General features: G+C 33.0%; 13 protein-coding genes and 1 non-coding gene across 32 annotated transcripts; 7 read left to right on the forward strand and 7 right to left on the reverse strand.

Annotated features, from left to right (window-relative positions):
• Positions 1-5,589: 5,589 nt before the first annotated feature.
• Positions 5,590-8,027, reverse strand: LOC7491871 (L-type lectin-domain containing receptor kinase IX.1). Of its 2 annotated transcripts, XM_024597091.2 has the most exons (2): positions 6,523-8,027; positions 5,590-6,435 (listed from the first exon to the last, which is right to left on the reverse strand). In XM_024597091.2, exons 1-2 carry the CDS (start codon positions 7,817-7,819, stop codon positions 5,795-5,797), a joined length of 1,938 nt encoding a protein of 645 aa, XP_024452859.1. In that variant the 5' UTR covers positions 7,820-8,027; the 3' UTR covers positions 5,590-5,794. The 2 variants fall into 2 exon arrangements, with proteins under 2 accessions (XP_024452859.1, XP_024452858.1); XM_024597090.2 differs by having other exon boundaries at positions 5,590-8,026.
• Positions 8,028-9,939: 1,912 nt separating this feature from the next.
• Positions 9,940-12,808, reverse strand: LOC18096982 (origin of replication complex subunit 2). Its single transcript, XM_006385610.3, has 6 exons — positions 12,556-12,808; positions 12,337-12,443; positions 11,858-11,990; positions 11,355-11,649; positions 10,578-10,805; positions 9,940-10,498 (listed from the first exon to the last, which is right to left on the reverse strand). Exons 1-6 carry the CDS (start codon positions 12,682-12,684, stop codon positions 10,299-10,301), a joined length of 1,092 nt encoding a protein of 363 aa, XP_006385672.1. The 5' UTR covers positions 12,685-12,808; the 3' UTR covers positions 9,940-10,298.
• A 4,151-nt stretch (positions 12,809-16,959) lies between these two features.
• TRNAW-CCA (transfer RNA tryptophan (anticodon CCA)) lies at positions 16,960-17,031 on the forward strand. The gene has a single exon. It is a non-coding gene; the product is annotated as a tRNA-Trp (tRNA).
• Positions 17,032-20,156: 3,125 nt separating this feature from the next.
• LOC7491874 (heat shock factor protein HSF8) lies at positions 20,157-26,305 on the forward strand. The gene is made up of 3 exons (XM_002303393.4): positions 20,157-20,766; positions 22,029-23,303; positions 25,828-26,305. The coding sequence occupies exons 1-2, from the start codon at positions 20,482-20,484 to the stop codon at positions 23,265-23,267; spliced, it is 1,524 nt and encodes a 507-aa protein (XP_002303429.2). The 5' UTR covers positions 20,157-20,481; the 3' UTR covers positions 23,268-23,303; positions 25,828-26,305.
• A 1,423-nt stretch (positions 26,306-27,728) lies between these two features.
• Positions 27,729-32,042, reverse strand: LOC7456086 (protein SAMBA). 6 transcript variants are annotated; one of them, XR_002980966.1, is made up of 5 exons: positions 31,758-32,042; positions 30,397-30,507; positions 29,222-29,329; positions 29,091-29,124; positions 27,729-29,009 (listed from the first exon to the last, which is right to left on the reverse strand). XR_002980966.1 is itself a non-coding variant. In XM_024597676.1 (4 exons), exons 1-3 carry the CDS (start codon positions 31,906-31,908, stop codon positions 29,268-29,270), a joined length of 324 nt encoding a protein of 107 aa, XP_024453444.1. In that variant the 5' UTR covers positions 31,909-32,042; the 3' UTR covers positions 27,729-29,009; positions 29,222-29,267. The 6 variants fall into 6 exon arrangements, 4 of the variants coding, with proteins under 4 accessions (XP_024453444.1, XP_024453443.1, XP_024453445.1 ...); XR_002980965.1 differs by having other exon boundaries at positions 29,091-29,329; XM_024597676.1 differs by lacking the exon at positions 29,091-29,124.
• Positions 32,043-32,153: 111 nt separating this feature from the next.
• LOC7491875 (uncharacterized) lies at positions 32,154-35,135 on the forward strand. Its single transcript, XM_002303394.4, has 5 exons — positions 32,154-32,314; positions 33,368-33,482; positions 33,997-34,375; positions 34,488-34,654; positions 34,769-35,135. Exons 2-5 carry the CDS (start codon positions 33,375-33,377, stop codon positions 35,060-35,062), a joined length of 948 nt encoding a protein of 315 aa, XP_002303430.1. The 5' UTR covers positions 32,154-32,314; positions 33,368-33,374; the 3' UTR covers positions 35,063-35,135.
• Positions 35,136-36,447: 1,312 nt separating this feature from the next.
• LOC7456087 (syntaxin-22) lies at positions 36,448-40,688 on the reverse strand. The gene is made up of 7 exons (XM_002304315.4): positions 39,914-40,688; positions 38,724-38,817; positions 38,369-38,508; positions 38,141-38,215; positions 37,421-37,578; positions 37,205-37,305; positions 36,448-36,823 (listed from the first exon to the last, which is right to left on the reverse strand). Exons 1-7 carry the CDS (start codon positions 40,102-40,104, stop codon positions 36,758-36,760), a joined length of 825 nt encoding a protein of 274 aa, XP_002304351.2. The 5' UTR covers positions 40,105-40,688; the 3' UTR covers positions 36,448-36,757.
• A 3,826-nt stretch (positions 40,689-44,514) lies between these two features.
• On the forward strand, positions 44,515-49,326 carry LOC7491876 (binding partner of ACD11 1). The gene is made up of 5 exons (XM_006385611.3): positions 44,515-44,749; positions 46,211-46,314; positions 46,403-46,478; positions 48,409-48,492; positions 48,571-49,326. The coding sequence occupies exons 1-5, from the start codon at positions 44,732-44,734 to the stop codon at positions 49,120-49,122; spliced, it is 834 nt and encodes a 277-aa protein (XP_006385673.1). The 5' UTR covers positions 44,515-44,731; the 3' UTR covers positions 49,123-49,326.
• Positions 49,327-56,978: 7,652 nt separating this feature from the next.
• On the reverse strand, positions 56,979-58,017 carry LOC7456088 (uncharacterized). The gene is made up of 3 exons (XM_024596863.2): positions 57,597-58,017; positions 57,470-57,514; positions 56,979-57,387 (listed from the first exon to the last, which is right to left on the reverse strand). The coding sequence occupies exons 1-3, from the start codon at positions 57,904-57,906 to the stop codon at positions 57,230-57,232; spliced, it is 513 nt and encodes a 170-aa protein (XP_024452631.1). The 5' UTR covers positions 57,907-58,017; the 3' UTR covers positions 56,979-57,229.
• A 5,195-nt stretch (positions 58,018-63,212) lies between these two features.
• LOC7491877 (uncharacterized) lies at positions 63,213-65,634 on the forward strand. The gene is made up of 2 exons (XM_002303396.4): positions 63,213-63,600; positions 64,847-65,634. The coding sequence occupies exons 1-2, from the start codon at positions 63,470-63,472 to the stop codon at positions 65,328-65,330; spliced, it is 615 nt and encodes a 204-aa protein (XP_002303432.3). The 5' UTR covers positions 63,213-63,469; the 3' UTR covers positions 65,331-65,634.
• Positions 65,635-68,478: 2,844 nt separating this feature from the next.
• LOC7456089 (probable calcium-binding protein CML11) lies at positions 68,479-70,735 on the reverse strand. 5 transcript variants are annotated; one of them, XR_002980952.2, is made up of 3 exons: positions 69,482-70,735; positions 68,730-68,823; positions 68,479-68,620 (listed from the first exon to the last, which is right to left on the reverse strand). XR_002980952.2 is itself a non-coding variant. In XM_024597568.2 (3 exons), exon 2 carries the CDS (start codon positions 69,994-69,996, stop codon positions 69,502-69,504), a length of 495 nt encoding a protein of 164 aa, XP_024453336.1. In that variant the 5' UTR covers positions 69,997-70,092; positions 70,242-70,732; the 3' UTR covers positions 68,479-68,872; positions 69,482-69,501. The 5 variants fall into 5 exon arrangements, 3 of the variants coding, with proteins under 3 accessions (XP_024453336.1, XP_024453335.1, XP_024453333.1); XR_008058832.1 differs by having other exon boundaries at positions 68,730-68,872; positions 69,482-70,731; XM_024597568.2 differs by having other exon boundaries at positions 68,479-68,872; positions 69,482-70,092; positions 70,242-70,732.
• Positions 70,736-75,060: 4,325 nt separating this feature from the next.
• Positions 75,061-77,622, reverse strand: LOC7491878 (plastid lipid-associated protein 3, chloroplastic). The gene is made up of 3 exons (XM_052451609.1): positions 76,880-77,622; positions 75,818-76,013; positions 75,061-75,564 (listed from the first exon to the last, which is right to left on the reverse strand). The coding sequence occupies exons 1-3, from the start codon at positions 77,491-77,493 to the stop codon at positions 75,253-75,255; spliced, it is 1,122 nt and encodes a 373-aa protein (XP_052307569.1). The 5' UTR covers positions 77,494-77,622; the 3' UTR covers positions 75,061-75,252.
• A 5,213-nt stretch (positions 77,623-82,835) lies between these two features.
• Positions 82,836-88,882, forward strand: LOC7491879 (homeobox-leucine zipper protein HDG5). Of its 6 annotated transcripts, none has more exons than XM_024597054.2 (12): positions 82,836-82,992; positions 83,429-83,698; positions 83,813-83,979; positions 84,335-84,452; positions 84,968-85,150; positions 85,288-85,767; positions 85,963-86,061; positions 86,215-86,427; positions 86,610-86,778; positions 87,103-87,371; positions 87,481-87,576; positions 87,830-88,882. In XM_024597054.2, exons 2-12 carry the CDS (start codon positions 83,558-83,560, stop codon positions 88,319-88,321), a joined length of 2,427 nt encoding a protein of 808 aa, XP_024452822.2. In that variant the 5' UTR covers positions 82,836-82,992; positions 83,429-83,557; the 3' UTR covers positions 88,322-88,882. The 6 variants fall into 6 exon arrangements, with proteins under 6 accessions (XP_024452822.2, XP_024452825.2, XP_002303433.3 ...); XM_024597057.2 differs by having other exon boundaries at positions 82,875-83,012; XM_002303397.4 differs by lacking the exon at positions 82,836-82,992 and adding an exon at positions 83,097-83,200.
• Positions 88,883-109,423: 20,541 nt separating this feature from the next.
• On the forward strand, positions 109,424-117,041 carry LOC7456090 (lysine-specific demethylase JMJ13). Of its 4 annotated transcripts, none has more exons than XM_002303398.4 (11): positions 109,424-109,892; positions 111,190-111,574; positions 112,391-112,547; positions 112,628-112,847; positions 113,672-113,725; positions 113,807-113,886; positions 113,991-114,268; positions 114,401-114,796; positions 114,915-115,321; positions 115,423-115,701; positions 116,203-117,041. In XM_002303398.4, exons 1-11 carry the CDS (start codon positions 109,890-109,892, stop codon positions 116,563-116,565), a joined length of 2,622 nt encoding a protein of 873 aa, XP_002303434.2. In that variant the 5' UTR covers positions 109,424-109,889; the 3' UTR covers positions 116,566-117,041. The 4 variants fall into 4 exon arrangements, with proteins under 4 accessions (XP_002303434.2, XP_024453192.1, XP_024453193.1 ...); XM_024597424.2 differs by having other exon boundaries at positions 115,429-115,701; XM_024597426.2 differs by lacking the exon at positions 109,424-109,892 and adding an exon at positions 110,576-110,732.
• The last annotated feature ends 19,344 nt before the right edge of the window (positions 117,042-136,385 follow it).

A 136,385-nucleotide genomic window follows, 5' to 3' on the forward strand; every position in this document is an offset into this window, starting at 1 on the left:
AACTTCAGGCATGTGCATGGAATTAGTTGAGGTGCGTGTAAACTAAACCGTACTCCCATATTAATAATAATAAAAAAAAAAAACAATGGTCCATAATAGTTAACTTGAAGCCGACAAAGATTAAACCTCCGAGAGAATCCCAAAACCGTGCTTTTAAAAATGACTTTATTGGGGCAAAATTGTTGAAAAAGAAGCCATCATAGATGAAAAAGATAACAGTGTTTCATTATTGGGAGAGAAAGCAGTTAACCAGAAGCCTTACTTTACGCATATAAGCTAGAAGCAAAAATAATGTTGACGAAGTTATGAAAGAACTTTAGATATAAACTGGACTTTTCATGGCTATGCTCTACGCTTGTGGGGGTGGTTGTTCTTGAAAAAACAGTTCTTTGTTAGAATACGAGATATTCAAATGTTTAAAGTAATAAATATAGGAAGAAAAACATATATAATATATCGAAAAAAATAGAATAAAGTTATAAAGAGTGCATATCTAGATGGAGTGGCCTATAAAAATTTACACTTTTTATTTTAAATTATTTTGATTTACTGATATTAAAAATCAATTTTAAAAATAAAAAAATTATTTAAATATATTTTCAAATAAAAAATATTTTAAAAAACAATATCTACCACCCTTCTACCTCCAAATACTAACTATATATATATATAGTTAGTATTTGGAGGTAGAAGTATATATAGTTAGTATTTGGAGGTAGAAGGGTGGTAGATATTGTTTTTTAAAATGTTTTTTATTTGAAAATATATTTAAATAATTTTTTTATTTTTAAAATTGATTTTTAATATCAGTAAATCAAAATAATTTATATATATATATATATAACAACAAAACTGAAGTAAATATTAAATTATAAAAAAATAAGAAAAGAAAAACAGAAAGTTTGTTGGCCGCGTGCTGCTACAAAACAAAGGGAGCGTGTAGAGTAAAGAGACGAAAGAAGAGTTGTTTTTATTATTATTTTTGCCTTAACAAAGAAGGAAGAGTAGCTAGCTGGTTGGTTGAAACCAAGAAGATATGTTTGACCGTGAGCTGACCCGACCTGACCTCAACTTGTTCAATCTTGGTCGAGGGTATTGAGTGCAGGCCTAGCAAAATAAATAAATAAATAAATAAAAATTGTATGCATCTTCATCCTGCATGTGCTCGGGTTTATTATCAGTGGAGGTTGTCCCTCACACCAGAAATAATTATTAGATAGATTATATTTACACATTATTTATAAATTAAATTAATGAATATAAGATATATAAATAAAATTTAATAATTTTCACCTAATAATATATGTATTTTATATAATTTTATCTATATATTTTATATTTATTGATCTAAAATCTATGCATATTAAGTTTACATATCTACACGCTTTGCCATGAACAACAAGCTAAATACGTGATGTGTGCTATGCGCATGTTATGTTATTTATTTTAATATAAAAAAAATATTTAGATGATGAGTTAACTTGACTAATATGTAATATGAGTTATGAGACTGAGATTATTTTATAAAAAAATAGATATGAAGTAAAATTTTCAATTATAAAAAATTAAAAAAACAAAACAAATACTAATTAAAATAATGAGAATCAAATCTGATATAAAAACTAAACGAAAAAAAATAATTAGGGATTAAATTAAAAAAACAAAATAAATTAATAAAAAAATAGCAATCAAAAGATAAAGATCAAAATTGGATAAAAAAATTAAATAAAATAAAATATTGAGAGACAAAATTGAAAAAACAAATCAAGAAAAAGATAAGAAAATAACAATCAAAAGAATGAGGACCAAAATTGAATAAAAAATTAAATAAAATAAAATGATAAGAGATAAAATTTTAAAAAATAATTAAGAAAAGGGTAAAACACAAAAAATATCAATCGAAAGAATCAGGAACAGATTGGATAAAAAAATTAAATGAAATAAAATGCCTAGAAACAAAATTGAAAAAAAAAACTTCAAGAAGCATTAAAAATAAAACAAATAGTAATAAAAATAATAATGGTCAAAATTGATAGAAATAGAAACTAGAAGACACAATCAATTTTTGGAAGGGTTTACATGAATGTTTAGACTATAAGAAAGAAAAGAAAGAGGAAAAGAAAAAAAAATCACCAGAGCCTTACTGCACCTTCATCATACACACGCGCCCCATCAATGCCAAAAGGATGACGCGCCACTCCCAACATCATCATGGATGGCGGCGTTGGGACTCCCCTGACGGACCTGCATGCGTCGCTCCGAAGGCACATGGACCATACCATACTGACTCGTACAACTTTGTTTTTAATAACATTTAAAATTCTAAAATTACCAAGCATCTCCTAATAAATTCTAGAAATAATAATGAAAAAACCATAATAAAAAGATAAAAATACCTTTAGAACCAACTTTTTTTAAAAAAAAAACAATTCCATCACTTCATTGTTATAAAAACTAAAAACACGAAAAAACTCCCATTTGCAAGTTTAATGTTTTTTCTTGCTTTTATAGCCTACAATGAAAAAACCATAATAAAAAGATAAAAATGCCTTTGGAACCAACTTTTTAAAAAAAAAAACAATTCCATCACTTCATTGTTATAAAAACTAAAAACACGAAAAAGCTCCCATTTGCAAGTTTAATGTTTTTTCTTGCTTTTAAGGTTATAAGCATAATTTTACCATGCAAAAAATAATAAAAATACAAAAACTTTCTTGGACTAAAGCTATACATTTTTTTACTTCTAAGAGTAATAAAGTTATTTCATTGTACCATAAAAATATGTGTGGAACAATTTGTCCAAAATCAATTTTGTAATACTAAATGAATTCCCTCGAAAAGATAATTTTACTTCTAATTACAAGCTTGGTTGTTTTTTTTTAGAAAGGCAAAATGATCATTTCATTGTTTCAATCCATAGTGATATATTTCTTGGACTACAATTATTGGTTGATGGGTTTTAGTTTTTTTAATTATTGCCCTTTGCTTAATATCTTTTAAATTCCATTGGGCTTCTGGAGTCTACTCGTAAGTTGGCTACAACTAATCATCATCACTACTATAAAATTGAAAATAAGTAGCAAAAATATAGACGAAAGATATTTCGCTATTGTTTATCGATGAAAATTATGACAAAAGTTTTTTCATAAATAATTTCTGATGAAAATAGTGATGTGATAAAAAAAATATGTCGGCATTACAAACGTGTCAAATTACTGACAAAATTTTCATTGATGATTTTAAAAAGATTTAAAGCCTGACAATCCTTTTTTTCCCCTTACTTCTCATTATTCTTCCTTTTCTTCTTTAATTTCAACTCAAACTCTAACCATATTTCTTCAAGCTTTCAATAGCTCCCCTTTAAAATCCAGCCACCCAATCCATTAGTGCCGACACAACCTTTCTCTATTGGTTCGATTTCTTGTCAAACTGCACTCCACCAAGTAAGCAAACCCATCCATTTATGTTTTAACCCATTTACATTTGAAGTTAATTTATTGAAGTTTGTTTGTAGTTTTTATAATTTGCTTAAGTGTTTTGGTTGTTTTATAATGATAATTTTATTGTATTAACGTATGATTTATATTTTAGAATTGAAAGAAACATATTTAATTTGTCACTCGATGAAATTGAGTGTGATTTTGTAACTTATGTGTGTTAGAATTGAAGAAATCACGAGTAATTTAAACCGTACCAATTATTTTGTGTTAATTTTAAGGTTAAGTTGAAAATTTGAAAAACAATAATTTGGTGCGGAATTGATAATAATTAAAGACAATGGTTTAAGTTGAATAAGTTTGAATTGAAAAAAAAAATTGATAATTGATAACAACTAGGATGTTAATTGATTTTATTATTTATTGATGATAATATGGTATGGAAATTTATGATGTTTATGATGGAGATAATGATGATGATGGTAGTTATTATGAAAATAATATGTTATGATGGAGATAATAAGATTTGTAGCGTTAGTTATGGTAATAATAGTATTAGTTATAATCATAGTTTTTAAACCCGACCCGGTGGTTGACCCGGTTTAATGATCGGGTCATGGGTCAGATAGGTTAACCTGGGTCAACCCAAAAACAATAACTTTTATGATCAATAAACAAGGCAATGGATCCTACAATATAATGTAAACTCAATAAACAAAATAATTCTATTCTCTGGTTTATATAAACTCATTCCAGTGAGCCTTCAAGCCTGGACTTGCTCTCTTTTTTTTCAAGCCAAATTGCCAACGACAGACTCTTATAAAATAAAATGATAAAAACATTCAATGCATCATAAATTCTACATCAGCATCATCAAAATCAACCCCACATCCAGTAGCTAGAGCTAAATCCAATGCACCACCAAATCCTAAAAAAAATCCCAAATTACAAATTATTCCAAGAAAACCAAAAAAACAAAATCATAACAAAACCCATTTTCTCAAAACGAAAACTGAACCATAAAAATCATAACTTGATAACAACAAACAACAATTTGTTTGGATTCAACAACTTACTTTTGATTGAAGGAGAGAAGAGAATTAAACCATCATATAAGTACTGGCCATAACGTTGAAGGGCGAGTTTCGGGTCACCAGCAAGCTTGAAATCAAGATCGAAGCCACGAGATTTGATAGAATTGAAGAAGATTGAGTGTGAAGATTTGAGTGACAAGTCGTCGAGGAGGACTAAGAGGCGACGATCTGTTGGGGAATATGTGGAGAAAGAGAGGGAGAGAATGAGAACGAGTGTGACCAATAGAATTGTTAAGATTGAGAATCTGTTTTTTTCCATTTTTGCAGTCTTGGCTGCCTAAGTGAGAGAGTGCGAGAGAGAGAGAGAGAGAGAAGGCTTATCAAAAATTAAGGCTGGAAGCTATGAACTTTAAAGAGAGACGGGGATTAATCGACAGTAAAAAGCTAAAGCAAAAAACGACGTCGTTTAACACATATATATATATATATATATATATATATATATATATATATATATATATATATATATAAACAGCCGAGTCTTAGCTGGGTTTACCCGGGTCAACCGGGTCCCGGGTCGACCGGGTTTTTCCGGGCCAATTCCCTGATGGGTTTTTTCATCAACCCGGCCCGGTTCCAGCCCCGGGTCAGCCGGGTCCCGGGTGACCCGCAGGGTCGGGCCGGGTTTTAAAACACTGGTTATAATGAAAATGTTAATGATAATAATAATAAATATAATATATTAATTAATGATGATGATGGCGGGATGATGAGACTGATCAGAGGTGATAGTTATTATTTCAATGATGAATGTGTAAGAAAATTATGGTAAAATGATGATAAAATGATGATTTTATTAAAAAAAAGAACTTAGCGGTGGTGCGGTGTTGATTCTTCCCGAAGGCCTTTGGTGTACATAAGCCTTTTAAGTCAATATACAGGATCCAGCCTACAGCACATCCATCGCAGGAAGGCCTCCGTACCACCAGCCGATACATAAGCCTTTTCCGTCAAAGCACACCAGCGATATGCGGAGGCAAAAATCATAACTACAGTTTTCAGTTACAACACAGCAAGGATCTGCTTGAAAGACAGTTGTTTAAACACTGTAATGGGACTTTATTCTTTTATAGCAAGGAATACCTTTATTTAGAAAATAAGACTGAATGAAAAGGTTTATTTGAGGAGAAAAAGATCTCCCATAGAAGCTGCTATACAAAGATGCCCTAAGAACTGGACCAAATGAAAAAGAAGATCAATTTAAGCATCTCGGCACTCATCTCTCTATCTACATTATTGCATATTACAAGTGAAAAGCCATGATTAACGACCCACATCCATTGAGTGCGATATCAAGGGCTCACCGGAGCTAAGCGGTGGTGTAGGCACATGATACAGAGGAACAGGCATCTTTGTGGGAAGATTTGGTAATGGTGCTTCAAAGTTAAGAACATGAATTGCCTGCCTTATCGAGGGTCTTATATTGCGATCAGGGTGAGCACACCACAACCCAACAATCATCAAGCACTCCATTTGATTCTCATCAAATTCAGACTGAAGTTTCTCATCAACAGCCAAGTTGAGTTTTCCAGTTCCATAAAGATCCCAAATCCACTCTACCAAGCTCATTTCTGATTTCTGTTCAATGGCATCAACTGCTTTTCTTCCAGTAGCAATCTCTAGAGAAACCATGCCAAAACTATATACATCAGACTCCTTGCTAGCTCGACCTGTGCTTATATATTCCGGAGCCAAATAGCCTAGAGTTCCTGCCAAACCTGTAGTCTGCGGACCTAGCTCATGGTCCATGAGTCGAGCTAGCCCAAAATCACCGAGCTTGACATTAAAACTTGAATCGAGCATTATGTTGCTTGATTTTACATCGCGATGCACCACACATTGTTCCCACTCTTCATGAAGATAAAGCAAAGCAGAGGCCAATCCAAGAGCTATTCTGTATCTTGCTGTCCATGTGAGAGGAATCTTCTTACCAAAAAGGTGAGAATCAAGGCTACCATTTGACATGAATTCATAGACAAGTAGGAACTCACCTCTATCATGACACCAACCTATGAGTTGCACTAGATTCCGATGCCTCAACTGGCTAATGACCTTCACCTCAGTTACGTATTCCTTTTTCCCCTGTTTCGAACCTCTTGAGATTTTTTTCACAGCAACTGCCGTATCTATACCAGTCAATTGCCCTTGGTAAACAGCTCCAAACCCTCCTTCCCCTAACTTCCTCTCAGCAGAGAAGTTGTTGGTAGCTGAAACAAGATCTTTATAGGAAAATCTTCTAGGACCAGCACGCCTTTCAAGGTCATCGTTGATTGATGTTAAGTTCACCGTCTCCGCTGTTTCCTTCCTTACCAACTTCCGTCTCCACAAAATTCCAGATACTACAGCAATCACAATAATCAAAACAGCTCCTGAAACTGTCAGACTCACCACGAGTTTTATATTTTTAGCACTCTTTCCGCTTGTTTCACTCATCTCCAGGGTAGAACTGAAGTCCCATGAGTGAAGCACATGCCGCTCTATAAGGTTACTAGTAGCAGCTGTAAACCCAATCGTGACCCACTCAGGAAGAACCTCCCTGAGATCAATAATGTAGGAAAGACTTGTATTCTCTTGAGGAGATGAAGTTGTCTGATACTTCCAAGAAACCGTCAGATTCTTTGTAGTGGAGTTATAAGTGACCCGCACATCAGCAGTATCGCCGCTGTGCAAGGAGGTATTCCAATAGGTGTATGTGGCCGAGGAAACTGAGTTGTTGTTGATCCCAACATTTTGAATTGGAGGATCCCATTCAGGATTCGCAAAAGAATCAAATTCAATGTGGACAATATGGTTCTGTGGAGAGTCACTAGTGGTGATGTTATATAAGCCTAGAAAACCTCCTGCTGAATTCGGGGGTATGTGAAACTCAACAGGAGCGATGAAGAAAGCAAATCCGGCTGCATAAGAAGTACGACCTTCAATGTCGATGTAAAAAGAGAAATGGGTACTGAAGTCGGTCAGCCTTGTAGTGGAAGAGTCCCAGAGAGGCACCTTCTTGGCGTAAGTGGCTCGACCAACTTGACACATATAAGTGTCACTATTGAATTCAATGCTTCCAACATGAGTTGATGCACCTCCCTCATAGATTATGTTGGTGTCACTAGGGTCAAATCGTGTTCTTTGAAAGGAAATTGAATTAGCAGAGGGTGGAAGAAGCAGCAGCAGGAAGGAAATGACATAGAGATTCAAAGTTTGGAAACTGTAGAAAGAGGTGGCCATGGTGAGAGAGAGAGAATTGGAGGACACAAGTAACAAGCAGTTGATGAGCAACATACTGATATGTAACATCTTTACGCCCAAGTTTCAACCCCAGATACAATTTATTTGGCAAAGCAAAGTCAGCGGAGGGATTCACATCCCCTGAAAATGTAAAGAAAGATAAAGTTTGGAAATTTATTGCCGGCGTACCGGCACAGGGTTGAATTGCGAGCACAAGAAAATGACGCAAAACATTATTAAAAGGGCACATCACTCTCATCTCAGATTGTATGCGGGCAACAAATCGTGCACAAACAACCTTAAACATCACTCCCACAACCATTTCGACCGCCCGATTGTGCACGTGAACTTTAAAAACTGTTTGGGAAGACGGTGTAAAATTATGTTTTTAAAAAATTTAAAATTTTTTGTATTTTTTTATTAAAATTTAATATAGTTTATATGTTTTGAATTGTTTTGATATGCTGATGTCAAAAATAATTTTTAAAAAATAAAAAAATATCATTTACATGCATTTCGGTACAAAAAATTATTTAAAAAATAACTATTACCACCAAACATACTTTTAATGTCATACATTACATGACAAGGAATCCTTAAACACCAGTGGGAACAAGTCATATAATCTCATCTTTAAATATCACAATAAGTTTTTGAACCTGTGGCTTTAACAAGGAAAGGTGTCAAAGTCAGAAGTTCAACTAGAAAATTTACGATAATCCTTTTAAAACAACTTTAGAAAATAATTTATAATTGGCTACTGCTTTATTAAGTGTTAACTTTTAACTTTTTTTAAAATGTCTTGTATATAGTATTTGAGAATAATTGTAAGAATAACAAAATTAAGATGAAGATTACTTTTAAAAATTCAAGAATTAAATTAAAAAACTAAATGACACAAAAGTCCTTCAGTGGAATCTCACCTACTCAAATCATGACCATTATTTTAATATCAATTAGAAAAAAGGGCCCTTCCTAGTCATGACCATCCTTTTTTATAAAGAATTTCACAACTATATATATCTAGTGTTATTTATTGCGTTAAAGTCATGTATACGAGGTTTACTGAAGAATCTTGCACTTAAGATATGTATCCACAGCGACTTGTATTTTTAGCAGACCCTCAAACAGCACACCATTTTTTTCTATACCAACTAGTGATGTTTTAACTAGGGCTAATCTAGAGCTATTTATTCTTATTTAGTACATCATGTATTTGAAGAAAATATTTACTACATTGTCATCATCCATCGACACCCTCGAGCCTAAACTAAGGATAGCATACCTTCTGGCATATTAGGACATCAAGTTGTCCTTGCACCTATGCCGATGGTGTGTATGCCCTTGAGGGTATTAGACCAACAAGGGTACTCCTAGACCCAAGTCGTGCTTTTGATTATACAGGCTCAATTTGGAGTGTTTGCACTAATTCGAGCTTCAAGGCCCACAGCTATTTTTGCCCAGATCCAATGCGTATAAAGGATCATGAGCTGTCCAAAAACTGTAAATCCCAAGCCCAATCGCATTTCAAAAGTAAAAGTTCTTGTAAAGAGCTTAGGCATCGTTATGGTCTCATTAATATGATCAGCGGACAATAATACTACTTATAAAGGGATTTATGAGCGAAACATGATTTGTGAGGAAAAATTAGGCCGGCCTTACACATTTTGGTGTAATTTTATCCATTGTAATTCTTTTTCAAGTTTTTCTATCAATCTTGGTACATGTAAGTACTTGTATAAAATTCCCAAAAGTCTTGCATTATGTGAAATATAACGATTCAGGCCTTGCTGGAGGAATCAAGATTCTTTTTTTTATATATATAAATCATGAATCAAGATTCATAAACTTGTCTAATCATCTCTTTGATTTGTGGTATTTTGATTTTCTATCATCTCCAGGTTCCAAAAGAAAATTAATAGATATTCCAATCTCAAACTGTGTAAGTTTGTGACTTGATTAAGCTATAAATATATAGCCCAATTGATATAGAAAAGTACCGGAACAATAACGCAGCTTTAAGTTCGAGAAAAAGAAGAAGCACAGAACATGGCCTGCAGTATTCATATGGCTTAAGAGACTACCAAGTCCCAACTGTGTTTACAGGAACCGAACGACATAGCATCCTATAATTAGTAAATGACCACACACCTTAAATTAACTAAACATCACTTATAAAACTCAGATGATACGTAAATGGGAAATGAAGCACTAAGTTGGTACACCAGAATTGGCATTGGGCTCCTCTCTGGTAAAGGAATAGTCAAGCTTACATGGAATTAAACAGAGGTATTTTAAAGGAAACATCAAGATATGAACAAAAAGGTTTCTCCAAAGGCTATCGAAGATACAATGTAGTTTTTCATGCGAACTGCTGCAATAGGTTGCCAGCATGCTAGAGATCGAAATTAAGAGTTGATCATGAGACTAATTCAAGTTACAACCTGAGTTGCACGTACCGGGTATATTGTATTGATCTCAGAAAGCAGCTTTTCAAGAGCATCCACAGTAAGCAGGATGGGAAATACATTTACAAACTTAGTCAGAACTATTGATTGATCTCAGAAAGCAACTTTTCAAGGGCATCCGCTGCAAGCGGGATGTGCAAGCAGTCTTGGCCATCACTGTGCCGTCTAGTCTTTACTAACTCATGATCTTTGAATTCTGTCAAATGAGAGTTTAATGTGACCTGGCTGCTCACAAGGAAGCGCTCTCGAGCAGTTGTATACAGAGCATCAACTGGCATGCCTGAAAATGACAAATCAAATGGAGCACATAAGATTTCAACCATGAAACATAATGCTCCACATCATGCGTAGTCACTTGCCTTCTTCATCAGGATGAGACAACTGATATTCTGCAAGAATTTTGAACACACTTTGGGCATTGGGTGTCAGACTCTGTAAGACTATTGCAGCTGTTTTGGCACTTTGAGCTGTACTGCTGTGAGCGAGAATCAAAGGAAAAAAGATTCCTTCAACATTATAAGGTGCAAAGGTAGGAACATGATACCAGAACCAATTAAACTGGGTGTGAACCATCTTCTTATCCCACACTGCCAAAAAAAAAACCCAGTACAGTTATTAGGGTCCTAGACAATTGGAATAGGACGGTAAATCATAAATGTATAAGATGAACCGAGGAAAAAAGAATTACTAAAGGGTTCCAAAAAGATTTCTGTTCTTTAATCATAGGAAAGACAGAAAAATGAAAATTTACATCTTATCCATGGCATAGAAACAAAATGAAAGTGAAACTGAGGCAAGAATTGAGGGTTCACCATCGTTCAGAAGACACTTGGAACAATTTTCACACCCTAATGTTAACCCTATATGCCAATGGGGACCATCCTATTTAGACCTTCATCTCCCAACAAAGCAGTTGCAAACAAGTCTAAATGTTAACATAAAACATGGATCATTTTTTGAGGCACCCAGAGAAATCATGACATGAAATGTTTCGCTATTTAGGAAATACGTTTAACCTAATTCTGAGAACCATAGGATGGGGCCATAGAAATAAAATTTAAAACAATTTAACTTGGCAGATTGCCCCAACTAGCCATTGTGTTCGCACATAACTAGCTATAATAAGATATACTCACAAAGAGGTGCATTAACATTGTCAATAGAGGCAACAATGCGGATATGTGAACAAGAAGCAAGTCGCGCAAGATACTGTTGACTTTCAGAGTCTCTCAATCCAGGCCCGTCAATATTGTGAACAACAATGCACACAAAAGAATCATTTTCCTCCACGTCTGATTCATGCAAAAATGCAAGAAGGTCATCCATAGATTGAGAATTAAAAGGCTGTTGAAATTTAGATGAAACCCCTGAAGAAGTCCTTCGTTTGGTTTTCAACTCTTCCCACCAAATTTCAGCTAAAGCAATGACCACCTACAGTCATGATGTTACAGTAGTTAGCATAGCACAAAGAAAATGGTGGCCGGTGTATCATGCATAAACTCCACTGTATTATGCTTGGCTTGAATTTCTAAGCCAAGGAATCATTTTAATGTTATATCAGCATTTAAGAACCTGGCAATATCAATGTGTAAATCGATAAATAAGTCAAGTATCAACAAAAGGCACCCAGGTAGATTACCTGTTTTAGATTAATTGACTGAAGATACCCATTGATGACTACTACAGAATACTCGGTTAATGCTGTAGAAGCAAAATCTTCAATCAGTACCTTCTTCGATCCAAAACCATACATTAGAAGGCCAAATCCACACCTAAATTCATAGTAAAGAATCATAAATTAGTGCAAATAATCCTAAAAAAGAAAATTCATAACAATGAATCAAAGGGATGTTGCCCATAATTTTCATAAAATTATCTAAAATGTATATGAAAAAAGTACATAAAACTAACCAATATCCACTAAAAAAAATCAACTAAACTCTCAAATCCAAACTTGAGGCCATATCGTTTCTTCTTTTTTTACCTCGAAATGGGTTTCAATTTGCTATCTGTGCCTAACTTACTACTCTTCGTGCCAGTTTATTTCATCAAATAAATCGTGCCCATTTCATCCAATACTACAATTTCACAAATACTTGCAATAACTCAACTAATTACCTGAGTTCAAAAACCCATTTAGGATACAAGCTCTTATAACTATTAACAAGAGAATTAATCTCTTTCTCATGTTTTAGCTCAATATTAGCTGCTGCCGCTCTTAGCTCCTGCAATATTAAAAAAACAAAACTTTTTAAACCAAAAAATTAATATTTAATCAAAAAAATTAATAATAAAAGGGAACTAAAGAAAATAATGATAAAGAAAGTGGTGAGCGACCTGTTCATCGACGACGTTGATATCAGAAATCTTGCGGGTTGATTTCTTACCCGACCCAGCTAATTCTTTTGCTAGAAAGTAATTCCTTGAGAACTCAAATTCCTCTTCTTCTCCATCATTGATTTCCATAGTAGAGAGTAATTGAGTGAGAGAATGAATTCCTGGTTGGTTGCTGGAATTGAGGAATTAGGGATTTTATTTTTCTTTTGTTATTTAGGGAGTTTCCCGCCAATACAGAGGTGGCGTGGCCTCTTTTACCCGCGTCAGTTCTCTTTCGGAGCGAAAACAATTTCGTCCCCTGATTGGATCTCATATCTCAATTAAGCTCTTATAGAAATGTTTTCACAATTAGGTCCTTATACGATCAAAGTTTTCTGTTTCCAATCTATATATTAATTCAACGTATCTGTGATTGATTCAAGAAAATCCATCAATTAACTCTAAAACTCAATAAAGAGACTTGACTCAAAATAAAATGAAATGGGCCAATAAGCCCAATTTTTCCCACCTTGCTAATTTTGGGATTCAAATGCTCAAACTCAAATAAAATGTGATGGATTAATACCTCAAATTAATTCTAAATTCACATAAAAGACCTGACTTAAAATAAATTTATGAAATAACTCGGCATATAATGCCATGCAAGAATTGAACTTAAAAATAAAAACATGTAGGATAATTTTTTTTTAAAGAACATTTTTATATGATTTTTGTCAACACCGATCATTGTATTTTTCTTAGGATTCTTAGTCTCTTTCGAGAACTAAGTTACAATTTTTTTTAATGCCTTTTAATTTAAAAGTCTTAGATGTTGAGAAGGGACACCGGAACAACTCCACCTCCATTGAGAATAGAAATAAGCATGATACATATTTTTTTCCTTTTAATTATGATTCTTTAATTACTTGCGTCTTTTATTTCAGGCAAATTATTTTATATATTTATTTTCAAGTCATCTATATTCAAATTGTTATTCTTAGTCCATTTAAATTCAAGTCATTTATTTATTATCTTTAATTGTTTTTTTTTTTTGGGATTAGATATGCATGGTTATCTCGAACCTCCACACATTTCATATTAAACATTAAAAAAAACTCTAGACTCGAGCTCTACCCTATAAGATTAAAAAAGAAGTTTCACGTGGCAAGTGTGATACATATTTATTGATGTTCAATTAAACTTCCACTTATATCAAAACCCACCCTATATATGAGAGATTGCAAGATAATTTATTCTTATATCTCTTTAGTCTAAGGGTAGAAATTAGGTTACCTCATTGATAATCTAAACAACCCGAGAGCCTGAAAAACCTTTAGAATTATACAAGTTGAGACAAAAACTAGATCATATCTATAGGTTTGAACCTAAAATGGACACAAACTATATTGTATCATATGAATGTTGCTTGTTTTAACCCTAGTTTTTCCACTTATCTTTTAAGAGAAATATGATCATGTCATGAAAAGCTTATCCTTATGCAAACAGGAATCTTTAGAAGTTATGAAGCTCCACCAATGATTAGCATGTATATCAATCATATTTTGTGATAAATATGAATATTTATTTTATTAAATTTATTGTATATAAGCATTAGAGTGAATAACGTAGGTCGTATTGAATAAATGGCTTAATAAAATAAGGACTGTCCCTATTATTTATCTCATTATAAAGGAGAGTGAGAATAAAAAGTTGTGGAATAAAATGAATTCAATAAGCTATTGGGAATTGAAGAATGTTTAAGGGCATTGAAAAAAGTATGATCCAATGAGTAAATGAGATTTGTATGGTGCTTTATATGATGATCTCTCAAAACTTCAAGGTCACTGAGTTTGAAAAGTTTACCAGTACACAATATACTAAGACTCATTGTATGATACACTACAACAAGACATGCTTAAGATTACTTATAATGAGAAGCTTTCGATTTACTATTTTTACGAGTCTATGTAACCTTACTGATAATTAATATATACAACCGGATGACAACAAGATTAAAAGATAAAAGGATCTGATTTATGCATTAATAAAGTAGTACAAATTCAATTTAGAAATAGTCTTAAACATGTCCAGTCTTTAGACAATAGAGAAAAGAAAAAACAATGAGATAGTTAAAGGGTGTTATAAGGTGGCGTGAAATGGTTGTGAAGATTCATCCTTTATTAAACAATGATAAGCTTACTTTCATTTGCATCAACATTTTCAAAACTTCATACTATAGATTTTTTATCAACAATTTACCAGCTAAATTTATAGACATGGCGATTGTAGTTAAAAAGTAGAATAATATTTGAGATCAAGAAAAAATAAGGATTACACCGTATGAGATATCATTTAGGTTTGCCAACTTTTATCACAATGATCCTTAAATTTGATCTAAAAGTCTTATTCATTCATTATGAATCCTATAGGATCTTGTTGCACCACCAACTCTTTAAGTACCATTGTTAAATATCAACTTCCTACTTTTATCTAATACAATTTACCTCAATCTCTTGAATACCATACACACTATCTTAATTATAAAAGAGCACATACTACCACAATACCTTAAGTGATATGATCCAAATGAAAAGTATGAGTATCATAACGATATTTTAGGCTAATAAATTGAAAATTACAAAAATTTCAAGTATGAAGTCTGAAAGTTAGTAAACCGAGGCCATATAACAATATTAGGAATACAATATTAAATTCATTTAAAAATCAAAAGATGTTTATTTTAAAGTGTTATTTGGCATTATATTTTATCTATAATGGAAATAATATAATGGCAAATTCATTTATAAATTCCCAAAATGGATCAAATTTTAAAACACGTTATATGCTTGTAAGGGGAAATTCAAAGCAAACAAAAACAAAATAAGAAAGACAATAAGTATAAGCAACATAAAATTATATTGAATGAGATCACCTCACAAAAACTTTAATTCAAAGTTTTATTATTGAATATACTTTTTATGTAGTCTTTTGAAATACAAAACAATCCTCGAGTTTAAATTGTTTTTGCGTTGATATCATTGATGCTAAGCACTATAAGGACAAAATAATCTCTCATTTGTATCTTGTATATAATTAATAATAAGATATGTGTTGTTTTCTCCACTAGTATAACTTTTGGACATTTATAATTGTTAGTTAAAGTCTAAGAAAATTAACTTTGACCGTATCAGTTTCATAATTCTTCTTAAGCACATGTGAAACACATCCTTCGTAACATGCTTAATAAAAAATCACTTATAAACAAATCTACTCTCGTTCCCTTCTTATAGATAATTTCATTATTTAAATCAGAGTCTATATGCTTGTTATTTTGTTTGTGATAATGATAGTGGTAGTGTTGTTGCTCACTAATACAGCATGAATATTTCTTGTTATCATAGACCAAGAGTTTTGCATCTAAATCATCATCTTCAATATTATTTTCCTTATTTTTATCAAATTTTAATGGTTAATTTCAATCCATAAAGGAACTTTAACCATAAAAAAGGGTTCAATTTCAATATCATTTTCTTATTGCTAAAATTTCTCTTGTAGATCCTGATCAAGAGGTTGCCTCCTCTAATAACATCTCTAAAATAGATTCTTAAAACTAACTACAAATTTATGATCACTCTTCTCTAGTTTTATCTTTTATATCTTCACTAGTCGGGAAGATAATTTTTCAACTTGCTTTTATAAATTTATCGCTAATTATTGACAAGCTAATTTTATAATTTATCTTTATATATCTTTTATTACGGATTCTTGAACATCTCTTATGATAGCTTAAGGAACATGACAAAGAAATGCAACAAAAAGGAAAAAAAAAAAGCGAAACGAAAAAAGAAAGGAAATAATTCTTTTTTACAAAAGCATTCCTTGTAAAGATTCAAGATCAAGCTAGAAGCAAGGATTCTAAAGATGAGTAAAGTAAACAAGCAGGTGGATATGACATCGCAAAGTAAAAATCAATAACTAAATTGACAAAGTGAAGACAGCATGCCTAAAATGATTTCTATGAACTTCAAAGTGACAGGAAGAGATGAGACCGACACTCAAATGATAAAGTTCACGAAGTACTCTTAAAATGATCTATACTGATGTCAAAGTCAAGGTACGTAGGACACTTTAAAAGATCTTCGTGAGTGTCGAAGTGAAAAGCAAATATTGACCCTCTTTCTGTGATGAAGGTAGCAGGCTGCTCTCAGACCCTCTGGTTGTTAAATATAAATATTTTTCAATTTTCACCCAAAATAATTTGCATTATAGACTCTGCAGATAAGACCATCCTATCGAGGTATCTTGGCAAAAGCTGGCTTGCCGCTTCGACAGTTTTTTGTCGAACAAAAAAAGAATCTGGAATGGGATCACTCCATACGTTTAAAACATATATATATAAGTTTTGACTACCATTCTACATCAACGGGATCCGTGGCGCAATGGTAGCGCGTCTGACTCCAGATCAGAAGGTTGCGTGTTCGATTCACGTCGGGTTCAATTCCCTTCAAGCTATCCCAATTCTTTTTGAGTTTCTATGTATTAAATTATACAAAAGAGATGGAGATCCCTTATATATTTATTTTGTTTATTTCTCGTTTCCCCCAATTAATGGAAGAGAATTTCTTGGTATTTTTTTGCCGACAAATTATACAAGAGGGGTAGATATACTTTATTTTTTCTCTTTACTTGACAGATTGACCTAGGATTATCAATCTCATTTTGCAAGAAAAATCAATTCCACCGGGCAATTATACAGAATAAATGCTTGTTTGATAATGCAGTGGTCCTCCCACCGCAATACTAAAAGTATTTGGTAGGAAATACCAAATCTTCATACAATTAGTGATAGAATAAGCTATCAGGTAAAAGAAGCATGTATGATTCAAGCAAAACTTGCCACATCTTTCTGTTTTCCATGGCACATGCATGCATTACTGACATAGAGAATAGAATATCTTGACTGTGAAGCTAAGCGGTGTGCTTCCTGCAGGTTCAAAGTTGTAGTCCCATGAAATTGTATCTGGGATTCTAGTCTTGATTCTCGCATAGATGCAGCCATCTAGTCACTCTGCAGGCCTGTGGTATAGATAGAGATAGAGGTTACAGCAGAATCTCGGCTGATACTAAATCCAGATGCATAAATTACTTGGATCCGCCCTGCGTAAATTGACAGCTTATGATAACTTCTACCAAATAAACAGGAGAGCCTCTTGTGTGTTAGGGACTTTAAATTCACAGTGAAAAACCCTCCAACCTAACAAAACATATTCTTGCTTTTGATGACTGGAGTTATTCTTTCAACCATGAAAAAATTGTGAAAGGAAGATCTTAGGTTTCATGGGATCACAATCTATGACTCTTCAATCTCCTTCACCTGCATTTCACCCATAATATCCAAATAATCAGTGCTTCGATTAAATGTTAAGGCTTATGTTCTAAAAGTAGTTCATAATTTGTTTGGTTGTTAAGAAGTAATTGAAAACAAAAATCAGGATAATCCCCCAAATCTACAAAGTTTAATATCCAGAAACTTCAATCCTCTTCTCCATCCCAAGATTCTCCACAACAACAAATTATTAGTCAGGGTTAGACATCAAGTTAATTCGAGGACTCATTTAGTCAAAGTAGGATACTATGCCAGATAATCACTGCTACTAGATTATTTCCTTCAAGTCCCCTATGAACCCAGCAACCAAAGAGAGCAAGTTAGAAATCAGTTGTGAGTTAGAAATCATGATCAACTCCTTTTGAAGATAAACTTTGGCTTGGAGACAGAAGGTTTCTTCAACGATCAAAACGATGGTGTGTTCCGATAAATTAACTACTGCGTCCTGATCGTGATAACAGTGTGATAAATTGAAAAAGAATGGGTCGGACTGTGACGTGTTGGAGTGTGGTACTGGTTACATTACACCCTAGAGTTTTTTTATGACAATAAAATCAAAAGAGAAAGAGAAGTGTTGTAGTGGACCTGATAACGATTCCATCGGACGGTGAGAGAGAGCCTCGACAATGCTCGGACGCTGTTGAGTTAGCAAAGCATCTGCCTCTATCGCCGAGGAGCTCATTTTTCTCTTCTTTCCCGCCAATTAGAAAAGGTTTTTTCAGTGTACCTTTTCAGTTTTCAGTTATGAAACCATGGATTGCAAAAGCCCGAGTACTACTACAGATATGGACTTCCAGCTTAGGCCTTGGCCCATTCATAATAGCCTTGTGGATACAGCAGGATTCCAGTCCCACTTTTCGACAATTTATCAAAAATAAATGGGATAATTTATAAAAAAAACCTCTCGTAACTTATTTATTTTTTCATTTTATTTTTATTTTAAAAATAATTATATTTTATATATCCTGGATCAATATAAAGTTTTTAATTCATACAAAAAAAATCTATACCACCTTTATATCAATAAAATATAACAATCACAGCCAGATTTCTAATAAGGCCATTAGAGTTTCATGAAGTGTAATTTCTGAAAGAATAAAAGCAAAATAAAAAAACAAATAAACTAATAGAAATATAATAGGAGGACCAATTAAAAATTTATAAGAAGTTAACGTAGCAATTGAGATAATATTTTTAGTACAGGTACTAATTCAAATTTGATAAGCAATTCAGGGGTCCGTATGATTTAGAAAAAATAAATGCCGGTATATTCCATCTCAAATTCTCAATAAGTCGGGCTTGTCGTGTTGTTTTACGAATAAGGACACCGACTGAAACCCGGATCTCAACATTTCTGTCCCAACTAAGCACCCTATTTTACTTGTGATAATAACAATAATAAATAAAAATATTTCATAACTATCAGAAAAGAAAGAAATCTATAATGATCGGCGAACTTTTTTAAAGCGAGCTTTTTTAAAGTGAGCTCTCTTTGGCATTTTGGCTCCGTTCCTCTTGCTTTTTTTTTTTTATTATTAATATTAATGTCTGGATCTACCTTGATTAATTTCACGGGTTTTAAAATTAACGATCATATAAATTTCAAGTGGCTATCATATTAGCAATCACATGGCTCGAACTTGAAACCATAAAAAAAACAAACCTCTTAATCCCAAGTTTTTATTATTGGACCACCTACCAAATAGTTTATGTTTATCTTATCTTGCCTCTTGGAAGTACAGATGCATGATAATTTGAAGGGGCAAACGAGACGAGTTGGTTATTTAAAATGAAAAATTCAAAGATTTATTATAAAAAATAAATGCTAAAAAATTATTTGAGCCATATATATTTACCTTAAATCTAAATAATTAGGGTTATGTTTTGAAAGTTAAAAGGGTTGATTTTTACTTTAATAAAATTTAAACTTTTTATTTTTATTTTTATCTTATTTTTTTAAGAGTGAATGATTAAGGGGGTGATGATTACCTCAAATTAATTTTTAATTATCTATAATAAATTATTACTAACAATTAAATTTATCTATCTCTCTTCTCTAACATTTAACTCAAGCTAAACATTCTTAAAAATCAAACAATTTAAAAAATTATTATTATGATAATTACTCTATAATAATTCGTTCATATTTTTAACCTCATACTAAATACCATTTAAATATATATTTATTTAAAGAAATAAGGGGAAAAAACAGCCTCACAATTTCTTTTGAAGAAAAAGAAAGCAGGAGTAAACCAGTAATTTCAACTGCTATCATCACCTCCAGAAAAAAGGGAAAGAGGCAAAATGGCAACAGGCTCGTGCCTGTTTCCCTCCGTCGCGTCTGCCTTTAATAGAATCCCACTCTTCATTTCATTTCCCGTGACCGTACAACAACAACCCCCTGTCTCCTCTTTACCCCCTTTCTCCTTCCTCCCTATACAATCTCGATTCGTTCTCTCTCCTCTCCTTCAATCTAGCTTTTTTGCTCTCACAAATGCCTGGTCTTCCAAAACCCTAAAAAGTTCCAATCAATAACATTTCCTTTATTAATCGCTACTCTGATGGATGGAACAATCAACTCTGCAAGCGGTGGCGACTCCTCGATCAGCGGCGGTGGGGCACAAGCGGCGTCGGTGCCGATGGCGTCACAGTCGAATGCGCCGCCGCCATTTCTAAGTAAGACTTACGACATGGTAGACGATCCGGCGACAGACGCGGTGGTGTCTTGGAGTTCGACGAATAATAGTTTTGTGGTTTGGAATCCGCCGGAGTTCGCTCGCGATCTTTTGCCGAAGTATTTCAAGCATAATAATTTCTCCAGCTTTGTTAGGCAACTGAACACTTACGTATGGATTTCGCTTTTCTTATTTCTTTAATTTCTTTTCTTTTTGGATTTTTCTGCTTTTCTGTTGTAGTTTTCTTGCTTTACTTCTAGCTGTATGTGGAAGGAACTCGACAAGAGCTTATCCTTTCACCTTCAATATTGCCTCAAGGAAATTATGTGCTCCTTTTAAATCAAACGGAAATGCAGTTGGCTTTCTCAGAAAGCAAGTGGGCATCGAACTCCCAATCATAGCTGAAATGTCTTTACCACGAGCTAGTGGTTATGAAATGGCATGATGCCTGTTTGCTATTGAGTGACAATCTACTGAGTTAAGTGTGGATTTCATTGTATAATTGTAATGGCTAGTATCGTTTGCTATTGTCACGGTTTGCTATGGCGCTATAGGTATCAAAAGAGGAGAGTTCCTGAATCTTTTTCACTTTTTGTTTGAACATTTGTGCTCATGTGCAAGATCATTTCCCAGTTATTGTCTACCAAGTCATGGATGGGAAAGGCAAAACAAAATAAAAGAAATAAAACCGAATTCTCTCTCAATAAATAAAGATCTGATGCTACTAGCAGTTTGGATTTGTAACTGTGTTCTTTTAGGTTGAGCGCCCATCTAATAACCATTTTTTAATAATTAGAGAAATGTTTTTTGGTTGATATGATGTTTGACTAGGATATGAATTATTTATGATGAAGTATCAAGTATCATTTTGACTTTACAAAAAAACCTGGTATTGCTAGCTTACTGTCTACATTATGCTCTCCTCGACAAACTCCAAGAAACATTGCAAGGAGATTTTGCGTATGATCTATCGGAAGCAACCTTCCTTTCAAAATAGTTCATCTTGCCTCTTGTGGCCACATCATCTCCCTCAAACCTTTGGCACTAACAATATCTGCATTCCTACCCTTGGTAAGCCAAGAAGGGATCAACACTTCTAGGCAGCCAAGGAAAACTTCTATGCTCATTTACCTTAGTAATCTGCCACATCTAATATAAAATCGCTTTCCTTGAAGTTAAATGTTTTGTATTATGTGTGAAAAGCTAACAGGAGTGCTCCCCTTCTGTGACAATACCAAAACTACCCATTAATTTTACCTGAAGGAGAACTAATCACTGCTTGTTATCCTCCAGTAATGTTTACTGTTTGGAAAACCAAGCCTAAGCTCTTACCCTTTCTGTATATTGTTCTTTTTGTTTGTGTGATTTGCATCTTTTTGTTTCTTTCCTTTTGGACTTAGTCTTACTGTATATTGTTCTCTATTTTCAAACAGGGTTTTCGAAAGGTGGATCCAGACCGTTGGGAATTTGCCAATGAAGGATTTTTGAGGGGTCAGAAGCACCTGCTTAGGATTATCAGTCGGCGAAAACCTGCCCACGGGCATGCTAATCAACAGCCACAACAACCGCATGGACAGAACTCATCAGTTGCCGCCTGTGTTGAGGTTGGGAAATTTGGGCTCGAGGAAGAGGTGGAGAGGCTTAAGAGGGACAAGAATGTCCTTATGCAAGAACTTGTTAGGTTGAGGCAGCAGCAACAGTCCACAGATAGCCAGTTGCAAACCATGGTACAGCGACTTCAAGGAATGGAGCAGCGTCAGCAACAGATGATGTCATTCCTGGCCAAGGCGATGAACAGCCCAGGCTTCTTGGCTCAGTTTGTACAGCAGCAAAATGACAACAATAGGCGCATAACGGAAGCCAATAAAAAACGAAGGCTCAAGCAGGAGGATGTTCCTGAGAATGAGGGTTCTGGTTCTCATGATGGGCAGATTGTGAAGTATCAGCCTCTGATGAATGAGGCAGCCCAAGCAATGCTTAGGCAGATTATGAAAATGGATGCTTCTTCTAAGTTGGAATCTTATGACAATAATCTTGGTGCAAAAGACAGTGGAAGCTCTTCGAGCCACACATCAGGAGTGACTCTTCAAGAGGTTCTGCCAACTTCAGGGCAATCCGCTCATATACCAGCAGCTTTTGGGATTTCCAGGCAGGGCCCATCGGCTCCAATATCTGAAATACAATCTTCCCTGCAAATTGCTAGTTCTGAAAAGGTTACAGCTTCTCAGTTTCCGGATATAAGTATGCCGGTTGGAGCACAGGGGGCAACCTCCATACCTATTCCTCAGGCAGATGTGATCATGCCCCATGTTTCTCAAATGCTTGAAATGGTACCAGAAAATGTTGCTGATATCCCTTGTGAAGATTACATGGAACCAGAGACATGCAATGATGGATTCATAGATCTAGCTTCATTAGGAATTAATGGAATACCCATAGATATTGATAACATTTCCCCTGATCCTGATATTGATGCTTTGCTTGATAATTCTAGCTTCTGGGATGACCTTCTTGTGCAGAGTCCAGAGCATGAGGATATTGAATCAAGTTCTGTAGAGGGTAAAGCCAATGGAAATGATGTGCAGCCAAATGCAAACGGGTGGGACAAAGCTCAGCATGTGGATCAGCTGACAGAACAAATGGAGCTTCTGACATCAGACAAGAAGCTTTAATCACACGAAATGTACCTTTGTCCCACACTGTATGAGGTAAACACCTACTAAACTTTTAAATCAGCGGGTCCTCCTCCTTTGGCCATTGGAACAAGCAATGCCTTTGGTACCTGTTCAGCGTAGCTTTATTTTTGCACATATGGAGACATAAAATTCAGTTTTCTTTTTCTCAAATTTTTATTTTGAACTTTTCTCTTCATCATCTTATGAGAGGTTCAAGATCTCAAGAAACATTATGTTGTCCTTAGGTCCATAGATCCGATTGTCCATCTTTTGTACATGTCAAATCCTATTCCTGAATTCTGCCTTTGTTTCAAAGTAATTCACGTTCGTGGTTCCTTTTTTTATTTTCCTATTTTTTGTCCCTGTAGACCATTCATCGGCTACTTTACCTTTATGGGAAAACGTGTACATTAGGTCGCAAAATAGCGTAGAAAAATATTAAAATAATATTTTTTTATTTTTTAAAATTTATTTTTGACATTAACATATAAAAAAATTCAAAAATACTAAAAAAATAATTTGAATAAAAAAAATATAAATTTTAATAAAAAGTGAGATGCACTGCAACCCCAAACAAAACAGGATTTAGTTAGAGGTAGCACTCTTGAGTGGTTAGAGAAATTCGATGGAGGGTGTAGGGAAGTGTGACTGGTATAAATTGTTTTGCTTGACCTTTTGCGATATCTAAAAGTAGTAGGGAAGTGTGACTGGTATCAGAACGCAGAAGCAAGCACACTCGTAGACTTCGAGTGCCGAACTGCTGATCTTGGAACAGAGAATTGATTATAAAGAAAAGATTGTGGAGTGTTTGACTCACTGGAAGTTAGGAAGCTAATTATTGGAGGGAGTTCTATAAACCTATGCAATTGAGATTTGATAAGTTTGACAGCTGCTTGTTTCGAACTGATGTTATATCTGTGGTAAGCAACAGGGAGAATGGGATAATTGCCTGCTGTAACAAGGTCAAAGTATACAGTGTAGGCTGCTCTTGGTTTAGGATGAAGGTTTAGGATGAAAGGTTAATGTTGAGCAAATGGCCAATTTATCCTTGTATTACTGAACTGAATGCTTGTAACTTGCTCGCCTGTCACATAAATAACAACGTTTCCAGTGGCTTTGTGGCCTATTTAGGGAGGTGGAAAGCTTCATGGGGATATATAAACCATATTGAAGCCAATCTGGATAATTTTCATGTACTGGAGGCGTGAATTGTCGTGGAAAGAGTAACGTGTCACCTTCTGTTCCTGTGGTAATATTGCTGAGGGGTGCTGCTCTATTCCCAAGCTTGGTAAAAGTGGGATGTGGCCTTATCGCGGGAAAATTACTCTGATACTCGGATTTTTTTTTTTTAAAAAAAGTGACAGTTTCATAAAAATTTTAGGAGAATAACATAAAAATATTTACATCACGACCATGTTTTTAAATGTTGGTTTTGTACCCAGATTGTTTAGTCAAAATTCAAAAGTCAATATATATTTTATGTAAATTAATTAATATGTACAAAAGCTGACCCAAAAAATTTTAAAATCCAATAACAAAGAAGAGAAGTTGATCTGGTAGGAAAGAAAAAATGAGTCACTTTGGATATATTGAGGTTATATTTTTTGTATACTCGATATCGTTAGAAAGATTTTAATGACATGATTCTAACCACACCTTGAAATGTCACTAAACAAGAATGTAATTAGTTAGGGGTTACTTTAGGGTTAAAGTGGTTGAGGGATTAATTTGATTGTCTTTTAAGATTGGTTAAAATTGTCTAGTCAAAATGACATGAAAGAAACATGAGAAAAGAAAAAATGATTTACTAGATACATATTAGAGCTCTATCTATTATATACTCAGTGTTGTTAGAAATTTTTTAATAATATGATTCTAACCACACCTTGAAATACTATCAAAGAAAAACATAATTGAGGGGTTAATTTGAATATCTTCTAAAATGTAGTTAGACTCATGTAGTAAAAATCTTTCTAACATTACTGTATATATAAAAGACCAATCTTTCTAAGTACTATGTGTATAAAAAAGACCACCGATGCTCCTATCATTTAAACACAAAAGCACTTATCTTTGTTTTTTCAAATTTATTCATTTTTTTATGAAAATACCTAAATATGCCTTGATTTTTTCAACCTTTTCTTTTTCTTTTTCTTTTTCCCCTCTCTCCTCGTTCTGCTTCTTTCTCCTCTCCCTTTCCTTTCTCTCTTTATCTCTCTCCCTGACATCCCCTCTCCTCTATTCTCTCCACAACAATACCCTCTCTCTCAATTCATGTCTTCTATCTTCCTGGACATCTCCTCTCCTTGCTACTCTCTCTTCATAACAAGCATCCCTTAATTAGCTCTCTTTTCAAAATCAGATTTGTTGATTTTATGTGTATTATTTCTCATAGTTGGGACATTGCTGGGACGAGTGACTTGAATATGGATCTGTTAGGTTGAGATCATAGTTGAAGAGTTCGCTTAGGCAAATGTAGAATGCTTGCTTTACGGACTATGGTCATCAGCTTGTTTAATATCTCGTTCAAATTCTGATCAATTCTTGTTCTTTACAGATATTTGAGGGGTAGTTTATTGGAAAATGGCCCAGTAGTGGTGAAGCAATAGATTATGAAAGACAGAAACAAGTACATCAATCACCTCGTGGTGGTGCTTTATACGTCGTTGCTCCTAACTAAAATACATATAATCATCGGATATAGTAAAGTACAGGTGGTGGAAAATCAATGAAGACAAGCTGGTACTGATGGCAATTGGGTTGCCTGTAAATGAATTGGTGCTAATAGCAATTTGGGTGGCCTGGTCTCGTTGCTCTGTAGGCAATTTTAAGCTTTTTCTGTGATCATCTTTACTGCTTCCATCGTAATTTGTGAAGTTTGGGGGAAGTCTAGTGTTTGAACATCAAATTTTAACTTACATTAATACTTTGACCATGAGAAGTTGTAAATATGTAATATTTAATTTATAAGGGTGTTTTATATATTAAATCAATTTTAATAGTATTTATGTAATATTTTTTAGTTTTTTCGTTGACTCGTATGTGTCTGTTGATTTTTAATATAATTTTTAAATGGTGACAAAGTGTTACCGTCTTAAAATGTTAGGAGATTTTTCCTAATGTTTATTGCATGGTTTCTGGTTGGTCTAATTAGGGTAGCCCTTGGTATCTGATACCTATTTGAGTAGACAAACCTGTTAAAAACAATTGACTGAAACTGCTGATTTATAGTGCATGGAATCCTGATGGCCCAAGTTGTATGGCTCGAAGTATAACCTAAGCCTAAGGTGCTGACCACAAAGCTGATGGTTAGGGTGTAGAAAAGGCCTCCCCAAACCTGAAAGCGATTTCACCCCTGGACGCGCCAATAACAAATTATTTATAATTGTGATAAATGTTATTTTTTAAAATATTTTTTATTTAAAAATATATTAAAATAATATTTTTATTTTTTTCTTAAATTTATTTTTTATATTAAAATATTAAAATAATTAAAAATATTAATTCAAAAAATAAAATAAAAATTCAAAAATCTTTAAAAATATATGATGAAACTGCAATACCAAGGATTAAGGGAACGTTTGGGAACGCGGCTGCGGCTGCGTTCCCAAAAAATTTAAATTTTTTTTTACTAAAATTTAATATGATTTATATGTTTTGGATCGTTTTGATGTGCTGATGTCAAAAATAATTTTTAAAAAATGAAAAAACATCATTGGCATGTATTTTAGCACAAAAAATTATTTAAAAAACACCCGCAATCACACTGTCTTTAAATAACTTAACACAACATTAAATTGAGGTGAGTTGACATGATTTCTTAGAAGCCCAACTAGGATGATGTGACTTCTAAAAAGTCAACTGGCCCAACTGATCCATAAACCATACGGGAGTTCATTTGTTTTGGATCCCTTCTAAGTCCATGAGGCGGTGCATGTAGGCACATTTACTTTGAGAGCACCCATGTCTGGATATAACATATCCGCCCTCAACTATATCCACGACTCTCCGTATAGTTAGCACTATTTTATTAACTCGTGCTTCATAGCATATTAGATTAATTTTTTAAAAAAAATATAAAAATATATTAAAAATATAAATAATTTTTTAACATGTTGATTTTAAAACCTCTCAATTCAACTTTTTACTTCACTTGACTTTTCAATTAAATTATATGGAAACTAACTTGACTTAAATCCATTGATTTCATGGATTCAAATGTAATCATGATAACCGGTAAGAATATAGTTTAGCTTTAAAAAAAAACCTTTAAAATAACAATTTTTTTAAAAAAAATATTAAGATAATGATGAATTAGATTGATCCTAGCCCCCTCGCGACTTAGGCCATGGACTTTATTGAATTTAATAAAAAAAATTATAAACTATTTTTATTTAAGTATATGATAAAAATAAATGCTTACAAAATTGCTACCAATCTAAAAATAGACACTTATTTGAGACAATAATAACCCTATAAAAAACAAATAAAAATAATTCATACACTTTATTTCTCAACCTATCTAATATTGAAGGACAAAAAACAAAATAAAAACAATTAAAGGACCAAAAACAAAAAAAAAAAACATACCTGGTCAGTAGATAAACTCGTCAAACCTGTGAACCGAGTTATGAGCTCTAATGTGATTATAATTTTTTATTTAACTATATGATAATAGAAATAAACGATTGCAAAGTAAAACACCAACCCAAAATCAATATGTTTTTTTTAAGACCATGATAACCTCATAAAAAGCAAAGCAAAATCAATTACAAGACCAAAATTTCAATTAACCAAATATCTAATAATGAAATTGAAAAAAATAATTGAAAAAAAAACTTGCTAGATCTACAAACCATGTCAACCAGCTAAACTTGCGAACATTTCCATGGACTTTATAAAATTTAATAACATGGTTTTTCTCAAAAACTATTTTTTTAACTATATGAGAAAAAAAAATAGATGATAAAAAAAGTTAAGTTCAATTAAAAAAAAAACACTTCATCAAATCCGTAAACCAAGGCAACCTGAATTACTCTAGCAATCCTGCAAATCACTCTAACCTTATAAAAAGAAAAAAAAATACAAAGTCAAATTATTAACCATCTCATTATTAAAAAATAAAATCAATAAAAACAAACGTGAAAAAAAATAAAACAAAACACTATAAATTACCAAGTCTAAAGGTTTTTGATTTTGTGCGTGTTCGGAATTGTGGTATGAAATACTTTTCAAAATAGTTTTTCTCTTGAAAATATATCAAAATAAAAAAAAATCAGTTTTTTTTATTTATACTATCACTACATCAAAACTATTAAAAAACACTAAAAACAACCGTTAATTTTAATATTTTTTTCATATTAAACACATTTTAAAAAATCACCTAAAAACAATTTCAAACATACTACCAAACAGCCTCGAATTCATCCAAAACCCTTTTCCACCTCAAGTCCAAGGTTTGTGTTTTAGAAGCTGCATCGAGTTTGGTTGCTGGATTGATTCAACCAAGTTCAGTTTTGTACATAGAACGAAAAACCACTTCAGCGCGATAGACCTAAAATTTTCAATCAAAAGGAACGAAACTGCTGTTGGTGCGGTCTAAGCTTCATCCGGTGCATGGCCTCGTCTCTGTGGAGAAAGGGGGGGGAAAATCACTGGCAGGCCAGCAAGACCGTCGTGGCGTTGGTTCTTTTCGTCATGGAATTAATCATCTTATAATTAGTTATATTCCCTCGAGTCCTGTGCAATTTTGGTTGGATATAAACTCAACCATGAGCATACATTTTGGACTTCAATGTAAAAGAAAGAAATGCAAGTTACCTTCCATTTATTTGTAGTATGGACAACAGAGTTTCTTGGAAGCATTTCAGAACACGGGGCAAACAACACATAAAATCGCCAGCTCCAGAATAAAACAAGAAATATTTATCATCAAGGTAAAAGATATGTACCAAAAGTCAATCAATGCAAGATGCAGCCTGCCCGCAGAATTACATGTCATTTCGGCAAGGCCAGGTTTTTATGCGTTGCTATTTCCAACTTCTTGCTTACTTTTTCACCTGCATTGGGATCCATAAAAGAAGACAAATAACAAATCCATAATTAACAATGAACAAACTAAAATAAGGTATCAAGGTAGAAATCACAAGGAGATGGACCCGCAGTTCACAAAGAAAGCAGGATTCAAAGCCCTCTAACAGACCGAGAGTCATAGTTTACATTCGTCTACATGATTCAAAAAGATCTCACAAAAAAATTGGGGTAAAAAAACGCATAGGAAGGGTAGTTATACGAGGGAGATACTGATCTGGATCAGATACTCCTCGGTATCTGTTCCATAGTTTTGTAACATGTTTAAAAACGAATTGCAGCTTCAAAAGTGGTTCCAATATTTCTTGTCAGCTCCTGGGAAAATGTCAAAGCACATGGATATTATGGACAGGCAGGAGAATATAAGAGGAAGCAATAACAGAGGTTGGTTTTTGATCCAGCATCCATCATGTGTAAGTGATCCCTTCTGTTCTGATAATTAAATTAGGGAAGCTAGCTGGTGTGATTTAATTATTTAATCTTACAAAAAGTTTACAGACCCACCCACAAACACTTCATCTGGGCACTGTTCTCCAGAAGCAAGAAGATGCCCTATTCAATTGCAGCAACCAGTCACGGAGACAAAGTATGATACTTGGTGTATGTGTCTACAAATCAGAGGATCTATGTGTGGAGCTTTTTGACAAACTCTTACTCCCTCCAGTCCATTTTTCCTTTTCTGTCTTTAACTGGGAGCTACATGGATAAAATCTATTTTATGCAACATGAAATTTTATGATCATGGGACATGAAAATCCAACACGGAACAACATTGTCCCACCCAATAACCTATCTGCTAATCTTTCAAGCATGTTTTAGATGACCCCTAAACTGATGGCGGTGGCATATGACAAGAGATCCACCACAATGAATCAGCTGATACCACTGACACGTGAAGTGATGCAGTTCTAAAATAAAAAACACAGCAGTCACATAAATCACTAAATGCCAGTATTTTGCATGACTCGTATTTATCCTACACAAGTTGGAGGAGTGGGATGTGAAAGGAAAGGTAATTGGTGGATTGAAGACTAACCTGGCCTTGATATGAGGTTGATATGAGAACGAGGTCCTTCAAACTTCCAGTTATCGTCATCCAATGATTTAACCTCCTTGTTGAGTGCAGCCATCAGATCAGTTTTTAACGCTGCAATAGAAGAATAAGAAGACTTCTATGAACAGCAATAACTCCAATGTGTTGCTATTAACTCGGATGATAGATATAGTAGTTAAAATTATGGGTGTTTCACTAATTGGATGCAGGGCCTCCCTTTTTTCTTTCCAAGGTCAGTTTTAGAGAGAGAACAGAAGGCACCCCCCTCTTCGCCCCTAGCCCTATGCTCCTGCCAACCTTCCACTGACATAATTCATTGAATGCTTGAAGCTTAGAGAGAAAGAAAGCCATATGTTTAGCATGATGAACTCGTCAGACAAGAGCTAACAGAGAAGAATAAACAATAAAGTTCCAAAATATATTTCTCTATTGTTTTGTTTTGTAACCAAAATGGGTGAAGAACAAATGCAAAAAAGTAAGTCCTTGAATTTTCATATATCCAAGTTAGGTTAGAGGGCCACTAAAAACAGAGGTATATCAAGAAACAAAGAAAATTAACAGACATGCTAATTAAAATGGATCAAGGCAGCTGGATGAAAGAACTCGATTTAGAGATGTAAGCTTTATGTCTTTTGAAGTCGAGAAATTAAATCTCAATCCTCCACAAGACCAAAACTAATGGAATCAATTGGCTTAGTCCTATATTTAAATAATCAAAGTGTGAAACATAAACTAATTCTGTCGATGAGTTCGATTTGTTTCTGAAAAAAGTAAATACATATAAGGGGCAATATTTCGTAACAAGCAACATAAACTTCAGAATTTTATGTACAACATGAATTTCATGCATTGTACCTTATTTTCTTAGCAGCAGGATAATGAATTTATGAATAAGACCAACATCTCAGTAACATGTATGCTAAACACTAGAGAAAAAATAAAAAATCTGTGAAGCATGCCGAAGAGAATCCTAGAGTAATGGGGCCTTTATAAATATGATTTATAAAGATAATATCAGCAATCTAACACAAGAAACAAATAATGTGAAGTATCAAACAATCACAAAAATAGCCACCAAGTCCACAGGCCAACGCAGAAAACGCAGAAATATAAATACCCCAGATAACGAATTTCCATAAGAACAAGCCAAATCGCACAAAAAATATTCACTTTTTTAATGGCCAAGATGGCAAAAAAAAAATCTTTCCTCCACAAATGCCCAAACCTGCTACCAAAAAATACGAAATTCATATAGATTATGCAATATTATAACAACCCAGATGGCTAAACTTCACAAAAGAAGAGATTCTCAAATGGAACAAAAAAAGGAGAACAAAACAAACCAAGCATGGCCTCATCTTTGCGGTCTTGAATGGAGATTAAATCAGAAGGGAAATGAAAATCATCCAAAACAACATTGTTAACACTTCCTCCTCCACCTCCAATAATTGCTGCTGTTGATACTGATGAATTTGCTGATGATGTACTGTTCATTCTGTTTCTCTTCTTTGGTAGAAAATTATTACTTCACTGAGCGGGAAAAATCTTTGAAGCCGAGAGGGAGGGAGGGGGTTTAACAAAGAAGAAGAAGCTAGAAAAGCAGTTGACTGTTTTTTTTCCTTCTCCAAAACAAAAAGAAGTAATTAACTTAACTTTTTTATGGGCTTCATCGTAGCTTAAAAGAGGGCTGTCAAGCCCACTTCTTTGTCATCATAAATAATCTACTTGATTTTCTTCATCTTGAAACAGAAAAAAAAAAAACAGAGGATCCCATCTCAGAATATTTCGTTGAGAGAAAAACTGATTGATATTTCAGATTCTACTTCTTACTCTCTCTCTTCTCTCAATTGCCTTAATCCTCTTTTTCCAAGAGGATTTCCATCTCAGTAGATTGATTCTGGTGAGTTCTATTTCTCTCTACTGGGTCTTCAAATGGCGCACATACAAGCTTTAGATAGGCAATTTGCTTGATCTCTTCATGATTCAGTCATTGACTTACATTCTCTTTCTGTGAATCATTTTTTATCTCTTTTTATGTAGGGTTATTACAGAAATGCTGTGTGTGTTTTTTTTAGCTAGATTTGGCTTAAGTGCTTTTTTTCCTTTATTGAATCGGATTCTGTTTTTTTCCTCTCTTTTTTCATCTGTTAAGTTATATTCACTTTGTTTATTTATCTTTTTTATGTGATAATAAAATTCAATGAAATTGGTGCATGATTTTTGCACAAGTCAAAACCATCTCAATGCAAACGGTGCAAGAATCAATGACTGAAGAATGGAGGTGCTGTCTTCGTTTTTTCTGTACAAGTAATTTTATTTTCTGGCTGTGGATAGGTCTAGTTTGATTTCTATTGGAAAAAATGATTAAAAAAAAAAAAACACCCTGTTCGTTCTAAATGCTACATTTCCTGTACTGAACCTTTGAAAGACTCAGTTTGGCTCTAATATGGTGTGTAATTGAGCTAATCTTTGAAATACCTGTTTGAATCGTTCATGTTTCTTATATTTTTGGTGAGGACATGCATGTATTTACATGTGTACACTTGTATGTCTGTGTTTGTGTGTGGGTGACTTGCATACAGGGCCGATGCATAGAGAATGTGCTTGTTACTCTGTATGCGACAATTTGTTTAAAATAGTTTTGATTTGATGAATCATCAAGATCATTCTAGAGTGGATCATCTAAAGGTGTGACTGCAATTGGGATTATACTTTTTACTTGTAGAAAATGAGAGATGATGCTATGCCTTTCATTTGTTATGTCGTGAGTTTTTGGTAACATTAAGTTAAGGGACATTGGCCTGTAAATGCCCTAAATTTACTGAATATGTATATGTGTTTAAAGGAGTAGAAAGTCTGCTTTTAACTTCGGAAAAAATATCAGAATCTTAACTATCCTGCAACTGAATGCTTAATATTTATGACTTCTATTGCGCTTTTTACTATGTTTCAGGTAGTCTATGGCAACTCCTAAGCATGTTAAGTTTTGCACTCACCAGAAGGTGGGAATCCTGTTGATATTCTCTGTTGGCTTTGGCTTTTTCTTGCAGAGTTCATCTTCAAGTGAGGTGGGTACACCATAGCCCTTGTGCCTTGGATTTTCTTCTTCATGTCTGTTACTGTGTATATTTTTTGTCCATGATTTGATAGCTCTTGTAAGCGTCATGCTGTACTTTGAGTTTCACATAGATATCCTGCTGCCGTATAATCTTTTGTATAGCATTTTGTAAGTATTAACTTTCTACAATTAAAGATGCATACTAGATGGCTGTGAGCATTTCAAGAAGCAACAATATGGCATGCCCTAATGACCATACAGCATTTATTTTAAGTTTGGCTACCTGCCTACTATAATTGCTACTTGTAACAATATCCAAACGTTTGCCATTTTGATAGTACATGTTTCTGAGAATTAAAATGCAATTGCAGGAACCATCTCAGAATTCCTTTCAATTTGACTATGCATCCAATGAAGTTTCAACATTTTATTGTCTTACTTGTATCCTTAATTGTCAGAGGAGGCAAGGTGTGAATGTAAAAGTTTCAAAATTTTATTTTCTAACTTGTTTCCTTGCTTGTCAGGAGACAAGGTGTGAGTCGAGTTCCAATTCCAACAACTCATATTGTGGTTTCAGGAAGTATATTATGGAATCTTATTTTGAAAAATATGATAGCTTGCTTGAACCAAATTTCCAAAACTTCATAGTAGATGAACTTCTTTTTAATACCTGCAAGCTGCTGCCAGATAATCTGAATCATCTTTTAAGAGTATCAGTTCCATGGCGCCATTTGATTGGTGAAGGTTCTCATCGCCATATATCATCAACTATCAGATTCCACATGCAGCCAGATTCCATGTCTCAGCTACGTGCTCACTTTTGTAAAGTTATCATTATTGAGAGACTGCCGACAGGAGTCTTTGCTGACCCATTTGAGCTCCAACACCTGCTCAAGCGTGGTGGTAGTGCATTTAATTGTTCCTACATTGAATGATATATGTGCACCACATTTTGAAATTTGGGCTATAGTGGCATTTTTCTCTGGCCTGATGTACATTTACTCCACTTCTGCAGTATTTACTGATGTGGCTGTTTTTGGAGATACAAATTTGGAATTGCCCTCTGTTCTATCGAATCAGTCAGCTGTTGAGATTCATATGAAGGTTGCTCCCACGTCCTTGTTGGGACATATAAGTGAACTGGAAATCAGTGCAGACCTTCCATTGCATGCGCGATATCCTGTAAGTGAATTGTTCAAGAGAACAGGACGTTGCTGTGTTATTGCAACAACAATAATAAAATGAGCAATCACAAAGCTGTAAGAAAACTGTCTGAATTATGTCCCTCTCTTGCAGCCCCTCGATGACAGTGGCTATTCAGAAGTGGAATTTGGTGAACCTGAAATATTCCTGCGCTGCAGCATGGAAGAAAATGGGGACCATGAGAGCTGCCTACTTATGCCAACCAATGACAGGACAGGATCTAGAACTGACAATGTCGTGTGGAGAATACCTTCAGGAATAAGGGCACATGCTGGCATTGTATCTGCTGTAACTTTTCTTGCAGCCTCTATATCTACTCTTTTAATCGTCCTAACATCCATCTTTTATTCTGATAGTAAATTGTGCAACAATCTGAAAGAATCGTAGTTTTGTTATATACTCTTGCCGTGAACAAAATTTTTGTATAAAACTTTGTGGAGCAACAACTATCTTCCTGGAATATCCTGTCATGGAATGCCTGGAATGACGTACTTGCTGTGTTGCTTGCCCGAATAGGCGCATGCCCATTGCCAAAAACTGTTACTGTACTGACCAATTCATTTTAGAGTCTGTAGAAAAACAGGTAAAAAAGCAATGGTCCTTTCACGTGTTTTTATAAATTATAACATCCGCTAGCGACTCTTTAACACCGCATTGTCATCCATTTATATTTCTGGAAAAAAAAATTATCTGCTTTTTCATAATTTACTTAAAAATCCCATGACGAAGTAATTGTGCTTATTTTTGCTTCAAATAACTACAGAGAAGAGTATCTCATTTTTCATACATTGATTGTTGGTTGATAATACCACCTGCCAAGAGATAACCAGGTTTTATTCAACTCGACCTTTAACGCCGGTTGTGCAACTAATGCGGAGGCAATTCAGATAAAGGACACCATGGTTTCTGCCTTTTCCCATCGTTTTCCCGGGGACCGGCCTTCACCCTGACAGGTCAGAGAAGACCCCAAGAACCAACAAGCAACCTGGGCCTCATCTTCCTCCGTAAGACAGGTTTTTCCCACGATACGAAGTCCCCCTCTCATCAAAAGCTGTATCATTATCACTCTCTACCTTACCTATTGGCCCGATGGCTTTGGATAGACTCTTTTTCACGCATTATCCATGTCACTTAACCAGGTTTCGTCTCTTCTTTTTTTTTTTAATCTCTTTTTCCCAATCGGAAGTTGACTATGGAAACCCCTCCAACCGAAAGAGCAGCCAAACTTCACGATGACTCCTTGTGTCCAGTCAATGAATGATACGGGAGAGTTCTCGCCACGAACCGCGTCTTCAACTTCCAGAGGCCACTTGACATTTCGCTGCTGCATTAGCATGCATTGAAATCCCACCCTCATCATCAAACGGACCTATTTCGTGCCAGATGATCTACGAAGTAGTTGGAATAATATTCCAAGTCAGGAAAGTGGGGTTTCAATTTTCAAAGACAGCAATTTGCACATGGTTCAAACTTCAACGCGTAGCTCCCCACTATAAGGACATGAATAAATTCTGATCCTATAAAACCAAAATTTCTTTGCAAATACCACCGGTTGAATAAATTCACAAGACAACAATGACTGAAGATCCGAGAATTACCACATTAGATAAATTTGACACAAGGCAAATCAAGACTGCTGATATCTACAAGGGCACCTTTTCCACTTGATGATAAATTGATAATATATTTACCCTATTGCAAAAAGAAGCAAGCCAGTGAGGATGCACTAATGATGTGAAAAATTGTAGGAAGAAGGTTATAAGCCAAATGCATGGAAAGAAAAGAATGGATGTTATGTTTATTAATATTACTATAAAACTCGAAACAATTGAACAATCAGTCACACACCCTTGTAAACCCGAGGCAGCGGAAAATAGAAACAGACAAGACAGACAAAGCAGCCCAAAATGATCATCTGCAGCCATCATACAATATATACCACCTCTGACTAGCAGTGAGAAACTCCAGTCAGTCACCATGTCTTGTTAAAGAACATAACCAAGGAACTAGCAGAGACATTACTATCTTGTTGCCAAGCAGCTCTTGAAACAGTTCAAGGATTCTATAAAGATTTTTTTTGGATTAGGCTGCAAGTACTACGATCACAATGAGAATCACAATCCCGAATATCACCATGAGCAAGCAGGCCTGCATTAAATACATGAGGGTTAGCTGTGAATACAATACAATACAATAAATCATAGAGAATCAACATCTAGAATGAAATTCCCCTCCTTGAAACAAGGGCAATATACAGTTTCTTTCATCAATATTCAATAGAATAATTTGCATCAAAGCAGCAGCTCATATTCTTAAATAATGAAAAAGAAAAACGCATTTGAAAATGCAAATGGCATTTAGATGACAAGCCCCTTATAGGACAATCTGGGAGTGTCCAATTTAATCAAAAAACATAATCACCACCAATCCATAACTTACTTTAGTCACAAAAACAAACAACACCACCACCAGCAACAATAATGACTAATAATCAAAATGGGAATAAATAAATGAGATGCCATAAATTACCAGAGATGAATTTGATCTTTGAGTCTTTGCAGCTTTCACGAGTTGGGATGTTCCCTGTGATGTTGCAGCCTGGGCACTTTCGATATGGGAGCCTATATCATCTGTAACAAACCCAGAAAAAGGGAAGTTCAATAATAATGATAAACTAAAATATATAGAGCTAGTTATCTGTACGCAGGCAAGATTGGGGGAAAAAAAAGCCAAGATAAAACTTGCCAATCATAGCTCCTTGTTCATGGACAAGGACAGCGAGGTCTTTAAAAATCTCATTCACCTCACCAATTTGCTGCTGAATTTCATGTATTCCCTGTTCTCTCTCCTCAATAATAGCCTCATTGAAGACAATCTCATTGTCCAGTAGTAGGACCTCCTGTCTGCATCAAAATTCAATTCAAAGCTCAGAATTCTTTCTCCTTTTTTTCAGGTCAATTAAAAGCTAAGTACATAGCAAGTTGTGCGACAGGCTTTCAACAAAAAGAAAGGAATGGTCCTACTTTTAAAAGTCTGTCTCGGGCAACCTCTGAAGTGTAATCAGAGGCAACTCTTGTATACAGTTTTTCTGAAGAGTATATGATTCAACTGTTAAGTTACAAACTGATTTCTTATCTAGATGATCAGGCACAGAGGCAAACCATTAATCAATCCTATTGCAAATTACAAGATAAAAAATTCCTACACTCATTTTAGTACCAAAAATCCTCTCCATGCATGATATCCCTTCAGTCCTACAGAGTTATGAATCAAAAATAAAATAAAAAATGAATGCAGCAAAACTAAGACCAGCAGTTTTTTGAAAAAACCTATAAATGTTACATGCTCAACACAATGAACAAGGAGTTGTGATGGAAAAGAAACATTACTTGATAAATTTCTCTTACAGTTAGGACAAATAAATGAAAAGGTCATTGGTAGCCTATGATAGTGAGCAGATCTCACCTTCTCGACTCCACAAGGAGGGCGCGCTGCTCTGGACTTTTTTCGGAACTTACATTTACCTCGCTGGCTGTGTAGCTGCAAAGAATATGAACAAACACAAACTGTTAGAAGAATATATAAATATCAAAGCTTTTTTGTATTATCAAAACAAACTGTTCATTATATCAAAGAAACAAACAGAATCTCAAATCCAACAAAGTATCTATTAAGGTATCCTAAAACAATCACCTGGAAGGAAGGACTGCTTGGGGAACAAAAGGTGCGTATGCAGTTTCCCTCTCAGCTGCAAGCCGCTGAGCCTTCTGAAATTCTTTCAAGACTGCTTGAAAATCTTTTGCTAATTTAGCGTCAGCAATCTTTTTGCTTTGCTGCAATTACAACAAGAAAAAAGAAGAGGCAATCCAAATGTTGATTTTCTCGAACATTAAGGTTGAATAACATGTCCAACCAGTTAAGAAAGGTTAGTGATTCAAGGGGTGGAATTGATGTGGTTCCAATGGGATCTTGAGGGATTACTGAATCAGAAGGGTATCTGGAAAAGTACTAATTTAAGTACACAGTAAAGAACAAGAAGCAAACATACACTGACTCCAGCATAATGATCTGTTTCGCTAGCTTGTTTAAGTCTGGCTGAAGTATCCTTCACCAATTGCCCAATATGTAGCCTTGTTCTATGCCTGTCATGCAAGAAAAATCAGTACAATGACAGCTCAAAATGGAGGTTCATTACAAGGGTATTTGACTGATACCATTCCATAAAAAAAAAGGGGAGCGAGGAACAGCAAACCATTAAATTCTGACATTTTTCTTTGAAAAATAAATTATTGAGTCTCACGCATATTTTAATGTTCTGAGCAAGAGAGAACAAACACTACTGTCAACAAGTTTTCAAAAAACCCAAAAAGAGGTCGGTACAATTAAGTCCTGAATAGAATTTAGGTGAGAAGTTCTCACAATATAATGTTGAAAGTTCTTTTCTAATGAGTCATAAGAGTAGTCTCAAATGTGGCTGCAAAGAAAGTAATTATTATCCAAGCCCAACTCATGGGTACCCTACGTTCTTTCTAATCTATTAACTATTTCTCTGTCACTGCTCAGATATGCTGCATTTCTCCTCGGGGAAAATACAGACAGATTTTATCCGTTGCATAAATTCTGGAAAACCAAAAAACAAACCCACATAAGTACCAGGATAGAGATTTTTTTAGCATTGCTAGCAACTAAAGGGTATTGTGATTATTCTATCATGCACACAGGCATCCCTGGACATGGCCCATATTGGGTAATCGGAACAACCAGAATTGTGTTTAGTGTTGTTTCCCAAAACTTTTAGAGTAATGATAGACAAAATAACGATCATGCCGATTGAGTGATGTAGCTATTTGCAATAAGAATTCCCTATGTGGTACATTCCACATCAGATAGGAAATAAATGTTTGTAAAATTGTTTTAAAAAAATAAAAATTATTGTGGTAAACGATGGTCATATTGCCATAACAACAATAAACTGCCGTGTAGTGCAACAATCGTCTCCTTATATTTCATTAGAAAACAACAGTGTTCTAACCCTGTTCATTTTCAGACGCCTGTGATTTAATTTCAGCTCTGTAAACACAATAAAATCACTTCAATAATACCATCCAAACAGCAAAATTACACAACTTCGATAATTTAATTATAAATAATTATGGAAAATCGACCATAAATCTCGTCATATAGTCAAAACGACAAACGAAGAAACTCAAAACGGCAACAAAATAAAAATAAACTTACAGCTTCTCCCGGAGCTCAGGCGTGTCTTTAGGAGTCCCGAGGGTATTAACAAGACGCTGAAAAGTGGACACGGCGGTATTGATCTGGAAGATTCCAGAAGCAACCGCTTGCGTGGCATCTTGTTTCCCGTTGATCAGTTCTCTCCTTGAAGATGCCAAGGGTCGCCCTGCCTCCAGATCTTGAAAGCTCATTATTATTATATTATTTTAATCGATTAAACTAAAATTTAATCGAACTGTCGATTGAAAATCCCTAACCCCAACCAGCAGTTTCTCGAGAGATAACGAGGGGATTTTCCCGAGAAAGGGGAGAGAAGCGGGTTGTTTGGATACAGTTGTAAGAATCGATTAAGGTAAATGAAAAAAAAAAGAAGAAGAAGAAGAAGAAGAAGATGAGAAGCTAATAACACGGCGTGGATTGAGAAAATTGTTTTGATGATTTTAGAGAGAGAGAGAGAGAGAGAAGGGACAGAGAAAGGAAGATTAGAATGATGATGTATGTATGTTTTCTGGGGTTTCGGGTGGGGATATGAATATTCGGTGCCGGGCAAGTTGATGTGGATCCCTGAAGGAGGGACACGTGGGAGAGAGCGATGGGTCAGGGAAAAACAATGGCTTCGCGTGATGGTGGTGGTGATGTGGTGGTGCTAGTATGTGTTTAATTTAAAATATTAGGGGTGGGATGGGAGGTGTTTTTGGTCGGAGAAAGCAACAGAAGCTTATGGATTAAAGAGGGGGTGGGGGTATGAACAGAGACTACGGCACTACTTCTTTAAGAAATATTCGTTTTTTAAAACCAAAAATTGAGGTGATCGTTGTGCGTTTAATTTATTGATCTGAGGGCAAAATAATTTATGGAAAACGTGACAGCAACAAAATTACCAAAACTTTTAAAAAAATATATTCCCATGAATTTGAATTATCAATAGTGCTTTGCATGTTCCGACAAGGTCAAATCTTTTTTTCTAAAATGAATTTAATTGTCGGATTAAAGATTGAGTTCGGGCTAGATTCCCCCAGGATATATTCAATCATTTTTTAGATAGTGTTTTATTATTATTCTAGGATAAAAATAAAAAAAAATAGTAAAAACATAAAAATATTTAGTTAAAGAGATAGAAACATGTATATCAAAATAAATCTATATTTAAAACAGTTTTGAAATGAATTTATATTCTTTCAAGACATGAGGTATAGAAGAAACATGTATTCGGAGATTTTATTTTTTATTTTTTATTCCTAAAATATTATTGTAAAAAAATCTTAATTTCAAAATTATTCAATCAAGATATGAAAAAATAAAAATGATTATTATCATGGTTGTAAAATCCAACTTAAGAGTCGATCCATGGCAAAGATCAGGTCACAGGTTGAGGCCTGAGTCATAGTTCTAGTTGATCCGGGTTGATCTAAGTCAGCGTAAAAATAAAAATGGTTATCATTATAGTTTTAAAACTCGATTTAGGGGTCGATCCAGGGCAGGGCTTGAGTCACAAGTTGGGTTTACCATTGACCTGGGTCAACACAATAAAAAAAATGGTTATTATCATAATTTTAAAACTCAACTCAAGAGTCAACTCGGAATAAGACCCGGGTCACATGTTAAGAGGATCAACTTGAATTGACTTGGATCAACATAAAATAAAAGTGGTTATTATCAATTGGATGATAAAATAAAAATATTTAGGCGAGAGAAACTCGAAAGGTGGGTTAAACCTAAATTAGTTTGATGGTATGACAAAAATAAACAAGCAAAAACAACAATAAATAAATAATATAATATTAGATTTGGTTAAGTTAGGTTAACACATAAAACTCATGGCCTAACATATGAGATCAGAATAACCTTGTTGAAGGATGGAATCGGTAAAAATCAATTGTAAAAAATGACTTAAAAAGATTTAAACGAACCTGGTTCAATCATTAAAACCTGTAACCCAAAAGCTTAATAAAATCTCAATAAATAAAATTTTAAAGGATGAAATCAAAAAAAAAAAAGTTTCGATAAAAAAAAAAAAGCAAAACAAGTAGCAATAAAAAAAATAAAGACTAAATATGAAATAAAATGAATTGAATTAAAATGAACTATTGAGAGTTGAAATTAAAAAAATAATTAAATTAAGACTAGTATACAATATTGAGGAATGTAATTGAAAAGATAATTTAATTAAGAGAATGATTAAATAAAACGTAACAATCAAAATAATAATGACAAAATCTAAAAGGTAAGAAAAATAAAGGAGGGTTAAAGCAAAATAAAATTCAAATTCTATGGATTATTTAAAATTAAAAATAGCAATAAAATATCAAGGGATGTAATTGAAAATATAATTTAATTAAAAGAATAATTAAAAAAAACTTAACAATAAAAAAATAGGAGACCAAATCTGAAAGGTAAGAAAATCAAAAGAGGGTTAGATTGAAAGAAAATCTTAATTTTGTTGATTATTTAAAATTAAAAAATGACAATAAAAAAATTAGGATCAAATCTAAAAAAAATAAAATCAAATAGTTACTTTGAAAATGTAGTGGAAAACTTTAAAACCGAGGAACAGAAAGGAAAAAATAAAATAGTCACCAGGGCAAAACCCAACATTTTTTGGTACACGCGCTGCTCATTAATGGAGACGGTATCGCGAGGAATAAAACATTATCGTGGAAGCTGGATTTTAGATGCTGAACAACGAACTAGGGGTGAGTAAAAAAATCAAAAAACCGATTAAACCGGGAAAACTGAAAAAACCAAACCATGAAAAAACCCTGATTAAAATATTTAAAAAAACTGCCGGTTCGGATCGGTTCCGATTTTATAAGGATGAAACCGGTCAACTCTAACCGAATCGAACCAGTTCATATTAAAAAAAATACTATAAATAGAAAGATGAAACTTTCTAACCTAGCAAGTTACTAACCCTAGCAGCGGCCCACCTCATTCATCACAGCAACACAACCTTTCACAATTCACAAATAACACTCACGAGTCCACGGTCACAAACAGTTCTTCGTTCTTCAATCAATATTGTGAATCTTCATCAGCCATCACCATATCTAAGCAATATCAACTACCTCCGCCCAAGCTCCCATAAGTGACACGCCAAACCCAACCTTTCAATTTACATCTTTGGATCTCAACTATAAAGACATAGGGAACGCGGTTCAACCTGCATTCCTAAAAAATTTGAAATTTTTTTTTTTTGCTAAAATTTAATATGATTTGTACGTTTTGGATCGTTTTGATGTGCTGATATCAAAAATAATTTTTAAAAAATGAAAAAACATTATTGGCATGCATTTTGGCACAAAAAGTTATTTGAAAAGCACCCGCAACCACACTGCCAAACAAGCTCATAGTATTACCAGGATCTCTACTGTGTTGACAAGCAACACCACACGGTATTGACATTGCTATTCTCAGCTACCAATTCTTTTATTTCTTTATATTTTCATACATCTAAAGCAGAGTCTTTAAGGGCTTTCTCCCCTGCAAGAACTTGAGATTAATAACCCTTATGGCAGTATGACGAGCAAAGAGGGGGGCAAGCGTTAACTGTACTTAACCCATCAACACTCCAAATTAATTGAAACATGTGTTTGGATCACTATGACTTGTTATATTTCGAAAAGATTTTGCTAATTTATTCTAACAATATAGCATAACCTTATTTCCATTTTAGTAACCCCAGCCTCCATGTCTGTGTTGTCCACTCTCTCATTTTGTTCTAATGTCTTACCATAGACACTATCATACCTCTATTTTCGGCCAGTAAAATCACTACCCACACCATTCAGATCATCCTAAGAGCACCCAAAAAATAATATAGGTTTTTTTGTATATTGACATTAAAAAACCGAACCGAACCAAACCGAAACCGGTTGGTTCGAACCGGTTTCGGTTTAAACTTTTTTGAATTATAAAAATTTAGTTTGGTTGTTTTAATAGGTAAAAACCGAACCGAACTGAAAATAATCACCCCTACAACAAACACAAGAGCATTCACTCGTATCCGCATGCATGCCATGCAACTATTTTTAAAAAATTAATTAATATTATATATATACACACACAAAATTATTCACAACCACAAAAAAAATTAAATGAAAAAGACATTAACACCAATTTACCGAAGGCAAAAATAATTTGAATTACAAGGCGTTGTGATATTTTTGTTGTGCATTTGAAATGAAAAAATCGAAAATACCCTTGCTCACTAGCACATTATATTTTTGTTTCTGATGGTATATTAGTTATTTTAATGTACAAAAATAACAACAAGAACACTTTACCCTACTTCCAATACCATTTTTGTTTTATTATGTTTGACAAAATTATAATTTTACAGTTTCAACTTATAATTCCTTAAGTTCAGTGTAATTTTTTTTTAAAATATTACAATAAATGCTCTAGCCTTATAGTTTCTTTTAATAACTAGTGGCGCACAAAAAACATTTAGGTAACTCGTATTTTTAAAATTTTTGATTTTTTATATATTTTTAAATTATTTTAATATTTTAATATAAAAATTATTTTTTAAAAAAACATATTATTTAAAAATATATTTTAAAAAACATCAATAACTTCTGCAATACTAAACGTACATTTAAAAGTAAACACGGGTCATCTCTCTCCCTTCCATTAATCTATCTCTCACTTCAATATCGGAAGTCTCTCATTTGCACGTGCCGCAACTGCCGGCGTCTGTCCCCCCCACACCTTTGCCCCTCAAACCTCCTCCATATAATCCCTCCCTTCTCTCTTCATCAAACGCTTTTTGTTCTCTCTCTCTCTTTTAACAATTCCAATCCTTCCCCTCACTTTCCAATGCAGCTCGCCATGTCGGTTAGTAATACTGCCATTCATTTATTTCTTCTTGATTTTTGAGAGATTTCTTTCTGGTGAATTAGCAAGTTTGATTTCTCTGAATTGATTAACATGCGTAGATCTGTTTGAGTTTGATAGTTAATGCTTTTGTGCAATCTTAAGCTTTCTTTGTTTGCCATGTTCAAAATGCACATGCTTGATAAACCTATTTCTTTATCATTTACAATCTGTATATATGATTGTCTGTTTCCCTTGTTTAGTATTTGTTTTTGCTTCTTTTTTTAAAAATATTATATTTGATTTGGATTGATAAAACATGATTTGCTTGAAAATATTTGTTATTAAAGCACATCTTTGTTCGGCAAGGATGAGTGTATTATAGAGGTGGATAAATCTGTCGGTGTCCTGATGATGATCAGATGGGAAGTTATCCCTCAATGCGTGTGATAGTATTTATTTGGGCGTGGCTTGGCTTGTGTTACTAGATTGGAGTAATCCTAAAGTTTATTCAATTTTTGGTTACATATTTGGAGTCTAAGAAGGACTGTTAACCTATCAGTTTCTCATAATTGAAGCTTCAATTGTGAAAATTGTGAGTGTTCCGATAGTTTTAGCTTGCACAAGAACATGGAAATGAAATGTTTTAGACTGAACAAGGACCCACTTGTTACTGTCATACTGGTTGGTTTCCTCAGGGTTCATATATCATATTGGAATATAGTTACTAATTGTTTCTTCTGCCTCGTCTATTCATATTAAAAAAAAACGTTTAGTTAAACTTTTGCAATGAGACTTTGTTAAGTGAGGCATAAGAATATGTGAAATATAATTTCTCTATCTTTATTTGAGCATTTTAAGGCGTGGCTGGCGCAGCTCGACCATTGAGTTATCATACACTAGAAGCAAAAAATTAGACCTTTGTACTGATATTAGATGTGAGGCTGTGTGAGTGTGAATGTATATCAGACATCAAGCATACAAGAAGAACAAGAGGTCCGCCTGATTGGCATCACAATTATTTTACCTGACTAAATTTGGATTTTCAGTTAGTTTGATATTCTTCGTGCCTTTTGGTGCACTTTTTTGTCTGGGATTCTTTCGCATGACCTTCGCATTTTCATTTTTCTATTCCATCCCTTTGCTTCTTTCTGGGTTATTTATTGTTTTTGGGTTTCATTATAGAAAGTTCTTCTCATCCTTAGACCTGGCTAGGGGGCAGCAAAGCTTATTATGTTTTTTACTAGGGGACATTTGACACCATGAGTCATGTCCTTTTTACAAATCAGATGCTATTGGTGCTTAGGATTTCATTTGAACCTTGTAGGCCCTTGCTTTGTGGTAATTTTCCATATTTATGCTATTATTCAAGTATGAGATTTCTAGGTTATGTTTGTACTTGGCATCCTTGTTATATATCCTTATGGTTCCACCACAGGGCTCTAAGCTTTTCAATTTTTCATTATTTTTTCTTTTTTCCAGGTAAAAACAGTGAAAGTTAGTAATGTTTCTTTAGGAGCTTCTGAGCAAGACCTCAAGGAATTCTTTTCTTTTTCTGGTGATATTGAATATGTTGAAATGAAAAGGTACTCCGTTGTTCATTTCCATATCCCCCCTTTTTTTTTCCATTCTTCTTTGTTGTTTGATTACTGAGCATCTCTTATGCTTATGTAGTGAGAATGAGCAATCTCAGATTGCATATGTATCCTTCAAAGATTCTCAAGGAGCAGACACTGCTGTTCTTCTTTCGGTAATTATATTTCAGTACATGCATCATCACTAGATTAATGTGCAGTCATTTCCATATATGTGCATTGATTATGTATGACCCATGAATTCAATTAATGTTATTTTATTTCCTAGAAGGAAAATATCAAGATACTGCATCGTGTCTTACTGAGATTATGTGCTTCTGAAGTTTTAGGATTTTGTATGTTCAAATTGTTAGTAATGGCCATCCTTTGATCATTGCCAAACTGTCTTCCTTTCAAAGCAAAAGAAAATCATCGGCCTTTTGATTTTGATTTATGTAATCCAAAGGTTTCTCATATATTTGTTTTGATACAAAAAAGAAATTTATTAAAAAAGGCACCACAAGGTGCTGACCATTTACTTACACACACACACATTCTGCGCTTGTTACATTTGTAAAGCATCCTCTGCATACCGTTAACATGAACTCCTAATAGAGAAGCCTCTTCCCTTGTCAATGCCCTTTCCTGCTCCTTCTTTTGCAAACACAATATAAGTCAACAAGATAATATCAAAGCTCTCTTGTTTTCTCCTTCCAGAATTGATGAATGAAAAGAGTGAAACTCAGCTCCATTCATTAGCTTTTAAAGTGCTTTTAGCCCAAAACTAGTGTAACAACTTGTGATTGACAGATCCATCTGCATCCTTTCCATGATAGCACCAACACAGCAACACCTTTCCCATTCATCTATAGGTATCAATATTCAAAATCTTTCCTCGAGCTGCCTCTTATTGGAAAGAACAATGTAGAGGAGGCCTGGGTCTTCCATATCACTAGATCTCTGTGGGAAAGCTGTTGTCTCTTAGTAGTTAGCTTTCTTCTTAGAGCTCTGTGAGAAAAAATTTTGCAGGCAAAAATAAGTTTTATACGTACTCTTCAATTATCGAATGTTTCTAGCACCCACCCTTCTCTATTTATTCAAACGGTACTTGAAACTCTTCATTTCTTTCCCTACCTCTGAATATTTTCAAGTTCGCCAGCAATGGAATGATGTGCGGCACATAAAGAGAAAATAAACTGGTGGGTGAATATATTGTTAAAGCGAGTCACCCACCCTTGTAGAGATGAAGTCTCTTTGAACTTGCAATCTTCAATTTTCTCAGCAGTAGATTCTTACACCCTTTTATCTCTAAGGTTAGCACTTGAAAGTGAGGCATTGATATGAAGTTATCGAAGTCTTCTTGCAGTGGTCTGATATTTGGATAACTTGCATCAATAATTTTCCTGGATGCCAAAGTTTGCACAAAGCACTTGTCCTAGAAGACCACCTCTGGTCATAATGGGTAAAATTAGGATTGAAGCTTTGTTGGGTTCAGTTTGGTCCTAGATCTATAAAAGTTCCCCCCCCCCCCCCCGGATGAAATATCAATCACAGCTTCAAAAATCTTAAGATTATGGAACTCACATTGGCTTTATGTTAACTCAAAAAATTACAAGCGTGAGATATGTGATCCTGTATTGGTTGGGATTGCTTTTTTTGTTTGAAATTATGGTCACATTCTTGTGAAAGCATCTATGTTCTGGTTGAAATTTTTTATCTGAAATTGCACTTACTGTTCTGAAAGTCCTAAATTGGTCTGCTTGGTGGACCTGATTTGGGTTCTAGGGCAGCAATTTTCCCTTTATCTTCATCCGAGACATGACTTTGATAGATTGTTATCCATCACATTTTGGAGTCTGTTTGACCATGTTCATGGAATTATTCAAATTTTTTGTCTAACATATGCAAACCAGAGGAAGGTAGATAATACAATCTCTAGAGGGGATATATTACAATCATTATTTGATTACATTAGGTTTTGGAATAATAAATTGAACCATTTTCAAAGTGGATATGTTTTTTTCTAAATTCAATACACGGTCCCCTTTTCTTTGGCAATATATCAGCTTTCAATATAAACTCTTTTTTTCTTTTTTCTTTTTTCAGGGAGCAACAATAGTTGACCTTCCTGTCACCGTAACTTTGGATCCAGATTACCAGCTGCCACCAGCTGCTTTAGCAGCACTTGTTGTAAGAATGCTGTGTTGAAGTTCTTTTAGTTGATAAACCCTGTCACTTTACTGAATTGGTTATACCTACTATGTACAGGCAACAGAAAATAAAGCTCCGAGTGATGAATCAGCTCTTCATAAGGCAGAAGATGTGGTTACTGGCATGCTTGCTAAGGGCTTTATCTTGGGTAAAGATGCGATCAACAAAGCCAAGAGTTTTGATGAGAAGCACCAGTTGACTTCAACAGCCTCAGCTAAAGTTGCTTCTTTAGACAAAAAGATAGGTCTCACTGAGAAGATTAGTGCTAGCACCACTGTTGTTGGTGACAAAGTTCGGGAAGTGGATCAGAAATTTCAGGTTTCTGAGAAAACTAAATTGGCACTTGCAGCTGCTGAGCAGAAAGTCAGTAGTGCAGGATCTGCCATAATGAGTAACAGGTACGTGTTTACTGGGGCTGCTTGGGTGACAGGCACATTCAATAAGGTTGCAAAGGCAGCTAAAGAAAAGGTAGGGATGTCCGAAGAGGAACAAAAGAGGAAAATGGTGGATGACTATGCTCAGGTCCACCTATCTGAGTCCCCAAAAGCATCTGGTGAAAGTGAGCAGCAGCCTTCCAAGCCTCCACCTGCTCAAGGTTTGATTCTTTAATTTGTAATTGTAAATTTCTTAATTTGAACTTTGGTATTTTACTACCACTTGATTACTCGCCGGAGTTCTTACTTCTTCCAGTAAGGAAAAGCAGTGAATGTAGGACATGTTGCTCCAATTAGCTGGATAAGATTGCATGTAATGGCTTGACTCATCCTCCCTGGAACAAGAATATACCAAATTATGTTAAATTTTTGTTGTTTCTGTTTTGAGTTCCTTGGTGCTTGGGTTCTTTGACGAAGCTTATAGCAAAAATGAAGAAATCAGAAATTCACAAACTCTAAAATTAAGCTTAACTGTAGAGAGAATAATAATTACTCGGGTTCCTATTTTTGTTTCGAGTTCCTTATTATTTGGTTTTTTTGATGCAGTGTATAAAGAAAATGTAGAAATCAAGATTCCACAAGCCCTAAAATTACATTTAAATTGTAGAAAGAATTCCAGTTATTACATTTCTATATATTAATAGTTTTTCCTATTTTAAATAGTAAAGTAAAACCATCTAACTAATAAAACTTGAATTAAATATATATCACAAACCTAATTAGAAAAAAAGGAATTTGAAAATATTGAAACAACCTCCTCCAAACCCTCTCATTTGCATGAAGTTCTGTAATCTTTTGTCTAGTTCGCTAAATGGAACTACATGACATGTAGAAACTTGGATCCTCTGCGATCTCTTCCATCATGTAGTTGCCCTTCGAATTTGGTGAATGGAGTCCATGTCTCTATTTCTCAAAATCATAGCAATAAAATTCATTTTGGATCATCACCTTCTCATGCGGAGGAAAGTGGATTGAAGATAAGGATCCATATGGCATTCATGCTTTATTTTTATTTTATTTTTTTAATATGGGTGTCCGGGCTAGTTTGTGCGTACTTCAACTAATTTCACGGATTCTAAAATTAACGATCATGTAAACCTCCAATAGCCATCATATTAATAACCACATAACTTGAACATGAGATAAAAAAAAAATACAAATCCTCTAATTCCAAACTCGAACCTATTGTTTGTAGGGACGATGGATTGCAACTGAGATGAGAATCGCACATCATGCATTTAGAGGAAGAATTCCCTGCTCTCTTAATGACAGATGCCACAATCACTTGGTGTCTCCTTCCGAATTCAAAAATCTTGAAAATACTCCTTTTACATGACGACGTTGCATGTTTTATAAGCATGCAAGTAAAAATTTATATTCAAAATAGTACTTCGTTAAAATAAAATATATTGAATCATATATCAACTAAACTTAATATAAATCATCTCAACAAATAACTCAACTTCAATATCAAATAAAATCAAATGTGCTATTATTAAAATAAATTGATCTAATTATTAAAATATTAAAGTTTAGAAATCAACTATAAAATTATGAAACAACCGACATATTATAATTAAATACTAAATTCCAACTATAATAAGCTACCAACTCATTATTTTTTTGTCAAATCCTTAATTTTACTATTACTTCAAATTAATTTATCAAAAATATATAAAATCACTCTCAATATCTTCCTATTAATCTAAGACTTCATTAGTATAACACTCACTCCTTAAAATGATTAAAAATCAAGTATCATAAAAATATTAAGTTCTAAACATTTATTAAGGGGTGTTTTGGAAGACTTTTGCTTTTGTGTTTTCTATGCTTTGTAAAAGTGTTTTTGGCTTGAAAAAATATCAGATATATTTTTTTTTTGTACTTTCTAATGGTTTTAATATAATATGCTGATGTTAAAAATAAATTATGTTTTTATTTTGATGTATTTTCAAATGAGAAACCTTTTTGAAAAATATCATACACCATAATCTTAAATATACACTTAATAATCCTAATATGCATGCAAAAACTCAATTAAAAGTTAAGGATAGAAAACACACATTAAATTGATATAATAAAACAAAATTTATAGCTTTGTATCAAATTTTTTTGTTGATGTAGGTTTTGATATTCTTAATAAAATAGAGCGCGAGTTATTATAAAATTTTATTTTTTTTATTTTCTAAATTATGATGTAATGACTAATATACTTACTATTACTTATAATACCCTTAATTAATAATAAAAAAACCTAATCTATTATTATTATTATTATTATTATTGGGTTGTTCCACTTGGATCCCCTGTAAGAAGGTGCTGGTGGTCACCACAGTTAATGGACTCATAAGCCTATAGTAATCCACATCAAGATCGAAACAAAACACTTGGCACATAAAAAGGCTGGTTTCACTATTAAGGAAAATAATAAACCGTGTGGATATTTCAGTTGGTTGTAATTTTATAAGGTTTTTTTTTTTTTTTGTAATGTTGTTTAGTTATTGAGGTATTTTTGGTTTTGTGTACATAAAAGAAGGTTGTTGACGCGTGCTTGTCAGTTGTTCTGCTGCTTTCAGACAACATATGTGGTTGACAAAAGTGGTTGAAATCAACCTCTCGTCACATTGTTTGATGCGTCTCGGTGTCATCTTCCTCCCTAGATGGCGCGTGTATGATAGTGAAGTCTGCTTTGGCGTCAATTGACATTTTTTCCCTTTCTTTTCCTTCTCATTCTTTCTTGGATTGCGTGTTGGTCATGTAAAAAATTATATCAGCCTTTCAATTTCTTTTTTTCTTTTGATTAAGTTATTTTTCTCTTAATTGCAATTGTTTTATTTACATTGATTGTTTCTAATTGGATTTTATTTTCGATTCATCCCTGATTATTTTGTTTTGATAGTTTTTTTTTTCAAATTTAGTCTTTATTATTTTAATTGCTATTTGTTTTTCAATTATTTTCTTGATATATTTGTCCTTCTTCGATTCAATTCTTGAGCATTTCTTCTCATTTAATTTTTATGTCAAATCCAGTGCCAATTATTTTAATTATTATTTTTTTAATCATCTTCTTAATTGATTTTTTTTTTCAATTCCTTCCCTTAACATTTAATTTGAGTTGGTTTTTATGTTGAATTTAGTCCTAATTCTTTTAATTTCTATATTTATTTTGTTTTGCATGTTTTTTTTATTTACTTTTCCCCCTTCAATTTCATCCATCGGTAATTTTTTAGTTAAGAATCTTGCTTCTTTGTTTTTTTTAGGCTTGCCTTTAATAGGGTCACTTTAGTCTTAAGACCCGGGTCATATATTTAAAAGATTAACCTGGGTCGACCTCGATCTTTTTTAAAGTATTTTTTTTAAAAAAAATTCTGGTATTTTTTTTTCACTTTACTATTTATGGGGTCATCTCAATTTCATATTCTAAGTCACGTGTTTGATTTGTTCACCCGGGTTGCTTGGTGGGTTCACTCGAGACTTTTTTTTATCTTTTTTTTATATGTCCCCATCATATCGGAAAATGTCAATTCCTTATATTTTTCTGATGTGTTCGGCCTTTCATAATTATTTTTTATGGCATGGGTTTATTCAGTCATTTTTGTTTGTATTTATCGTTTAATCCATGAGTTTTTTATGGTGGATTTATCTTTTATTTATTTAAATAAAAATATTTATTAAAAATAATTGGGTAAATATCTCATCTTTATAGTTTCTTTCTTGGTTATTGTTAACAATTTTTTTTTTTACATAAATGGTTATCAATTTATTTAGCTAGATGATTACATAGGCTTTTCAAATGATATTTTTTTATTTTTCATGTAAAAAACATATTAGAGCAACCTGATACCTGGTACTTTTTAAAAAAAAAACATTTATCACATGCATGCCAAATTCATGATTTTAATGTTTTTTTAGTTTTTTTTCTTTACCCTTCTTTTTTGAAAAAAAAATATTTTTATTATTTACACTTGGCCCATTTATATCATTTTTTTTGTTCATTTTTTTATTCTTTTGTGATTTTTTTAATGTTTTTTTCTTTACACTTTTTGTTTGTGGAAATTTATTCTACACAGACTAAGAAAATGGTATTTAGTTGTAGCAATTGCAACATTGTTTTATTTTTTCGGCTACATCAAAAATTAACCTGAGATCTTACATATTTTTATTAATGTATATGCTCTTTATTATATTTTATTATATGTAAGCATTGACTTTGTGATTCATGGTTATATTTTTTACTTGATGGAAAAAAACACATTAATTATTTTGCATTGAAAAAAAAAATATTCGACTTATAGCTAGACAAGTTGAATGGATGCGATAACTCTTTGTTTTTGCATTTATTGATACAAATAATTTTCATGTGCCTTTTGATTTATATTTAAAAATGAAAAATAAATAAATTTGAAAAGCTTGCATTTTTTTCTAAAAAAATTTACCTCGTGCACAACGAAGCACAGGTCAGATAACTAGTTGTACCATTTGTAAGTAAAGAGACATTTGGGTGGATAGAGAAAGAGGGTGAGGTGGTAATTCACCTGTCTATCTTAAACTTTTTTAAACAAGACTAAAGTTTTTTATGGTGATTTTTTCAATTTGAATAATTATATATAAGTTTAATATGAAGAAAATTAAAATTAAAAATGAATATTTTATAAGAATACAAATTATATATATATTGTCATTGGTTTTTATAGGGTTTTCAATGAATTAGTTATTATTTTTATATTTTCACGCAGCACATGAAATTTACTATATTATTTTTAATTATTTTTTGAAAATTTCTTTTAAAGTCATGAAAAGTTTTTTTATTAAAAAAAATGCTATTATTAAAAAACAAGTTTTATCAAAATAAATACGAGAAAGGGAGTTTCATCTCAAGAAATATTTTTTTATCCTGAATAGAGAAATATGTTTTCTCCTTTAGAATTTAGATCCTTCAAATATTTGCAAATATTTATTTTAATTATTATAAAATTAAATAAAAAACTAGTTTTTTATATAATGATTAGGATAATAATTATGGCTCTGAAAACAAGTGAGTCACGAGTCAATCCCAATTCGAGAATGAAGATAAATGTTAATATAACTATTGAAACACGTGATCGCAGCTCGCCGACAAAGTAGCTAGTTTATCTCTAATAGAGTCTATTTGTTTTACAGGAAAAATAGTTTTGTAAAAAATGTCTTAAGAAAAATGTTTTTATCCTGCTAGGGTATTTAAAGCCGGGTCTGGTGGACGAATGCACGCTCCAATTCGTGCATTCTCCTGTCGTTTGTAGTTTGTACTCTTCTACCATTTTGGTAGCTGCAGTCACGAGCTGGGCTCCACCAAATAAAACAGCCTGTTAAACATGCACGAGAACATGTCGTCAGGCTCCCACTCGTGACTGTAGAGCGGTAGAGCCCAATCAACGGGAATCACTTTAGAGAAGAACCCTTATCTGTTCTGTTCCTCGTGATAATGACGCCAATAATAAATATATAAAATCACTATCAATCAAGCTATTTATTTAGTGGATAAACACAACAATCTCCTCTATCAAATTATAAAAACCAACCATGAAGCAGATGATTCAATAGTAAAAGCTTGAGATTAAAAAGTTTGTTTTTTCTGTGGTTTTAGATTCGAGCTTTGTAGTTGCTAATATGATGGTCACCGGAGGTTTACATGGTCGTTAACTTCAGGGCCTGTGGGATTAGTCGAGATGCGCGTAAGCTGGCCCGGACACCGATGTTAATAATAAAAAAAATTATAAAAACCGCCTAAATGCTTATTAATATTTTGAAAATAATTAAATTAAATAAATTAAAAATAAGAAAGGATATTGATTGAAAATTGAACTAAAAAAACAAAACTATTAAAAAAAACTAGACATTGCTAAACCATGTTTGTAACCTATTTTTATAATAATTAAAATAAAATTCATAACAATTTTAATTATTTATATCTTAAAAAACACTGTAAAAACATTTACAAACTCATTTATGATCTCAAATAACAAAAATAAAATACAAAAAGCAAAAACCAATTAGAATCCAAAAACTTTACCGAGGTTATATCTATTATTTCAAGTAATAGAAATGACAAATAAGACTTTGGTAAAGCTCTTCTCATCAAATAGAAATAATTAACACCAAAAATCTATCTTTCCATGTCTAGAAATTGATATCAATCAAGATTTTTTTTTCTATTAGCGGAATTCGACAACTGTTTATCTCATTTCTTAAACTAGAGATCTAAAAATAAAAAAGTAAGGCATTGAATCAAAATTACATTTGTGAGAACATGAGAGACCAAACATCTATCACTTTTACAGCAGGAGAACAAAAATTATTGTGAGATAGATTTTTGTATATCAAATAAATAAAAAACTTGTCTTCATAAATAAATAAAATAAATTATTTTATCTTTTATAAAATCAAGATTTGAAATATAATTATATACAAAATTACAATGTAAAAAAACAGAATCTATTTACGTAATCAAACAATTTTTTCCTTGTAACTGAAAAAAAAAAATATCACAATACAATACGGTATCTTAAAGGTTACACATGTTGATCAATTCCATCTGTAATCTGCAAACCCGGTACGTGTTCTATCGTATCATAGAGATACCCTTAACTGGGACCCATATTTCATCGCCTTGGGGTCCCAGAAGAAGCGAAAAGCGATGCCGTTCATCACCTACATCTACCCCTTCTTTTCATGATACATTATTATGTTGACACCTGTCATCAAAAGGCAGCCCGCGATCAGAATCGCCATCATGCGCCATCATCAATGTCGGACTATTCATCCATTTCCTCACCGAACGGGATGTCTAAAAAGAGAGGAGCTTTTCCGGGAAAAACAGAAAAATAACGTGGCACGACAGCTCTCATTTTTTTTTACGAGGGTACAATGATTGCAATGAAGTCGACATATTTACATAGCCTTGGATACGACAAAAGCGGTCTTCACCCTTTCAATATCCACATTTAATTTCCACCCTTCTCTCAAATAACATGGGCTCCTGTGATTTTCGAACGAATAAAACCCTACCCTCATGCATAATAAAAAAGCGTTTTTCAAAAAATTCAATTTTTTTATTACTAAAATTTAATATGTTTTAAATCGTTTTGATGTGTTGATGTCAAAAATAATTTTTAAAAAATAAAAAAACATTATTGACATGCATTTCAGCACGAAAAAATTATTTAAAAAGCAACCGCAATTACACTGTCAAATACTCTCTAAACCTCAACGATGTAATTGTCTTTCAAAGATAATTAAAAACACATTTGAATTTTTATTTTATTTTTTTATTTATTTCAAACTTTTTAATATGCTCAATTCAAAAATATTTTTTATATAATATAAACAATATTATTTGATGCATTTTCAAATATGCCAAGCACTTTCTAAACTTCCGGAGTAAGTTATCTTTTTAAAAAAAACATTATTATATCAAATTCATTTTAAAAAAGGTTACCTAACTATTCAAAGGAAAAGGTTTATGCATGTATCAAGTTGGCAACTTGTCCTTAACATGAAGATTCCCTTGCATGATTTGCTATTAATTAATATATGAGATTCCACTTTTAGATCCAACCAGACGCAACTCGCAGTAACACCAACATGGAAAATTTAGAGCGGTGAGAGCTGATAGGAAGGGAGCTGCCAGCCATGGATGGATCATGAAACTACCATGAAATTGGGGGTTAGGTTATCAAAACAGTTTATTTAACAAGAATTAAGAAAAAGTCATGGGGACCGCGAGTATCCGATACTATCACTCACTACCCTACTTTCCAGCTGGCTTCCCTAAAATCCCAAGGCTAGTATTTACTGCTATAACGGTCCTCTTCTCCAGCTGGACTCCAGCCACACACCCTTTAAGCGCACTCTAACCTATTTCATCCCGACAAAACTAACGTGCGCCTTTCCCAACGCATCATAACAATCGCAATTATGCCACCCCTCCCCGTATCTTCATGTTTTCTATATTTCTCTGTAAAAAAATCTCTCGCTGTTTTGCGAGCCTCCATGAAAACAATCAAACAAGCGCCACGGATAGAGGCTCTCTCGCCGGATGTAGATAAAATATCATTGTGAAAAAAAATACAGGGAGATGGAATTAAATGCACACGTGCGAAAATATTCAAAAAGAAAAAAAGATATACAACGCACGTGCAAGAAGACGTCGCACGCGCATGCCACGCTGAGAGACAGAGAGGGCCAGGAGCCTGGAAGAGGCGGACAGCAGAGATGGTGAGAAAGAAAGATGCAGAAAATGCGGCTTAAAAATGGGCGAATTTTCGGTGGGAGCGAACTTTAAGGGGCGCGCGCTTGTCGGCAGCAATCTCTTGCAAGTTCCTGAAACTTCGAACCGCCAGGACATCGCCTCTTCTGACCGCGCTGAGTCCACTGACGTCACCGACACTCTCAATCGCTTCTTCTACGATTACAACCCAGAAAATAAAAATAAAATACAAAGAACAAAAAATGAAGAGAATAAATTAATTCAAACTGCATTATACCTATATGGTTGGAGACTCGCTTGAATCCATTAAACTGCGCCAAATCTGCGACAAACAGGCCAGGAGAAAAAAGGTAAATAATTAAGAAAGATCAATAAGAGAGCTACTGATTTTGATTTATTAGTACCTGCTTGAGAAGGATTATGAGAGACGAGGAAGAGGACAAGGAAACAAAAGAGGGTGAGGAAAGGAATAAGGTGGATGAGTTTCTCCGGGGCTGGAGCCGGGGATGAAAGTATTGATGATAATGAAGAGGTTGAAGAGGATGAGAATCGGCGTGGTTTTATTGATTTATGATCCAAGTCGTCAGCGTCTGGTGTGAGTGAACTAGAAGGTAGGTCTTTGAATAGTAGTTTATTATCGCTCGACGATAGAGTGTCGGCTCCTCCATTGGTGTGGAGCTTGGTTACTGGTGAGCCTAGAGATTGTCTTTGCATTGCCCAGAGAGAGAGAGAGAGAGAGAGAGAGAGGTTGCTTTAGTTTGATTGATTGTTTAGAGAGGGGCAACAGTTACGCTCTGAGTTTTTTAATAGGAGAGGTGGTATTTACTTGTCCGTTAATCCTCGATGCTAAAAATATTTTCCCTTTCTTTAATGCATTTAAAAAGTGAAGATAGAGACATGGATAGAGTTTTTTTGTTTTTTTTTGTTTTTGTTTTTTCCTAGGTCAAGGGTGGGTGTCGAATTGTCAATTGAATGTATGGGCTCAGCGTTCCTTCTTTTCCAGGAAAGAAAAAGGAAAATGATATTTACCTAATGTATTTAGTAAAATAGTTCTAGAAAATAGAAAATAAAGTCAAGCGGTTAAAAAAAAAAAGGCAATGGCACATGCCCTGTAGATGCCTGACTTAAATATATTTACATATTTGATTCCTCGAATTAGTTCCAGAAATCTTCAGTTTAAGTAACCAGTCTAAATCAGGGCTTCTAGAAAGTATGAGTGGTTTGCTAGTTAGAATCATTCATAACTCATATGAGGTGTAATTAACATTAACTTAACAAAATTATGAAAAAAAAAAGAGAGAGGATTTGTTATGTTCATCTAGTGTTCATATGAACCATGAAGTACCTTTATATTTAGAGTTTTTATTTTAGCTTAAAATTTTATTTTATCTATTTTATAGTTTTTATATTATTAAAAAGAAAAAAAACCTGTTGAAAAACAATAAAATTGTTGTTTTACCACTATTCAGCCACAAAAATTAAAGATTTTTTTGTCAGTAAATTTCTCTTCTTAATAAAAGTTTAACGAAAATGATTTTTTTTCTTTAACCATGATAGGAAAATTAGATTGAATTCGATTTTGATTTTGATTTTGATTTTCTTTTTAAAATGATTCTAGGATTATTGGGTGGTTTATACAGGGTTTCATGATGTTTTTTACATGTTTTATGTTTTTGATGTGTTTTTAATATATTATTAAATACAGTTAGGTCTGTGATCTAAGTTGAGAACTTAACGGGTCTGATAGGTTAACTATAACGATTCTAGATTAATTAAGAAAGTTGTGATCTTGGTATTTTAAAAAAAACACAATTACTTGTTATATATTAAATTTTGAGTTTCTAAAATTTTACTTGTAAATAAATAATACATTATATAGATTTGTTTTTTACATTTCAAAACAAAGTTTTCGAAACAATTACCTAATACTTACTATAAAATTTGACTTTGTGTAAAAAGAAAAAAGAGTGGAAAAGATTATCAATTCCTTTAAATTTAAAGTCCTGCTTGGGAACGTGTTTCTCAAAGTTTGATTTTTTTTTTTTATTTAAAATAATTTTATATATTTTTAAATCGTTTTGATATATTATATTAAAAATAATTTTTAAAAATAAAAAAATACATATTTTTAAATAAAAATACTTTAAACCATCATCCTATTCCAATATCCAACACACCCTGTATAATCGTTGAATCTTAAATACAACAAGCCTTTGTCATCGTGTCCATGTGCTGGTCACTCACGGGCGAGTGAGTTAATGAGTGAGAGATGTATTGCAAGACAAGTTTCTATTTTGGAGCTTCTCGGAGGAGTTGAAAAAAAGAATCTATACCTTGAGCTCGTTGTCGCCTCCAGACAAATTTCATTTTGAATTGACAAAATCCAAATGTATATTATATATATATATATATATATATATATATATATATATATATATATATAATAAAATCCTATTAAAACTGCATATAAGGCTAGACCTGGGTCGAAAGTTTAAAAGCCCAAATAATTGGGGTTTTAGGGCTTGAATGGATCTGTACTAAAACTGGCCCACCCTCGTTCGTGAACATTCTGATTTGTAATATACAAAATTTGAAAGGAAACAATGCACTCATGCAAACTCATCAGGTATACACATAAACATACCAATAAGGCTTCCTTCTTGTGAGCTTGAAAACATGGTGTAAGCTGTATTTTAAAAAAAAATTATTTTTTTATTTAAAATAAAAAAATTATATTTTCAAGTTGTTTTGATGTGATGATGTCAAAAATAATTTTAAAAAAATAAAAAAAATTTATTTTAATGTATTTTTAAATGAAAAGCATTTTCAACCGTCATCGATATCACAATCCTAAACAAGGCCTTCATCTAAGCTTGCGCTTCTATGGGATAGAACAAAAGTTTATCTAAACATGGCTAAATAATCAATATATATATATGCACAAAAATATAAATAAAAGAGTTGTTAGCGTTGAAAAAGTTCTAACATAAAAAGTTGAGAGAAAATTATAGATAAAAACATTTGATTTTAAAATGGATCATAAACCCGGTTGTGTTTAATAATTTTTTTTAATCAAATTTTTATCTAATCAAACAATAATTAAAATGAACATAGAAAAGTGATTAAACAAAATAAATATGTAAGAATGTGAAACAAAAGCCCACTGATATTTATAAAAAAAATGCTTCAAAGTCCCTCTAATTTTCATTTTTTTGCCCAAAATGAACTTTTGAATCGACACACAAAACTTCCATATTAAAAGAACCGAAATAGATATTTTTTAAATAAAATCCAGAGGCAAAGAATTCAAGAAACACGTTTACAAAACAGTGTCTGGGAAATGAAAATAAAGCCTTTTGCCTAAGCCTCTCTAATTTCATTTTTTGTGCTAACGACGACATTTTTTTTAAAATCGAACATCAACCCATTGACATGATGCTTTTTTAACACCGTAAGAAGTCCACACTAACCATATTAAAAAAAAATATCAATATCAATATCAATCCCAATCGCAAATCACTTCGATATTAAATTAAAAAAAAAAATTATGAAGCTGTTTTGACAATGTGACAAGTCCAAACTAACCTATTCAAAGTATAATATTAACTTTGATTTCAAAGAATTTTAATATGAAAGGATTCAATTGCAAAAAGAATAACATAATAAAAAAACAAAAAGGACCAAACCCAATTTTGTCCAAAAGACCAAGGAGAAAAATGAATAAAAGCGCTTACAAAGCAGTGTAAGAAAGAAAAAGGTAGATTTTCCCTTCAATATGAATTCAAGTCCCTCAATTTGTAATCTTTTGCAAAAAAAAAAAAAATCAATTTTCTTTTTTGTAAAAAAAATATTAAGAAAATAAAATTAAAACTCGAGTTATTGATCTAATTGGTAATTTAAATAATATAAATAAAAAAACACAACAACAATAAAAAGAACTGGCCAAAAAATAATAAAAAAAAAGATTAAAAGAACCCGACCTAGACCCATATGGAATATTAAAAAATCCAATACTGAAGGGAGAAACTGAAGAAAAAAATCATAACAAAAAAGAATCCCAATTAAATCAGGTTGATTCGCTAATCTCATGATCACAGACATAGTATTGGGATAACTTTATAAAAAAAAAAAGCATGAAAAAATGTTTGAAGACCAATTCCTGGTAAATCAAACGAGAACATGATAGCTCTATATAAAATGAAATGAAAAGGAAAAGGTTGAAGCTCACTCTATAGCAAATAAAATGTTATATGACAAAAATCAAGAAAAAATATAGATAGAAAAAATATAGGAAAAACTTTATCCAAGCTCATCGGAGTTAAGATGCAAAATCTTTGACTGAATCATGATACCATCATGAAACTTAATTATCAAACAATGCAGTGTTAAAGGACAAATGTTTTTTTTTTTTTAAAGCAACATAAAAAATACGAATCAACTCGAGTTAACCTTTTAACCCTACGACCATGAGCACAACATTGGGATAACCCAATGAAAAGAAAATGGAAAAAAGGTATAAAGAACGATTATAATAAATCAAATGTTGAATGATGAAATTGAAATTGAAATAAATCAATTTAAAAAACACACAAGAAAAAAATTCAACCTGCGTTAAGTTTTGAAATTAGTGACCCCGATTATGAACCCGAGACTAACCCCATTGAAGGCAAATTATAAAAGAACACAAAACTCTAAAAAAAGATAAAAACATACGAAAACATGAGTTTAAAAAAGGGAAAAAATAAGCAAACCCAAACCCGATTTATTCTCCAGAACTTGCACCCGTGAAATCCTAGACTCGGGTTCAATCAATAGGCTTAACTCATAATCAATTTAACTTTGAAGAATGAAATCATGAAAAAAAAAAATCAATCTAAAAAACTTGCCAAAGTAAAAAAAGATAGCAATAAAGAAAAACAAGGATAAAATTTGATAGAAAAAAAAATCCAAAGAGAATGAAATTGTAAGAAAAAAAAATCTAAAAAATGATTCAAAGCAAAAAAATAATAAAAAAAAAATAAGGATGAAATTTTAAATACTAAAAAATTGTTGGAGTGAAATTGAAAAATATTTTTATTTTAATAGATTATTGAAAATTAAAAAAATTGTAATAAAAAAGACAGGGACCAAATGCGAAGGAAAAAGAAATTGAAGAGGCTGGTTTGATTTTTTGAAGGGTTGACACTGAATTTGAGGAAGAGAGAGAGGAGGGAAAAAAAAAGGAGAAATGGTCGAATTACAGGCATGTCTGGTCCATCGTGTAAGGGGTGCCAAGACCTTTCAAATATCTTCCTGAAAGTAGCAGTTAGTGGTTGAACGGCTTCGCACGCGTAGCATAAATGACACGAGAATCGTCCACACACTGACGCGTGAGCAATATGTTTTTTTAAATTATATTTAATATATGTCATTTATAATAATATTTTTAAGTAACCTTTAAATTTACAACAAAACTATTGTAAAATGATATAAAAAAGTGTTTGTGAGAGAGTTATGTTGATTTTTTCATTAAGAGCATAAAAAAATTATACTGTTTTAAGAAATTTAAAAAGACCAAAACACCCTTGAGTAATGAACATTGTATTTTTTTTATTTAAGGATTAAATTAATAATTTTATTATGCAATAAAAAACAAAATAATTAATCTAACTTCATATAAGCTGTAAAAAATAATTATATCATGGTAAAAATATCTTACCTCAAATTTCTAATTACAAAGTTTTTGATCCATGGATAATTTAGTCAAATCACTATTATAATAAATAGTAAATTATTCCTAGAGCAACGTAACTTCTCCTTTTCTCTTAGTTTTTTCTGTTAAATTTTCCAGACCCAACTTAGCTGCGGCGAAGAATCCCGAGGGTGGAATGATACCGAATCTGAGTGAAACTGTGGGCTTGGCCCAATTATCTACATCTTTTATTAGGAGCTGGCTATATCTCAGACCCAATCGTCCATGGTCCAGATTTTAATAACCTATCAACGGTTGAGATAAACTTCTGCTCCATCGGTACCGCTACTAAAATAGATAAAAAAAAGAAAAAACACTAACGTCACTGCAATCGAAAATTCTGGCGTCTCCACAGCGAATCCCATCCCTTCTTCTTTTTCTTAACTTGCCCAAAACGAAACCCATCGTTTTTCCACTAATATGTAAAAGAAATATAAGACCGCCCATGGTTTGATTCTCAGAGACCACAAAACAAACATTTCATAGGCAGTATACGTAAACAAAAGAGAGATTAGAAGTTTCTGGAGAGACAGAATTAAACACAAGATGGTGCTATGGGAGATCACATTGGGAACTGCGTATTTTTTGGGTCTGAAACGGACTTATAGACTGGCTGTAAGGATTCAACGTAGGCTTATCAGCCCTAAGTACCCTAGGATCCGTCAGTTTGTTCAAAGGTATGTGTTGTTACTATTTTGTTGATACGATCTTTGATGGATTAGCTCTTTTGATGTATCTGATTTTGTTTTGATGGCACTGTTTGCTATAGGGTTTAATCAGTTATTTGATCGATTCATTTCGATAGAAAATTAGTAAGTGGGTTGCTTTTTCTTTGATAAATTTGGGATTTTTTTAGCTGAACGTTTATCTATTCTTATCTTCATCTGTGGGATTTTATAAATGGACATTCACACGTTATTGAATTAGTTGTGCCTATTGTTTAATGATTCTGCTTGTTCATGTTTTGTTTGATAGAGAGTGCTTGCTTCGTGTAGACTTAATCCAATTTTCCCATCACATTACAAGTCCTTCACCATTTAATTTATATTTCCTTGAGTAAATTGGGATAGTTTGAGATGAGGTTTTGAATGTCGACACTCATGCACTAGCGGTATATCTACTTCATGTTGTCGATTAGGATGCCAAATGGATTTGCTTAAAACGTTGATCAGGAGCTTGCATCTGATGCATTGAGTTCCATTTTAATCATTCTTTCTGCAACTCTGATTTGTAGTCTCTTTTATATTAGCTGGACATCGTCCATTGGCAGTATCTCTTTCATGACTTCCCTTGTGCTAGAGTTGTTTTCTTGCATGTATGCGCACTGTACAGTGTGCATGCCAAAACTGGTTTCATGTTCCCTCGCAAATGATCATTTCCACAATGGGTATCTGTTTCAAGGTTGTGAAGAGTGAAATCGTGCGAAGTGGTTTTCTTTCTAATTTGAATACGGACATACCTGACTACACAAAGTTACTCCAGAACCACTACAAAATTTTGATATTTTAAGCAATAGTTTTGATATAAAGGTTTGCCGGGGTTTCTTTTAATATCATACCATAGATTTTGATAACTGATAAAAATCAAGACACTATACTATTTGATGCCAGACAACTGTTTGGATGACTATTAAAGATATGAATGCATGAAGTCAATGTAATTGAGACATATTTGGATGCCTAAAAGGCTTGGAAGGTTCATTTAGCATGGCTGTAATGTCGCTCAGCTTTCCGTTTCCTTACCAGCTTGGTTTGCTTGCTATTATGCACTGTGCATCTATTTCTCGTTGGTGCTACTATCATTGTTATTTGTTGCATATCATTATGCTGCCAGTATGTTGTATTTCTTTATGCCTCTTGGTTGAAACTATTTCCAGGCCTTGAAATAACTTCACATGCTCCTTTCTTTTTCCCAACTTCGTAGGCGAACACGTGCTGTTTTTGATGTTGCTCTGAAAGTTCACCTGAATATACAACAGAGAGACATAGAGGTTGGTCGGCATCTTGGTAACAGGATCCTGAGGTGGTTGGACCGAATGAAACCTTCTGCTCAGATTCGTGGTCCCCCACCTGTGAAACCCACAAATGGTGCTAGCTCAAATACAAATGTTACAAAGCAGGTAACCAACAACACTTCCCATCTGAAAGCTCCGAGCATTGGCCAGACATCCAGGCACCAGGAATCTGATAGGCACCTTTTCACCTCAGCAAGAAATATGTGGTCAAAACCATTTCCATCCATTGCAATGATGATGCGGCCATCCAGACCTGCTGGAACTTTTACACAGTACAGGCACTTGAGCATCCAGTGCCCTGAAATGTCAAGACCAAACTACAACATTGGCGGGGGAAGTGGATATCAGGGGGTTTTCCGGAAGGACATAATGCAGTATATTCTGCAAAACTAACAGTCGCAGGTATTTTCTATCTCGTGTTTGTTGTGGAGCCTGACTTGATTCTGAGATGTAACTGTACAAGAAGTTTTGTTGAGGTGTGATTTGAGGGGACACAACGCAGTCATGCGGAAACTGATAGATGAAACCTTTGGTCCCATGTTTCTTTTCCTCGTTCGGTTTATAAATCGCCCCCTTTTCTGGCTGATGCTTCTGAGCCTCTTTTTTCTCTCTTAGAATTTGCATTAGCTTGGCCTCATTGACATTTTTGTTCATTCAAGAAATAATGATATAAAAAACCGGATGTTTTTGTTTTTGATTCTGATGAATGTTTATTGATTTATATATTTAGGCCAATTGTAATGCTGCACAAACAATGATCTATGATACCCATGACCTGTGAAAGGACGCACATAATAATACTAACAAGTCTCTGAACCTATCACCGATAAAACGTCTCTGAAACTGAATAATCAACCACCATTTCTCCTAGTATTAATTTTCAAAACAATTCAAATCCAAATTTACAACGTCACGTCACGTCACGTCCTTTTCGAAGCCCGGACCACATTGTGCATGTCTCAAACAAATCCTGCTCTGTGAAGCCAGGACCGAGGCCAGCTGCTCTTCAGGCCCGGCATTATCCTGACTTACCGAATAGTGGCTTGTCCTGAACTTGCTGCAGCTCTCTGCAGCCAGCACCACATCGTGCTACTTCAAACTAGTCTTTTCTCCCGGAGGTCGCTCGACTAGCCAGGACCCAGCAGCAGCAGGCCTCCAAACCAAGGTCAGGTTTATATGGACCTATTCATGCTGGTTCAGAGAAGTCCCATCGCTTTAATGCCCCACTGGATCACAAACCACCGGTGATCTGGTCCATCACTCTAATCACCACTAGCTTATTCATTAGCATAGCTTGTTAGAAGATCAAAGAAAACCAAAAGGGAATCCTTTGGTGAACCAAACCTTAATCATTTTTCCCTGAAGGATCCTTAAATACCGTCGTGGGTTTTTATTTTTATTTTTAATGCGAACGCTTTATAGAGAAAAAATGACAAGGCCGGGGTGGTTAAAGCCCACTGCTTATGGGTAAGTATGTACGGTTTGGGAAATCGATCTTCATTATAGCCCAAATACGAAGCGAATAACCTTCCATCCACTTTTATCTGTATTGCTCCGGCTTTGGAAAGAAAGCAACCGGCTCCTGCACTGCAGAACCCTCTCCCCGTACAAAAAAAGAGAACAGGTCCGAGACCATACTAAATCTTACTGCTATCTTACAAGTGTGCTCAAATGGTATTGCATTACTCTCTGATCGTGTTATAGAAAATTGGGATCTAATATGGTGGAGTGGAAACAGTGATAAACAATTGATTGATTGCCTTCATTTTTAAGTTGGTGAATTCCCACTTGATTAATTGAAATCTTGCTTGAATTTCATCTGGGTTGATTAGTTTTAATGACTGTAAGGGCATGAGTTTCTGGGCTCTCGAGGAATGTTCTGCTGGCTCTTAAGCTCCATAGTTTTATGACATCGCCGGTTGTTCTCTTCCCTCGTGTTTAGCAGACTTCGACCTTGATCGTTGTACCAAGCGCAAGAAAATATTTCGAGTTTGCTGCTTCTATTCGTTCTCTTAGGTGTACTCATTGCTTTCATTTCCTTGAATGAGGTAGATGATGGTTATTCTGATCTCCAAAATGAATTTGTAGGCTCGTAATGATGTATCGCAAATGAGGGCAACGGTGTCTTTTATCCGAAATTGTTGTCTCAGTTGTTGCTTGAACCCTTGTAAAAGACGTTGTCTTACCAGCTGTTGATCATTGTGATGATAATGATAGTTGGCAATTGAGTATAATTGTGTATGCTTGGTGTGGCAAGTCTAATCCCGATGCATGAGATGTGGATTGGGTAATTATGCAATTTGCGTTCACTGTTCATGGTCCTCCTAGCTGTTTCCTGTTTCCAGTCTCCTCATCGTTTTTTGTATTTTGCACATGGACTATTCATCATTGCTTACACAAGTAATGAATGAGATTGCTCAGGCGACATTTTGTGGGTAAGAGTGGGAAGTCTTCCTGCAGTTAAATTGATATTGTTTGGATTTAGCATTCTGGAATTTGACAGCCCAACTTTTATTATGAATTTCTGTGTCGATCATGGAGCTTAAAGTTAATTCGAACTTTATCTTTGTGCGAGCCAACAAATGTACTGATGGTTATCATTCCGGACAACAAAACAGAGAAATTTTTTTTTTCCTGGTTCTTACATGCACCTAAAGTTTTTTGTTTTCCTGGTTTTTACATGCGCCTCTTTTCTTATCCTTCTGGATTTGTGGTATCTCTAAGATCAAGGAAGAAGTTCCTTTCTTTCGCACTTCCTTCTTATTTTTTTCTAGTTTTGCTGCATCCCATCGTATATGTTTTTGTATGTAGTATTGTGCCACCTTTATCTTGGTTTTTTAAGTACACCCTGCTTGTCCAAAGAGGGATTCTCTCTCTCTCTCTCTCGGATTTTGAATTAATATTTCCTGTTTTTACAGGCATAAACAACTGCAAACACTAGCATGGAGTTAGCAGACAGGGCAGTTGGGTTTTTGTTATCTTTAATCAGCATATTGATCTTCACTTATTATACTTTCTGGGCTATCCGTGGGCATTTTTTGAGCTTCCTTCCCTCCACCACCTCGGTCTTTTCCTCGGGCGTTTGTGTGCGTGTGCGCTTGTATATTTAGGCAGCTTACATACGTTGAGACTGATTCCGTTTTTCCAATATGATCGAAGACAGGCTCTGTCCACACTCTTTTTAATTACATTTTTCTTCTTCTAAGAACATATCACATGTTTTTGTTGGTTTTGACTTTTCTGCTCTAATATCAAAAGAAAATTCAATCCTACCATCTACAGGGTTCTTTGCTTGGTTATCAGCCAAGGTTATTGTTTACTTGCAGCCATCACATTTAGTGTTTGAGATGCTGACGCATACAGTTTTGACCTCAATTATCTCTTCAGCACTTGAACAAGTCACTTCGAAGGTAACGAGTACGTAGCGCAATCTCTCTGAATCTGACCATGTCAAATAGCATCATGTACTTTCTATGTATAATTTTTTTTTTTTTTGAGACTCAAAACTTGGTGTTTGTGTTGCGGGCAAGTTCTGGAACTCTTCAAACACAATCCAATATACACAGAAGTAACTCGAGACACCTGCGAGTTACTTATGTTCAAATGGATATCTATTTCTCAAAAAAGACAGGGAAAAAAAAAGGTTTCTGCGACCCCGTTGATCATTATGCACCCGTGAATGCCTGAAGAGCCAACAATCACAACATTCATATGAAAGGGAAGATCTCAAACCTAAAATCTCAAGCATGTCTCAAAGGGACAAGAAGAGAGACCTGAGATTAAAATGCATACATTATTCTGACTCGCCTGAAACACTGATACTTTTTCTGAACGAACTCGTGGCAGAATCATCCGGCCCTTCATGATCCGTATTGCGCTGTGGGTGCTGGAAAGAAGATAAACCTGCTTAAAACTGTTTTGGAACATTGTTTAACCTGGCATCAGACAATACATAAATCGACATCTTACTCATCTTCAACATTTTTTTTTCTATGCAAGTTGAATGCTTCTATGTAAATCACAAAACACCCACAAATCTTCTTGTGTTAGGTAGGATTTTCATCAATCAAATTGTTAAAAATAATTCGGCTAGGTCTTACATATATGTTTCAGATTTTATGAGAACACAAGTTGCTGAATGTAATGCAGTTGTAAAGCAACACCTTCAAAGAGATGGCGCTACCTTTTTGCATGGTAAAGTGTCAATAATCACATCGATAAAGAGCTACGGTGGAGAAGAAAAGAAAAGAAAAAGGGTGTCAAGATGCACTCTGTACCCACTGAGATGATACATTCTTCCAGAATTAAAATTAACAAATCCCAATTCATTCTGTTGGTTTGTTGAATTAGATTAATTTCCAGGGTGCCTGGCTCAAATTTTACTGAGTAAAAAAAAAGTTAAGGGACATTTCAAGCAGAATCACATTTTTCAACCTGTAACCAACAATACAACATTCCAAGCCGTTCCATACAAACCAGAAGACTTTTTTGCCAAGAGCTACTAGCATTTAAGAGCGATATGAACCAAACAGAACAGAACATACCAGAAGCAACTCCAGTGGCTTCAAACCCAAGAATTATCAAAAGCAGCTGATGTGATTGCCTGGGAAAACTCCTGGAAACTTATTCTTCCATCCCCGTCAGTGTCTGCCTCCTTGATCATCCCTGTCAATTCCTCTGCTGTAAGAGCATGCCCAAGTTTTGCCATCGAATGTGCCAACTCGGCTGCTGTAATAAACCCATTACCGTCTCTATCAAACATCTTGAACAGATGCTTTAGCTGCTCCTCGCTATACGGTGACTTCTCCGGAAGCAGTTCTGGTGCCACCAGAGCCACAAACTCTGAGAACTCAATTAAACCGTTGCTGTTTGTATCTGCCTTATGAATTAAGGTTTCAAGCTGGTCAGGACTAGGTTTTAGTCCTAAGGACCGCAAGAGTGAGCCTAACTCAAGCTGCGTTAAGCTTCCATCATTGTTTCGATCAAAAGAACGAAATATTTCCCGTAGCTCAGAAATTTGCTCATCATCTAGCTTCACAGCTGGTTGCTTGTTGCTCATATTGTTAACAAGAAGAAGAAAAAACTCCCTTTTTTCAACTCACTTTCTTTACCGTTTCTATCTTTAAGTCTTTGCAAATATGATCAAATAACAGTCCTGATACATAAGACTAGATAATATTTGGACAAACAAAAAGCAAAAATATTTCGCTACTAAGGTATGAACAAGAATTGCAGGATGACAATTTCTGTGTTTGAATAAAATAACATTCATCTCTGCTCTTGACACAAGTATTTGAACCATACCTTTCTTTCTTTCATTTCAACATTGATTCACTTCTATCCTCCCAGTGGCATATATCATCAGTTATAGATGTCTCTCTTTCTCAACAAATCCTGGGAATGGATGACTTCTTTTTCCGTGACCAATAAAAAGAGATTTGAGAGATCCAAGATTTGCCTTGATAATCGTTCTTTCTCGCTTGGATCTCTCCTATTTACAAGTGATCAAACCCCAACCCAATTATCGGATCCAATATTGAAGAGAAAAGGAGAAACAAAAACAGACATCCGAAGGAAGAAGCCAGGATTAAGAAACTTCGGTGATGCTTAAAAAGATGAACACGTAGTACAATGTTAAAGACTTTTTCGTAATTTTTGTTTCAGTTGATGCAGAGTCAACACCAACACCAAAGACAAAGAATGGATTTAATAAATGGTGGGTTACAAATACAATTCAAATATTCCATGAACTATTTATTTGCTTTTGGAAAGAAGAAATCCAGAGCGGCAAAAGAGGCGCCAGTTCCGTGATTGGTGCACGTCTTGTTTGCTATAGAGTCACCTTCTCAATGACTTTGTCAACCAACCCTTCTTTTTTAAAAAAAGAGAGAGAGAAAAAAACAATGCTTCTTCCAATCCAACCAAGTGGGGTGTTTGCATACAAGTGGAAACGAAAACAAATCATGTTTTGCCATTTGGCATTTTGACCCATCAAGCATTTGCCCATTTGAAGAAGCACAAAAATATAAAAATAAAAATAAAAAAGAAGTTGAACCAAGGTTCTTTATTTTGAGTAACATACTTTACAAATAAAAAAAATTTATATGTGAAATGCTTTTTTATAAAATGTTTTCTCATGAAGTCATGTAAATTATTTTTTAATATTTAATATTTTTTGTAAAATACTTTTCAGTGGTAATAGAAAAGAGGGTGGTGTTGTAGTGGTGGTGACAGAGAGAATAGTGATGAGACGATCAAGATGTTGGTGAAAGAAGAGGTGATGATGAGATGACAGTGGTGTTAATGAGGTGGTCGTGGTTATGGTAAATGAGGTGGTGGTGAGATGATGGTGATAATAATAAAAGAAGAGGTGGTGATGAAGAAAGAGAAGGAGAAGGTGGTCACGAGATGGTGATGATTGTGAGACGATGACGATAGTGATGGAGGAGAGGATGATGAGGTGATGGTGAAATGGTGATAGTGATGAGATGATAGCGGTGATGATGGAAGAGACGATAACAAAGTGGTTGTGAGATTGTAGTGGTGGTAAGATAATGATAGCAATAATAAAATAAACGATGATGAGGTGAAATAAAAAATGGTGGCAATGAAAATATTGTATTTGAAATAGTTGAATGATATTGTAACCATATTAATATTCATAAAATATTTTATGAAATTTAATGAGTTGAAAATATTTTTCAACAAATAAATTAAATTTAAAAATTGATCGTAAAATATTTTTTATTAACTATTTTTTTTATAAAATATTTTATGATAAACAAAAATAGAAAAACATATTCTGAAAAGAAACATAAAAATTATAAAAAAAAAAATTCCCAGTAAAATATTTTATAAAAAAAAAACAAGAAAAGAAATTGGTTTGGTTATGGTGAAGGATAAAGCATCCAAGGAGGGAGGATATGCAGAAGGAATGTGAGGGGCATGCACTCACGACGGTGATGTTGGTGCAGTCCTAAATTATTTGGTTTTGACTTTTGACTTTTGAGCATGTTAGCATAATATTAATCGGTGGATTTTAAAAGGACAGATGTAGGAATCCAACCTTACTTGTCAGGATGACGGTCGAATTACTTCTACGCTAAAAAAACTTAGAAATCACTTTGTAGCTTCACTCTTTATATGAAGAAATTTTATAATATCCATTAAAAAACTAGTCTTATCCTATTATGTACAGTACAGTGAAGCGCTTCTTTTTTCTATTTTCTTTTCATTTCCCCTCGTTTTTTTTTTTAAAAAAAATAATTTCATCTTTTTTTCCCCTTCATTGTATTCTAGATTCTTTTTAACAATCTCTCTTGTTGTTTTTGAATTGAACAAATTAACATGATTATGTTAAGATAATTTTTACATGATATAATTTTAAACTTGATATAAATAAAGAGTTGAGGGCATGAGGTTTTTTATGTTACTTTCGGTTTTTTTCAATCTCATCCTTACACTTTTTTTTATTGTTGATCAGGTTGTTGTATTTGAACAGGTCAAGCCATATAAATCATGTTAAAATAACTCTCACATGATTTAATTTTAAATCTGGATTAAACAAGAAGTCAAGTTAGGAGTTTCTTTCCCCTGTTAATTTTATTTTTTTTTCTCAATTCTGTCTTTAAATGTTTTTTGCCGGTTGACCGATTACCTTTAGATTGGTCAAGAAAGACGATCCCCACTAGATTTAATTTTAAACATGGGTTACGTAAGAAAACGGGTCAGGAGGTTTGTTTTATATAAATTTCATTATTTGTTTTTCAATTTCATCATCATATTTTTTTTACTGGTCGATCGGAATGCCTTTAGACATGTTAAGTTGATTGAGTCATATCGAGAAAACTCTCACACGATTTAATTTTTAACCCGGGTTAAGTAATGAGTCAGGTCAAGAGGTTTTTTCATGTCAGTTTTTTCCTCAATTTATTTTACCATTCGGTCAAGTTATTTTTATACCGTCCAAGTCAATTGGATCATGTCAAGACAACTCTTATACAAACTAAGCAAGGAGTCGTCTTGAGATGTTTTATTCTTGTTAATTTTGTTTTCAATTTTATCCTTATATTTTTTTATTGGTTGATCGAGATGAGATGCCTTTGAACTAGCCAAGTTGACTTAGTCATGTCAAAAAAACTCACACGATTTAAATTTAAATTCAAGCTAGGCAATGAGTCAAATTATGAGACTTCAAGATTAAGTTGTTGGATTGGGTTCAATAAAAATATCAAACAGTTCTAGACGACCTATATACTTTTTGACACATTCAATAAAATTTTGATCCAATTAACCCACAATCTTGTGCGGGCTTGAAAACTATAAGAAATTTGTTTGATGTCATCATTTGGTTAATACTAGTTTGTATGTCAGCGCTACGCTACAAGGAGACCCAATTTTTTTTAATTATATATATAAAACATTCTGGGTCTCAGGAAATTCTACGACATTGTCATGGAAGCCGAAAAATATAGTCATTTTGATTTTTTTCATAAATATAATTTTTTTTATTAACGCATTTCTTGTTTATCTTATCCAGTACAATATTTTTAATTAGAATTATTGTTTCCGCTGATACACACACTTAGTTAAAATAAGTTATTAAAAAATATCAAGAATAGTATGTCTATATTTTTTATGATTGAAAACTAAAAAAATTATAAATATGATAAAATCGTGTTTAAAATATATTTAAACATTTTAATAATAAAAAAACTAATTTCAATTAAATTTTCATGAATAATTTTTATTAATATTATTATTTTGAGATCAAATATGTAATAATTAGAAAAAAAATTACTAAAATTTAAATAAAAATATATAATAGCATTTAAAAGTCTTTTCAAAACTAAAGAGTAAATGGATCTTGTAAAAACAATTTGGAGTGTAATAAAAAACAAAAAAAAAAAAGGGAAAAAAAACCAACAACAGAGCAGGCCCGATGCTTAGTTCACCAATAGCAGGCTAGGGGTGCTTAGCCCTGGCCTGTGTGTCTTGCTATTTCATCTATCTTTTATGGTATTGAGATTCAATACCATAAAATCTGTTTTTTTTTTATTAAAAGTTGAATTTTTTTTGTTTTAGTTTTTTTTTTTTGTATGTTTTAATATGCTGATGTTAAAAATAAAATTTAAAAAATAATAAAAAATATTATTTTAATATATTTCTAAAAAAAAACACTTAAAACAATAAAAAATATTATTTTAATATATTTCTAAAAAAAAAAAACACTTTAAAAATAACTTCTATTATATATCTAAATACCCGATATCAATAAATCCATGAGCCCGAATACCTCTTATTTGATCTTAAATCTACTCGTGAACATCGCAATGATGCAGTAGGATGAACTATGAAGAACATTCCATCTCACCAACCTACAAAAATTAGAATTTTCAATTTTCTACTGACGGAGTTAAATGCCAAATCCCCTGTGCGTGATCTGATAAAGAAAGAAACTGAAATCAGTAATAGATAAAATGACAGGTAAACCATGCTACCAAATAATATTTGCTATTTTTCCTGTATTTTCGGTGTGAAAATCTTCTTGTTTTCAACGGATGTATATTACACGTAAGTTGCTTCCCCCTTCTGTGGCTTTGCTAGCCTCCTACCTCACAGCTTTGTGCAGTACAATTTGCTCAAAGAATACAGAGTGAGGTCTAGATACATGGTTGAGGAGACTTCAAAGGGTATCAAAACTACAGCTGAAATATTTGTTGCATACTTTAGAAATAGTTCCATTCATCTGTGTTTTTTGCCGCCAAGAAAACGAGCGAGTTTTAGCAAAGTATATATAGTTTTGCTAGCAGAACTTTTATAAAGAAGCCTTATGTTGGACTCTCCTCCAAATGCCTTATGGTGGACTCTCCTCCAACTTGACTCAGTTATATGAATGTGTGATGCAATTTGTGTTTTACAGCGTTAATTGACATCTTGATTTCATTTATCAAAACCGTAGTCCTATACACACATTGAACAGATAGGCAACCAATGCATTTGAGTTCTGCCTGCCCACTTTCATCTTCATCAATCTTAATCTCTTAAAACTTGAGGATGTTACCAAGCACCTGCATTTTAATATCTTCCTTTGGAATTATAATTTTACATGTAGAAAAACCCATTTAAAAAATGTGTAATCTTATAATTATATCGGAATGGAAGGGTTTCAAAGTTTCTCTCTTTTCCTCTGCTGGATCTAGGCATCTTATTCACCATTTAAACCATTCCCTTTTCTACAAGGTCAAGTATAGAAGAGAAGACACTGTACATCCAAATTATAGATAGCACGTTGCAGGTTGCAGAATGCACCTCGCTACAGTTCTAGAAGAGGGCTTCCTTCTTTAGCAAGAACGAAAAGACCACCATCCCCTCTTGAGATTTGGAGATCCTCATCAAGGTAGGTAATGAGAAGCCAGGTGCTTGCTCGGTTGCCTGGAATGGGTACCTTAAGCGGTGGCTGGCCAGAAATGGTTCTTCCAATATTTGCTGCTGCCTCCTGCAGAGGACCAAGAGATTGCTGGATGGGAGACAGATTGATCTTTTGCCCAAAAAGATCAACATTTTCTGGGAGTTCTACGCTGGAATTTATCTGTGGAGGTTGCAGCACGCCTTCCTTAAACTCCACCTGAGCATATTGAAAGTAGAGGAGACTAGTAAGGTTTAGTCAAATCCTAATGCCAGAAGTTCGTAGGGGAAATTTTGAGAAACCAACTCCTCGCAGGAGGGGCCACAAAGCTTAAACTAAAACAATATCTTTCCAGTGCAATCATTTTTTCTGCTTTCTTAAGAAGATGCTATATTACTATATTTTTCTAGTTTTCTTTCCAATTTTTTTTACATAAAAAAGACAACATTGTTTCAACAGTTTTAAGAGGTACCTGTATTCTTGAAGGAGTCCGAAACTCAAAAGTAGCAGAAGCGCTAAAGGAGAAAGTAGCAAAAGGGCCTGACAATGTGGTTGAGTTCACTATAGATAGACTGCTAGCATCAATTGTTTGAGATATGCTTTTCACTTTCAAGAAAGGTGTAGCGCCTGCTGCCAGAAGTGGCAACAGCTCTGAAAATGCAGTATACCTGTCAATAATAAATCCAAATTAAATAAAAATAATTCATATTTAAAGACAATGTAAATGACAAAAAAATGATCTAATTTTTGTCAATTCACCAAAATGATTGTTACAATGTTTTCCATCATGCAACTTAAATCACCAGCAAAAATCTGCATTTTTCAGAAACTCTCTGGAAGCATAACCGCAGTTCCACCGAATTGTAATCCTCATACATTTCATTTGGTATGTGCCAACATAAAGGGTGGCAAAGAAAGCAGTCTTATGTTGATAGTTTTAGGCCAAAATGAACACATTTAATGTGGTGAACTTCCAACATGAGACAATGCTTCCTATTGATTCCATTGCAAATGGTCAAGCTGGTCTTATTGTGGTTAATTTTGCAGCAAACAAACCGAGTCCATGTAATTTTGTCAACAGAAACATTAATTATGAAATACAAATGACTATTTGTTCACTTCATTTTCAAGCATCACAACAGTTTAAGAAACCAGTTTCCCGTAATATGATAATCCCAACTAAGTTGTTTCCATCGAAAAACCTATTCTATAACTTCAATCAAACTTCCAATGGTGAATTCATGGTGCCCCTAATCAAAATGCCAAAATTGAATTTGACCATTTAAACAACAATCAATAAGTCTTGATATTCAATTTCATTGATCAAATGAAAGCTTGACAATTTAGCTACTAAATCCTCAATCTCGAAAGTAAATACATAAAAACATAGATCCCAAAATCTCAAAGTTGTCTCTAATCAATCTAGAAATTCCAATTTTATTTTAACCATTTATAAAAAGACACAAAAATAAATTCACGTGATACGATCAGAAACTCAAAAGAGTGATCAAGTTCAAAAAACCAACAAACTTACACTAAAACCCATTTGCCATCAAGCACCCCAGTAGCATCCACAGGTGCCGGAGTCGGATTTACAACCTCCAGCTGATTAACCAACTCCAAAGCCTCAGCCCGGATTTCCGGGCTGGCCCGAAACCCAAAATCAGTACCATAGACCGTATCTACCAAACCCCTCTTCAACTCCTCAACCCTCTCATCCTTCTCCACGACCACAGCACTGCTGGAACTCGGTGCCGCTGCGTTGCCATTTTCCACGGCAACAAATTCCCCACCCCACTCGTCATCATTTCTCGGAGGATCCAAGTCCGCAGCTTTCGGGTATTCAGGTTCAAGTTCGGGTTCTGCCTTCTCACCCCACTCGTCAGTGATACCTACCGGAGGTGAGTTTGGTTCAGGATCTGAGTCAGGTGTCGGGTCAGAGGAGGAAGAGGAGATGTGTGTAAGGAGGGTCCGGAATTTGGGTTTTTTAGTAATTTGAGTAAGGAAACGGAGGGTTTGAGGGGGTTTACGGAAGAAAGAGAGAGATGGTAGTGGTGGGGTTTTGGAAAGAGGGAGTGGGTTGTTGGGTTTTTTGGAAGAGGAGGGGGAGAACAGGAGGGAGGAGTGTGAGGTGTAGAGGAGTGCCATTTTGTGTGCGTGTGTCTCGGTGCGTCGGTGTGATTTTGAAGTAAGGCGTTCTGTAGTCTCAAGAACATCAAAAATCTGTTTTTATTTTTGGCGTTTTTCAGATTTTTGCCGACTTCAGTGTCTGAGTATGTCGTTTATGTTTGGATTTTGGCTCCATATAGCGTGCTTTGCCGGGTCAATTTTTTTCCAATTAAAGAAGATGATGTTTAAGTGCAATTAGTCTTTTTTAAAAGCATACAAAAAATTCTGCACTTAGTTATAGACTTTTATAGATCCTTTAAAAAAATTTAATTTAATTACATCATAAACAAATAACAACAATAAATATACCGAATCTAAATAAAAAACAACAATGACATGCAGGAAAAAAAAGATTGTCAAAAGAAAAAACAAATTCAAAATAGAATTTCAAGATAATCCAATATTAAAGGTTAAAGTAAAAAACATTGAAAAATAACAAAAAATAAAATCTCGAGTAAATCCAAATTAACATAGCAAACTCGTAATCTAGGTTGTGAGGTCAGACCATTCTCATATAACACAAATAAAAAAAATAAAGAAACTCGATTTCAATAAATTTAATGTTGAATGATGAAATTAAAAAAAAAATCGGTGTAAAAATAAGATAAAAAAATAATGATGTCAATCCATGTTAACATTTCATACATTCGACCTGGATTATGAGACCAGAATCACCACATCAAAAAAAAATTTGAAACTCAAATCTCAACAATCTAATATTAAATGATAAAATTAAAAAAAAATTCAATTTCAAAAAAGGATCCAAAGAAAAAAAAACAGAGAGAGAGAATGGAGATTAAATTTGAAATTAAAATAAAATGATATAAATGCTCCGAATCAATCCGAGTTAGCATGACAACTCCGACACGGGTCGTAGAGTTGGACTATCCTCATGGAAAGAAAAAAAGAAGAAGAAGAAGTTGAATCTCTAATAAACTTAGTGTTGAATGACAAAATCGGTGTAAAAGAAAATATATATATATTAAAACAACTCAATGGCAATCTGGGTTAACATTTCATACCCATAACTTAGGTCATAAGATTGAGATCATCACATCGAAAAATATTATGAAGCCCAATTCTCGATCAATTTAATGTTGAATGATAAAATTGAAAAATAAAATCAATCTAAAAGACGGATCCCAAAGCAAAAAAAAAAAGCAATTAAAAGAATAATGAAAAAATTTGACATAAAAATAAAATTAAATAAAATGATGTAAAAGCCTCGAGCCAATCCGAGTTTTCCACCCAAGCCTTGAGGCTAGTTTATCCTTATATAAAGCAAAAAAAAAAAAAAAAGCTCAATCTTCAATGAACCCAATATTGAATGATGAAATTGAAAAATAAGATCGGTGTAAAAAAAAAAAACACTGTTAATCCGGATTAATATTTTATACCCATGACCTCGGTCATAAGGCCATAATCACTGCACCGAAACAATTGTAAAACTTAATTCTTAACCAATTCGATGTTGAATGATAAAATTAAAAAAAAATTAATTTAAAAAAAGGATCCAAAGAAAAAAAAGACATTTGAAAGAATGAGAATCATATTTAATATAAAAATAAAATGACGAGAGATGAAATTGAAAAAAAAATCAATTTAGAAAATGATATAAAAAAATAACAATAAAAAAAATGATGATATATTTGATATAAAAATCAAATAAAATCAAATGATAATAGATGAAATTTTTTTAAAAATTAATTTAGAAAATGATATAAAAAAATAACAATTAAAAGAATGATGACATATTTAATATAAAAATCAAATAAAATTAAATGATAATAAATAAAATTCAAAAAAATATCAATACAAATAAAAGATTCAAAACAAATAAAAAGCAGCCAAAAGCACAAAGATTATAATTGAAGAAAAGAAATGGGAGGATAACTTTTACTTTTTACTAAACTAGCGTGAATCCTGAGAAAATGAGGAAAAAATTTCATCGCCACTAAACTACCGTGAGTAACACACCACATGTGCCACCCTATTAGATGCACCTCCCCTTGATGCTTTAAATGACACGATAATTGGATATTTTTGGTTGTCAAAGGAGGCCACACATTCTGCTTGAAGGGTACAACTGCCTCCCACCCGGTGGACTATTTTTGTTTTAATAATATTTTATATTTGTTAAATTACCAGGTTGCCCCTCAGTAAAATTATAATTACAGAAAAAATCAGTGTAAAAAGTATTAAAAAAACCTTGGGCACAAGTTAAATAAAACTCGCTTTTAAAAGTATTTTAATCATTTTGTAAAAGAAACTGAAATTCAGAACCCTAAACTCAAGTTTAATTATTTTCACTTTCAAATACAATTTAGTATTATTATTTACAACAAAAATATGTAGAGTTTAATTAAGATTCTTTCAATTAATTTGGTAATAACTAATTAATCTTGTGAAAATTACCGTATTTCATGGGAAGTAAGTGATGTGTTTTGAGAAGGGCAAAGTGTAATGACCCAAAATTTCACATTATTTTTAAATGCATTAAACAATAATATTCATGTAAAATAGGCTATTTCTTTTTTTAAATCGGTTAATTTGATTGTTTTCTCCAAAGAGTCCAACCATTTTAACTCATGTAAATAACCTTAGAAATGGTTGGGCTCTTTCTCGAAAACGGATCAACCGTTTTAGCCTCTAGATATTTTCATTCCTTTTATTCTGGAATTTGGATTCTTTCTTCGATTCATCATCATCGATCCTTTGGTCTTATTCGAGTCTGTGTATGCTTATACCCAGATAGAAGCAATTTGGTCGATGGAGTATTCATCATCATCCTTTAGTTTATCACGAGATGGATCGATGGATGTAATTTGACGAGCACATAATTAGGAACAAGAGATGACTTTAATTGAATTGCTAATTACGAGGATGGAATGTATTTTTGGAGAATTAGTTTGATTGATAAGTAGGTAATTTATTCATCACCTTATCATTTAAAATTCTCTTTCAATTGGATTATACAAAAAGAAGTAAATTCCTGTAAGTACATCCTTTTTGTTTAAAATTAGATCATAAAATGTTTTTTTTCAATATGCAAAATTAGATGGAGTATCTATACTTACCAAGGTTTTTTTCTAAAAAAAATAAAAGAGATAATGATAAATAAATTTGAGAATCTAATGTGTTAAAAATATTTTAATATTTATCTCGTATTATTTTGAGTCTTATTAGAAAATAAAGATCAACCGCATTTCAAGACATGATGATGATGATGATGAACTACCCTCAAGTAAGAATTTATTAATATTTTGTTATCCTGAATGACAATTATTGAAGAATGCAGTGAGAAGAAAATACTCGACAGATATCAAATTTAAAAAAGCATATAATTATGTGCTATTTAATTGTGATGAATCGAGATCTCCTGTCAATAAGTAAATTTTATAATTATATAGTTATAAATTATTATTTTTTATAGACAACATTATCAATTATTGTTATTTCAAAATTCAAATGCTATCGGAGTTTAAAATTTTCAATTAGATGAAGATTAATTTATCACATGATTTAAAAAATATATAAATATTTAACAATTTATAAATGTTAAGAATATATTTACTTATGTTTTTTCTTTTATCGACTTGTAAATACGTCCTTCTTGTTTAAAAAATTAGATCGGAAAATGTTCCATCACAATATGCAAAAACTAGATATATAGAGTATACTTACCGAGTTTTTTTTTTCAAAAAAGAAGAGAAAATGATAGATAAATATGAGAACCTTTGTCGCTCTTTGTACGTACGAGCATCATTTTGAAACTCTGTATTGTGGTAGAGCCTTGAAACGAGTCAATGACGCGCGCACAACGCCCACATGGCAAACGACGTGCACAGGAAATCAAAGAGTGTACCGTAACAAAATCTTCAGTGATCTCAGTTAATTTTACAAGATCCTAAAATTAATAAGATGGTCTTTGATAATGTAATAATAATTAGTTTTTAAAATGTTTTTTATTTAAAAATATATTAACATAATATTTTTTTAAATAATTATTTTTTATATAAATACATCAAACGATCTAAAAATATATATATATAAAAAATTTAAATTTTACCCAGTAATAAACAGTAGCGTAACCTTAGTAGTAACCACCGGCTGATATATACCCCCAGAATGGCATATTAGGCTGAGACGAGACCTTCACAAAAGAATGAATATATGATACCAAAGAGATTTTAGAAACAAATTAAAAAGATCCCTTCATTAAAATTGCACACGAACCGAATCTAATTTTCCTCGGCAACTTCAATTCACCGAATCAGGATATTCCAAACATTATCCTCCCAAAATCCATATTTTCGGACAAAAAGGTCCATTTAAGACGAAAAAAAAATCATGAAACCAAGAGGGAGACACCCAAAATCCCGATTTCATAAAAAAAAAATATCCATAGAAGAAAATCATACCATAAAGAAAAAAAAAATCATAATTATGAAGTGCTTTGAAGAAAATGGTTCTTGGACCAAAGATAAAGGCTGGTCTGGTCCCTCCTAGTCCTCTTCCATAACACAAGAAAGAAGAAACCATGTTTAAATGCAGTGTACGTTATTGGGGTGTTATTTTTGTTTTGTTTTAAATTATTTTTTTATATTTTTAAAATTATTTTAGTATATGTTGGTGTTAAAAATAAATTTTTTAAAAATAAAAAATATTATTTTATTTTTAAATAAAAAATATTTTAAAAAATAATTATTATTATGATTCAAAATAATATTAAAAAATTTTGTTTGAAAACGTTTTGAAATAATTTTTTTCTTAATATTAATATATAAAAAGCACTTCTCAATTATTCGGGCACATAAATGTAGATATCTCATGGGCCCACAAAACTGACGGCTATGATTTATTGACCCCTTCTTTGACTTTTCTACTAGCTTTTATTCTTTTATCATTTCCTCCACTGTCTCTAGCCATCTCTAGCCGTGCATCGACTCTTTTAAGTTTTTAACCCAATCCAAGTCCTTTCGGTCTTCCAGCCATAAGTAAAAAAGAAGCCCTAAAAATTACCACGAGACAAAAGTACAAAACTGCCCGTCGCTACAACACGGATCGAATGTAACACACGGACCAATCACAAGACATACTCACAAATTTGGCGAGTAAAAGAGGAAAGGTTTGACTTAGGGTTCTTAGACTTGGGGAATGCATGAGAGCCCATCAGTAATTGGTGGTTTATCGGTTTCTGTCAAACCCTAAAAATTAAAATCCCAGTTTTAACCCTATACAGTATACACGGTGAAAGGAATTAATGGGCGCAATTTATGACAAAGAAAGAGAGATTATGGGGAGAGAGAAAGAACAGTAGCAGACTAGCTAGCAGTAATAAGAACGAGATATATAGAGAGAGAGAGTGGGGCTTTCGGAATAAAAAAGGAGAGATTTCTCTTCTTTTTTTCTCTCTTTCAAATTAACTCTTCAATTCCAAAAATTCTATAGATCACAACCGACATATCATTGTTGGTGGTATTAATTCTCACTACTATGTAAATATTTTCTTTTCCGTTTAACTTTGTTTGAATTTTTTCTTTTTTGCAGCTTCTTAATATATATATATACATATATATTCTCATGAGTCTCTCATGGTGGTTTTAATTTGGAACTTTACAGGACTTTGAATTTTACCTTTTTTTTTTTTATCCTTCAAGTCATAGGATAAGTTCGTTGTTGTGGTGTAAGAAGATCGTTACAACCTTTTCTTATTCTTCTTTCAGAAGATTTTAATTGTTCTCTTACATCTCAGCTTCTTTCCTTTCCTTTTGTCCTTGCTGTGAGGTTCTCCGTGTTTTGAACTCCATGTTTAGATTTGATTAAGGTTTTTCGCACAAGGATTTGTATTTTTTTTTTCCCATCACGCTGATCTTTAATTTTTTATGCAGTTTTCTCCTTTTATGTAATGCAGGCACGATATTCAAGTTCATCTCTTTTTATTCCAGTGAAGAAGTAAACAATTAACACCAAGACCTAGTTGGAAAAGAAAAACAGTACTTGGTTTCATCTCTTCACATATATCTCAAAGAACCAAGCAAAAATGTTTGGTGATTGCCAAGTTATGTCAAACATGGGAGGGAATGTAGTCTCGTCTGATAACCTCTACTCATCGCCGATCGGAAACCCTAACTTCAGCTTCATGTCAAGCATGCCCTTCCACACTTTCTCACCCATCATCCCTGTAATCTCTAGAGTACTCTTTGATCTCCTTGTTTCTTTTATTTTTTTGTTTTCTCTCTAAAATCCCAAGGATAATAATAAGAAAATTTCGTACAATGTGGTTTCTTTGGTTCAGAAAGAAGAAAATGGGTTAGTCATGCGAGGGAAGGAGGAAATGGAAAGTGGTTCTGGCAGTGAACAACTTGAAGACAGGTCAGGGAACGAGCAAGAAAGCAGCGAGCAACCTCCAAAGAAGAAACGTTACCATAGGCACACTGCAGCTCAGATCCAAGAAATGGAAGCGTATGTCACTAATTTATTTTTGCACATCTCTTTAAATTTTCTTAAAAAATTATGAATATATGCCTCTTACACATCAAAATTGCCACGCAGAACCCTCTTTACTTTTTCTCTGTCAACAAAATCATTTCGTCAAAACCTAAAAGAGCATGCTCTCTTGATTTTCTATCTTCATGCAAAATCTTCTTATTTGGACATATGCAGTGATCAGCACATGTTATTCTGTTTTAAACAATCACATTATACATAAAATATTACTTCTAATGGAAGCAAACTAATTAATCACTCTATGATCTCTAACCTTTTTTAGCTATCTTATTCAAAATTAGTTGCCCCTTTTTACCACATGGTTTTGCAGCATGTTTAAAGAATGTCCACACCCAGATGACAAACAAAGAATGAGACTTAGCCAAGAACTTGGTCTAAAACCACGCCAAGTTAAGTTTTGGTTCCAAAACCGCCGTACCCAAATGAAGGTAATTAAAACATATTATTACCTCTTTTTTTTTTCCCTCTTCATCTCTCTCTCTCTCTCTCTTAGATCTTTCACTTTCATGGTAACCCTAAAATGTCCCAACTCTTAATGAAGCCGTTGAGCTTTTCTTTTTCTTTTTTTACACATGGTGAACGCGATTCCCAACAGGGCGCGTCGTCCATTGATAACGTTTTTACCTGGCCATCATCATGAGCATTGTAGCAAAAGGATATCGCATTTATAACTTTGGGCGACTGCCTCATCGCTTGCAGTCTCACATACATATATATATTATCTACTAGATATACAGTCTGTCACCATTAATATCCCTCTGGGACATGTATTAAACCCTTACCTGCACATCTGCTTCCCAAAGAGTGCACAGCTTTCAATGCGATATGGGTGGCATTTAGGGTTACATTGACAAAGTAAGTCCGCTAGCTAGCTAGGTTTCTATGAGTGTAAGTACTGTTAATGTTGGTGTACATTTTTTGTTACCTACATCGAATTTAATAGGCACAGCAAGACCGGTCGGATAATCTTATACTCAGGGCAGAAAATGAGAGCTTGAAGAATGACAATTACAGGCTACAAGCGGAGTTACGCAGTCTTATTTGTCCCAATTGTGGGGGCCAAGCCATGCTTGGAGCAATTCCTTTTGAGGAACTTCGACTTGAAAATGCAAGACTTAGAGATGAGGTATATATATATTTTCAATTAATTGTTGCACCAAAAATAACAGTAGCAAGTAATTAAATGAAGCAGTCAATTAGATGTGCACTTTCATCTCAAATACATTGATCGATGAATCTTATTTATATTAAAATGTTGTGCAGTTGGAGCGTGTTTGCTGTATTACTTCACGGTATGGCGGCCGGCAAATCCACTCAATGGTACCGGTTCCTTCATTCGTTCCCCCTTCCTTGGATTTGGATATGAACATGTATTCAAGGCCGTTTCCAGAGTATTTGGGCACTTGCACCGATATGATGCCGGTGCCTGTGCCTGTGCTGGAAGAACCATCTTCATTTCCTGAGGCTGGTGTGGTATTAATGGAGGAGGGAAAAGGTCTTGCGATGGAACTTGCATTGTCGTCCATGGATGAACTTGTGAAGATGTGTCATGCAAATGAGCCTCTTTGGATCAGAAACATTGAAAATGGGAAGGAGGTGCTTAATCTTGAAGAGCACGGGAGAATGTTTCCATGGCCTTCCAATCTCAAGCAGAATTCAAGTGAGACGAGGACTGAAGCTACTCGTGATTGTGCTGTGGTTATAATGAATAGCATAACCTTGGTTGACGCTTTCCTGGATGCTGTAAGTCCCTCAAAATTTCAGAAGAATTTCTTTGAACTCACAAAATTATTGAATCACTTTTCTTAATTTATGTGTAAGACATATTATATATTTAGAACATAATGTTTTTCAATCATTAACCATCTTACCATATCTTTTTTAGCTTTCATTTGGAAAGCTAATTTAAGCTGATTTTGATTTTGTATAAAATGTCAGAATAAATGGATGGAGCTGTTTCCCTCCATTGTTGCTAGAGCAAAAACTGTTCAAGTTATAACACCAGGCATTTCCGGTGCAAGTGGTTCTCTTCACCTGGTACGCATGTATTTGATGCTACAATTTTTTAATAACTCCTACATTATCTAGTGTTTAAAATCGAACTCTATAAACTATACTCTGTGATATATATAACATAGTTTTTTTTTGTTTTCTAGATCGATTAATTTTTTTTACTTGTTATTCGAGCAGATGTATGCTGAATTGCAAGTTCTTTCCCCATTGGTGCCAACTCGGGAGACGTATTTTCTTCGCTTTTGCCATCAAAATGTAGAGGAGGGCACTTGGGCCATTGTCGATTTCCCTCTTGATAGACTCCACGACAACATCCAGCCGTCCTTTCCCCTGTATAAGAGACATCCGTCCGGTTGTGTTATTCAAGACATGCCCAATGGGTACTCAAGGGTATACACTAGCCTCAATTCTATGTTTTCATGCTTTTATTTGTTTCTTGGAGGAGAGTCGGATGGAAAACTTTCATAAGTTTGAACCTCCATTAATTAAGTAAATTTCTTTCCTTCAACTCATGCCTTCATAATTGACTATATGCTGATTTTTGAGAGTTGTACATTTCGATCCTTACACAGGTGACATGGATAGAACATGCAGAGATAGAGGAGAAGCCTGTCCATCAGATATTTAGCCAGTATGTCTATAGTGGGATGGCATTCGGAGCACATCGCTGGTTAACAGTCTTACAGAGACAATGCGAGAGGGTTGCTAGCCTCATGGCTAGAAATATCTCTGACCTAGGAGGTAAGAGGTTACAATTCCATTATTTTTTCCATTATAATTCCAATTAAATAAGTATACAATATCAACTAAAGTATCGAGCTCCACTAAACCTTGTATTGATTTTTTTAATCTTAGCTATTTTTTCGACTGCAATATATGTTTGATACCCATACCAAAAAGAAAAAAATAATTATTTGATTCATCTATTATTATGTGATAACCATATTAGAAGAGCTGCTTGATCCTAAAATGCATGCATCCATTTTCTATATAGCTACAACTAGTTCTTGTACCAGCTTAACTGCCATCAATTTTAACGCTTCCAATCCTGGTATATATTCACAGTAATACCCTCTCCTGAAGCACGGAAGAATATGATGAGACTGGCTCAAAGAATGATCAGAATATTTAGCCTGAATATCAGCTCTTCTAGTGGCCAATCATGGACCGGTTTATCGGATTCATATGATGACACTGTTAGAATTACCACAAGGAAAATCACTGAGCCTGGGCAGCCTAATGGGGTTATTCTCTCTGCAGTATCCACAACTTGGCTGCCCTATCCTCACTACCAAGTCTTTGACCTCTTGAGGGATGAACATCGCAGATCTCAGGTTCTAGCTAGCGGACACTATAACAAGTCTTTTATAATCGATTATGAACTCTAAGCAATTAAAATAATTTGTTTATATTATAAGGGTCCCTATGTTTTGTGTTGTCTAGCTGGAACTTCTTTCCAATGGGAATGCCTTGCATGAGGTTGCTCACATTGCCAATGGCTCTCATCCAGGAAACTGCATTTCTCTTCTGCGCATCAACGTAAGACTCTTTTTTCCTTCTCTGTGTTTAATTTGTTACTATGTACTTTTACATCATTATTATTTGCTCTCCTTTTTTGTTTAACTTGCTATTTCTTAATTATTACCAATTACATAAAAAGTAATTAGATACTGTTGAACTAAATCTCTATACTTACTGCTCTGTAACAATTCATGCACAACATTGTGTGCATTCTCTATAATGAAAAATTCATGATATAAATGCACATATATATATATATGTATATGTATAGGTTGCAAGCAACTCATCACAGCATGTAGAGCTCATGCTACAAGAGTGTTGCACTGATCAATCCGGCAGCCTTGTTGTCTACACCACCGTTGATGTTGAGTCAATTCAGCTGGCAATGAGTGGCGAGGATCCATCCTGCATTCCTCTACTTCCACTAGGTTTTGTCATAGTTCCAGTAGAATCCAGCAGTGCTGTCAGTGAAGGCAACTCAATGCCATCTAATTCCGAGGATGGAAATGGTCATAACAACTCAGGCTGTCTGCTCACTGTGGGGCTCCAAGTCCTTGCAAGCACTATTCCATCTGCAAAGCTCAACCTCTCCAGCGTTACTGCAATAAACAACCATCTGTGCAACACAGTGAACCAAATCACCGCTGCTCTTAGCAGCACCACCACAACCACCACCATCACCACCACTAGCAGCTGCCTTGACAACGGCAATGCTGTAGGCTCTTGCAATATCGAGCCTACAGCTGCATCGAAACAGGTTTAGAGTTTTTGCCGCGCAAATTACCTCAAGTCTGCCCTCCTCTATCCCTCTCCCAGAGAAAAACCCCTGGCTTACACCAAGGGCAATCTGGTTACGGCACTTGACATCTGGGACGTCCAAGGGATCTGTTTTGCAAATCCCTCTCTATTGGGGTTGGTTTTTCATTAAAGAGAGGGGAGACTTTAGGTAATTAGCAGGAATGCAAAGGGTAGGATTGCAAATAAGTTACCATTACTGTAATAGTAGTAGCAGCAGTGGTAATTTGGTAAATAAAAGACTGAAGTGAAGATAATTGGGTGAAATGTGAGAATGCACGGGGGTGTAAGAAGAAGAAAAAAACCCAGTAGTAGTATATGATAGTGTGATGAAAATAGAGGGAGTCAAGAGCGCACCACGACGTGACCCTAGCTTTGTGGTAAGACCTTTCTTTGTATGAGTACTCTCATGAAGACGAGGCCTCACCAGGAAGCGAGGGTGGTGGTTCGGGTATTGACTTCTGCTTGTCGGTCTTTAATTTCATGTTGTTTCTATTTAATGCCACTAAATGGAGTTTTTATTTTTAAATTACTATTTGTTCGCAATTATCCATTTTATCCCTTCTCTCTTGCTCTTTTGGTTCTCTTGCTCTTTTGGTTCGTCTCTTTGTTTTTGCAAATAAATTTTATCTATGCGGTATATATTTTGCTTTCACTAATTCAATGATTATCCATAGTTTTGATTTTTTTTTTTAACGTGAGTGTCTGAGTTAACTTATATGTACCTCAATTAATCCTATAAATCTTGAAATTAACGATTATTTAAGAGTTTTGATCTATTTCTCTTTAAACGAAGAGGTCATGCCATGCAATAATGATATGTTATATGATGTATGATGGTTTAATTTTTTTATATATAAAAAATATATATGATTTAAGTTATAAACTTGATTAGATATATAAGATGACTTATTCTAATTACATGACTAAAAAAATAATAATAGGAAATGAATCGAATTAAAATATATAAAAAGTGATCATGATATTTTCCTTCCCCTTGACCTCCTGCTCATCTTCTTGCTAGGAGTGTCTGTAACGTAATTGAGATATTTGTATAGAATATTGGTATTAACTATTAAATTAATATTACAAAATTTTGTTGTTCAACTTCTTGTTCGTTGCTGTTGCGACTTTATGTTTTAAAAAATGCAATTGGACTTGTAACCGATCGATAACATGAAAAGGAAAAAAAAACAATTAATGAAATACCGATCAATGGAAATCGATATTCCAGAAGAAACCAAGTGCTCGGGTGGGTGGTTCACCCTTTTTCTCAGTTGCGTGAGATGCACTCACCACATTGCGAGTAGGTATCCCAATAGACGGGCAATGATGAATCTCATTAATTTCTAAGAATAAAACTAACGTATTTTGTCTTTCGAACATGAAGGTTATTATTTAAATTCTATATATAAGCACGTGTTCTTTAAGGAGTGGCCTCTATACACGTGTCATTCACTCTAAAGTCTTAGTGGAGGTGTTTGGCTGCATCCTATCTTTATAAATTTGGCTTGTCCGAATTGGCTAGCGATTAACAATCCCATCTTGCAAGTGCACGCCAACTGTTTAGTGAAGAACAAGTATGGTTTGTCCCTTCTAATCAATATTGAAAGAGAAGATGAAACCCACAAATTAACTAAAGAATATCTAATTAGAGCGAATATCTAATGTAAAATCACTTAAAACTAGGTTAACATGCACGAATTGAAGGTTTGGTTTGACGAAAACTCTACCATTAAGAAAGTTACGTGGATAATCATGGTAGTTTGTATGTATACTGAGATTAAGTTTTTCCTTGGAACGATCTTAATAATATCAGAAAACTTTAATAAATTCGTAGCAGCTGAGTTGATCTTCTTAACAACCAGTAGCCGATTGGCTATTGAAATCCTTTTAAGAAGACTTTAGGTGTCCAAAAGAAAACCATCAAGGAAAACCCATCACAACTGTCTCGAACCACAGGCCCATTTCTTGATAAGCTACTGGGTCCACTTTCTTATTTTAGTTTTCTCAGGGACCAACGGCTCGCTTCTTCTTCTTCTTCTTCTTCTTTTTATGCCAGTAGATGCATCAAACAGCTAAAATAGCAGCCTCTGGTTATCACATATGTTAGAGTATTGTTCTGTCTGCAGGTTTTTTTTTTGGTAACCCATTAAAGCGTATCGGGGAGCTCTCACTGAATGCAGCAATGTTTGCCTGTTGATCGAGGAGCCCCTTTTCTAAAGATGGTCAATCGTGGCAATCTTGTTTCTCAAAGCTGTATGTTGTTTTGTTTTTTAAATAATAATTGAGTGTATTAATAAAAATAAAGTTATTTAGAAGATCATCCGTGAGAATTTAGATTGCTGTTTACATGAAAATAAAATGTTCTCATTACAAATAATATAAAAAGAAACATATATAATAGGAAAGAAAGAGTCACGGAATTAGTGAAGTTGTATGCTGTCCCTGCAACTGCTACATCAAATATCTCTTTTCCAGATCTAATTTGATTCACAGAGAGCAGGAGATTTAATTAATAGTATAAAAATACTGGGGATCAACTACTACTTGAAATGTTATTTTTTATATATATATTTAAGTCTCAACAAGAGTTTAATTGTACCCAGGAAAATATATAATATATCAACAAGAGGGTAAGATGATGCGTGAGAGTCATGGATGGCTTGAAAGAGGCGAATCCTGATATCAAGAAAATTAAGGTAAAGGCAAGGAAGAATGCACCGTGTGTTTCTCCAATGATACTGAATCTTTCCCTTCCGTTTTTTCAAAGTATTTATAATAAGAAAGATTATCTCACAAGAACAAAACAAGGATAATGGCAAGAAAAGTCACTGGGCATGAGTTTCACGTAATGCATGGTCTACAGATTTCCATCGAAGTCTTCATAATTGCGTGAGTCACCTAGCTAGGTCAAGGGGAGCTTATTTTTGTTCGGGATTGCCAGGAAAGGTGTTGTCCTCTATGGCGAAGATTCCATGGACGGATCGAAGAATCAGTCGTCTTGATGTAACAGTGCCTCGTTTTTTATTTGGACTGGTCCAAGCCACGAAGGGAAAGGAGCGCCAAGTCCTTTTCTGCATCGCTCTCCAGATACTAGTCAAGGCTTGAAGAATTACCTGCCATTTGTTTAACTTTAGGCAACGGTTGCTGGAGCTGTTGGAACTTGGATGTGAATTTTTTTTATTATTATTATAATCGGATAGACTCAGATTGCACTCTTCGGTGTGTTATCGCAAAATAAATAAATAAAACTCCATGGAAATGATTGGAAATATACACTTGCCGCACCCCTTCTCCTCCTTAAAGAAACGTTATCCTTGATGAGAGAAATGTATTGGGCTGCGTCTTAAATTCTTCACACATGAGCTGCCAGTTGGTTCGGCTATGGTGGCCCGGATTAATTAATTTCTTCGGTATTTCTAAGATCATGGGAGCCCCAATTTTAATGAGGGTTGTCTCTGCAAGAGGAGTTTAATAGAGTTGGTACGAATTGTCTTGTAACTATGTTGAAAAAGTAGATTGAGATTATCAATTTTATTTATTTATTTAATTTTTTGTTCTTTAGAGTGACTAAAGGATGTTTTTATGTTAAAAAAAATTTATGAGTTATTTAGGTGGTTTAAGGTGAAAACAAGTTGAATAGTTTTAGAATTTGAAACTTGAATTGTGATTTTCTGTTCATCATAGAATGATTGAAAAATTATCTAGCAGATAACAAGTAATCGATCATAATAGATAACGTAAATTTTTATTTAAAATACTATAGAAAATGACATATCATTTATTTTTCAATAAATAAATAAATAAACTAGGCGCAAAGACAAAAAAATCATTTTGTCTAGACTTTTGCATTCTTGGTTAGGTGCACGATTCTAACATGCCAGGCCAAATAGCACTTGCCTTTTTTATTTTATTTTTAATTATTTATTTAAAATTTAATTATTATCCTCTCTTTTTTTCATAATCCTTTCAAGAGATTATTGTATTTTATTTTTAAATTTTTCTCTTATTTTGTTATATAATTAAATTGTATTTGCATTGCATGATGCATTTATTAAACTGAAAGATTTTTGTCCTAAACAACTAGAATTAACCTTTAAAATAAAATAAATAAAAACATGTAAAATAAAAACAATAATCTCTATAAAATATGTTCATATTTTTACTATCTATCTTTTATTTTTACTAGGAAAATTAGCCTTTTACTTTAGTATTTTATTATTACCAACAATTTTTTTATATTTTATCTGTTTATATATATTTTTTATTTTATTAAGTGTGAATATATTTTTTTATTCTCAAATAAAAAAGTATGATAATTAAAAACACATTAATAAAACCTTCACTTTTTTTAGTTATAAATTATCTTGAAATTCTATTAAATGCAGCGTTTTTGACATTTGACATGACTAGTCTAATTTATAAGAGAAAAGATTGATTCAGAACATGTTGTCATTGAACAGAGTTGAAGGCCGATAATGATTAAAAAAATTCGAAAAGATGTTTGCATCATGAGGATGCATGTTCTACGCGATGGAAAGCAAATGGGGGACCTGCCAAAAAAATTCTCAGATCCTAATATATTTTTTCCAAATTCCAATGGTCCTCATGTCCTTACATAAAAATTACAAAATGCTATTTTGAAAATATATATATATAAAAAATTAACTGTTTTAATTTTTCAAATTCATCTCTAAGCATTTTATCTAAAAAAAATCAAGAAATTTAATTCACAATCAATGAAATATTAAATAAAAAAAAATTTAGTATGAAAAATAGAAAGATGAAAACATTGTTCTACGCATGAGGTAGAGTAGAAATCCCTCTTGTTTTAGTTTTAGTTAATATAGGATTACTCGTGGTTTTGTTTTATTTTTTTCAAGAACTTTATAAATCATTAAAACTATATTTATGTATTTTATAATTAAATCTTAATATTTTAATGTAGAATAAATAAAATCAAATTGTATGAATTTATTGTTTCCAAACTGAAATTTCTCAGTTACAAATATGAATTGCTTGTTTTCATGTAAATCACAAATCTCATCTAGTTAATGAATTTGAAATAAATAAATGAGCATTATAAAAAATTTAGAAATCAAAAGTAATGGATTAATTGGACAAGAATGAAGATATATCACATAACTAGATGAAGATGACAAGCAAAAAAATCAATGATAATGTTTGTATTCAAATAGTAGAAACTAGATTGAACAAATAAAAAACATTGAGGATTAAAAAGAAGTATTGCATCTGCAGCCTTTGAGTAAAACTAGTAAGTGGTTACACAACACTCATAGTCTCTTGGAACCCATACTTTAAATCAAAAAAATTGAAGATTAAAATAATATAAATCAAATTTATTAAGTGGTTTGTTTTTTAGTTCAATGTTTTTTAAAAAATATTTTAGGTTTTTAAATTGATGTCATTTAAGTGTTTTTCAGTGATTTTTATATATTGATATAAAAAATAAAATAAAAACTGTAAAAATATTATTTTAATGTTTTCAAATGAAAAAGCTTTTTCAAAAACATGCTATATCTCATTATCAAACACTTGCTTAAAAATATTGTTGAATAAGGGGAAAAAAAACATAAGAACCCATAAAAAATTAAAAAAAATGGATTGAAAAATGAGTATGTTATTTTAAACTCTATATCTCTTCTGTATCTCCTTCAATAAAAGGAAATTGTTTCAAAACCCATTTAACATCTCTTGTATTCCAAAACAACATGATCAAATGAAAAAATGAAAATGTAGTTTTGGTGAAATTTAGCGAGAAGGTAGAAGAGAGAGGATAAGAAGGAAGTTAGTGTTTGGAGACACTATTAGAATTATAATTTTTAAAAATTTAAAATATTATTTTGTTTAAAATATTTTAAATTTTTAAAAAATAAAAAAATATTATTTTAATATATTCTTAAGTAAAAAAAACCTTCTAACCGTTTAAAAACATAACTAATCAACCCTGAAATAGAAAAGTGAGATTTCTGACAAACGATGATGTCAAGAAGGAAAAACCGCGGGTTTTTAACAGACCAAAGCATCAGCAATTCAGGCTTGTTGTCAACACTATTCAATGACAACAGCTGAAGAATGCTGTCAACCTATCATTACCGAGAACTCATCAAATTCAAATCTAATAACCTAACCGACTGTGTCCATATTTTACTGATTCCATGTAATAAAATATGAACCGAGAAAAGCAAGGGAGTAGGGGACCAATAAAAGGGCAGAGACGAGTTTCGAAGCACCAAGCAGAGGAAGGAGAGGCTGATGTGTGGTGGGGAATATTTAATCCCCAGAAATAATAGTAGTGTGAACGTAAGGAAATAGAAAATAAACTAAAGGTACAACCGACAAAGTGACAAAATGAGGAATCTTCGTGTTCTATTGGAACCTTGCATAATCCCACAAACCCGTGGGACTGGCCTTTCATTCTGTGCGTAATCAACAAAAGGAGGAAAAAAAGAAGGAGGTGAACCCTAGCAGGATTAAAAATAAATAAATAAACATAAAAAGGACACCAAGATGTGGCTGGCGACATGCCCAAAAGCCTAGCAGAGCGGCACGCAGCTGTACGCTAATGTTAGATGTGGAAAAACATGGTGGCGACAGGTGGAGGCTTTTGATTTCACAGCAAGGAAAGGGGAAAAGTTGTGCTTTGCTTTTGCCTCTTGTTGTGCTACGTGGTAATTTCGCTGCCATTGCCATGGACGAACAGGTGAACCTAACAGATTTTACCTCAGAGGCTGTAGAAGGAAAAGAATCATAATTGACCAGTGCAAAGACCCAAAATCTTTCAAGTGGAGAAGAATCATGTGCCGTGGAACATGTCAAATTTCAAATACTTGGCTACAACTTTTTTCTCATTTCTTGACTCTCTCAACGGCGCCTAAGTGGCCTTTTCCATGTAAAACTTGAGGACTGCTTTCGCGTGTGACTTGGTCATATCTAGCTGCATGAACTTTCCTCATGTGTCGGCTAGTTACTTTCAATATGGATCCATACATATTTGATGCAGACATTCAAAAAACAAAAAATTCAATGTTTATTTAGCCCTGTACGGGGTAATTTTGCCTTTTAATCTAAAATTATTTAGCCCTGTACGGGATAGTATAGTCTTTTTCTAAAAATCAAAAAGTCATTTATGAATTGAACGAGATCAAGAAAGTCTTTGCACAATTTTTTAGCATAGGAAAATTATAAATGGTTAAAATTGAACCAAACATTCATCTTTCACGAGACCTAACCCTTTCGGCACCAAGAATCTAATTATGCGTGCAAGAAGAATAGATAGAAACTACAGGAGGCCGAACTCGATCCATTTCAGAGGAATTTATATATTCCAATTATACATCAGCATAAAACTATCCTCGAAACGTCAAGAATGGAGTGGCTGTGAAGAATCAGTACAGGTGTATTGTAGCTGTACGTATTCAATTTCTAGAAGCATCAATGTAAGGCACGTTATATATATATATATATATATATATATATATATATATATTGCTTGGAAGTTAGAGATGAAGATGAAGGCCATGTGCAAACACATGCTGTGACATCACAAGCCCACTTGGCCATACATCAATAAGAAATTCACCTCAACTTGCTTCGGAGAAAATGCATAAAATTGATGCTTCCCTTCTTCTGATTCTATAATGATAATGTGGAGGAGATGCAGTGAAGCTCCTCTCTGTTGTTAATAACTAAGTTGCTTTGATCAGACGAGTTGATTTTTTTCTTAATTCCTTAAGATTCGGCCTCGATTACGTGCGAAGAAAAAAATTACAGCTAAAAAACTAAAACAACATGTTATTTCACTATTTCAAGGCACCATACACAAATCACTATGGACGACATCGTTTCGTTAAAGAAATAATGTTGTTTTGTAATCACTTTTTAATCATCAAACTTTGTTTCTTTTCAATCTCATCCTCTAAGTTATATTATTATTTTGTGTTGTAATTTACTTTTCTTTGCATAAACTCGCTTACGCTGAGTGTGTAAGAAAATTCCCAAACTGAATTAAATAATAATTTTATAAAATAGAATATATTTTAAAAAAAGAGAGCTAACTTTCCAAAAGACATGAAAAACTTCAATTTGATTATAGTTTTAGTTTACGCATTACTTGGTCGTTGTAGTTTTTTAATATTATATTTTGATTTTAAAATTTATTTTTATCATATTTAAGCTCTTGAGTGTTGAGAAATAAAAAATAAAGTCGTTAAAAAATAAAAAAGAAATATATAGAAAAAAGTTAGTCAGTCACATTCTGACCTTGAAACAAATCAAACTTGGTGTCAATAGATTTATCTTGTAGAGTGGAGTTTTATAGAAGTGGTTTAAAACTTTCATCTTGTTTAAGAACATAAAAATCAAACTTGGTATCAATAGATTTATCTTGTAGAGTAGAGTTTCATAGAAGTGGTTTAAAATTTTCATCTTGTTTAAGAACGTAGATCAAGACTCGAGAAGGTTTTTTTATATTAGATTTAATTTTGAGTTTTTTTGATAAGCTAACGAGTATTTAGTGATTGAAAATGTATTCACTTATATTACTATGATATGTTTAGGTGTTTTTAAATAAAAGTAAAGTTGAAAATAGAAATGTTTTAGTTCAAGAACTCAAATCCCGACTTCTCGAGCATTGGAGATGGGTGATCTTAAACAACAAGAACTTACACACTATATACATGTAGTTTTCGGGGGGAAAAGCCCTATTATTATTTTTTTATTTGTATATCGTTTCTGGTTTTACTAAGAAAAAACGTGTTTAACGGGAATCAAACCCATGACCTTTCGCCACTGACTCGTGCACTAATCGAGTTACGAAAACTAATATGTTATCTCATAAAAAATAAAATTAACCCAATTTATTATTCATAAAAATAATTAAATTGGTCTCATTTGTTTTAGTTGTTTTACTATATCATTGTCTTTTAGTCAAATTAATTTTTTTAACTTAAAATAATATATAGGTGTTATTAATGTGTTTTCTAAAAGAAAGAAATTTAAACTATGTGGGGGTTGACCCGATATGATCAAGTTAATTTGACGGATCTAAAGACAACCTGAAAATTATTAGAAACATAGTTTGACTAAATAAAATTCAAGACGACATGTTTTAAAAAAAATATTAAGACGAAAAGCATATTTGATCAACCCGGGTCAACTCGAGTTTATTAACCTGTCAAATATACAATCTAGATTATGAGATCGAGATAACCCTATAGAAAGCAAATCAAAACCAAATATGAAACTTAATTCTCAATTAAACTAATGTTGAAGAATAAAATTGAAAAACAAAATCAAATAAAAAAAGACAAAAAAGCAAACAACTCGAGTCAAATTAGGTTAATTAGTCAAAGTTGCAACTCAGGTCATGTGACAAGAATAATTCTATGGAAAGAAATTTGAAACAAATTATAAAGCTCAATTCTTAATTAATCCACTGTTGAAGGATAAAATTAAAAAAAATATCAATTAAAAAACCTAAGTCAATCTGGATTAATTAGTCAAACCCGCGACCCAGGTTATGAGACCGGGATAATCTCATAGAAAACAAAAAAAATAAAGTCTAGTTCTAAATCAACCAAATATTGAATGATAAAACTGGAGAATAAAACTAAACTAAAAAAAAAACAAAGAAACTCGAGTTAACCCGCAACTCAGGATAAACAATCTCAATATTAAAAGAAAAAATTAAAAAAGATAAAAAAATAACCCGGATAAACTTGAGTTAACTCATCAAACCTGTGACTCGAGTAATGATACCGGAATAACTTTACGGAAGAAAAAAAAATATGAAACCTAATTTCAAATTAATTAAATATTGAAAGATAAAATTATAAAAAAATATAACTCAAATTAACTTATTAAATTTATAACTTAAGTTATAATATTAGGATAATCTCATTAAAAAATTATTAAAATAAAAAGTGTTTTATTACGAGATAAACAACAAAATCAGCTTCCCTTTTAATTTATACTATAATAATAATTCACTAGCGTTAGCACACAAACTTTCTCGATCATAATTGAAGCTGATTTTTTAATACACACTAGCTAGCTAGGGGGATAGGTGATAATGGGCTTCAATAATATCCCTGTTTTCAAGTTAAATATAGAGTTGACTTTTGGGGTATACTTGATTCTAACATCAAATTCCTTGAGCTTATTTGTAGACGACCAGAGGGATTAATTTTGTTAGCGAAAATGTACTTGATTGTGGTTCTTTGGCCTGCTGTCCCCTGCCTTACGACTTGTAATACATGGGCATCCCCACAACAATTACGAAAATATATATATATGCTTACATATTATTGATCAAAAGCAGCGAAAAGAGATCATTTATCGTATTTTTGATACACTGTGCAGAGACATCATCATTGCTTCGAAGAATTCCCTCTGCTCCAAATATTGAAAGCTAGATGTGTGCTGCTAAAGCTAAATTAGCCAAGCAAGACCGATCATTCAACTTAACTACCATGATCCAAGTTAAACCTTCAAATGCTATACTTCCGTCGAGGCTGCTGCTGAGCGCAGAGTCTAGCTAAAAGTATTAATGTAGCCCCAGAAAGAAACACCTCCACAGTATATAGCTAGGGCAAGACATGTCCGATTCCAACGTCTCGTTTTCACCTTTTTTACACAACCTCTTAGGTTCTTTTTACAATCTGGAGTTCTTTCCCCCCCGGGATCTTGGTGTCCTCCACACACATATATCGTCATCCTACCTTGCGTCCCGTATGGCCTTGTCTGTGTCCAGAGGCACGATGCATTTTGCTGATTAAGACTTCACTAACCCCTCATTGATGTAATTAATATGTTTTGAATCACCTACTTTTCTCAATTGATTTAGCCTCCTAATTGGGTTTGAATATTGTAGGGGTCGGTCCACTTTTGTCCACATTAATTTATAGGACGAGGATTGGTTTAGGCCAAGAAAAGGTGGTGAATATTTATCTACAACATACCTACTTTGGAACCAAGTTGAAGAAAAGAAAGAAGACATTATCAAGAGTGATGTTGATGCTGTTGGAGACTCGGTGCTAATTGGATAAAACACGAGTTGTGTGGGTCTCCCAACACTACATTTGTTTATGTTGTGGCCAAATGGTGTTCGAATAATATTCCTTAAACAACCGGTCATAGAGAATGTGACACGAGGAGGGAGAGCGATCAATGTCATGATTGTATCCGAGGACGGCAATTGGCCTAAATCTTTCAAAACAAGACTTGCTTTCCTTCATTCTTTGCATAGAAGAGATGTTTTTGGATTCGGAGATCAATTCGAGTGGGATTTGCCGGATTGGATCTTTAATTAAAAAGGAATTTCAAGGAAATAAATTAAATATTCTTGAATACAATAACAAAACAAGGGCAAAGACAGAAATCGTGTATATATATTCTTGGCAATTAGAATCTTATTTTGTCTTGGAATAGTATTGATCCACCATCATCTATAAGTTATTTGCTCGTCAATTTAATGTTTGTAAAATTATTCTAGACATCCAAACTAATTAATGGCTTTTTTCAAATGCAACTAGTATGCACGTACATAAGATTAATTATTTCTTTAATTCTTCATAAATGTTTGTGGGAGTATATATAAATACACATTGAAGGCTCTTTAACTCCTATCGTTTTATGTATAAAAAATTAATGTCGGGATTAGAGATTGATTTCATTTATATTAAATTTTATTTTATTTTATTTTTTGATTAACATGGATGGCTAAACCAGCTTGTGTGCACCTCGATTACTCTCACGGGTCCTGAAATTAATGACCATGTAAACCTCTAGTAGTCATCATATTAGCAACCACATGGCTCGAACCTGATACCACAGGGAAAGCAAACCTCTTAGTCCTAAATTTTTATCACTGAGTCACCTCCTAAATGATTTTATTTATATTAAATTTGATATACTTGATAATGGAACACTAAATTTCTTATATATTCTCATTTTTTCCGATATTGAAATATGTTTCCTTTTCTTTGATGGAGTAAATTCTCTCCAAACTATACGTCATCTATCACTTGCTGGTTGCTCGAATTGAGTTCGCCACCTATATATTTAGATTTTAATCAATCAATCCCATCATGATCAACATTTAACAATCCGTTAAAAAAGCATGTGATAGGCACATAGTGAGATGACTATTCTAGCCAAAATCTGGGCATGGAGATTTTTTTTTTTTTTTTATGCTAAGAACTCATTTATGAAATTAGTTTACACATACCTCGACTAATCCCACGGATCCTGAAATTAATGACCATATAAATCTTCAGTGGCTATCATATTAACAACCACAGGACTCAAACTTAAAATCACAGGAAAAACAAACTCTTTAGTCTCAAACTCTTCCCTACCATATAGATCACAACAAATACTGATTGATAAAATTCTAAATAGGTGGAGGATCGATCAGGACAATTGATAGTTGGAACACCCAGTTGGAATATATATGCATAATAGTTTGGAGGGAAATTTGTCATTTCACCTGAAATTGAACAAGAACACTAAAGCATCGGAATCTCATTGGAATAGATTTTATTTTATTGAATTAATGAGTACATCTTAATTTTGGAGAAATTCGTTATACATTATCTAAAAATGGAATGATAACATTTTATGACTAACTAATTTCGCTTTTCAATTGAGACCAAATTTAACACAACCTAGAGCCGGTGGCTAAACTACTTTAGGAAAGGCTTAAATCACTGTGAATTATAACACTGAGATTACACCTTTGCTCTTAAGAAAAATAAAAAGGATGAACTGGCTTTGGAGGGCAAAAACATCTTTTTATGGGTTTATTGTTATTCCTGAGTTGTCAAGGGTATCTTGGTCTTTTCCAAGAAAATTTTGTATAATGAAATTACTTAAATATTTTAAAGTAGAAAAATACTTAATTAAGAAATAAAAATACTTTTAGTTTTTAACTTTTTAAAGCATAATATAATAACTTAATTACCTTTAAAATTAAGATATTTGCTATAGGTGTTTTTACATTATTTTAAAAAGATATTTTATAATTATTATTTGGGCTTAGATATAATACGGTAATTTGATAAATAAAACTAGTCTTCCAACTAATCACAAGCTTGACGTAAATTAAACTCTCATTGGCTTGATTAGCCTGCAAAAGCCGCACAAATCACTAGCTAATGATAAAACCACGGGTTGTCTTGAGTCTTGACACGTGTCTACTCAACTATGCATTTCTGATCAGACATTGTTTTATTATGATGTATTTCTAAATAAAAAATACTTTAAATCATTATCGCTATCATAATCTCAAACAGGCCTTAAGTACCACTAAACCCTTCATGAAAATCTGGCAGTTCCACCTTAGGCAGTGTTGCATTGTGCCCTAGTCTTTCTGCTTCTTAATTTTCAATGCCATCACCTCATATATTGATTGATTCATCACTTGATTGGAAATTAACCCCCCATGAACTGTGTTGGCTCTATCAGCTTAATTATTGACCCCCTGTGTTTGTCTTGAGAATAATCTATATAGCCTGTAACTGTGAGTTGATTTGATCCAGCTTTTTATGCAATATTCAAGAGTTTATGCAATATTCTGCAAATGTTCATCGGATTTTTCTTGAGTTTCTCATGTAATGCCGTCAATTGTTTTATATAAAACGCATCCTTATTTAGCTAACTTCTCCGACTGTGATGGACTGATCTATTATTCAAGAAAGTAATTTTTTTTTATTTAGAAATAAATCAAAATAATAATAAAAACATTTAGAATTTAAAGTAAAAAAAATTAAGAAATTATTAAAAGTATAACTGAACCACAATGATGATCAATTTCTTAACTAACTCTCGTAATTGCCAACTAACTAGTAACAAAGCAAGCAATGCGAGATAAACAAGAATTCCTGTCAAGCCTTGATCACTCTATCCAACCCACAGCTCAACCAACCCTGCCTTTCTTCAGTTCTGCATGTGAGAATATTATCACATTGGTTTCGTGAATGTCCCTTCGAGATTTTAAAAATCATGAGAATTTTGATTCTCAAAACTTGGTTCGAACTTCGTAGAGTAGTTTCAGAAAAGAAATTTAACCAGTGGTGTTCCTCGTAAACCGAGTCTGCAGTAAAAAATTTTTTATTTTTTTTTATGTGTAAAAGAAGATTCACCAGAATACCACCGCACTGGATAAAGCTCGGCGTATCAGCCTTTGCCTTGCACATGTCTTGCCTTTATTTATTACTTTGTTTTTTACATTTTTGCACCTGATGTAGACGTCAAGGATTGTATTCCAGGTTTGGTGATGTGAAAAGATAAAAAAACTGTGCTCCAGACGTACGTATACCAGAAACGGAAAGTGAGGTGATAACGTATTGTTCGCTTGGGCATTTTTGTCAATACGAGAACATTCCAGAAACAGAATCTCGTGGCTTCCCTCTCTCTCGTCTCTTTAACTGAAACTTCTGTAGTAAAACTACCGAAATGCCCTCAGATGGACAAGCGTCAGCCCCAGAGAGCGAGTTGCTGGCTCCATCCACACCAAAACGTACAAGCAAAGCAGGGAAGCCTCCATGCGGTGGTTGGACCATTGCTATTTGATTCCACTACGAGGGTCGTAGTTCTTGAAATATTAAAAAAGAGCTCTTTTGTCACCACGCCAAGATTACTGTTTATTTCCTGTAAAAATAAATATCTTAATTTAATAACTTAAATTATTAAATAAAATTTATATTATTTTCTAATATATTTTTTCAAGTAAAAACTATTTAAATATATAGGTTCATATTATATTATGATTAATTTTTATCAAATAAAAAAAAATAAGATTCAAACTCATGATCACTTAATTATCAAGGTTTTGATACCATGTCAAAAAACCATCTTAGCTGAATAACTTAAATTATTAGATAAAATTTTAAAATATAATTTATATTACTTTTTAACACCCACTAATGCCACCGAGCTTAATTAAGGCTGCTTAATTGTTTTCTTTTCGTTCCTTTTTTGGGGAAAATGAAAAATAGAGCTCGAATTTTCTATAATTCTTTTGTTCCGTCAAGCTATATTCTCCCTCTCACGGATTAAGTCAAACGACTAACTAGTAATGTTAAAACGTTGACTGAGTTCTAAAACTTTTCAAGGCTTCGTAGATTAATCATTGGACAAAACCCTCGCTTGATAAAAAGAATCCCAACACGCCAATCTCATGCAGAGATAACTACTTTGTATTGCCGAGCTATACGCTACAGGGTGATAAATTTACAAAATCAAATATACATGTTGAGTGGATTTTTTGGCTTTATTATTAAATCCATTATGCCTGAAAACACTTTTTTTTTTTTTTTTGCAATCAAGATATATTTTTTTATTAATTTATTATTTTTTTATCTTAATGAGCGCGAGGTTTATTGCTTGAATCATTATTTTTATTAAAAAATAAATATTTTATAATTGTCAAAATATTTTCAAAAAATATATTAAAATAATATATTCATATTTTATATGTGATCAAAAATATTATAAATGTGATAAAATCATGTTAAAAACATATCTAGAAATTTGAAGGATAAAAAAAGATATGGATTGAATTTCCATGAACTATTATTTTTAAACTAGGTAAAAAATAATTACTAGAGAAATTAGTAGAATTTAAATAAAAAATTTACAATAGGTTTTTAGAATCATGTAAAAAAATAAAAAGTAAGATATTTTTTTTTTAGAATTGTTTTGGAGTGAGAAAAAGAAAATGATAGGAAAGGGAAAGGCCCATCGCTTAGTCCAACTTAAAAAAAAAAAATATTAAGGCGGCAAATAATTATTTTTGTTTACGCGATAGCTTTTACTTTTAAAGCAACCGCACATGTTGAATGTTTGGTGATACTAAAATATATAATTCACTCTCTACTGTTCACGTGAATAGTGGAGTCACTCTCCATTGTTCCGGTTGGACCAGGTCCGATCCAAAGCTAAATGCATTGAACCGGGTCCGACCCATTTAAAAAAAATTCAATTTTTTTTAATTGTGTTTTATTCAAAAAATTAGAAGGAGATCGCTTGATGACGTAGCATTTGCAGAATTTGATCGCAGTCCCAATTTTGTTTATGATGTTGTTGCATGCTTAAGAAACCAAGAAAACTGTAATCCATGAACTATTATTTTTAAACTAGGTAAATAATAATTACTAGAAAAATTAGTAGAATTTAAATAAAAATTTACAATAGGTTTTTAGAATCATGTAAAAAAATAAAAAAGTAAGTATATTTTAAAAAAATTTATTTTGGAGTAAAAAAAAAAAGGACAAGAAAGGCCCATCGCTTGGTCCAACTTTTTTTAAAAAAACATTAAGGCGGCAAATGACTATTTTTGTTTATGCAGTAGCTTTTTCTTTTAAAGCAAACCGCACATGTTGAATGTTTGGTAATGCTAAAACATATTTTACTGTTCACGAGGGACCCATACAAAGTTTGTTTAAACTGCATGTTTGTGGAAAGCAGCTGAAAGCTGCTTTCCCGCATCCCGCGGACAGTATAATTCACTCTCCGCTGTTCGCGTGAACAATGAAGTTACTTTCCACTGTTCTGGCCGGACCGGGTCCGGTCCAAAGCTAAATGCATTGAACTAGGTCCGACCCAGAGCTAAATGCATTGAACCGGGTCTAACCCAGTTAAAAAAAATTCAATATTTATTTTTATTTTTATTTTTATTTGTGTTTTATTCAAAAAATTAGAAGGGGATCGCTTGATGACGTAGCATTTGTAGAATTTGATCGCAATTCCAATTCTGTTCTTGATGATATTTTACCTGATGTTGTTGCGCTCTTAAAAAACCAAAAAAACTGTAGTTCTTGTCAGATGGATTTCATACGTGATGAAATTATAGATAGTTTAATGGAACAATAAAAAATATTTGATATAAGTATAATTTATTTCATGATATAATAGCAGTGGTTAAATCTACAATATTTAAATTAAAAACTATCAATATATATATATATATATTAATTATTTTATAACCTCAATTTGAAAAAGCATTCTTTTAATCAAACACATAAAATTACTTTTTGTTCGACCTCAATTTCAATCACAATTTTAACCAAACATATATAAATATCAAACCAACCTCAACCAAAAATGTTTTTTACAAAACAATTTTTTTCAAACCATAACCACAAAAACCACCACAATACCAAACACATTTGGATTGAATTTCATGAACTATTATTTATAAACTAGGTAAATAATAATTACCGGAGAAAGTAGTAGAATTTAAATAAAAATTTATAATATGTTTTTAGAATCATGTAAAAAGTAAGTTTTTTTTCTCACAAAAACCACCACAATACCAAACACATTTGGATTGAATTTCATGAACTATTATTTTTAAACTAGGTAAATAATAATTACTGGAGAAATTAGTAGAATTTAAATAAAATTTATAATATGTTTTTAGAATCATGTAAAAAGTAAGTACTTTTTTTTTCTGGAATTGTTTTGGAGTGCAGAAAAAGAAAAGTTCATGAAAGGGAAAGGCCCATCGCTTGGTCCAACTTTTTTTTTAAAAAAAAAAAATTAAGGGGGCGAATGACTATGTTTTTGGAAAAAAAAAATACATATGACATTTCATCTTGATCTTGAAAAGAAATATTGCTAACGCGCAGATTCGAACCCGAGTGCTTCAGGCGTTGAATTGATAGAAAATGATTAAAAAATATATTGAAGTGCTTTATTATTCGTACGAGTAATAAAACAACACCCCGGTTTTTTTAGAGTATTAGGTAATTATTGTATCTTGTGCCAATATAATTTGAAGCTGTGTTTTAATTTAAAAGAAAATGTCAGTGTTATAAATATATATTTTATATCATAATAATTATTTTTAACTGGGAAAGAAAACATGATATTTCTACTTAATAAAATGAATTAAAAAAATATATAAAAACTGATAAATTAAAAAAGAGTTTTGAATACTAATGAGAAACTACTGTTCCTAGTAAGAAAAAAAAAACATATATAAATGCAAATATTTCACTTTGGATATATTTTATATTTTGAACATTTTCTTTTATTTATCTAAGATGTTAATCTCAGTCATTACATACAAATGATTTTAAAAATGAATTACAGTAACTTTTTTGAAGTATTATGAAATTAAAAACAATTCAAAAGATTAACAACTATTAAATTTTTTTAAATTAAACAAATTAAAAAAATAAGAGAGGGGATATTAATTAAAATTTAAATTGAGAGTAATTAAAAAATTAAAAAAAAGTCAAGTCGTGTGCTCGTCCAATAATTAAAAAGCCTAGACATGCCTAATTTATTTTCTCTTTGAAAAAGAGCGGATGACAATGTTTTTTTTCTCTTAATGAGCTATACACAGCCCGTATGGCAAAGGACATGTCTCCTATAACATTTTTTGATCATTTATAGTATTTGAAAATTGAGGTTTGATTTTTTTTTAATGAAAAACCCCATTGTTTAATTACTTTTAACCTAAAATTTTTATATAAACCTCATTAAAATATTTTTAACCTTAAAACATTCTTTAATCAACTAAAAAATTTAAAATCAAACTGATTTAAAATAAAATTTATAGGTTCTAATCTATATTTTTTTAGCACGTTTGAAGAACAAATCCATCTTCTTTAAACTCTATTCTTTATAACAAATCCAACAACGTTAAGTTTGATTTTTTTTCTCCTTAGAAATTATCTGATTAGAATTTTCTCTTTTTTTTTTCTAATGACTTTGTGTTTTCTCTTTAGTGTTTAAGGATTAAAATGTAAAAGAAATAATGTTTCAGATTAAAATATAAAAAACTCAAATAACAAGGACTAAATAATGTATAGTGTAAAACTTGAGGGGTAAAATTGAAGTGTTTAAAGTGTTTTTAAAAATCAGCTATGTGTTTTTTTGTCATTGTTTTTTCAATTTTTACTTAATAATAAGCTAAAATTTTATTTTGTAAGATCACTTTAATTTAACAATAGAATTTTGTAAATTCACTTTAATTTAATAATAGAATATTTTATGACAGTCAAATATGCAAGAATATATAAATAGGAAATAAATCTCAACGTATTAAACTTTAATAACATAATTTGCAAGGATTACACTGAAAAAAAAAAAACTCAATAACTGAATTTAAAATATTCAAGCAAGAAAAAAATAAACTCGAGTGGTGAGATGAGTAGCTTGACGGGCGGGAATAAACAGTGATGTACTGATGGGCATCAATTTCCCCCCCTTTTTTTTTTAATTTACAGTTTTAATTTTAATACCACAAGAAATAACAACTTTACCTTATCCGTTACGGGTTTCCTAAATTTTCTGGACAAGTATTTTCTAATTTTTGTGACTTAAACAATACTGCTTCCCGTGATACAGAGAGAGAGAGAGAGAGAACGCTAAGACTTAAAAGCTGGGCCGGTGATTTATGGGTCCGTGAAACCTGCTGTAACCGCCAGCTAATTTTGTCCTGGCAATACCACCCACGGTAGCACACAAGACGCTTGAAACTGCGCTCCCGTTTCCCGCCACGTGTACATCACTGTACAAGGATATCTCCACGCGTCGAGCTCATGTCTTTTTTTCCCCTGAGGCACGACTGGTTGGGGTCCGGGTTAGTTCCATTTGGTTGACGGAATCCAGAGTGAAGGACGACCGTGTCCTTGGTGTTTTCGCCAAAAGAACGAACAAGAGCAAGGACATAAGTGTCATGTGAAAAGTAGTCCAACAAACTTAGAAGGTAGGTGATAATGATTCTTCGCAAAGTCGGCCGCCCGAAGGAAAAAAGTACAAACGGCTTTTATTTCACATCCTGTATTGCTGTCACCTATTTTTACCGTTCAGCTTACGTGGTTCGTTTAGATGAACGGTTCGATTTTCTCATTGTACACGAATCGTTGCTGTACATTTCTACACGTGAGAATTACGTCTTTCCAGCCACTTTCTTGTCTCTGACCAGAATACCTACCATGAACTCTTCGGTAGCACCGTCGAGCGAATTGTCTCAAATAGCCTCGCATAACCATCCCTTTCACACGCTCTCTCCCTTGAAATACATGGAAAATATTTATCAGTGTAATTCGTTCCTTTGAACAAATTTTGATTTGAATTGAGTTCCTCCACTAATTATATTTAATTTTTAATTTACATTTTGGCCCACATGAACAATATTTATTTATTAAAACATGAGTGAAAATAAATAATAAAATAAATTAAACTCGATCTCAAATTTATTCAAGATAATCTTTACCAAATAATTTATCAAAGATTCTTGATAATGCTAAACTAAGACGGGCTCTTTTATATATATATATATATATATATATATTCTCGATGTAGATTAAATTGTAATAAAAAAATTCATATCTTTTAAGTTAATTCATGAAATGTAAATACTATTTTTATCACATATATTTGTGATATGTACATACTATTTTTATCACGTGGATGAAATGTTATATAATGTTTTTAATCTTTTTACATATTAATATAGACACAAGTGGACTAATATAGCAATAATACCTCCAACAAAAAAATATATTTTCTAATCAATCATTGAGATAGATATCGTATTTTAAGTTAATTCATGAAAAAAGTTAACATCTTCACCATATTTTTACTATTAAGGTTGTAAAGGGGGGTAAAATAGTAAAAGTGTCTAAAATGGAAAGCTTTAAAAAGAAATAAAATAAAAAAATTGGAGACTTTATTGTTAAAGTTGCTTTTACAAGTATTTTTTTATTTAAAAATATATTAAAATAATATTTATTTTTAATATTAATACATTGAATATTCTAAAAATATTAAAAGAATAGTTTAAAATAAAAAAAATAAAACAAAATTAAAAAGCACTGCGTGGCCGCACAAAAAACAGCGACAACAAATGAAGCGAAAATAAACGCGTTTTGGCCGGCAAGGCGTTTGGTTGAACCACCTAACAACTACCACCACTTTCCTCCATCCTTCTCTCTCTTTCTCTACTCAATTCCATTTTTTTTTTCTAATTTAAAAAAAACTGAAAAGTAGTACTAGTAAATTTTGTTTTTTCACTATAAAAATACAAGTTATCTTCTTTAAGGCCTTTTCCCGGTTTTCTAAGCCATTCCCTTCTTTTAACTTTCTCTCTCTTCCTCTCTTCCTTTTCTTTTCACTCACTGCCTTTTCTTTTCTCTCTCCACACCTTCCACCGTTAAACTTCCGTTCTCGCCGGAAACCGCTCATCTCTCCGGCGTATAGCCTCCGTTTATTGCCGGCGAACCCGAGAATTCGAATTCACTGATTTGTTTGGTTTCGTGTCTCTGTCTCCGTTTTTGACAACTACTTTTTCCGGATCTTCTGAGATTGGCTCTGTTTGTTCGTTCTTGGCGCGTTTTGAGAGAATGTGGCGTGCTTGGTTGTGATTAATTGTTTTGTTGAAGAAGATCTTGATCTAGGGTTTGGAATTCGTGTATTTTGTTGATTTCAGTTTTGTTTTTGTTGGCTACAATTTGATTAAAACGGAGGCGTATAGTGACCGTCCACGGAATGAAATGGTATGTGGTTTCTCTTTGCTAATTTAAAAATTTCTTCCATCTTTTAAATTTATCTGTTGATGCTTATAAAGCTGTGTTCAATAGTTATGGAGTTAATTTATTCCAGTTTCTATTGGACAGATCTTTCACATTGTTCTACCATGCAATGGTGATTTTGATTTCTGGATTGTATTTTTTGGAAATTTAAATATTTTTTTTGAGCTTCAGTTTGATTTATTAAACCGTGTTTTTATAGTTTTTTGATTCTTCCAACCTCTGTTTTTGTTGCATTTTCTGTTACGCTTCAAAGATTAATTTTTATTTTTATTTTGTGAAGATGTTTAACTATTTTTCTTTTTTTCTAAATGAGTTTTATAATTTATTTTTCGGATTTCAATTTAATTTTAGCCGGCTAACAAGCTGCACGCAAAGATGACAAGATCATGCTTCCATTTTTTTTTAATTCTCTCATTTTTCATGTGCCTGTAAAAATTGTGAATGAAGTGTGTACGCGTGTATTTGTTGAACGGTAGCTTTGACCATGCTTAGAAGTTCCGCGGATAAAGATAAAAAGAGTTATAGAATTGAAAAAATGACCGTAAAGAGTTGATATGGTCATAGACGTAGTTGGTTCAAGTTGTACTTTTATTAGTTTGAAATATTCCTTGGATTTATTGAATTTTTGACCCTCAATTCAACATGGGTCCTGTGGATACTCTCATTTTTGGCTTTGATTGTGGTGATAAATTGATTAATTGATATGACCACAAATGGTTGACTCTGTATTACTTTCTTTGGGGTGGAAAGAAGCGGGGCAGTATTGAAATTTCTTTGGGGCTATACAATTAACATGAATGCACGGTAATTTCCTGTTGGCGACTTTCTACAGTTTTCACTTTAGGTGAATTGTTTTTGTTTGTTGTCTTTTTATTTGATAATTTGGTCGTTCATTTCTGAACTTTGACATGATTTCTTGAATCATGCATTGAGTGTTGACTTGCTGTAGGCCCTTCTGGATTGTATTGAACATAAATGTTTTTGTAGCTGAACTCATTATCAGTTGAAATAAACAATACAGATGCTTAGATTCGTGTCTGTGAAACTGAAAATGCTTGATGAATTTGTGTTTCATGCTGGTTGCATTCTTGAATTAGAGCTTTATATATTCTCATATCTTCTATCAAAATACATGCTGCACCTGATGTTGATGCTTTGCTATCTAAATATAAGGTTGAAAGTGCATTATTTATCATGCATTTCTTTTCTTTTTTTATCCATGTGTTGATCGGATTCTATTGTACTGCCTTTTGTTTTGAAGGTGGAAGGAAGGGTATGCTTGTCCAAAGAAGCTCGGAATGGGCTAGAATATTTGAAGCGCAAAAGGCTTCAAAAAATGAAATTAGAAAGTGTCACAGAAACTGTAAGTATTCCCAGTATGATGAGTAGAAGCGGAGGAGATGCTTTAAGGGCTTCAGCATCGTGTGGTGTTAGGATAAATGGTAACATGGAATCATTCTCTAGGTCTGCTGGTGCTTCAAGTGGGAAGGATGTGTTTTCAAAGCGGAAAGTGGAAAAGTTTGACACTAGTGATTTAGAATGGACTGAAAAAATCCCAGAATGCCCTGTCTATTGTCCGACAAAGGAAGAGTTTGAGGATCCCTTGGTGTACTTGCAGAAAATAGCTCCAGAAGCTTCAAGATATGGTAATGGATCAACTCAGGTTTATTTTTTCTTATGATGTTGGTTGTATTGAATAACATGAAAATTGAACATGTAGGGAGTGTAAAATTCTTCCAATTTTTTGTCTCAAATTGGTCTAATTTATCTTATAAAAGTTATTCCCAAACATTGTTTTGTTAAGAGGTAATGTAGTCTTGAAACAGGGTCTCCTATAACAATTTCTTTAAACCTTGTTTGTAATCTTGCTGATGCAATCTTGCTGGTCTATCAGCTACTGTAAATCACATGGAAGACACCTGCTTAAATTAGGGTTCATGTAAAAATCTTAAGGTCCTACTTTTGTTTTTGGTTGGCATATCTACTCTGTACTAAGCCTGTATATGTCTATGCTAAAAGCAAGCAGACATTGCTGTCTAATAATCTCTTTTGGCCTCTTTATTGGTTATACAATCTTCTTGGTTTTACTTAAGGTACTGCATTGATTGGAGTATTTCTGTTTCTTTAAAATTGAAGAACATTTAATTCTCAACATCGAGCCACAAGAATGAGAACCTGGGCATGTCTAATTCACGCATTCCCTGCTTCATATAAAAGCATATTATGTAGTGTAATAGACATCCTTATTATTCTTTGTCAGTATTGTCTCGGTCTCATTGGGAAACATTCTTTGTTTTTCTCATAATACGATCTTCCTTCAAGTAACATTTGTGGAAACTGCAAGACTGAGGGAGTTCTTTTGCTTTCTTATTGCCAATTACAAGTTTCTGCTGCCATGTTTTCATCAATCAAATTAATGCAATTTGCATCTTCTTGTTTTTCTTCTTCTTCTGAATTTACAGGTATATGCAAGATTATTTCTCCTATTAGTGCATCTGTTCCTGCTGGGATTGTATTAATGAAAGAGAAAGCAGGATTCAAGTTTACAACTAGAGTACAACCTCTTCGTCTTGCTGAGTGGGATAGTAGTGACCGAGTCACATTTTTTATGAGTGGAAGGTTAGTTTTATTACTTCAAAGAGATATAAGTTCTTACTTGATTGTTTTCTCGGGTTTTAAATATGAATGGTGATTTTCAGAAATTATACATTTCATGATTTCGAGAAAATGGCGAACAAGGTTTTTGCCCGTAGATATTGTAGTGCCAGTTGTCTTCCTGCGACGTACATGGAAAAAGAATTTTGGCATGAAATTGCGTGTGGAAAGACAGAAACGGTTGAATATGCATGCGATGTTGATGGCAGTGCCTTTTCATCGTCTCCCAGGGACCCGCTTGGAAATAGCAAGTGGAATCTGAAGGTGTTGATTTTGCTTTTCCATTTATGATTTCCTGTTCTTTATTCTGATGGATAACATCCGCCTAATTTTACCCAAGGAAAAAAAAATATTATTTCAAGTACTGGAGTTGGTCAGATGTGCAAAATAAAAACAAAAAGAACCAGGAGAATTTGCAAAGCATCCAGGGAGGGGTTGGGTGGTAAAATGTGTAATATCATGATCTAATGGCTAAAATCAATCCAACTGGAGAACCCAAATCACAGTATGAGAATTTTTTTCACATAAGTGTGCAGCACGAGAAACCCTCACTATTCTCAACAGAAATCAGTGTGGCAAAGAACGGAGTCTTTATCTTTGGAAGGGTGCGCCAGAATTCTGGCAATTTGGTTTTCCTGAGCCTCCTGGGTTGAAAAGTGGGAACCATACGTGAGATCTGCTAATAGCCTGATACATGTTTGTTGCCACCCAAGATAAGATTGTTTTGTTTTAAAATGGAGAAATCCTGTTCCATTAGGAACAGGGTAGTGTATATAGTAGATTGAATATAAATTTTTCCTTCGCAAGTAAAGTGAAAAATATTTCAAAACAGGGTAGTGTATATCCCCTTTAATCTTATGCCATTCATCAAATAGCTAAAAAAATAATCCCCTTTAGCATCCCGCCTAAAATCTCTTCCTCCCTTATTTTTTATTATTATTCTACTGCTGTGGATAAAGAGTTGCTTGTTGGGAAAAAAAAATAGCTCATTGGTTACTGAAATTTATGAATAATGTCTTTTGTATCTGTTTCTTGTATTGCACGGACAGCTACCAATTATTATACTTTATATATGTTTGTGATTTCAGAATCTTTCCCGGCTGCCGAAGTCCATTTTGCGCCTTCTGGGACCAGCTATTCCGGTAATTGGTCAATATATTTCTTGTCATATTTGTTAGTGTACTTGATGTCTCTTGTTGACTTAGATTGCACACTTATTTCAGGGGGTAACTGATCCTATGCTTTACATTGGAATGCTGTTTAGCGTGTTTGCTTGGCATGTAGAAGATCATTATTTGTACAGGTATTATTCATATATGTATTCTTTTTTATCCTTTGCTTTGTATTGTTTAGTAAATTTTTTTGTTAACATTGATTTAATTGTCAATTTAATTACCTTACTGGCAGCATTAATTACCATCATTGCGGAGCATCAAAAACTTGGTATGGAATTCCTGGTCATGCAGCTTTAAAATTTGAAAAAGTGGTTAGAGAACATGTGTATAGCCATGATATTCTATCAACTGATGGGGAGGATGGAGCTTTCGATGTACTTTTGGGGAAAACAACTCTGTTTCCCCCAAATATATTGTTAGAACATGATGTCCCTGTGTACAAGGCTGTGCAAAAGCCTGGGGAGTTTATAATCACTTTCCCGAGAGCTTATCATGCAGGATTCAGCCATGGTAAGAAATTGTTTCTTTCAGCTGAGATGATAATAGTTTTGATTTTTTTTTGACTTACCCATCTTAACTGGATTTTGGGATATTTGTTACAGTATAGCGATAGTAATTGTATTTTCCCTTGTCTATTTGTAGGTTTCAACTGTGGTGAGGCTGTGAACTTCGCAATTGGTGACTGGTTTCCTTTGGGGGCTGTAGCTAGCTGGCGCTATGCACTACTCAACAGGGTGCCTCTACTTCCCCATGAAGAACTTCTGTGCAAAGAAGCAATGCTTCTTTATACAAGTCTAGAACTTGAAGATTCAGATTATTCCTCTGCGGACCTGGTTTCCCATAATTGGATTAAGGCTTCTTTTGTGAAGCTGATGCGATTCCACCACCGTGCTCGCTGGTCTATAATGAAATCAAGAGCATGCACTGGCCTTTTGCCAAATACCAATGGGACAATCTTATGCACCTTATGTAAACTGGATTGCTATGTGGCATTCCTTAACTGCAGCTGTGACTTGCATCCGGTGTGCCTTAGACATGGTATGATTTGCTCCATATCTTCCACGGACAACATACAAAATATCTCTCTTCTTTCTATGATTAGTCATTTTCAATTGTCTTATAATCACTTTATAATTGTGCTGGTTGCACTGTCCAGATTTCAGTTCACTTGGCTTTTCATGTGGGAGAAATCACACACTGTTTTTGAGGGAGGATATTTCTAATATGGAAGCTGTAGCTAAGAAATTTGAGAAGGAAGATGGAATATTAGAGGAGATTAGACGGCAAGCAAACACTGGTGATGATTTGTATTCTTATCAGTTATCAGTTAAGTTTCATTGTGTTCCCGAGGATGGGTACTTTCCTTATTGTGATATAAGCTTTGATTTCAATGCCGAGACTCCTGCGATAACCTGGGAATGTTCACAAGAGTTTAGCAAATCCACAAACAAGTATGGTATTGGAAATTTTAGACCTGAATACTCTGAAGCTTCCATTTCCTGTGCTGCATCCACTCTCTGTTCTTTTGGAGAGCCAGTGGAAAGCTTTTCTGCATCTGACAACGTATGATTCCTTTCTTATTCCTACTTTAGACAAATGTTGAAAAATAAGTTGTTTTTAACATTATGGTTAATGGATTTTATTTCCATCTTTGGCGGGTAAAGGTGCAGGCTGACTTTAATGCAGGAAAACTTGATCCGGAAAGGTTATTTGAGGAAGGATTGCACAGCAAGCATGAGTACTCAGTATCCTCTCAATCACATGATGATGAATTCTTGAGAATCCAGAAAAGTAATCCTCGAGGGTTAGAGGTTAAATCCAGTGTTGATGAACAAAGTGATGATTCTGACTCGGAGATTTTTAGGGTTAAGCGCCGGTCTTCTCTGAAAGTTGAAAAAAGAGTTGTGAATGATGCTGCATCTTCAAAGAACTCTGAACACCAGGTATAGTTGTATATTGCTACCTTGACTCTATTTTGGTCACTTAATTTTGTACTCTTAATTTTGTAAATTGCTTTCAAGTCCTGCTTTTCAATGATTTGTATGTTATATATGGTTCTTGTCTTATTTGATTGTGTTTTAAGGATTCTCAGGTGGTGTATCTTTGAATCTTGCCATTTTTCTCTCTCTCTTTTGCATTCTGTGCTTCCTCTATTTTTCAATGTACTCTACCAGTAAAATGCAAAGAGTGTTTGAATTAAGCATTATCTTTCCCTGATGTAATTTTCTGGTGTCTTAATGAAATTTGTCGCTAATTAGTTTCTCATAGTAGTGATATTAGATTATTTTGAACTATACGGCAAGTTATTCATAATGCATGCTGTAGTGTCCGTACTTGCACTCATTTGGCTACCATAATGTCAAAGGATGAACTTTGAAGTAGTTGTGCTGAAAACTATTGTTGTACTCAGATTTTTCATGCTCATATTTGGTCACCTGATACAGGGGCTTAAAAGACTGAAGAAGCTCCAACATGAAGGAAGATATGGGCAAACGACATCATCAGAATACTGCAGAGCTGATGAATCAAATCATGGTTCCACTTCTTCAAATTCAGATTATAAAGAAGCACCAGAGTGTGCTTCAAAGGACAGGGTTGCCAGGGGAAGTACTATTCCATTCTCGATTAAGTTCAAGAAGTTGACCTCCAAGGAAGAAATGGGTAGACAGCGAGAACACCACAGATTGGACCGCTTCCAGCATGAACTGGGAAAGACTACGAGGGAACCACCTCCTATAGAGATTGGGCCAAAGCGTCTTAAAGTCAGAGGCCCGTCATCTCTAGGTTCAGAGAGCAGGTTAGATTGACTTTTGGATCACATAATTGACGAGAAAACTGGCTGGCCTGCCTCGGGAGTATCATCTAGAGCCTGACTTTGCTAACCTTTTCTTCTCTAATGGGGTTCTAACCACACGGAATATCAAAAGATTGATTGATTCTGGGAGCAGCGGCAAAGATTAACCAACTCTAGGACATACTTTTATTCTTTGTGCAGGCCTCGAATTGGGGCGCTTTGCACGGATGGTGATTCTTCAGGTTCTCATGCCGGGGTGTTTTTCCGTCATTTGGCAGGAGAACCTTCCTGCTAGCTGAAAGTAGAAATTTGATTAGTAACTTTGTAAAATTTTTTTAACAGTCAGATTAATTCTTGCAAGGAAATAGTGGGTATTCCACTGCTCCTTCATTTAAAACCAGTCTGCTGCTTCCGCAGGTTCTTTATTCTTTATGTAGCAATGGACTACTTGAATAAATGCAGAGAAATACCTGTTTTCTCTTTATGTGCGATCATGCCTGCTTCATTTCTTATGTTTATTTAGCTCATACGGTCACAGTACATAGCTATTGTACATGCAAGGATTGTTATGGGATTGGCACGCCATTAAACCGAGTTTAAATTGAAAGGCTTGGCATGCACTGAACCAGAGATGAGAAAACTTGAGCTGTTCCCCCCCCAGTGTTGATAATGTTGCAAGGTGCAAAGCTCGTCTTAGAAAAGCAAGCTGGGGATAGATGAACAGTGGGGTATGCTGTTTATGCCTTGTATATGGGGTGATTTCCTAGTGGACATGCCACTGGCAGTGTGCATGCATGTGGCTGTCACTGCAAGGTGCAAACTTTAATAGCTTACGTGCTTTCCCGTTCTTGAAAGATAGCATAGGACTTCCATGGGGCTTTGTTACTGCTGTCTTGTTCACGTTAATGGCAAGCACTAGGGTCATATGTTCAGTGGTTGGGAAGCTGTTTTGACACGAACCAAGTTTCCCTGTGGTCTGTTTGGGTCGTTCTGCTCCTTTTGTAGCCCAGCATTTGCAACATTATTGACAATAGCATGTAGCCATTTTTGTTGTGAATGGAGAAAGATACCTGACACAAATCACAACGGTTTCGCTGTTTATGTTTTGATTTTATTCAGAAACAGGTGGGCCGCAATGGTCATATGTTGTTCCTTCTCTTCTCAGGAAAACAGAAAAGATTGCTGTTTCTTCACGAGAGCTGCTAATGCTCGGGAATCTTAGGCACTCGAGAATTCTTTTCAGAGAGGCAGCCCGACAACAAATGCACTAGATGGGAGAAAAATCTCCTTTTCGGCCTAGACTGCTTACTTACAAAATTAAAGTGAATGGGAATTACGGGTATGCTATAATGCGACGATATTGGTCGTGATCTGATGACTAAAATGGAACCATTAATCCTGAACTTTTCCTCCTATTTCTTGCTTCCTGACTGTGTTTTGCGACTTGTCCATCTCAAATCTCAATCCTTGGACTTTGAAGATCAATGTATATATATGGAGCCCGCTCGTTTGACATGAGTCATGAGGTGTCAATGATACACCCATACTTCAAAAATTTAAGAACAAATTTCTTATCCATTTTATTCCTCACAAATAAAATCTTCCCGAGGAAAGAGAGTAAAAAATTCCTTATCTAGTATCTGTAAAATGAAATAAAATCTTGAAAAAGACGTGAGAATTATCCTCAGACCTTTAACCACCTTTTTCTTTGCTACTTACAAATTATCTTTTCTATGCCCTAGGGTTTTTTTATTTTAAGAATACTAGATCTCTGGAATTTGTTTTCCCTGGAAGATGAATCCTAGGATCTTATAGATATGGGCCAAGCTTGCATGTACAAGCAACAAAGTCCAACATAAGGCCCTCGGAGTCTAGTTGAAGAAAAACCCTAAGCCCAATAGATCTTACATACTGATCCAAAAAGAAAAGCTTGCAGTTTGGACTTTGGAGGATGTCTTGTCCTGCTTCGGACGTTGCCCTTGTAGTGCCCTTAGGGCACAGATCGATCGCCACTGCAATAGTAGGGATGGCATGGGAGCACCATGGAGTTAGAGGATACGTACATTAACATTTTTCTGATGCTCTTGCTTGTATATAAACAATGCCATCATCTAGAATATAATCAAGGGAATCACCTCTAAGAAAATAGTTGACATTTAATTTTTTCCTTCTGGGTAAAATTTATATTCCAAACATTATTTCAGCATGCAACGTAAAAATACAAGAATAACAGCAATTTCTGCTCACAAAATTGACAGTAGGATTCCATTTTTTTTATACTGACATAAGATCATGATTCTCATGCCTGCAGTGAGCTAGCTAGTTACCACACCCAGGCTCTTGAACATGGCTTGCCACGTTAATAAATCTAAATAAAGTGAATATCTATGCATTTGCATTATATAAATAAACAACTATATAACCATAAGATTACGAAGGATTCGCAGTTATGCCGATCATATATAATGACGCTTATTTGTAAGAGAATGATTATAGGATTTATGTACAGTAATAAACATTGTGGAAGTGGTATGGTGCATTGTTCGACCACATTTGACCTAACTTTTCTGTGGAAGAGAGAAGAGCGATGAAGATGAAGGTGGCAGCGTTGAATGTCGTAGGTGGCGGGCATGGGAGAGAGGAGCGGTGAAGATAAATTGAATTGATGAGCCGTTGAGAAGAGTGACTGTGAAGAGATAGGCTTGACAAAAGATCAAAGCGGGCAGAGAAGAGAGGGAGTCGGCTAGCTATGACATAAAGTCAGCTTTAGCAATTCGGCTTGTTCTTATTTATCATATTTATACATACATATATAGTGGCATAATGATAAATTCATTAAATTATTTTTATTAATATAATCGGGCGCGCACAGAGCTCTATCGGAGCATAAGATATCATCGATCTTAACTCCATACCCCCAGTCCAGTTTAGGAATTTTCCCCTAAGTTAATTGTAGTACAACAACAATGATAAAGAAGATTTAGGCTGTCAAATGAGCTGTACTTGGCATTGATTCATTTTTATATTAATAATCACTTTATGATTAATTATATATTAACCTAACATGGAGAAGTTCTTAAAAACTTTGCTCATTAATATTCAATAAGAATATAACATTTATTTTGTTATTTTTTATTATATATTTTTCTCAAATTATTAATTATTTTTACATTTATTCGGTGCGTAAAAATGATCAATTCATGATTTTTTTATATTAAAAAATAGTTTTAAGATAATAATAAGTTTTTATTTAAAAAAAATACTTATAAAAAAAACATATTTTATTATATATATATATATATATTATGTTGTTGGCATGTGTTTTAACCATAAGTAATTAATAGAATATTACTAATTACTATTATTAATACCATATTTTGTTTTATCTAAAAAATGGATTTTCATATTTGAATAAAGTCATTTAAATGACATCATTTTAGGTAGAATGACGTAGTTTTATAAAAGGAAGCTCTTTTCTTTTTGCCTCCCTTATGCGCTGCGTTTTGTCTCTGTCAGTTCCGAAGGTCCCAATCTTTTCACGCGACGTCGTTTTGCATTGGAATGGCGCCGTGCTTGCAAAAAAACTTGCGCGTTCTTTTTTGCCGCTCCACTATTGCGCTGTCGTTAAGGGTGGGCAGCCCTGAGGGTGTCCATTCTTTTTACACAGAACGGCGACGTTGCATTGAAGGATACAGGTTCGACGCGGCGCCGTTCCATTATGAAAATTGAACTCCGCGGTGTCGTTTCTTGGATGTGGGCGGCAGTTTCTCCTGGAATTGTGGGATTTTCTTTATTCAAACGTTAAGAGTTTAGACATATGGTTGGGTTTGGTTGTCCACAGTTCACACGCTGCTTTTCGTTCTTTACACTTTCTTTGCTCTATCTTGATCCTGTCTCTATTTTCACGCTTTCATTGTGATTGGAAGAGGGTTGTTCTCTGTGTTTGTTGGTTTATTTTTTCTCCGTACTTAAAGTGTCACTGATGTTGTTCCACTGCTATATATCATGTCCAAGATCAGTTCTAGATGCATCCATAGAGATGCTCCAATCCTTTCTCAGTGGTTTGGGAGGTGCTAGGGAGAGTTGTCTATTCATTCTATCTTGAGCGATTTTAGCACCGAAAGATTTAATAGAGTGGCTGCCTGACGTCGACTCATGAGTCCAAAATCAAATTAGGCTGAGATGATATGCGAACACCTGTTCACCTTGATCTTTGTGAATTGTCAACCACCGCACTCATTTCTAATCCGCCCCGCAAAAAAGCAAGGCGGGAGGATAATCTGTCCTCCTCTCTTTGCACTTTTGGTTTTGATAGGGCTCTGCAGTCCTCCTCATTATCAGTCTGTTTTGCTGTTTTCTGCCAATATTAGTCGATATAGAGTCAACTAAAATTAGTCCAAATATGCATGTCATAGAAATTACACTGTAGTGTCGAATAGATTATCAAGAGTATAAATGTTGGATCGTATAGAAAGGAATCCACTCCGAATAAATATCATTTGAACTTAAAATTTTTGACGCATGCGGAATTTGTGTTATATTTATCTAGAAAAAGACCTGAAGGTCTAATCGTGCTTCTTGTTGAGTCCTCCGGCATTGCGTCTCTTTTTCTTCCCAGTGGTAGAACAACTCATTCTCGCTTTGAAATCCCGCTGGCTGTTGATGAATGCTCCCACATGTCATATTAAAAAGGGCACTCGATTATCAAAGTTGGTTGAAGATGCTGCTTTTGTTGTTTGGGATGAGGTCCCGATGTTTTGAAGCACTTGACAAGACTCATACCTATAATATATATATATATATATATATATATATATATATATATATATATATATATATATATATATATTTGTGTATGCATAATTGATGACTAACACCGTCCTTTTACCGCTTATTCCAAGACTCTCATTGTACATATCTTCAATAACTTGTCAAGCGAGCTGTAAACGATTTTTGTTGAAGGTTGCTTTTATCAAGAAATCTGCAAGATGCCTTGAAGTCTTGACTTACAAAACTTCAATAGTTTTATTTTTCATTTTTTCATAAATTAAATTATAATCAATTTCTACTGGCTTGGTTCGATCATGTTGTATATTTAAGTTTTTAACAATCCATAAAAATATTGTGGATCCTCTCATTTTTTTTTAAAAAAGCTTATACATAATTGAGAAAAAATAAATTTAAAGTCTTTAAAGATAAAAGAATATAATGATAATAACCATACTTAGTTCATTGGTGATCACAAGATTTAAACTCAAATAAAAAACTAAGTTATAAAGCATTTTTAGTATCATTGGAAAATTATTATTTCCTTCTTATCCTATGATGAAATAAGTGTTAGTTGCATTGTGATAAAATGTGAGTTGTGCTCTTAATGATTTTTATATCTTGGTACATCAATTGAAGTATAAAAAAATATTCTTAATAAAAGATCACTTATATGAGTGAGAAATGTGGTTGTTTTCTTGATAACTTTAATGAAGACAAAATTCTCTAAAACACTCATGAATCCAAGAGTTGTTCAAGGCTAAAATGAACACAATAGTGAGAATTAAAGAAAATATCTAGGTATGGAGCCATGTGAGTAATATTGTCTTGGTTTACACAAAAGACTAAATAATTCAAGTCATTATGTTTACTATTTAGCCGAGTAAATCCAACATTATTTTACTACGAAAGGTTCAAAGCCAAAAACTACATTTTCTGATTTACTAATCTACCAAATCAATACCTTTTAACAAATCTTTGAGTCATTTTAAAACTAGTGAGATAATTTCCATTCATGTGAGAGATTATTGGAAATTTGTTTAAATAACATGGTTAATGAGCACATTTGAAGATAAATTAAAAGTGGGGTCCACTTGCATTTTAGGTTAAAAATTTATTTAATTTTATCTCCAACATATGCTCTTTAACATAAAATATTAACATGATTTAAATAAATTATAGGTGAATGAGAAATTGATCTTATTGAACCCTTGGTTGACATGTTTTGGTGAAACCTAAAACTCTTTAATAACTTCTATCTCATATAGGAAAGAAACAAAAAAAAATAAAATTAGTGTTTATAAAGTGGAAAGTTGAAAAGTTGAAATTAGACCTAAAACTCTTTAAAAACTTCTATCTCATATAGGAAAGAAACAAAAAAAAATAAAATTAGTGTTTATAAAGTGGAAAGTTGAAAAGTTGAAATTAGACCTAAATAACACCCAAGCTTAATTTTAGAGAGGAGAGGTCCTAAACAAAATGGACTTTGAGTTTAAACCCATACACACATACGCGTCGACCTAGCTTGACTCATGCTCGGGCTTCGGGCTTCGGCTTGGGCATGAATCTGAGTTTATTATAAAATTATATTTTGGATCACAAAAGATTATCTCTTACCAACTAAAATTTGGACTTGGGCTGGTCTATGGATAATTATTTTTTCCAACTCATTGTTTTGCCAAGTGAGCTCATGAATGTTAACAGTCTCTTCTAAAAATATTTTATGCAAATTTGAATAGTTTTTTTAGCTAAAAAAATAAATTTATGGCTACTATATTCATATTTAATTCTTGATCTATGGTGGTTAATCAAAGGTTGAAAGATGAGAATTAGCTCTTTAACTTTTTAGCTTCTAAAATTCACTAAAAAGGTGGTGAAGGAAGAGTTTGAGATAATGTTTTTTAGACTTTTATACACTATTCCTCACCTTATAATTTAGTTTTTTTTCTTTTTTTATACTTTGGTTTTCCTTCCAAAACTAGAGCTTAGGTTCATTTTGTTGAAAGATATTTGAGTCACATAATCTTTGGTTCAAAGACCTTGTTTAGAGGTGCATCTAAACCAAGGTGGTAGTGTTGGAATCTTGCGAGGCATAATACAAACATTCTAGTTGCACAAGTGAGGAGTAATAAAGCCCAAAGGACAAAGAATTTATCATGTACACAACAAAAGTTTCATACTTTATAGATTAAAAATTGTATGTATTTTTTTAATTTTTATGTTTTGAATGATCTTACTATGATAAACAAAATATCATTACTCACCGGTCTAAACTTATCAATTCTTTCAATTTATGTTAATCAGGGGCTAATGTTTTTTTCAATTTAGCCCCTGATTGCATTAATTAAACTAATTCAAAGTTTTATTAAGTCCTAAACTTATCATTTTTTTTTTATTTTTTTGGCTAAATTGACTTCAAACTTTATACTTTTATCCTTATTAACCCCCTAAACTTTCAATTTATGGTCTTGATCAAAGTCTTAATTTTTTTAATTTTTTTGGAAATTCAAATATGGGTTATGACAAAGTTAATAATGAATTATTGAATATTTATATTCTTAAGCTATTTTTAGTTTGAAATTTTCTTTTGTTAAAGAAAGAAATTATTGAAATTAAGCTAAAAACGCATTAGATAGTGTTATTATTTACATGCATGCATGATATTTACAGAAGCATAATTACACCTAATAATATGTAAATTGAGAGTCGCAACTAGCTAGTTGTTTAAGAAATTATAATGGCGTTGTATTAAGTACAAAGTTTATTTCTTCTCCTCGTTCCGAAAATGGGATATGGATGTCATATGAAAAGAAAAGGAAAGGATTGTTTGCAATCATGCGGGGTCATATTTCCTGTTTGGTGGGAACCTACACGCATCCTTACCTTGATTTCCACCATATTTCTGTTTGATTGGGTTGTGTGGGACCATCCTCTTCCCTACAATCATTCTTACCTTTATTGAAGAGAATAAAACTGTGGAATTGTTGAAAGCGAAACCAGAGAGAAAATGAAGAATGAGAAAGGAACAAAGAAAATTTTAGTTAATGGGTTCTTGTCAAAATCTACAAATTTTCTTTCAGTCACTAATCTCTCTAGATTTGTAGGGCACTAATCAAAGCTTCCCTTTGCTCCAAGTCGCTGCAAAAGATTCAAAATGTTTCCACTCATATAGCTCTTGTGTAAATAGGAACCTATACCTATTCTCGGGACTCAATAGAGGAAAAGAGGCATTTACCACTTTAAGTCTTGATATGTGGGTTTGATTGGAGAAAATCTCTTTCTAGATGGGTCAAGTTTTCTGAGCATATTTGTTTGTTCATGCAAGGAAAAAAGCTAAATTTAAAAGGTCTAAGTATTTGGGAATATATTATATATTCACGTCTTCCACTAATTATACTTTTAATTTAAAAACCTGATTAAGATAGTAGCCAGCTAATCTCGATTAAGTTTGAAATGACCATAACGAGTGCTTTACTGACAGTTGTATATCTAACTTCTTTTAATCCTATATAGCCCCATATATATATTTTCCGCATGCAAAAAATCAATCATGGAACAAACCCTTCTCATCTCTTAGATCGAAGCCCTGTAAATATGTTTTACAAGAAAGAAAAAAAAAGAAAAAGAAATCAACACCTAACTAATAAAGCGATTTGTGCAAATTTGAAAACTTTCCTTGCCTTCCATCAATGTGGAACAAGTTCTCCCAATATCGCACCAAGCCTTTTCACTTGGGAAATTCTCTAGAATTTTTCGTAGGAGAAGAGAGGGAAAAGTACCTCATAATTATTTTATTGAACGACGCAAGAAACAAAGACTTCTTGATCAGGTTTTCTTTGCGTAATTCTTTTTTGATCTTTAGATATATACTCAGGACAGGCCCATATCTATGGACAAGACTTCAGAACCATTGTATCATCGATCAACGCAATTCCAAGGACATTGAGTTGTCTAGCAAAATAAATCCATGGCATAGGTTTAGGGTGCAACCCTAGGGATTTAATAGCCTTAATTGCGCATATGGCTTCCAATTCTATTCATTTTATTTTCAGCCTTTAATTTTTTACCTCGCGCGGCTATAATTGGAGGGTCCATTGATTAATGTCTCTCTTGGGCATGCCTCATGCTCTGAGGTAATACATAACAATATTGATTAAGACAGCATGTTATCTGACTCAAGCTCGATGTAGATTAATCATACACTAAAGACTAATCAATCATGGTTTGTTAACTATTCTTATACCTTTTATATCATGTGCCGTGGCATTCAGGTCACAGTATATATATATATATATATATATATATATATCAGTTTTTATGTTTTAAAAATATTTTTTAAAAAAATTAAAATTATTTTATTTTTTTTCTTTGCTTCAAATTAAATTTTTATGTGTTTTCAAATTATTTTAATATATTGATATAAAAATAATTTCTTTAAAAATAAAAATTATATTATATATATATATATATATATATATATATATAAATAAAAAATACTTTAAAATATAATCATCCCTACATTTCCATATATGACTTATACTTGTTTTTTTAGAGGGAAAAAAGAATCAAACTGCCATGCTGTTCATGATCTTCTTGGAAGCTACAGGTGGAACCTGTTTCATGTCTGCTAACTCAATTATGTGGCACTTCGGTATTTTCAATGTAAGAAACTTTGCTATACATAAAAAAATAATGCTGAACAGAAATTTCATGTCATGAATTAACCTTAGCATTGATTATTTTATGCATCGGGTCCATCCGCGTTCGCTTGTATTTTGCCTTTAATTTCTCCACGCCATAATTGCATGTATGATCCAAAGATTGAGAAGAGAAGAAACATGATGACCCATTTGCATTTAACAATGACAAACAATGCTTACAAAAATAGTGACATGTTATGTCGGTATGAGGATTTTTATTTAATTTTTATCTCTCTCCATTATTAATTAAATAAAACTATTGTCTCTAATATTTCATTGGTCATTATCAATTCATAACATTCAACGAATACATGCAATGAAGTCTCTCTAACATTCATGCTGAAGCTAGAGGATCAGCTGGTGTGTCAAGTTAAATCTTTTCATGCTCTTTGATGATGATCATTAATAATCTCTTAGAATAGACCTTAAACAGCTATATGCATTTCTCAAGATTCTCAGACTTCCTTGGGTAGTATCAGAACATTCATAGTATATATAATAAGACAATTTTGACTCTATTTTTTGCAAGTTTTAAGTTTCTTGTATGTTCCAACAATTTGGAACAAGCTGAAGGCACTACTATATAGCTCGCCTTTAAAAGGGAGATTGTCATCAAGCATAGATCACTAAATGTAGTTATTGATAAACTTTGATTAGGTTATTTGCGATTTTTCTTACATTTCAGTCATCCATTATTGTGACAATTCCAAAGTTAACTTTGGAAAAAGAATTTTCAACCGAGAGATTTTTTTCCCATTGATGCTTGGCTTGATCCATAAGGATTCATTATCATAATTAAATGCATAAGGAATCTTTTTTTTCCTGATATATGTACTTTATGTCTTGATATATATATATATATATATGTCATATGGATGCCTTACACCAAGACTTTGATATTAGCAACTTCTTTAATGTGTTGGGTGGGGGATGATTTATGGCTAGTAGTGGTCTCAATATATTGTTTTGATATCATTGGGATATATTATTTTAATTGGATAACGAGACAATTTAAATTTTCTCAATACATTCTAGATTATATTGATACAAGTGATGAGTTGTACATCGTCAATCGTCAAGGTAAAAAAGAAGACAATTAATTAATGATTCATGTACCTTTTCTAAATCTTTAGGAGAAGAAATCAAATATTTGTAAAGTGACAATTGTTAATTGATTTAGAAAGCTATACAAGATGGTATACGAGCATAACATAATGATTTATTATACCGATATAATTGCATTTTATAAGGAACATCCATGTACATAATCCGATATATTATGAGCCCCACTTTCCAAAATAAAATTAATTGTTATGCATTAGTTTTTCTTATAATATTTATTAAACATCTTGTTTATATATATATATATATATATATATATATATATTAGATGCACTAACGAGATTTTGCTGCATACCCATCCATGAGTTACAAAGATTTTTAGATGTAATTAAATGATATATTTAAATGTTATGAAAATTAATTTTGTTTAATTATGAAATTAGTTTAAATGAAATGAAATTAAAGATTATGTGAATTATGATTATGGTGAATACTAAATTATAAAATGTGTTAAGTTAAATTGGTTATTTTTTTTTGGCAAAGAACTGAGAGATTAGAAAAATTATCGTACGTTGTCAATTTGTTTACTTAGAGTTATATATAATATTTATATCTTTCGGATCGCATATATCACATTCGACTCTCCAGATATAAATGTCGAATGTGACTTCATTCAATTTCCTTAATATTTCGTTACTACTGTACTGTTCTACCTTTTTGTTTTTTTTTTTTTTGTAAAAACTCATCGTATCGCTGCTAGGAACTTGGGACTTCGAGAATTGAGGTTTTCAAAATGATGATGTATTGACACGTCTTCAAACGTCAAGAAGGTGATCATAGAGTAATCATATTCCAGCAGGACTTCAAGATTTTGGGGTGGTTTGTACAAACGCTGCTGTCATATTGATGCTAATCACATTAATTTGCATAATGGGGAGCTCGAGACAATTGCTTTTTTTTTTTTTTTTACTTTTTTAACCAAGGATCGTGCCAAACAGTACCGAATTCTCTAAAAGTAAAATCTACGTTAACTAAAAAGAAAAGGAAATCACATAATCAAGGGTCAAAATTGTATTGCACGCACCTTAATTTACTGATAGATGCGTAATGGTTTTTATTTTTGTAAAGTGTGTTTTAAATTATTTTTTAATTAAAAAAATATTAAATTAATATTTGTTAATTTTAAGTGTTTTTTTTATATAATTTTGATGTGATAATATAAAAATTAAAATATTTTATTTTAAAAAAATTATTTTAATATATTTTTAATTAAAAATTCATTTTAAAAAGCATCCATCCATCTTTATCTAATCATATCATGTCATGGATCTTGCTCTATAATATATAACTCAGTAAGGAATTAGGAAACAAAGTGGAATCGGCCATATAACATAAGATCACCATGCAACTTCAAGTATAAAATTGATATTCAGGTATTAATGGAAGATTCCAACCTTGACCTCTAAATATAGCCAGAGCCTAGAAGCCCTATACTGACAAAATTAGATGCTTCTATAAACTAAACATCTAATTAAAAGAGTCCCTGAAAACATGCAACTGTTCAAAACTCTAATAATTTCTTGTTACCGAGGAATGGTTGACATTAATCCCATTCATAATTATAATAATACCCATCTTCATCGTGTAATAAACTCCACTGCTGCTGCAGAAAACAAGATGTCAGAAGTACTATATATTCTATCTCTGATCTCCATTGATCGCAGCTACAAGTTTCATGATATAATTTTCAATGAGAGACATGCACATGAATAAACATAAACTACCTCAAAACAATAAATTAATGTGATATAAATCTCGTACATTGCTTCCAATGTTGTCGGGAACCCTAGGAAAATTAAACCAGATTAACAATATGTTGTCATTGTTATTTATCATATCTTTAAAGTAATACTCTTTGTTTTATAGTATTATTTTTTTCCTGGGTGTTTTTGAGAGATCAAATGCATGTCTTTTTCTCCTTCGAGATTCCCACGGTATCTTGTTGATCTCAAGGTAGACAATACGATGTCTTGATGTTTGTTTAATGCAGTCAAAGATGGAAAAGAAAAACATATAAGGTCAATTTTTAACTCACATGATAGTTACGCAAGGCTTTTATAGTGAAAAAGTTTTGGAACCCAATACGAGAGTTACTTTTTCACCATATATTGGTTAGATTCTTGAGGATGGCTTTTCTTTTTCTTCATAAATCCCTTCTATCTCAAACGTGCTTGAGATTTTGTGTTTGTTAATTTGGCAAATGGTAAGTAAATTTTATATATTAAACAAGTTTTATAACCCACACTTTGTTGATGATATGATTTTAAGTTAATTTATAATGTAAGAGAAGAAAATGCTAGCGTTATGAATGTGTTTTTGAATACAGTGGATTTTTTTAATTGAAAAACAAAAAACTGATGTTTATGTTTCATAAAATAATAAAAATGAACTAATAATTTAAAAAGAATTGATAATACTAAGAAAATAAGTTGAACTTCTTAGTAAAAGAAAAAAATAGAAGGACATACAAATATTTTATATAGACTGTTTTTTTTTACATGTTTTTTTTTATTTTATATTTGAGGTTAATATTTTGTTTACTAAGAACAAATGATTTTTATTTTTAACGATGCATTATACAAATACAACTTATTTATATAAAATACAATAGAAAAAAATTACAATGACAAATTATAATGATTGTTTTGAATTATTATGAAATTAAAAAAAAACAAAAAAAAATACTATTTAAAAAAACTTAAACTACTTTTTTTTAATAAAAAATATGATATTAATTAAATTTGAATAACTAAAAAAATAAAAAGTAAAAAAAAGAAGGCACACACTACTGGGCCTAGCTAGCAGGCAACACTTGTATGACTAGTTGATTGTTTTTTTGATCTAATAAATGACGGGTTCTTTGCTGTGACAGATGACTTATTGTTTGGTGGATATTTCTTTGCTCAACTTTGGTGACCGAAAAATCAGTATCCGAGTTTTTAAATGTCAAAAACTTGTTTTTAGTTAAAAACATTTGAAAAACATTCTAAGAACCCAATAAACTTATTTTCAAATTCAAAATGCCTTGTAATAAGTATAAAATGATAAAAAACTTTGTGGATCCATATTTTTTTTTTCCTGTCATGTATAAAGGGTAACATCACCTCCATTAAACTTTTTTTCTAATGAAAAATCCATTGACACAAAAATCAGCATTTTTATTAGCTAAAATATGGCCATCAAAGCACTTTCTCTCCCCATAAATATCTTACAATGATTTTCTTTATCCTCTCTCAACAAATAAAGACTGAAACATGAAAAAAAGAAGAAGTTTGAGATTGAAATAAAAGGTGCTAAAATTAAAAAAAAAAAAGAATCAAATAATATATAAATTGAAACTTTAAAGATTGAAATGAAGTATTTCAAGACAAAAATGAAAATGAGGTTTGTTTTGTTTTATTTTATTTTTGTTCTTGTTCTTTGATTATTTTTTAACAACAACCTAAGATTTTATTTTGAAAATTTGATCTTTAATTTAATATGGAAATATTTATCAAAACTTCATATATGTAAAAACAATATATGCAAAAAGAAAGATCTCTCAATATATAAATAATGTTAATATAACTTGGAATGATAAGACTTGAAAGAAATAATGTGAGATGATTGAAATGAAAAGAAATAACACTATTTATATAAACAATGCATATGAGTCTGTATGCACAATAAATATCATTGTTACTTTTTCATATTTTTTAATTTAATTTATTATAAACTATAATTATATTATAATTAAAAAAAATGTAATCCATGGAGAATTTATTGTCCTTGCATACACAACATTATTAATCATAATAGTATAACTACCAGTTTTCCTTTCCAATAAAAAAATCAATTAACTTGCTAGTTTTGGGTAAAATAGTCTTTTTCTCAAGATTCATTTGTCATTATGAGATTGATCGGGGATAATTAGATTTTTTAATCTTTTTAATGAACAATGTAAAGACTCTATTACCTTTAAAAGTAAAATTTCTCAAAAATTGATCGATATTTTAGTCCTTTTACATTTTAAAAGCACATTGTAAAGACTAAATTACTCTCAAAACCAAAATTTCTCAAACTGATATTTAAGGTTTTTTTCCCATCATTTCAAACTAGTTTTCTAGTTATTATTAAATTGAATTGGGGGTGAATTGATCTTTTGATAAATATAAATATTATTTAAAAATAAAAAGTTGTTGAGACGTGCAATGCAAGCACTAACGAGTGGATAATGTTCATGTCCTTAGGTAATGTGTGTACAGAGTAGAATAATAGTTGGGCTCCGATTGACTTTTTTTTTTCTTTTCCTCCCTCTCTTCTCTCTTTTCTCCTCACCAAAATATAATGTTGTCCTCTTATTTATTCCTCTTATTTCTATTTTTTTGTGTATCTTTTCTGATTGATTTCTTTCTTCAATTTTATTTCTTATTATTTGATTTCATTTAATTTTTATATCAGATTCGGTCCTCATTCTTTTGATTGCTGTTTGTTTGTTTTTATCTTTTTCCTATTTAAACTTTATTTTTAATTTCATCCCTCAACATTTGATTTCAAATTATCTTTATATCAATCTAGTCTCCATTTTTTTAATTGTCATTTTTTTTTCTGTATTTTTTTTAATTTCATCCCTGAATATTTTGTTGATTTAGAATTTTTCTTTGTTATTTTTTAGGGTTTGCCTTTTATATGGTTAGTTCTAAGCTCTTAACCAGAGTCATGGATTTCAAAAGTTTATACGGGTTGACATTGATCTTTGTAGGTTTTTTTTTAAATTGATATTTTTTTTTCAATTTCGTCCTTTAACATTTGATTTATTGGGAATTGGTCTTTGAGTTGTTTTTTTTTTCAATTTTCTTTTTATAGGATTATTCGAATTCTATGTCCGTGATTGCAAGGTTAACCAAATATTTTTTTTGTTAGTTTGTTTATTGTCTTTGTATTTTGTATTTATATTATTTAAGTTAATCGAGTTTATTAAATTAAGTCGAGTATGACTAAAGTCTCATATTTTTATATTTTTCTTTTATAAACAATTGCGCTATCTTAACAAAAAAATTTTAATATAAAAAAAGTTTAGACCGACTCACAACGGAGCATGAAACCTATCTAGTTATAATCAGTTAGCCAGCACCCACTGGCATAGCTCCATTTTTACTTAATTATGTGATGGGGTCAGGCAAATATCTATTGGGCCAAGTAGTGTCATCATGGGCTTAAGATCATGTAGTCTTTTCTTTAAAATTATTTTATGAAAGAAATTAAAAGGGAAAAAAAGAAGAAGAGAAAAAACAAATAGAAAAAGTTGAATTATTGTACGTACTCAGTGATGAACCAATAATCCCTTGCGTGACATAAGATTCTCGTTTTTCTTACATGTATCTAAGATTTGAATAAATTATAGTTGTTATGTTCTTGATAATTGAGAGAATATAATTGTCTTAAAAAAATCAGAACATGATTATTTCTCCATATTGAACCCTGCATGGACCTTTTTACGAGCTCACGAATGGATGTTTTAATAGAGAGAGCTCTGAACATCTGTGAATGAAAGAGAAGTAAGGACCCTTTTTTTTTCTTCCCAGAAAGAAAGTTAAGGATGGATGACCCAAAGAGAAAGGGTACCAAAAGCAAAGTTACATGGCAAAGGTAACGCTCACCAATTCTTATAGGCAAAGCCCCTTAATTAAAGAAACTAAAAGCTTTGTATCATCTCTCTTTCTATATGCCCAAGATAATTGATCCTGCTTTTTTAATGAAAAGGGGTTGGGGGAAAAAGAAAAAGAAAAAGAAAAAGAAATTCGTTTGTTTCTCATAAGTACGTAGGGATTGTAATCAATTTCTATGGGTCGAGTCTTTTATATTGATACCTTATTTATTATTTGTTATTCAACAAAAAAATAAAATACTATATATATATATAGATAAAATAATACATTTGGATGTACAATATAAAAAATAAAATAAAATGTAGTATACTTATCCCACATTGAAAACTTAAGAAACAATTCATGTGGATGTAGACTACAAAAAAGAGAGTAAAGTGTAGTATAGTATAGTTATCCCGTATTAAAAAATTAAGAAACAATCCATGTAGATGTAGTTATTTATAGCTATTCCAAATCGAAAAGTTAAGAAACATTCCATGTGGATGTAAGCTATATATAATTATCTCACATTGAAAAATTAAGAAAAATTCATGTGAATATATGTTAAAATAGATATATGAGGTTAAGCATTCATAAATTAATTTTATATTTTTAAATTTATAAAACAAATATAAAAAAAATCAGGTCTCACCCTTGTTACACTCGATCACCCAGGTTTCGGGTTGACTAGGCCAATTGCAAGCCTAACTTTTTGTGATTTGAAACTCGACAAGCTAGACCGGGTTTCATAACTATGAGTAATACACTACTATATTAAGATTAATCTTCATTCATTAAGATTATTTTTGCTTTTAACCAGGTTTTAAGTAAATCGTCCATATTTTTTACTGGTTTCTTAATAAATTATTTTTCTTATATCCTTTTAATCTAAATCGATAGATGTAAAAAACAAACTTACTTACATCCAAATTAACTTTTTAAAGTTTAATATTTTTCCTGAAGTATCATCTTAACTCTTTTTGCGTATGAGAAGCCAAAGACAATAAGATAGACACCATAATGGGATTAAAAACCAATTTAATTGGGGAGACTAATTATATCTCAAGCATGAATATGATAGAATTGTCATCTTATGTATTCTAAATCAAAATGAATAGAACATTCTCAAAGAACATGGTATTTTTTTTCACCTAAGATATATACTTTTCAAAACTAAAAAAATAGGATGAATACAAAAATAATTAATTAATTTTTAGTTGGTTGTGGCAGGTTGAGGGGAATGGAGCAGGATAAAACCCAACCTCCCTCCACGTCTTGTAATATCATTAATACAATAGTGTTAGAGAATAATATAAGTTATATATTGTATTTTACTTTATAATTTAAATTTTTAGATTGAGATAATTATTTAAAATGATATCAAAGTCTTGATTATCAAACGATCATGAGTCTGAGTCTGAATCTGAATCGTACCCTTTTCATTTTAATTAATAAACTTAAGCACAAGATATAATTCTCATCTATATGATACTTTAAGTTTTTATGTTGAGATGATTCTTTGATACTAATATATATATTAATTTTTTTCAAAAAAATAAAATATTTCACTGCTATGTTATCATCAAAATCAATAAACAACTAAAGCATTCAATACGTTAAGAAATTCAAGATATTATATCAAATTCAAGATATTATATAGTTGATGCGAAAGAATAAATCATACCCCACATATTAATTTTCCATGCAAGTCAAAAAGTTAAAACACCTTTTGCTTGATTTTTGGAAATACTTAACTAGGTCATTCCAGTAAGTCTAAATTGATTAATCGGCAGAGCACAATGATTTACCGACAAAAAGTGGTCAAGCTAATGGGAGCAACTTGCATAAAATGCCCCAGCTCCTTCAATCATGTTCGTTGCCAAATTGACAGATGCTTGTTCATTCCTTACATTCACGGTTATTATTATTCTATGTCAAGAATGATTAATGGATGAATTAATGATCTTGTTTGAAAACTGAAAGATCTAAATATATGATTCCAAAGTCTATATGTCTAATTGTTTCCCATGCTCGTATGCACATGATTTTTCCAATAAATTAATGAATTTTAGAGTTTCCCATTATTAAGATTCATCTATTGAAAATATATTTTCTCAAATGACTATAATCAAGAGATCATGAGGTTGTGATAATTCACCTAAAACCCAGGTTAGCGTGCATGATCTAGAGGAGAAATCATGGAGAATATGAAAGACTTGTGTTTAAGTTATGATATCATATTTCAAATCAAAATCACAATAAAAAAAATGATATGGGATCAAATATAATTTGAGCTTACTTAGGATAGTAATGTCGCTTGGTAATAAATGAACATGTTATAAGATCATTCTCACAGTTGGAATGTGAGGCCACGAAGAAGGGTTAAGGTCGACGTCTTCTCTCACTGTATGCAAGACGGGCATTCCAATGCACTATAATTAGAAAAGAAACAACTAAACTGATAGTAAGAATATAATATAAGCAACCACTGATCTTCGAAGATATATTAATCAGTCATCTGCTTGCGACCACTCCTTTGAAAAAATTGCCCATATATGGATGTGGCTGCTTGATTTTTCTTCTTAATTGGAATAAAAAGAAACCTCTTTGATCACGTGGCTTGTAGAAGGACCAATCTAAGAAGAAAATCAAATCTATGCCCTCGTGTTAGATAAATTTATCGGCTGGACAATATACAAAGTAGGAGCTAATTTCTTCGAGGAAGTAATAGTCCTGTTCCCTGTGATCCTAAGCAAAATTTAGCCACCTAGTTCGTATGTACAGTGCTTATACATGGTTATTTACTTATTCTTCATTGATTATTTGGGTTAGAGAAAAACATGATGGATCATCAAGTCATTTATATACCTAATTGTTTGATCACTATTAAATGTAATTGTAGAGTATGTTTAGATGCACATATATAGACGATAGGGACACTATTATTGAAAGCATTTACTATGTAGCTCATTTCTTTTTTTCTGCAAGTGTTAGTAAGGCCCATATTCCTAATCTGCAGGCTATGCCCAAGCATTCATGCAATGCTTCCTGGTTTTCAAGAAAAAAACAACAATAATAAAGCATCTAAACCCTGCACTACCATTGTTTTCGATCATTTGTGAAAAAAAGGTGTTGTTCATTAGGGTTTGAACTAAAAGTAAGAACCTCATTGTCATCGATGGTACGCCTGTTCAGGCCCAGCACCAGTACTGAACTGTTTCAACAATTTAAGCAGGGGGGGGGGGGGGAATTCAACCCATTTATATATATCTAAAATAGGAATTCATCAGCGATGCATTTTTTTTTTGTAGTGGGCTTTGTGTTTAATTAACTATAATATTTTCATCTCTACAAATGCTCTTTTTAGTACCTTGCGCTAGCAATGACCTAATCAAAGGTGCGAGCCAAAATTTGCACAACCCGAATGACTCTCGGTGCAAATATCGGTTCATTGAGACAATCAAACTGGAAAGAATTATACACAACTTGAAAAAAAATCAAAGGCTTTCTGAATCCAGTTAGATTGATTGCTGTATAATTAGCTTAATTATTTTGAAAACACTGTTAATTGCAAGCCAGACATACTCGTGCAGGTGGTAAGTAATTTGGCGATGTTA

This window comes from Populus trichocarpa, chromosome 3, assembly GCF_000002775.5.
Source record: "Populus trichocarpa isolate Nisqually-1 chromosome 3, P.trichocarpa_v4.1, whole genome shotgun sequence".
Taxonomy (NCBI): Eukaryota; Viridiplantae; Streptophyta; class Magnoliopsida; order Malpighiales; family Salicaceae; genus Populus; species Populus trichocarpa.

Excerpts from the sequence above, each read along its gene's own strand:
- LOC7456086 (XM_052451608.1), bottom strand. The coding sequence starts at position 31,908 with ATGAACAGTACATCATCAGCAAATTCATCAGTATCAACAGCAGCAATT. Across the intron at positions 30,508-31,757 it reads CAAAGATGAGGCCATGCTTG|CGTTAAAAACTGATCTGATG; the intron begins GTTTGTTTTGTT and ends CTTCTATTGCAG. Across the intron at positions 30,269-30,396 it reads CAACCTCATATCAAGGCCAG|AACTGCATCACTTCACGTGT; the intron begins GTTAGTCTTCAA and ends TTTTTATTTTAG.
- LOC7456090 (XM_002303398.4), top strand. Across the intron at positions 112,548-112,627 it reads ACATTTTTTATGAGTGGAAG|AAATTATACATTTCATGATT; the intron begins GTTAGTTTTATT and ends GGTGATTTTCAG. Across the intron at positions 115,322-115,422 it reads GCTTTTCTGCATCTGACAAC|GTGCAGGCTGACTTTAATGC; the intron begins GTATGATTCCTT and ends TGGCGGGTAAAG.
- LOC7491879 (XM_024597054.2), top strand. The coding sequence starts at position 83,558 with ATGTTTGGTGATTGCCAAGTTATGTCAAACATGGGAGGGAATGTAGTC. Across the intron at positions 85,151-85,287 it reads ATGCAAGACTTAGAGATGAG|TTGGAGCGTGTTTGCTGTAT; the intron begins GTATATATATAT and ends AATGTTGTGCAG. Across the intron at positions 86,428-86,609 it reads TGCCCAATGGGTACTCAAGG|GTGACATGGATAGAACATGC; the intron begins GTATACACTAGC and ends ATCCTTACACAG.
- LOC7491874 (XM_002303393.4), top strand. The coding sequence starts at position 20,482 with ATGGATGGAACAATCAACTCTGCAAGCGGTGGCGACTCCTCGATCAGC. Across the intron at positions 20,767-22,028 it reads TTAGGCAACTGAACACTTAC|GGTTTTCGAAAGGTGGATCC; the intron begins GTATGGATTTCG and ends ATTTTCAAACAG.
- LOC7456089 (XM_024597567.2), bottom strand. The coding sequence starts at position 69,996 with ATGAGCAACAAGCAACCAGCTGTGAAGCTAGATGATGAGCAAATTTCT.
- LOC7491876 (XM_006385611.3), top strand. Across the intron at positions 46,479-48,408 it reads ACACTGCTGTTCTTCTTTCG|GGAGCAACAATAGTTGACCT; the intron begins GTAATTATATTT and ends TTCTTTTTTCAG. Across the intron at positions 48,493-48,570 it reads CTGCTTTAGCAGCACTTGTT|GCAACAGAAAATAAAGCTCC; the intron begins GTAAGAATGCTG and ends TACTATGTACAG.
- LOC7456087 (XM_002304315.4), bottom strand. The coding sequence starts at position 40,104 with ATGAGCTTTCAAGATCTGGAGGCAGGGCGACCCTTGGCATCTTCAAGG. Across the intron at positions 38,818-39,913 it reads CCTGAGCTCCGGGAGAAGCT|GCATAGAACAAGGCTACATA; the intron begins GTAAGTTTATTT and ends CTTGCATGACAG. Across the intron at positions 38,509-38,723 it reads ATCATTATGCTGGAGTCAGT|CAAAGCAAAAAGATTGCTGA; the intron begins GTATGTTTGCTT and ends TTGTAATTGCAG.
- LOC7491877 (XM_002303396.4), top strand. The coding sequence starts at position 63,470 with ATGGTGCTATGGGAGATCACATTGGGAACTGCGTATTTTTTGGGTCTG. Across the intron at positions 63,601-64,846 it reads ATCCGTCAGTTTGTTCAAAG|GCGAACACGTGCTGTTTTTG; the intron begins GTATGTGTTGTT and ends CCAACTTCGTAG.
- LOC7491878 (XM_052451609.1), bottom strand. The coding sequence starts at position 77,493 with ATGGCACTCCTCTACACCTCACACTCCTCCCTCCTGTTCTCCCCCTCC. Across the intron at positions 76,014-76,879 it reads GATGGCAAATGGGTTTTAGT|GTATACTGCATTTTCAGAGC; the intron begins GTAAGTTTGTTG and ends TATTATTGACAG. Across the intron at positions 75,565-75,817 it reads GGACTCCTTCAAGAATACAG|GTGGAGTTTAAGGAAGGCGT; the intron begins GTACCTCTTAAA and ends CAATATGCTCAG.
- LOC18096982 (XM_006385610.3), bottom strand. The coding sequence starts at position 12,684 with ATGGAAATCAATGATGGAGAAGAAGAGGAATTTGAGTTCTCAAGGAAT. Across the intron at positions 10,806-11,354 it reads CAATGTTAATGCACCTCTTT|TGTGGGATAAGAAGATGGTT; the intron begins GTGAGTATATCT and ends TTTTTTTGGCAG. Across the intron at positions 10,499-10,577 it reads GTCTCATCCTGATGAAGAAG|GCATGCCAGTTGATGCTCTG; the intron begins GCAAGTGACTAC and ends TGTCATTTTCAG.
- LOC7491875 (XM_002303394.4), top strand. The coding sequence starts at position 33,375 with ATGGCAACTCCTAAGCATGTTAAGTTTTGCACTCACCAGAAGGTGGGA. Across the intron at positions 34,376-34,487 it reads ACACCTGCTCAAGCGTGGTG|TATTTACTGATGTGGCTGTT; the intron begins GTAGTGCATTTA and ends CCACTTCTGCAG. Across the intron at positions 34,655-34,768 it reads CATTGCATGCGCGATATCCT|CCCCTCGATGACAGTGGCTA; the intron begins GTAAGTGAATTG and ends CCTCTCTTGCAG.
- LOC7456088 (XM_024596863.2), bottom strand. The coding sequence starts at position 57,906 with ATGCAAAGACAATCTCTAGGCTCACCAGTAACCAAGCTCCACACCAAT. Across the intron at positions 57,515-57,596 it reads TCATAATCCTTCTCAAGCAG|ATTTGGCGCAGTTTAATGGA; the intron begins GTACTAATAAAT and ends TGTTTGTCGCAG. Across the intron at positions 57,388-57,469 it reads GCGAGTCTCCAACCATATAG|AAGAAGCGATTGAGAGTGTC; the intron begins GTATAATGCAGT and ends TTGTAATCGTAG.
- LOC7491871 (XM_024597090.2), bottom strand. The coding sequence starts at position 7,819 with ATGTTACATATCAGTATGTTGCTCATCAACTGCTTGTTACTTGTGTCC.